We start from the raw sequence: 141142 nt of genomic DNA, 5'->3' as shown, positions 1-141142 counted from the left end.
CGCCTCGGGCTTGGGGAAGGACTACAGCCTCTCCTTTAACTGAATGTGGAAATGTGTTCCATCCAAGCAGCGCTGTTATTATTTGGTGTTGAATTTCAAGTAAAATAAAAATTAAAATTCCCAGCGCTGGCTCTCTGCAGTCGTGAATCTCATCTCTGTTTGCCACACAGCGGGTCGTGTGTCCGTAGAGTAGTAGCGCTAATGGATTCCGAAATGTAATTATATTTACAATTGGAAACATAAATTAGCTGCTTCTTTAGTGGGGCTGGATCTAAATGCTGGGTGGTGTGTTTACCTGTGTGCGTGCGTGTGTGCTGTATGTGCATGTGTGATGTGCGTGTGTGTGTGTGCAGCACATCATCCAGCAGGTGTTTGCTGGGTGAAAGCCTTCTCTCCTCCACCTTGACGCACCCCTGGGCAGACCGGAGTGCACAAGCGGCTGCCCCTGCCACCTGGACAGGGCTCTGGGCCCGGCCTCGCACCTCCGAGGCAGCGTCCAGCGGAGCGGACAGAATTGGTGGAAGGTGGCTGACACCGATGGTTGCCAGGCAACCTTCTCCCTGGCTGCCCGACCTCAATTCTGCTCGGGCCTCAGTGAGCTTGCTCAGGAAGGTGGTGCCCCCCCAGCCCTGGGTGGTTCTCTACCGGACTCAGCCCACCGTGCAATTCAGTCGGCTGTGCCGGGGACTGGGGCGCCCGAACCACAGGCCGCCCGCCAATGGACTCCAGCAGAGGCTGCCAGGAGCTGCTGGGAAGTCACCCGCGCTCTTGAAAAGGGACACGAGAAATGGAGGCTTTTAGATGGTGACAGGGAGACGGGCTGCTGGCCCTGGGAGGCGGCCTTCAATCGCAGGGAGAGACCTCCGCTGAGCCACAGGTGGACCCGGCTCAGCCAGCCTGATTTTGCGGCCCTTGGATAAGAGATAATTAATCCATCTCTATTTTAGCTGCTTTCGGTTGGTTTCTGTTACAGCTGAGAGCGTCCGGATGGTCCGGGGACAGAGAGTATCTCAGGTGTAATTTTCCACCCACTCCAGAGTGAGGGCTTGTTCTCTGAGAAGCTGCGTGGCCGGGCAGTACCTTGTCCACTTCTCTGTTGGGGTGATTTTGGCCTTGGCAAATGAGTGGGCGAGATCTCCATCCTTCTCCGTCTCCGGGAATGCCTTGTGCAGGATGAGAAGGAAGAAGGCACCCTCCAAGGAAGGAGGGACCGGTGGAGTTCAGGCAGTGCAGACGTGTTCCTGGAGCCCCCGGAGACTCACTGTCAATTTCCTTCTTCAGTCAGAACTGCTCCCGGGCGTCAAGGTTTTGATCGGAGCCCAAGCTTGGGCTGGAAGCACCCAGGCCTCCCCCGAGGTGACGACCGGCTCTGCTCAGCCGGCTTCCGTTTGGGCTGGTTTGGAGAGGGCTAGGCTGGCTCTCATCTGATTTGCCCAGAAAACAGAGGCTGGACCAGATCAGAGGTTACAAACTGGCCATCACAGGTCGAATCTGGGCCACTGGATGTGTTTTCATCTTTTCTGTCTCCAAGGTGTGTTAGTAGCAAATATTTAAAAATCAGGATATTTTTCATAAAAACCAGGGTTTTCAGTTTTCTTTATAAAGCAGGGTTTCTGGCAACTTTGAGTGTTTGAGGAGAGCTGGCTGAAGCTAAGTGGCAGCTACGGCTTTCTACGGGGCGTGAGTGCTCCACTTTGCCGCAGTCCCCACCACCCCATATTGTCACTGCCAGCATCTGGGACTCAGCGGACATTCACATGCCTCTGCTGGCTCCCCGACTCTGCCTCCTCTGCTCACTCGCTCATTCACCTGACAACCATTCATTGAGCGCCTGCTGCATGCAGGCGCCACTCTAGAGGCCTGGAAACAACGCTGAGCCAAGACCCCTGTCCCCGGAGCCTCCGTTGCTTGTCTGGCACGTTTGGGTTTACAGCCCAACCTTTTCAAGGCTCCCGAGTCTGAGGGCCTGTGGTCCTGCCCACCCCCACCCCGTGGGCCCTGCACAGGGATCCGAGAGCGCCAGCCTGCAGGGGCTGCCGGACCAGCTTCACTCCCCTGGGCGGCCTTGCCAGTGGCAGGGGGTCTTCAAGGGTGAGGGGCCTCATGGCCGAGGGAGTCATCAGGGGTTGGGGGGACTCAAGCTATGCCCGGCATCACCCCTTCTGGTCACAGCCACTGGGTTTCCCATGAGGAGCCCCCTCTGTCCCTCTCCCAGGCTGGTGTCTCAGGTGACATCACCCCTTAACCCACGGGGAGCATGTGACCAGGTCCTGCCAAGCCGAGCGTCTCTTTCCTCCGGCCGCCTGATTGGTTCAAGGAAGGCCACGTGACCCAAGCCAAGCCACCAGGGCTCCGCCCACAGTGACGGGAAAGAGGCTTCTGTGTCCCAAGCGCTTGGACACTCTGCTGGTGGCATCTGTCACCAGGAGGGAAGAGCCAGCCTAGAAATGGAGCCAATTCAGCAGAATCAGAGCCAGGAGAGTTGGTCTCGATGACGTTGCTGGAGCACCTGGATCGAGACGTGCCTGAAGTTGGTGCTACACCTGAACCTTTTGGCCAGACAGGCCTATACCTGCCTTGTTTTGACTTAAGCCACTCTCAGTTGGGGTGTCTGCCATTGACAGTGACTGAAGGGGCCTGACTGACACCTGTGTCATTTTAATGTGAGAAATTGAACTTTAGAGAAAAGAAGCCGGTTGCCCATGGTCTCATGAGGGGCCAGTGGTGGAACTGGAGGCAGAATCCTGGCTCCCTGCCCCACCGGTCCACGGAGACTGGTGCTTCTGCCCACTTCTGTGCTGCCATGGGGCCATGGACTGCTGCCGTGGGCACCTCTCCTCACAGCCGGGGTGAGGCCAAGCCCTCCTGCGGTGAGGAAGGAGGGTCCTGCTGCCCCGTGTGAGTGATGGCCCCCCTCCCCTCCCTGCCTTTTGTGGGAAGGACACGGAGGTCCTCACCCCACTGCGGGCAGCACCCTCCGAGCCTAGTTCAAAGCTGGTCCCAGTTTCTTGAGGTTGTCTTTGAGGAGCTGGCATCAAAGCCTTGAGGTCAAGGCCCCCAGTGAGCCGCTCTGGAATAAGAGATTTCATCTGGGAGAGAATGCGAGGAGGCTGCGCTGAGAACTCACGGTGTTGAGAGCCTCTGGGCCCAGCAGGGGGGCTGAGATGCACAAATGTGCAGAGAAAATGCAAAAGTTCCTTTTTGCTTAAATTAAGCAAATTAAGAGGAAGTGGGTCTGGACGCCCATCTGCTGGCACCGTTGGTACAGACTTGGTGCCCACAGAAGCGTCTCTGCGCTGCATCGCCGGGGATGAGGAGGTGCCTGCAGTACCCGGGCTGCCGGCATGCGTGCTGCTCTGGGACGCAGACCCCCACGCTGGCTCTGTGCCTCCATTCCCCGCTGCCTCCTTGGACGACCCGGAGGTGGCAGCCTGGCGCCTCGGCTCTGCCCGCCCCAGGCTGAGAGCGGGAACTCCCAGGTCAAGCTGGAATGACTGGTCTCCTTGTTTTCATTCTGGCTGAGCCCCGTCCTGAGGGCCAGCTCCAGCACTCCCTGGCGCCCAGCCCTCCGGAGAACTCCTGCCACGGAGAGCCTGTCTTTCTCTTCGGTGGAGTCCTGATCACTCGGCAGACTTCGTCGGTAGCCTGAGTCATCGGGGCTCCTTGGCACTGACCTGGCTGCTGGCCAGGGGCTGGGAAGTGGAGGCCAAGGCATGGGTGCAGGTTCATCTGCCTGAGTGCTGTGATGAGTAGACCCGAGGGGGCTGGTCCCAAAGGCAGCACACATCATTTGGGATTATGTTTAACTGCATCTAACAGAAACCCAACTACAGCAGCTTAAGAAAATGGGGACAAATAGGCTCAAACAACTCTTTGAGGATGTCAGTGAGGACTCAGGCTCACTTCCCTTTCCATCATCCTTAGTGTGTGTCCTTTTGACCTCATGGCTACAAAATGGCTGCTGTACCTCCAAGAATCACATCTACATTCAAAACAAGAAGAAGGAAGAAGGGACAGCACCTAAGTCAGGAAAAAACGCTTTCCCAAAAATCCCCAGGAGATGTCCTCTTTTGTCCCATTGGCCCAAACTCTGACACATGGCCACTCTTCACTGCTAGGGCATCTGAGAAATGTAGTTTTCTAAAGCTGTCCCACTGCCACCCAAACCAAACTGGGGTTCTGTTAGGAAGGAAGGGGGATCTAGGTAGACAGCTGGCAGCTGCTGCCACACACACATTGGGGAGAAACCATATTAGGGTGGGACAGACCACGGAACCAAGCTACCCATCGAAGGGCGCCAGGCAGGAGGGGGCGTGAGACATACAGTAGGGAGACCAGCATGAGAGGAACGGTAGTGAATAAGTGAAAATTGTCGTTTTTGGTTCACTTAAAAAACTAATATATTTTATATTTTAGAGCAGTTTTAGGTTTACAGAAAATTGAGCAGACAGTACAGAGTTCCCCTATCCTCCCACCCCCACAGTTTCCCCTGCTATTAACATCCTACCTTAGTGTGGGACATTTGTTACTACTGATAAGCCAGTATTGATACGTTGTTACTAACCATCGCCCACAGTTTATACTAGGTTCCAGTCTCCACAATAAGTCCTGTGCGTTTTGACAAATGCGCAGTGTCTGTCTCCACCATCGCAGCACCACACAGAAGCTTCACGGCCCTGAATCTCCCGCAGGAGTGCTAACTATGTGTTTATTTAATCCTCATAAAACCCCTCGAGGAAGGTCGTATTATTGCACCTATCTTACAAAGGAGGCAACCGAGGCACCAAGATGTGAACTACCTCGCCCCAGGGCCACACGGCTGTCTCGGAGCAGAGCCAGAGCTGGAGCTCAGGTCTGGTGGTCCGAGCCTGAACTCGGAGCCGCTGCCCCGTGCTGTCTGGAGAACAGAAGGGAGCGAGAGTCACAGCGGGGGTGACGTGGGGGGTGGTGGGAGAGGTGCCCCGAGCAAGACCTGCCCGAGCAGCGCCCCCTCCTGGCGCCGCCCTGCGGGCTTCCAGTGCTGCAGGGGGCCCATCCCACCGGCAGAGTGAGCCAGGCCCTGGAACAAAGAGATGTCAGCCCATTCTCTCTCCCACGGAGGCGGGAATGAGAATATTTCAGATCCCATGTTGTTCTTTCCTGCGGCTCCAACACGCCTACTACGCTCCCAGGCCGGGCGGAGTTTGCTGAGTAAACGGTTGCATCACCGGTGCATCGTCTGTAATTGTTACGCTGAGGCCAGGTGTGATCACCACGGTTTGAGGAGGGACGTGATCACACGTTTGCCTTGCAGTCTGCGGTACCATCTTAGATGCATGCTCAGCTCTCACGGCAGGAAGCTCTGGACTCCTGGAGTCTGCAGGGTGCGTGGGGAGCCTGCCGGACGCTGCGGGTTGAGGAGGGGGTGGAGCTCCATCCTGGGGGACCCTCCTCGGGGGCCACCGCAGGTCTGGACTTTGTGGCTCTGCTGCACCTGCCCCCAGGCCGTCTGGCCGAGCCTCCTGTTCTCCCCGTCGCAGGCGGCGGCCTTTGTCCGCACACTGGGTGACAGGCCACCTGCCGGAGCGGAACGTCCCCAGTGCAGTGAGAGAAATGTCCAGCTCTTCCCTGTGCTGGTGGACAGAACAGGTCTCCGGCGAGCGGGCCATCGTGCAGGGAGGAGTTTCTTGGGCGGCCTCTGGTTGTGATGAGAATGTGAGGTTGTAGGCTCCGGAGGCCCCGGGGAGGGTGGCACAGGACCACCTTCGGGGAAGTGGGCCAGAGCCTGGGATCTAAGAGGAGGGGGCGTGGGCGGCCTGGGTGACAGGGCTGCAGTCACTGCTGAGCCCAATCTTCAGACATGCAAACTTTTTAGCAAATTGCAAAGTCAATTTGTCTTAAGAAACTTGAATGAAAAGATTTCGAGTCAGCGGGTGAAAGCAAGAGCACCCTGCTCAACGCGCAGGGGAGCTGCTCAGGGCTCAGACCTTCACTGCGGTGTTGGTTTTGCTTCCCCACCAGCACCTGCCCCCCTGCCCCCTGCCCCCTGCCCCCTGCCCCTGGCCCCTCAGGGCCGAGCCTGCCTTTGTGTAGCTGGTTCCTCCTGCTTCTGCCCTTCCTTCTCCTTTGAGAGCCAAGGTTACCAGAGACCCTGTGGCAGGGACGCTGCCACAGCATCTCCGAGTCTCAGTGTCTGCGGCTGAAACCAAGGCCTGCAGACCCAGCGGCGTAAACAACAGAACCGTGTGGTCTCTCAGCTCTGGAGGCTAGAAGCCCAAGACCCAAGAGAGATCTCCGCCTGTCCAGCATTGGAAACCGGGCTCGCTCCTTTGATCTGACCCCTCCACCCACTGTGATTGCAGGCGGCAGGCTGGTTCCCCCCGAGGCCTCTCTCCTTGGTGTGTAGACAGCCGTCTTCTCCGTGTCTTCACACGGTCGTCTCTCTCCGTACGTCTGTGTCCTCATCTCTCCTTCTTATCAGAACACCATCTGATGATCAGGGGCCACCCTAATGATCCATCTTAACTTGATCATCTCACATTTGAGTTACCGGGGGTAGGACTCCAACATATCTATTTAGGGGACACAATTCAGCCCACAACACTCCCATTCTCCATGTTCTTCTAAGACGTGGCTCTGACAGCCCTCCCCTTGGGGGTGGGGTCCGCGTCCCCTCTGTTGGGATCCATTTGGATTTCTGACGACTGTGGAGGTAATGTCACATGACTTCGGGGGCTAGGTCACAATGTGATGCTTGTCTCCGAGATGCTTGGCCTCAGAACCCGACCTCCATGCTGCCCTTCGAGAGGCCGAGTGGGGACAAACCAAGGTCCCTGGGTGAGCCCAGCTGATGGCCGGCACCAACTTGCCAGCCGTGTGTGAGCCTCCTGAAGTGCCCCCCCTGCCCCCAGTCAAGCTGCCCCAGGGGCGCCTGGAGCAGAGATGACCCCTCCCTATAATCGGTGCCCAAATGCAGGTCTGTGGACAAAATGAAGATTGCTGTTGTTTTAGCCATTAAGTGGTTTGTGTCAGCAACAGATAACTGATGTGTGACTTTGTTTCCCTAGCTGATGGGTGGTCACCGCTGTGACTCGTGTCTGGAAACAGAAGGACTTCCTGGCTCTGCTCACCAGACACGGGGGACAGAAGAGCCCACCCCATGTCCCTCCACCTGGTTTCTCCTGCCCGACCCTTTGGCCCTGTGGGGGCAGTGCCAGGCCCCCCTGGGCACCTGCCGGGGGCTCCGCCTGCACTGCCGGTGACAGTGTCCCCCAGGAAGCCCCTGGCAGCTCCCTCCACTTCTGTCTCTCATGCAGCCAGGGAACAGGAGAGGTCGGGGGACAGTGATTCTCCTTCCCGGCCGCGGGGCTCCTGGGCTGAGCCAAGCCTGAGAGCATGTTCAGTGGGACCAGCACGGCCCCCGGCTTGGTTACGGGCGTCACTGGGTGAAGATCAAGAGCCAGGACAAGAAAAGCTCGGAGACAATGGAAACATTTAAACAGCTTTGTCCTAGTGATGCCAAAGCTGTCCTTCCTTGAGGCCGGGTTCCCTGGCTCCTCCATACGTGCAATTCGGGTTGAATTAAAGATGATGTGTATCCAGTGCAGGGTCAAGACCACAGACGGAGCTTCAGGAAGGGTCATGCGCCCGCTCCGACAGCTTCTCTGACGGGGTGTGAGTCCCTTGTTCGGGACCAGTCCCCACGGAGGGAACCGCGGAGGCTAGGCTGTTCCGTCTGTGCCTGTGTGGACTGTGTCTCCCTTTATCCTTCCTTCCTTCCTTCATTCCACAAAGAGCTGCATTCTGGAGAGACAGGGGGATGGGGACGTACATTTTAGTTTTCAGGGGCCTTCCAGTCTAGCAGGAAAGACACACTAATCCGATAATAACATGTCTACGTTTCTATAAACTTCAGTAAGTGCTATGAAAGGAAAAAGGACTACATGACTATGAAGAGAAACCCGGGGATCCTGACATATTCTGGGAGGGAGGGAGGCTAAGACATGAAAGATGAGTGGCGGTTGACGGAAGGGAAACAGACGGGGTGGGGGGTAAGAGGACACCAGGCAGAGGGAGCAGCACGTGCAAAGGCCCTGAGGGGGAGAGGCCTGGCATGTCCAAGGAACCACGAGAGGCCAGGCGGTTAGAACACAGTGAGAAGGGAGACGAGAATGGAGGTGGCGGCCCTGACCACAAGGGGTCTTAGACACAACAGTCAGGACCCGGGTGTTATTCTAAAAGTAGTCGGGGCCTCTGAGGCTGTTGCATCCAGAAGCAAAGGCACTGACGTGAGGTCCCGTGAGGACAGAGGGGAGGGGAGGCTGGAGGGGGTGGGATGTATTCAGATGGTGCCCATTCATGACAGCTGAGCCTCAAGGTAAGTTCTTGAGAACCTGCTGCCGCACCCCTCCCAGAGATGCAGACACCGCAGGACTGGAGAGATTCTGCTGGCGAGGAGGGAGGCTGAGGCGAGCTTGGACATGCTCCTCACCCCAAACAGCCACACCTGGGCTGACCACCTGCCTGGGATACCCGAGGGCCCGTTGCTTCCTCGGCACCTGCTAAAGAAGGTGCTTTCTCACGGAGCAGGTCACCGGGTACCTGAGAGGAGGGGACACAGCTCGGGAGGTTCACACAGACCCAGCCATCGCCCAGCAGGAAGCTGGCCTAGAGAGGGGGCCCAGGAAGGGAAGGTTTGGTCTGGGGAGAAGAGGGCAACCGCAGCGTGGACGTGCTCAGGCCGAGAGAAGGGGCGGGGTGAAGGTTCCCTGCCAGGCCTTCCAGACGGCCCTGAGCTCAGGGCTGTCGTGGACCTGGGGGTCCGATGCTAAGGTAACTGTTCCCTGTGGCTTATCTGCGTCCAGGGGGCCGTTTCTTAGGCCAGCCGTGACTTGTCCAAGGTCTCTGGTGGAAGGGGATGCCGGAAGCATCGTCCCACCTGCTTCGTTAGATATCTCCCTCTCTACCTGTGTTGTTCTAGCGATACCTCTCCACCAGGTGGGCCCACCAGAGAGGAAATGAGGCTGCACATCTGCCTGGGTGAACCAGGTGTCACTCTTGGTCACAGCTGATTGGCCAGAACATGGCACATGACCACACCTTGCTGCAAGGGAGCCTGGGACATGTAGTCTTCATCTGGGCAGCCAAGACCCTGGGTTCTGTTGCTATGGGGGGCCCAGAGGAGCGATTTGGGAGGACAGATGCTGTCCGACTTTGCCACAGAGACCACGCCTTACGCAGGGGGTGTCTGGAGGCTTTGGCAGGGAGGAAGCCATGGGGAGGAGAAAGTCAGTGGAGGGATAGAGAGAGGAGCCACCATGCGAGACGGAAAGGGGTTTGGCAGGATCCACGTCTCTGGTTTCCATCACCCGAGGTTCGCTCCCCCTTTCCCCACGTTAGATTCCACGAGTGAATGCATTCCACGTCGAACTAAGCGAGTTCAAGTTGGGTGTCTGACCACCAAGAGCCTTGACAGGTCAGCTTGGAGCTGAGACCCCACAGGCCCCATGACTTCCCGGGGGCTCACCCAGCAACCTCCCCCCACCCAGCCCACACGTCCCAGAGAAGCCCAAGCGGGTTTGGGCTCCACCCAGGCGTGCTGGGTGAGGGCCGGGGCACCGAGGGGCACCTGCCCCCCCCGCACGAGGCCTTTACCCTCCTCCGCACCAACTGTTCCTCCAGAATCGCCAGGATTTCTCCCTCGAGGGGAGAGCGCTTGGCAGATGCTTCTCTTTCTTTCTTTCTCTTTTTGGTTTGTGTTTTTTAGAGCACTGAAAGCCAGCCGTTATGTGTCACCGGAACATATGAAAGGAAGCGTGTATTTTCCAACTACAGTCGCTCCCAATCTCAGACCCCAGGAATGCAAAGCTTTGGAAAGTAAACACCAATAGATCCGAGTCAGAACATAGCAGATGGTGGGGCTGCCAGGGTGGAACCAGCTCCCTCGGAAGCTGGAGAATTCCCTGCCAAACAGAAGCCACGTGAGTCACTCTCTGCAGTGCCTGGGAAGCTTCCGCTTCTGTCTTCTTCCCCTTCTCCAAATGTTTCCCCAAGAATCCAATGAAAGGAGGGAAGGCCCGCGAGAGTCAGGTCAACCACAGCACTTCTGTGTCCTCGTGGGGTGTGAAATGTGGCTCCAGGGCAGGTGCTAATGTCACATGGTGTCACATCAGGGCCCCTGTCATTCCCCACTTGGGGGGTTCTTCCCACGGAGGAGCTAAGGCTAGGAGTAGGTGGCCAGGGAGGGGTCCTGGCTGGATTCCCTCCAGGGCAGGGTCATACACGGCCATCGGGACAGACCAAGTTTCCAGGAGCCACTCTGTGGGTGGGGACCGTGGACCCACTAACTCCTTCCCGCCCAATCTACATGTCTCGAGACCACAGCTGTGATGGTTCCGGAGTCCTTGGAGTTCTAGGCGGGGGTTGTGGAGACCTAAGGCACAGTGGGCAGTGAGGGCTCCAGGGTGCCCAAAGGGGAGGGCACGGGGCTTCCATCTGCTTTTAAATATGCGGGGAGACCAGCGGGCGTGACGAGATACTGTTTTCACATAGTAATTGTACGTTAGAGACAAATTAAACTAGCCATCTTTTCTAAAGCTACGTTTCACCTTTATGTAAGATTAAGAAAATGTATGTAAGACAGACAAATGTCAATTGTCCACATCAAGGATTGTTATCATCACTATTTTTAATTGGGAGTGACTTTGGGCATCATGGAGATGGTGGGAGGGGTCTGAAGGCCCCTTGGCAGCATCACGAGGACAGATTTTAGGGGATTCTTGAGGATGGGCCTGGCCCCAAACCTTACACTGGCGTCCTTTCCTAAGCATGTCCAGGTCACACGTCAGGTCACAAAATAATTGAGGAACTTAAATCTGAAGTTTTATCAATAGAGAAGGAAGAAGACTCTGTCTGTGGAACAAGTCTGTGATTTTTCAGGTCCATTTTGGTTGCAAGTGATGGACAATCGACTTGAACAAACTTTGGCAAAGGAGGAATGTACCGGAAGGGTCTCGCCATCCAGGGCAGGAACAGATAACCGAGCTGCAGGGGGTCCAACGCTGTGGCCACGTCACCGACTAGGTGCCTTGAGAAACTCAAAGGTGGGTTTGGAAGCAATTAACTGTTTTTCCAGGTTGTTTCTTTTCCTTTTGTGTGCTAAGGAGATGTAACCACCAGCCATCCAGAAGCTGACAGAGGGAGGCACTCCAGGGAGAAGTAACCACCAGCCATCCTAAAATTGACCAACCCTCACCACAAGAGCTCTGCCCATGACCTTTGCCTTATCTTTAACGCAAAGGTCTCTCCAGGAGGAGCTTAGGCCTCATTATGTGGAAGCATGTTCTCCAACTGAGCTGTGCAAGCGAATACCTGCCTCTCCCTTTTGAACATTCATTCCCCAACCAAATAAAAGTTCCTGCTTTCCTTTGTTCGGGATGCCATGACTTTGGAAATGATTCCTCATGGCCTCCTACCTGCAACAAATACACTTTACTTTGTGAGACAGCTTCCACTGGTGTAGTGTCTTATTTAACTCACCAGGAGACGAGCCCACTTGGTTGGGTATCAGGCGGGTGGGGCCTTTCCCTCCTCTCATGTGTGTGTCTCCATCAGGACGTGCGAACGGCCCCAGTCTGAGCGCCCACAGGGTCTGTCGCAGATGGACTCTGCTCTCCCTGTGGAATAAAACTCTCAGGGCAGGACTGGGGCCAGACCAGTCGGCATGGACGATGTGTGCAAGTGGAAGCCACCCCTGCAGCCATTTGGTGGAACAGAAGGAGGTGTTCCCAAAAAAGCTGGCCCCACAGGGAGAGAGTGGGTGGGCTCTGCTTGCACCCCACACCCCATTCTTCCCCAGCGACCCTCCCGTGCCCCTCCTCTGCTCTGAGTGACTGTGACTGAGCTGGAGGGTCACGTGCCTCAGCCTGGACATTAGAGCTCACGTCCCCTTGGACACACCACCCCTCCAGAGGCTCTCCAGGAGAACTCTGGGGTGACAGCCCCGCCGGTCCTGGCCGGGTGCATCCCCTGGTCCCCACGGAGGTGAGCGTGGCTGACTCAGAGCCAGCCTAGAGGGGCTGTGCCCGGAGAGACACACGCTCCTCGTGCTGTTCTTGGATCCCCGATCAAGCCGTGCCTGTACCCCCACCTGCCCCTCGAGTCCCAATTTCAGGAGCTAATACATTCCATTTATTCTGCTCCAGCCCCTTAGAGTTGGGTTTTCTGTCATTGCCCCAGATCAAGTCCTGACCGACCCACCAAATATTGACTCAGCATTACATCAGCAAAGGTAACATGTGCTAGCCGCGGCGACAGACACAACCACGAAAGCTCAGAGGCTTAGTACAAAAACATTTGCTCCTGGCATTAAAAGCTCATGTCATTATCCAAGTAGATCACCAGGGCCTGGTTGGGAGGCGTGGGCGTGACCCTGAGAGGTCATCGAGTGACCAAGGCCCCTCCCGTGGCTTGTCCTCCTCCAACCCTCTGAATCCTCTCCCTTCAGCCAGCGGTGGGGACAGAGCTGGGATCACAGGGCCGGAAGGGAAGTCCGTTATTTCTGCGTGCACGCCATTGGTCAGAACTCAGTCACACGGCTACAGCTGGCAGCAGAGTGGTCTGGGAAATGTAGTCCAGCTGTGGGTCCAGGTAGAAGAGGAGAGGCCGGCTCTGCCCAGCTCTTCTGTTGACCTGCTCATTTGGGTTTGCTTCTTGCCGAATGCTGGACTGACCTCAGAGCTGGACCACACCCCTGCCCCCTCTCCACCCTGATGTGGGCTGGCCGGACCCCAGGTTCCTCACCATACAGCCCTGACTACGCAGCACCCCACACTGGACTCCTATTCGATTGACAGAAGCGAGTGGCGGGTTCTGAGAGACGTTCCAGACACAGCGAGAGGAAGCCGTTCTCAGGATCGGCTAGTAGACGGGGTGTTCCTGTGTGGGGCAGCGGAGGCGGCCCTGGTGCATTATCTGGGGCAGCCGTGGCTGTCGGGGGACGGGGGAAGCTCAGCAACAAGTAATTTCAGAGCCGGGCTGCTATTACCTTCAGGATCGCTGTTCTAATCGCTGCTTGTGGAGTGGGGCCACAGCCCAGGGCAGGACCGGCTCTCTCTGGGCAGGGAAGCCAGATCTAAAAGCCAGTTTGCAGCAATCCTGCCTCTTTCTCCAGACTGGTCTGGACCACGTGAAAGGACAATAACCAGAATAACACAGCCTGAGTGAGGCCTGAGTCCACTCCCAGACCCTCGGGGCTTCCCTGTTGATGTGTTTGTTTTTTCCCTTCCTGCCTCACTTCCCTCCTCCTCCCTGCGGGACCTGAGGCGCTGGAAGGGATACTGGCAGGAAGAGGGGAGCTTTAAATTCATCCACTTGAGAAGCGGTTTCTTTGGGAAGGAACTGTGGGAGATCAAGATGTGGCCACCCTGAAATATATCTCTTTACCATGATTGTTTTCTCTGACGGACGTTTGACCTCCCCCACTAACTGCCTAAAGAATTTGACATAGTAACTCCTTCCTGGAACAGATCTTTATCTGATGGCTGTAATATAATGTAAAATAGATGTTACAATAGAAAAGGCACCAACAAGCCCATCTTATTGGAAGTTCTGTCTCTGGCCACATTCTCTGGATGGCCCTGCCAGGAGATGCCAGACAAACATTTACATTTATAAGGGAAATCTCCATTTGTAAAGGTATCTCCCTCTCTGTATTGGGAAGAAGGGGGATGACCTCATTTCTAGAAACTTATCAATGTGGAAGGTGAGGCCTTAAATCTGCATAATAACCTTACCCTTGTTTACTGTGCTTTAGTGGTAATCTCCTGTAACTGACTCCCCCCACCCCCAACATCCTCCTTTGTCTTTAGCTGAAGATGGTGTGGGAGATCAAGATTTGACCATCCTAAAATATATCTCTTTACCTTGATTGTTTTCTCTGAGGGACATTTGACCTCCACCACTAACTGCCTAAAGAATTTGACATGGTGGCTCCTTCCTGGAACAGATCTATCATGATGGCTGTAAAGATAATGTAGGATAGAGGTTACAATAAGAAAGCCACCAAGCCCCTTTTATCAAAAACTCTGTCTCTCCCTGACCACATTATCTATAGATGATCCTGAAAAGAATTGTCTTCCTGCCCTCTGAAGTCCCAAGCCACTACCCGCCCCCAACATGCTCCTCGCTTTTAGCTGCAATACTTAAGCAAGCAGCTTAGACAGAGGGACGAGTTGCTCATTTCTGAGTTTCTCCCATGTATACATGTTATTAAATTTGGTATTATTTTCTCCTGCTAGCCTGTCTTGTTAATTATTTGGCCAGCCATAAGAACCTTAAGGGAAAGGGCAGAGGGGGATTCTCCCTCTTTCCCCACAGAACACACAGAACTTGTTCAATCAATACCCCTGTCGCCTCCAGCTTCTCTCCCGCCAGGAAACTCAGGGTCTGGTCCAGGCCTCGGGAAGGCGCACGGAGGAGGGGAAAAGAAAGGGGGGGTCGGAAAGGGTGGTGGAGGGGATCCTTGCGGCGTTCCTGGCATGTATGAGGGGATTGGGGGAAAGGATGGCCCGTGGGTTCTTGGCCTGGGGAGGTGGGCGGCAGTCAGGAGGCTGGGGATCTGACTTACGATGAGGCAGGAGGAGCGAGCACCGAGGGTCAGAACCCTGGGCTCTTCTCACTTCTGTTCCTAGCTGTCGGCAGTGTCTGTAGTTTGGTCAGTGTTTTGGAGCCAGCTGTACCTAGGAAATTCCTGTCGTCTTTGCCTTGTTGATCGGTCGGGGCAGTGGAGGGCGTCAAGGAGGCAAGCTCTGCGGTGAAGCCCCTGTAAAGTGCCCTGTCCGTCCGACGTGTAGGTCAGAGCGCTTACTGTGGGGCCAGGGAGTGCTGCCTGTGTGGAAGCAGGTCCCAATGCTCTCTCTCTCTCTCTCTCATCCTTCCACCTTCAGATTTTTATGTCTATTTTACAGATGAGAAAGTCTGACACTTGTCCAAGGTCACACAGCCAGTCCGTGAAGGATCTGATAGGTCTGGTCAGTTTGAGCTTAGAGAAGAGAGTGGTCAGCAGAGCTCCTTGGCCAAGGGGGCAGGAGGTGGGATGGGAGCACCGATGTCCTGCTGTGCCCAGACCCTCGGGAGCCTGGAGGACTCGCTCCCCCAAGACTGTGACACCAGAGCCGCTGGGTCTTCACATGACTCCCTGGGGCGGAAGGGCTGGGGTGGCCTCACCCCTCATGCCTGCCTCCAGGGCTAAGCCAGGATGTCTGGAGAGGTCACCAAGCTCTCTTGGCCTTAACTGTCAAGGAACTGGTGACCACTCCCAGTGTGTCCTGGGAGGGCACAGCCATGCTTCGCTGGGAATCTCCTAGGACAGACCGCCGTGGTGAGATGGGAGCCAGGGTGGGGAGAACATGCTTACACTCTTCCCCAGGAATCCCCACCAGAGGCCCCTGCACCGAGCAGGGTGGGGTGGGGCAGAGCAAGACCCTAGAGTGTCCACCCTTGCTGATTCTGAGGAGGCAGCTCGGGGGACAGCTGGGGTGCTGTCTCAGCCAGGTGGGTATACTTCCTCCATTTCTTGGAGAAGGAAATTGAAGCTGAGAGATCAAGTGACCTTTGAGCCATGCAAAAGCCACGCTGGGCTGGGACATTTCCAGAAACGTCTTCCAGGAAAGGAAATGAATATGCCAAGACTGTTTAGATTATAAATGACAGAAACCCAACTCAAATGGAAAAAGAGCAGATTTATTGTCATGACACTGGATTCAGGCAGAGTTGGGTAGAGGGGTTCAGATCTTCCCAGGGACTCTTGCTCTGCCTTGTCTGCTCTCTCTGAGCTCTTCGTTCTCAGCCAGGCCCCCCAGTTCTGGTGAAGATGACCCCCAGCAGCTCTTCACCCATTCCCACCAGACGTGTGAACCTGATGGGAAAAGAGCACTAGACTGTGCCAGTTTTCCACAACAAAGCCCAAGAGTTGAGTCGCGCTGACCTGTCTTAGGCTATGTGTCCACCTCCAAACCAATCCTCGGGCTGAGGGCATGGAATATGCTAACTTGGCCTGAGGAGTCAAGGACTGTTTCTGGAGCTGGGGGTAGGGCCTACCTCACCTCAACCAATGGATTTAGAATAAGTGGCTCCTCAAAGAAATCTTGAAGAACAGTTGTAAGAGGAGGAAAAATGGATGCTGATCCAGCCAAATAACAGACAGCTGTCATAGAAACCAATGGCATCAGCATCCTTCCACAGCTGGACATCGACCAAAGCTACCTGCACTGCATGGTGAGTTTCACATCTTCAGGGCTGTGCAAGATCGGTGTTCTTTTTTATTTTTTCCCACCCCAGTACACAGTTGTATATTCTAGCTGTAAGTCCTTCTAGTTCTTCTACGTGAGCCATGACCACAGTATGGCTACTGACAGTTGGGTGGTGTGGTTCTGTGCCCGGGAACCAAACTCAGGCCGCCAAAGTGGTGAGCATGACAAACTTTAACCTCTAGGCCATCAGGGCTGGCTCAAGATGGGCATCCTTAACATAGGGTTCCAACCCCATCTCCAGTCACCACCACTCCCACCCCCACCAGCTCTGACTCAGTTACACTAACTTGACCTTGCATGGACCCGCGACACTTGGATACACTGAGAGAGCTCTCACAGGGTTTCGAGGTAAAGAAATGAATCTGATGAGAGAGAGTCTGTGTGTGTGTGCAGGGGTGAAGTGGTGATGATAGTGATGGTGATGATGGTGATGATGATGGAGAAGATGATGGTGATGGTGATGCTGCTGCTGCTGGTGGTGATGGTGTTGGTGATAATGATGGTGGTGATGATGATGTAGGTGATGACAATGGAGAAGATGATGATGGTGATGATGGTGATGGTGATGGTGGTGATGATGATGAAGGTGATGATGATGATGGTGATGATGATGGTGATGGTCGTGGTGATGGTGGTGGCACTTTGTTCCTGGCACAGGAGATTTGAAGAGGGGGTGGAGTTCTATAAAGTCATCCCAAATTTAAAAGTCCACAGGCCAAGGGGGTAAAATAAAGGGCTGAAGTGGGACGGTTGGGAACTGTGGCAAACTGGAGTTTGCACGTCCTTCTAAAAGGAGCAGTACTTGCTGAGGTCCTTCTACTTTTTCATGAGGGACAGGAGCTCTATGTGGACACATCTCTTGATACTTCTAGAGATACCAGCAGTCCTTTTAAATGTGAAATATTCTGATTTGCAATTATTGGCAAATAACTTAAATTTTTGAAGAATTGTTGGTGGGTCAAAGAAAACAGATCTACTGGGAACATTTGAAAGTGCCCTTTGAAATGAAGTTGTGGTGAAGGAGGGACAGAATAAATCCAGAGGGGCCTTGGGAGCAAGACCCTTACCCTCTACCCAGTCCAGGAAGGTGGGTCAAGGTCTCCCCCAGGGCTCCGGCCTTTGGGGGCTCCACGTCCCTCCAAATCCATCTCCCCTCCATTTCCAGGCCCAGGTTCCGAGGGCACCCTGCTCTCCTGGCGAGGTGGGAATCACAGTGGCCTGCTGTGTAAAGTGTTTGATATTCAAATTGAAATGGAGCTTTGGATTGGACTTTGGAAAAACTTAGTTCCAGGGAAGCCTATAATTGGAGTCTGTGGGAGCATTTACGCTTACGGAGAATTAATGGAAAGCTTTGTTGCTGGTTTAGGAGAAATCTTGGGAATTTTACCACCAGGCGCTCTGAGAGCCCCCTCCCAGCCCCTCGAGGGGATGACAAGGAGACAGAGCTATTCCCCTGCGGGGCCTGAGTGGGAGGGACGCCCCTTCCCTGGGCCGTGGCCCCAGTAACCACGATAAGGGACTCGGGCAGGGAGGCGGAGCCGGAGTCTGTCCAGAGGTGACAGAGGAAACAGGCTGGGACTGGGAGGGTGCCTCCTCGTGCTGACTAATAACAATGACGGCCAATATTTACTGAGCTCCTGCAATGGGCCAGGCCCTGTCACTCTCGTTTTACATGAGTTTATTCTTTAAATCCTTGCGACAACCTTCGCTGGAAAGCAAGCCCCATTTCTCAGATGAGAAAGGAGTCAAGAGAGCTGAAGTGATCCACCCAAGGCCACAAGCTCCTAACTGGTTACTGTGGGTTGGACTGTGTCCCCCCAGATTCACATGTTGGCGTCCCAACCCCCTCAATGAGGAAAGAAGGTCCTGGCAGATGTAATTAGTCACGTTAAGATGAGGCCACCCTGGAGTGGGGCGGCCCTCATCCATGTGGCTGTGTCCTTACAAGAAGGGGAGATTTGGACACGGACACACACACGGGAGGAGGCTGCGTGAAGGGAAGGCAGAGATCAGGGGACGCGTCTAAAGCCAAGGACACCAGCGATGCCAGCCCACCGGCAGCCGGAGGAGAGGCCTGGGGCGGAGTCTCTCTCAGAGCCTCAGAGGACCCAGCCCTGAGACACCGGATCTTGGACCTGCAGCCTCCAGAAACGAGAAGGAATAAACGTCTGTCGGGTAAGCCGCCCAGCACGCGGGGCCTGGCAGGGCAGCCCAGCAGACGAACGCCGTGGTGGGTCTAGAATTCAACCCAGGGAGCCCTGCTGCAGCCGGCTCTCCTCCCCCCACCAGCAGGGGGGGTCGGGTCTCCCAGGTGGGCCCTGTCCAGAGAGGAAGGGAGCTCCTGGACGGGGGATGAGGGGGGGTAGGGGAGGTGGGGTGGTGGGGGGCTGTGGCGGACCTCACACGGACTGGGCTCACTGTACGGTCAGCCCCGAGCGTGTGCCCCCGCAAGACCCCTCCACATGCTGCTGACGTCGCATTCGGCAGGTGAGCTAGGTTAAGGCTGAGACAAGGGAAGGCCAGGTGACTTGCCCAAGATCACAGAGCTGAGGCTTGAACTCAGGTGTGTCCCCCAATGCCCTCAAGGCAGGGTCTCCAGGACACAGAGGGTCTAAATGTCCCCCCATCTCAAAGGACATGCCAGAGGCCTCCCCAATACCAGGTCATCACAGGATCCCTCCAATCCCCAATGTTGGAAGGAAGGCAGAGGATCAGCAACACTGCTCAACATGCACACACACACACACATGCACACATACGGATGCACACTCACATGCATACACATGTGCACACACATACATAGGCACTCACACACACGCACACATGCACCACACATTCATGCACACACATGCACATATGCACATACATACACATGCACACATATACGTCTATACATAGCCACACAGGGCACATACCCACACAGTCACATACATGCACACATGTCCGCATACACAGACACACGTGCATACATGCACACACGTGCACACACACACATGCACGGACAGGCACACACACAGCAGGAGCCAGGCCCACCCCCTGAACGTTTGTGGACCCTCATCTGCTCTGGGTCACTCTGACTCTGGGTCTTCAGCCCTTTCCTGGGCTCACCCGTGCCCGTCCTTAGGTACCAGGCGCCCCGGCAGTCCCCTCGGTCCTGGACCACATTGCCGGGCTGCTCAGTGCTCCTTTTCTTGATGACCTCTAGGCTTGCTTTGCCTGCACTAGGCTTCCCCTGGATCAGGCCCCTCCCAGATTCCCGACAGCTGATGACCGAGCAGAGTGCTGCCTGGACGAGCCTGGCAGAGACTGGCCACCCACTCCGCTTGGTCACTCAGCTCTGGTCTGCGGAAGGCAGCGGCAGCCCCACGGAGCACTGAAGGCCAGACACTTCCTTCCAGCCGTGCGGCTCGACGCGTCCCTCTGCCCCTTGGATTCCTCATCTGCGTGTCAGTGTCCTGGGGCCGCCTTAACAAAGCACCACAGACCTCCGGAATCTCAGTTCTGGAGGCCAGAAGGCCAAGATCCAGGTGTCAGCAGGTTGGTTCCCTCTGAGGCTTCTCTCCTTGGCATGTAGACAGCTGTCTCCTCCCCGTGTCCTCACTTGGTCGTCCCTCTGTGTCTGTGTCCTGATCTCCTCTTCTTATAAGGACACCAGTTACATTGGTTTAGGGCCCACCCTACTCCAGTGTGACCTCAACCTGACTTAACTAATTGCATCTGCAATGATCTTATTTCCAAATAAAGTCACCTCCTGAGGTCCTGGGGGTCAGGACTTCCACATATGAATTTGAGGGGACACAACTCGACTCATAACATCTGTAAATGGGAATGAGGAAGACTAGCCCCGACGTCGTGGAGCTAGGGTGAGGCTCCGCAGGGAGCTGGCCCAGCAGCGCTCGGCTGTGACGATGACTCGATAGGACGCGGGGCAGCTGTTAGACCCCTCAGAGCCGGGGCCTCCAGAGCCTGGTGACGGGCTTGAGCCACTGCAGGTGCGTTCCGGGTGCTGCGGGGATGGCCCATGCGGAAAAGTCCGCACGAGAGACAGACCGTGAGGAGGCGTTCTGGGCGGCTGGTGCCACGTGGCTCCATATGGGGCTTCCATTGTTTCTGCAGCCGACCCCATTCCTTCCACTTCCCGTCACTGCACCCCTCTTTTGGGGTCACTGCTTCCCCACCATGTGACGTCTTTGAAGGACCAGTCAGACACCATTTCCTGACCTCCAAAGAGAAGCCCACTCGCTCGTCTTAGAATCTGGCTCATGAACAGGGCCCCTGGAGCCTGAGAAAGGCTGACGCTCATTCTGCCAGAGGGGACATCACGAAGCACCGTCCCTCAGTCACCACAGCCACCGGCTTACTGCAGGGATGCCCTGGCCTTTCTGCAAGCTTGGTTCTCCACTTCCCCCCCATCTTGTTCATGTCTTCCCAATGAACCCCATTCCCGCTTACCTTATTCCGGATCAGTGTTTGTTGCCTGCAAAGAACTTCGGGTAGATTGGTGGCATCTGTGACCCGAGGAAGCTGCCCTCCAGCCCTCTGCCCGGCACGTTATAGGTCCCCCCACTCTGACACATGACTGCCTCTGGCCGGGGCAGCAGCAGCCCAGCTGCAAACAGGCCTGAAACTGCATGTGTGCGTTCTCACTCTCTCTCACTTCTCCATGGGCACCATCGAACGTGCCAGGGCCAGTCTGCAGGGGGAGCAGAGTCCCCTCAGCTGAGGCCCAGATATGCAGGGAGCAGAGCTGCCAACTAGCCACAGCCGACCGCAGATCCGAGGCGAGCCCAGTCACATCCAGAAAAACTGACCGTTCAACCCCCGAGCAAACGTAAATGTTTACTGTGCCCGTGAAGCTTGTCCTGAGTGGCTGCTTGTCACACAGCGTGACTGTGGTGGTAGAGAGCCGACTCATAATCCCACAGAGGAGATGGGAAGAAACTCAATATCCCACGAGGTCGAGCGAGGAACCATCTGAACACACACCAAGATCTGACTCAGAGGGCCACTGCCTCCTGCCGTGGACGTGGTGACCTCCGCCCAGGGCGCCGGGCTCTGATGACACTAGTGGCTCTCAAGGCCGTGGAGACGGCAGTTCCCGAAACGCAGACGGCAAGTCCCAGCGAGCAATTTCCTTTGATAAAGTTAAGAAAATTATACATCGTACTGAAATTATATAACAGTTATTACAGCTTGTTTAAAAATTATTTGGATTTAATTGATCAATTAGATTAAATTATATAGCAGTGAGAGCTGGCAAAGGCCCAGGCCGGAATTTGAAAAGCCCTTGCTCCCAGCCCAGACGCCTTGGAGCCGGCACGGATTTTTTTTTTTAATGAGATCGTTAGAGGTTATTCTAAATGGTTGTTTAAAACGGCACGCAGGGTGTCCTTGTGCCTGAGCGGCCTCACGACGTCCTGGAGGGACACGACTGACAAGGCTCCGTGTGTGCGCACGCGGAGACCACGACCGTTTGAGCTGTCGGCTCTGCATTGCGGTCCTGGGCAGGAGGCATCCCGGGCACCAGCTCACAGCGACCCACCTTCTCCTTCCGTTTCCCCACGTCCTCAGGACACCCCTGCGGCAGACGAGCCCAGGAAGACCCAGAGCCGGCTGAGGGGACACTGGGAGACCGGCCGTCTAATGTCTTTATTTCCCCCTGGGGAAACTTTGTTTCCGATGGCCCCAGAGGGTCCGGCTTCGTCAGAGGCACATTGCAGCCGTGCTCTCCTCAGCAGAGCCTCAGACACAGACCGTGTGGCAGGTTCCAGTGATGGTGCCTGGAGCACCGCGGATGTGCCAAGAGTGGGCCCGAGCATGTGCGGGTGTGTCGGCTCGGTCTGTGGTGCTGCAGTGGGCGGAGAGCAGGTGAGGTCTGGGAGGGCCCGGGAGTCCATCAGCCACACTCCCAGGCGCCACTAGGGCCAAGCCAAATCCCATCGGCTGGGGCATGGGAAGAGCTGCAAAAATGTTTTCTTTGTCAGCACAAAAGAACATTGATTTCCCCTAAAAATTAATTAAAGCAGTTGCACAGTGCAGGAGGCCAGGTGCCCTCCAGCGCCTGGAACAGCCCAGCCACACGCCTCGCCGCTGTCTTCTCCGTGCTCCCTTCTGCTAACTCAGCGCGTAATTGCGGTTTTGACTAAAGCTGACTGCCGGCTCACCTTCCGTTTTAGGGAGCACACCCCGCCCACGCCTTCCCCTCCTTTCTGGATCTGTGTGTGCAGACACCCCGAAACTCCTGCTGGGAATGGGGCGTCGGGCTGAGCAGCTTCCCAGGGGTAAGCCCTACCCTCGGAGCCGAGTCTCTAGGCACCAACAGGGCCTCCTGGGGTCCCTGGTCAACCCTCAGCTCCTTGACGGGAGGGCTGGTCTGGGGTCCTGGTGTGTGGTGTGCGTCCCTGCCCACTGGCCTCTCTGAGGAAGACACGCGGGGCTCCCCTCCCTTCCGGGCCCTGGAAAGGGGAGCAGGTGTCAATGGGGCTTCCTCCAAGTGCCAGGCACCTCCACCCTCAGGAGGATCAGAGTCTCAGCCAGAGACAGAGCCCAGAAACGTAGACAGTGTCGCTGTGATCCCCGCTCTTCGTGATGAGGATTGCGAAGGATGGGGGATAGAGAACCTGGCAGCTCAGACAGAGTGTCATGGCGCCCTTGGGGGGTGACGTCAGGGCTCAGACCTGAGTGTGAGGAGGAGCAGGTCATGTAAGACCTGGGTCGAGTGTCCAGCAGATGGAGGACACCCAGGAGCTGAGACTCTGAGATGGTTAGGAAGAGAAGCTCGTGAAGACGCGAGCATCCACCCACCCATTCTTCCTTCCAACATTCACTCGATAAACGTCTTCTGTGTCAAGCAGAGAGATGAACAGATGTGGTCTTAGCCCTGGAGCAGCTCAGAGGCTGCTTCATTCATTCCTTCGTTCAACACACTCTCATTGGGGCCCACGGGGCTGGTGGTGGGATACACCACAGAGCAGGAATCGACACCCACCTCTGCACTCAGGAAGGGGTCTCCCGCCCACCAGTTCTCGGGGGGCTGACCCTTCCCCTTGGAGATAAGAAAGCCTGGAGCCAGGCAGCAATAGCACCTGCCCAGAGCCGGCCTTCCTGAAGGTGCTCCGAAATGAACCGTCTGATTTATGGAGAATGTGTGAATGTGGCTGGGGAACAGCTTGCTCCTTCACACTAAATAAAATGGAAAGGCGGCAGGGTGTGTGTCTGCGAGCACACTCATGTGTACAAATGACTGTCATAAATCTTTTTGTGTGACGGCTTTCCTTTGTGGCCTGTCTTTGGGGAGTTCAGCCAAAACCCAGAGCTGGAGAGACTACGGGAAGGGAGAGGAGGTCAGGTTGCGGGGGTGGCGGCCTGTGTCCTGACCCCCACTCCCACTGCTCTCAGGTCCCGGTGTTGCGGCCAGCACTGAGCCTTTCTGCTGCCAGCTGGGAAAAAGTCCTTGGAAGTAAAGGTCCTTTGTGACTCCTGGGGGGACCACTTCTGAGAACGAAGAAATCACTTCCATGTGCTACAGCCAGTGGGGTGTGTGTTAGGAAGGAAGATTTTGTCGCAAGCAGCAGAGACCCAGCCCACACAGGCTTAACCCAAACAGGAAATGTATTGATTTATAGAACCAGGGGTTGAGTGATGGATCCAGAGCTTCAGGCATAGCTGGATCCAGGGGCTTACATTGTGTCATCACAATCCACCTCTCTCTATATATATATACACATGTATACACACACAAATATGTATGTGTATGGTCTATTATCATTATTCTTGGGTTATGCTATATAAAGTCACTGCAAACACTGAATTAATGGATACTGAACTGTTGCTCCTGGAGAAAAGCAGGATTAGGCTCCTGTGAGCTTCTGGTCACATTTCATCAACTGATCAGTACATCGCATTGTTTGATGTGTGTTTCTGTTTAAAGACAGAGGATTTAATCTATATTGTTGACTCAGTAACATTGACCTTCAATCAACAACACCATAACTCGTCCTGAAGGAAGCTCATCTCACACATGCATTTTCTCCACCAGCACATGCCAGCCTTCTTGTGCTCAGGACACCAGACAGCGCTTGAGCTCTACACTTGGGGGCCGTTTAAACAGTGAAATCACCAACACAAAGCACAAATATGTGAAAAACATGGCACTAAATAGACAGAAAGGACACGTGGGCAGGGGGAGAGCCGACACAGAGGGCAGTGCGTCGCCTGGTCCTCCTCAGTTGGGAACGTGCATATCGGGCCACTCATGTTTTTTGTCACTCTGCCCGTGTCTGCAAACCATCATGAAAGAACTTGAGTACTGATTTTGGGTTAGAATAGATCCTAGTGGGCAGACACATTCACAAGTACGGGGTCCTCGAACAAGGGGGTGGACTGCACACGTGTGCACGTATGTACCACGTATGTACCACGTATGTACCACACATATACCACGTATGTACCACGCATATACAAACCTCTCTCTTTTCACCCCCCTCCCTCCCCCTCTCGATTCTGCTTTTCTCCACACTGACTTATCTCAGGCGGGCTCCCTCCCGGAGCTGCTGCCCGGAGCTCCAGGCTTATGTCTTACCCCTTAGGAACCCAGCAGGAAGAGAAGGTGCCTCTTTTGCACGGTCCTGGCCACAGCGGGGCCTGGTCACTGGGACGCTGGTTGTCAGGCAGGTGTCACGCCACACGCGGGAGGAGGAGGGAGTGTGGGGTCAGCCCCCCGAGCTGCGGGTTCTGGGTTCCTGGATTAGAGGTGGACGACTGTCAGCAGATTCTGACATGAGTCCTCCTTCCTGTGGTCATTTGCATGGGAAAGGGCAGTGCCTGTGGGGAAGAAGGGGCCACAGTCGGCCCTGGTGGCAGGGCGTCTGGGGCCCGAATTCCTGGTGTGCTGGGAGCGAGTGGTTAATGAGGGGCCGTGGACTGTGGGGTGGGGGTGGAGAGCCAGCGGGACCTGTAGCCCCTGCCCATGTCTGGGGTGTTAATACTCCACCACGACCAGTTTCAAGCCACCAACGTGATGTCCACCAGCTCCCGAGAGTCCTGGAAATTGAGCCATCGGCTCCTCAGCCGCAGGGAGCTGGGCCCGGGGGGGCTGCCTGGTCTGTGTGTGCCATTCACAGCTGGCCGCTCCGTGGGGAAGAGCTGCCGTGAGCCCCTGGGGTCTGGGGAGAGGCTGTCTCGGTGTCTCAGACACGCTGCCAGCCTGCAGCATCTTAATACCTGGCTGCACCCTGCCAAACACTTACACACTGAGAAGCTTCGCACGGAACTCGGAGTGTCTAGTTTTCTTTAAAATTTGGAAGCTCTGGCAACATTTGGGCACACTGGCCAGAGATGGGAGATTTGTGAGGCCCAGCAACAGGAATATAGACCCCCCCGCCGCAGACACCGCTCTCGTCTGACTGTGTGACTGCGGGGACCCCAATATTGTGTATACGGGGCCCTTTTGTCTACTCATGATGTCCGTTGTTATTACCGTTTACATCTGAATCTTGTTTTAAAGTCTTAGTATGAGTGTCCCGAGGCTGCTGTAACAAATTACCACAAACTGGGGGCTTAAAACAACAAATTTGTCCTCTCACAGTCCAGAGGCCAGAAGCCCAGGAGGCAGGCGTCCAGGGCTGGGTCCTCTCGAGGCTCCGAGGAGAATCGGTTTCTGCCCAGCCAGCCCCTGGGTTTGTGGACGCTGCTCCCCGTCTCCGCTCCGTCCTCATGGCCTTCCTCCCACGTGCTCTGACCTCTGCCTCTCTCTCCTCTTTTCAGGACACCAGCCTTTGGATTTAGGGCCCACCCTAATCCAGGACGATCTCACATCAAGATTCCCACCTTAATTACACCTGCAAAGACCCTGTCTCCAAACAAAGCCACAGCACAGGCTGTGCCTGTCCAGGAGCCGGAGCAGGAGGGTCTCTGAGCTCCCGTGTGTCCCGGGGCGGGGCGCCGCACATCCTCAGCGGTGGACGATGCCCTCGAAGATGCACAAGATAGAAACGGTGGGCGGAGGTCCCGCTGGAGGCTGTGAACCCCAAACAACAAATACCACGAGGGACTGCGTGTCCATGTGTTCACGCACACACACACTTGTGTCTATAGGTGGGCATTACTGGGCGTGTGTGTGCATGGAGGACACTGGTGTGATGCTGGGTTAACGACGTCCGTGGCTGGGAGACGCGGTGGCCCGGAGGCGGCTGTTGGACAGCCGTGGGATGCAGAATGGGGACTGCTGGGTGCGAGGGAGGGCCGCAGGCAGCAGCTCCTCGGGGACCTCAGCGTCGGGGGACAAGGGCAGAGGCCTGGAAGGATCTGGAGATGCAGTGACGGGAGAGGAGGGGATTCGTGCAGTGGGGCAGCCGGCCCGTCAGACCCCGCGGCCCTGCTCCCACCGCGAGTCTCCGTCCTGATGCGGGTGGCACCTGCTCAGGCGGCTGGAGCCCTCGGCGTTGTCTCTCCACACGGTGCAGGGGCCAGTCCTTGGTGGGAGGGAGCTTTCCTCAGAAGAACCAGGCTCCCTGCGAGCATCAGTTCTTCCCCCAGAGACGACGCGCGAGGCGTCGCAGAGACGCTCCACTCTCTCCTTCTGCAAAACGACCTCGAGCTCTTTGTGTGGGGAGCTCCGGTCCTCCCTGCGGCCGCCCACGACAGCCCCTACCGCCAGGAGCAGTGCCCATGCCCGTTCAGGCTGGTTCCTGGGGCGACAACAGCCTGTGACTCTGGCGCCGACAGCAGCAGCGCTGGGCCTTGGTGACCTGAAGACGAGGGGCCTCACTCTGCTGGGACAGGACCCCACAAGGCCTGAGCAGTGAGTCCCCTGGGACCATGGGGCCCTAGGAACCCCGGGGGCGTGTTTTCAAGTCATACCAGGTTATTAGAAACCTTGCGAAGGAGCCAAATAAGGGCGAGCAAGCTGGCTTACCATCTATTCCAGGCCCGAGAGTCGATGGAAGTGAAAACCATTTTGATGACTACTTTTTCCTCTGACAGAAGGAAGAGCGGCAGGCAGCGGCCTTTTCCAGCCGAAACCCTCCCTGTGAGCTTCGAGCTCATTCTCCCGGGGGCACAGAGGGAAATCAAAGCTCTCTCTCCGAGGTGGTGGTAATTCCGTGTCCCTGATGCGCTGTTTTTCGTTCAAAGGCGTCTGTTCCCTGTGATGACGCCCAGACCCCAGGTCGCTCCAGCCGCAGGAACCCCGGACAAAGGGCGCTTCATCGTGGTCCCCCTGGGCCTCAGGGAGCGATGGAGCCCACACCTTCCTTATCCCATCCTGATAACCGGACATCCTGGGATCGTGCCTCCAGGAAAGGTGGCGGTGGCAGCCCAGCCCTGCTTAACCGCGGCCCCGCGCTCCGGACTCTTCAGATCCAAGTTTGCTTCCGAAGAGGCAGACCTGCTGGCGGGAGCGTGGACCTGGGTGTTGCTGCTTCATTCAAACCCTGGCTCTGCCGTTACCCACCGCGTGGCTGGGTGATCACTTAACGTCCCCGAGCTTCAGTTTCCTGGTTCATATGTTGGGAGAGATAACAATATGACCAGTGGTGTGGGGAATTCCCGAGGGATGGGACGGTGTGGGCTCAAGTGTGGAACGTGAGGGCAGGATGGGTGTTTGGGGAACAGCACAGGCTCCCCTTCGTGGAGAGGCCATGACAAGGGGTGTGGAGCACAAGGATGACGCTGGGCAGAGTGAGTGTGCAAAGGCCTCTGTCCTGGAGGCGGTGGGGGCCATGGGAGGGCTGAGAGGAAGGGCAGCACCCCCGTTAGAGCCGTGCTCCGGGAGGAACTCTCATGCCGTGTAGACAATGGACGGCAGGAGGGGCTGGTGTCAAGGAGACCTGCGTGAAGAGCTGGTGAAGACCTGGGCCGTGGTGGTGCTGTGGGTGGTGGTGCGGGCAGGAAATAAAGAATCACAGAGAGAGGACAATGGGACGACAGGGTGGGCGGACAGCGGGAGGGGAATTCGCCCAGACAGGACAGGGGGTGCTGCATGCTGACCATCTTTCGTCCCCTGGAGTCTCTGCTATTCCAGTCTCATTGTCTCCGCGAGCCCACACTTGGGAAGAAGCTGTTGACTTGGGACATTCAGACAGAAACTGGAGTGAGGGTGGACACAGGCGTGTGGAGCGTGTTGAAGAAAAGAGCTGAGAACAGGCCCGGGGGTGCGTGGGGAAGACCAGTCGTCAAAGGAGACTGAGAGGGCGCGGCCAGAGGAGCAGGAGGAGCCCAGGGAAGGGTGGCGTCACCAGAGCCAGAGGACAGCGTCCCCAAGAAGGGAGAGGTCCCCGGAGTCAGTGCTGCCGAGGGAGCCAGGCTGCAGCTGCTCACAGCCGAGCCCAGAGCCCGACTGTGCACGTTCCCAACTCCGCGGTCAGTGACTCACATTGTCGGCCTGAGTCCAGCCGAGAGGGGGACACTGACACCACGGAAACCGGCAAACCCTGCAAGCCCGCCTCCTCTGCCCTCACGGGGCAGGACGTTAAACACCAGCACCCATGGGAAGCAGGAGTGGAGAAGAGTCACTGAGTCTGGAAGTCCCTCCTGAGGCCCTTCTGCCGAAGGCCGGGGTGTCCGCGGACAGGCGAGCGCAGGACGGGAATCTCGTCAGGAAGTGACGACAGCTGGACAGGAGCTGAGCTCCAGAGGGCAGGAGAGGGGACGGGAGGCAGGAGGCCCTGGTGACCTGTCTGCTCCACGGATCCACAGTGCAGATCAGCACGGACCTCGGGAGGGGCTGGGTCTCAGCCCTGCTTGGGGAAGAAGCCGGCGTCGGGGGTCAGGTAGGAGGGAAGCAAGTGTGGGCTGAGCCAGGCCGGGCCAGGCAGGCAGGAGATGCTCCCAGACCTCAGGCTGCCCTTCTCCTGAGGGCGGTGCGAGATGGGGCCTCATAGAGCCTGGAGCAACATCCTTATGTGGGCACACGTGCCCCCCATCCACCACGCAGGGCGTTGCAGCTGGAGACGGTGCCTCTGAGGGCAAGGCTGGCCCGGTCCTGGGGAGCCTCCCTCCCTGCCCCTCCCTCCGAGGGGCACACAGCTGCCTGTGGCCCCCAGGTGCCCTGCGTGAAGGGATGCCGCTGGCTGCGCAGAGCCCGGAAGAGAGGCCAGCAAGGGGTCGGGGGGATCTAGGCGGTAAGTGTTGCTTTAAGTGTTGGGTTGGCAACCAGTTTGCCAGCGACAGTCACCAGAAGCCCCTTGCTCAGAACGCAGGAGCAGGAAGGTGCGGCGCCCGTGTTCTCCAGCGGGGGCTGAAAGCTCAGTGGAGCTCCTGCGTCGGGGACCGCGGAAGCCGAGTGCATGGCCCATGACCGAGTGGTTCAGCCCAGCCCCGCCCCGTGGAACCGCTTGTTAGGTGTGTCGGTTAACGCAGGGCGGGAAACCCGGCGAACAGTGGCTCAAGCAGTGGCAGTTCATTTGTCTCACAGAAGATTCTGGAGGCAGGCAGCCCAGGGCTGGGCAGCAGCTCAGCGACGCTGTCAAGGACCCTCCCTTCTCCACTCTTTTGTTCTGCCATCCTTAACATGTTGACTCATCCACATGCTTGTAGCTTCACAGTCACCAAATGGTTGCTGCTCCGCCAGGTGTCACGCCTGAGTTCCAGGGAGGACGAAGGGAAAGATTGGCCAGACCAGTGGAATCAGTGCCTTTTGGTCAAGGAGGAAGAGCTTTCCTACGAGCCGCATCCTGAAGACCTCTGCCTGCACCCCATTAGCCATGACTGGGTAATACGACCTTGTGCCTTAGTCCGTTTGGGCTGCTATAATAAAATACCATAGACTGGGGGGCTTATGAACCACAGACGTTTGTTTTTCACGGTTCTGGAGGCTGGAAGTCAGAGATCAAGGCGCCGCGTGGCCAGGTTCTGGTGAGACCCTCTCCTGGGTTGCAGGCTGTCGACTTCTCGCTGCATCCTCATGTGGTGGAAGGTGGAAGGGACGAGCGAGCTCTCTGGGTCTGTTTTATGACGGCACTAACCCCATTCAGGTGGGCTCCACCCTCGTGACCTAATTACCTCCCAAAGGTGCTTCTAACACCACCACCTTTGGGGGTTAGGATTTCAACGTGAGAATTTTGGGAGACATGAACATTCAGAGCACAGCACCATCTGTGACCTATCGCAGGTTGGTTCAGACTAATCAAGACTTACTTCTTTGTCTGAAAAAGGCGTTAGTGGCCAAGAGGCATCTGCTGCTATCCGAAAAAACTGAGGCTCTACGTCAAGGAGGGATGCCTGGTGAGCAGGAGTCAGCGTGTGCCCCCTGGGACTCTGGTGCTGAGTTCACGATGTTTGACTCACCTGCCCAGGTCGTATAGTTGTTAACACTTAAGTGCAATCAAGGATCCACATCCACAGAAATGAGACCCCTGGCCCCTCCCTGCAGCTAGCCTTGAACTAGGGCACCCACCTCCTCTGACAGCTGGGAGGGGCCAGCTGAAGAGCAGGAGACATTTCGTCAATCGGGTTAGGGAGGAGGCCCAGGTGGAGAGATTCCAAAACATGTCCACACCTTCTCACTCTCCTCCCACGGAGAGACAGCTGTGTCCCTCCCCTGAATCCAGGTGGTGGAGGTGACACTATGTGACTTCTGAGATGAGGTCACAGCAGACACGGCTGGCTCTCTCAGAAGGCTTGGTCTTGGAACCAGTGGCCATGTTGTGAGGAAGCCCAGGCCACACAGAGGGGCAGGTGTGGGTGGAGGGTGGGTGTGGGTGTCCTGCAGCCCAGCCCCATCCTGGCCAACCACCAGCAGCCACCACAGACACTAGAGTGAAGGAACCTTCAGATGACCCCAGCTTCTGGCTTTTGATCCTCTCCGTTTCTGACTGCCAGTTGGCCCCAGACGTCATGGAGCAGAGACGAGCACGCCCCGTGAGTCCTGCCTCAGTTGCAGATGTGCCTGCTAAATGACTGAAAGCTGTGCTGGTAAGCTGCTGTCTGGCAGTGCTTTGAACGCCCTGAAGGACTAAGGATTCACCTGCCCGAGCACCTGTGATGAGGGACAAGTCAGCATCACGGGCCAGCAGGAAGCAGGAGAGATTAACCTTCAATATGGTAAAAGAAAACATACTTTACGATAGTTCACTGGCAGCAGAGGGAGCTTACAGCAGAGTTCAAAGGCTGGACTCGGGAGCAAGACTGCCTGGTTGATCCGGCTCCATCTTCTGTGTCTGTGTGGCTTTAGGCAAGTTATGAAACCTCTCTGTGCCTCTGTCTCCTCATCCACACATGGGTGTGGTGCTGTCCCCCTTGGAGGGTTAAGTGAATGCATTTTGTAAGGTCCTTGGAGCAGTGTCTGGCACAGCAAATGATCTTGAAGTATTTGGTAAATGATTAAAAGTCAGAAACCCGGATGAGATTTTTGTTCTGCATGCAAGACCAGCAAGGAGCAGGCGTGTGAACCGCAGACAGTTACTGCCGGGACTGGTGACACCCCTGCGCCCCGGGGTTAGGAGCCAGTCAGCTTCAGCACCCGGGGGACAAACGCAGCTCAGGCAACGAGGAAACTCAAATCTACCAACCTCGTAGAATGTTGTGGGGAGAAAAGTGCAGAAAATGACACCCAAAGTCTCCTATTTTGATGAATACTCCCTTCCACCCCACTGCCCACCAAATTCTCTCTCTTCCTCTTCCTTCCTCTCTCTCGCTCACACACTCACACACACACTCCCCCCTGCACACTCAGCCTGGCACTACCTCTCGGTGCCCTGACTCACTGGACACGCCTTTCCACTAGGAGGAGGCGGGTGGGGGCTTGGCCTGCAGTTCTGGAACCCGCATGCTCTCAGCACAGGCGCGCCTGCGTCACCCGCCTGCGGACCGCGGTGCCCGTCTGCGGGGTCGACGGGCTGTGGGCCCACCAGCCGTCACGGTGGGCATCCAGGAGCGGACTCCGAGGCTCAGGCACGGACTCCACAAACATCTCTGTTGACTCTTTAAAGCCGCTTAAAGTCGGATCTGGCGGCCTAAGCTGAGTCAGGGGAAGACAGGTTCGGAGCCCGGATTGCGGGGTGTCATTAGCCCCCCGCATTGTCTCTGGGCACGACCCGGAGCTGTCGACGTGTTCCTGCGGCTCAGCAGCTGGAGGTCAATTACTCAGCGAGAACTTGGCCCCCAAGACCTCGCCCTCGCCTCGGCCACCTCCAGCTGAGGCTCCAGGGGGAGGAAGCCCGCCGCCATTTAGAAGCTCGGGGTTCAGTCCTCAGAGGATCTTGGCTCAGGAAAGCGCAGCAGACGCCAGAGAGCCACCCTCATCAACAAATTTAGTCTAAACCAAAATTCACCACCCAGGCGTTTCTTTGCTCTAATCTTCTTTCCATAAAATGTCGCACTAAATTCTAATTTAACCATAATCATGCATTGCTACCCTGGGGAGCCTGGTACTTGGGAGTGTGGGGTCAGTTTGGAATAGGACCCTGACTTTCTGGAAGGCTGCTGTGTGGATCGTGAGCGCCGTTCACCGGAATCTCTGCAGGTCTCCCTAGTGCCAGGTGAAATTTCCCTTCCTGCCCCTGCTTGTGGGGGGGGGGGTCCACATGACATTTTCTGGCCCATAAGTTATGAGTGGAAACAGTAAGGATCTCTTCTTGGGGGGTATTTAACAGCCAGTGGGAGGCCCTCCTAAGCCCCTTCTCCCCTTGGCACGGCTGTCAGCAGCGTTCAAGGTGGCTGCTCTATGACGACCGGGTCCCGAAGTGATCAGTCAGCAGAAACCCCGGGACCCCCAGGGCATAAGCGCGAGAAATAGCCCCATGTTGTTTGGACCATTGAGATTTGGGGGTGTTTGTTAGCACCACATAAGCCAGCCTGTCCTGACAGGTCCATTTAGATAGTAGACGTGGCATGCCGTGTGCCCAGGCTGAACTGTGAACCAGGAGATACGAAAGAACCACTCAGTGACTCTCGAGTTTCACTTTGTGGGCCAAGGAAAGAGCGAGGCTCGGCTCAGAGTGGACTCTGTTCAGATCTGTGTTGCCTCAGGGCTAGACTCCCCACAGAGTTCGAGTTCTCTGACATTAGAGAACCTAACACCCCCTCACTGGGGTCACCCCACGTTTCCACCGCTTCCTCCCTCACGGCCTGCACAGCACGAGTGCCTGCCCTCCTCAAGGACTGCAGGGAATGACCACGTGACTCCCCAGGACTGGTCAACGCCTCCCCAGGGACATCTGCAGTACCCATGAGGACCTTCCCTTCGCCAGCAAATCAGCACTCTGGACGGCAGGCCTGCTCAGGCTTCCAAAGGGCTGGCTATCGAGGGAGCCCTGGGGGCCAAGCTTTGTCAGAGGGAAGTGGGGATGGTGGAAGGGGGGCGTGCGCGGTGTGCATGTGTGCATTCCTAACACTGGTGCCGCGAACAGGGTTTGCCTCTCTTCTGAGGGCACCACTTCACGTCCGTGTTATTGTAGCACATCTCACAGCTTACAGCGGAGCAATCAGCATATTTTAAAAATCAAAATAGTGGTTTCCTGGACTATCAGACGCACCTCCCTCCCTGCAGAACACCCCAAAGTGCCCACAGCAACGTGCTTGTGTTTTGAATGAAATTTAGCCGAATATTGATACATATTTTGGATATATCATTTCCTACTAAATTTTAGAATGCCGTAAAATGCAGTTACATGAACAAAATCATGTTTTCTCCAGCAAAACCACTTTAACATCACTTTCAATAAACATATAATGAAAAGTGCTTGATTTTTTTCTGGAGTAACAGTAGCTAATAAATTTGATTCTGGAGCCGAATTGTCTGGGCTCGGATCCCAGATCCACACTTCGCCATTGATGTGACCTTGGGCAAGGCATCCGTGCTCTTGATGCCTCAGTTTCCCCAGATGTAAAATGAGGGAACAGCAGTTGCTGTTTTGGTATCAATCAGTCAATCTCCAGAAAGGACCCAGACCAGTGCCTGGAAAAATCTCATCACTGCGTGGATGTTAGCTGTCTGTATTACTATTCCAGAAGCTCTCCTTGTAAAACTGTGGAACAGCCTACAACCTGGCATTTTATAAACAGAAAAACACAGTGTCTCCTAAGAAGGGACATGGGAATGTCTGTTTATCAAACACAGACCCGTGTTTATCAAACTCCAGACTCTCCTGAAATGATGATTAAAAACAGAATTCCCAGGTCCTCTCAGGACAAGTGACTTAGGTAGTAAGTGCCCTGTAGACAGTGGGCCTCAAGTCCCAATGACTGGGTCCCTCCTGGTGGTGGTCCTCTGAATTTCCTGAGACAAATGTCCTGAGAAGGAAAAGAAAGATTTGATGAGGAAGAGGAGAAGTGGGTCTTTGAGCTCTCGCCAGCCTCTGCTAAGACGAAGAAAGTCTCCAACCCGGGTGTCAGGAAATGTGTGTCAGAGAAGAGAGCACTGGACTAGGAGCCAGAAGACCCCAAAGTCCCCCCACACAGTCACATTTGGACACACACGCACACAGACACACACACAGACACACAGAAATGCACACACAGACACACACAAATACAGGCACGGACACACAAACACACAAATGCACACATACAAAAACACGCACACACACCACGCATGCACACAGGCATACACATATGCACGCATTTGTACACATACAGCCAAGTGCTCCCTGACGCCCAAGGGACCTTGTCTTATTCATCTCTGTATATTGAGGGCCCAGCACAAAGTTAGCTCTTAATAAATATTCCATTTTTTATTCATTCAACAAATATTTCCTGAGCACCAACAGAGTGTCAGGTATTGTTCCAGGCACTGGGGATACAACTTGAAGCAGACAGACAGAAACCCCTGCCTTCTGGCGCTCAGGCTAGCTGGTCCTGGGAATGGGGTCATTCTCCTCTCGGGATCCGGATGTCTCATCTGTAAGATGTGGGTTTGGGGCTGGATTAGAGATGGGGTGGGGTGGAGTCAGCAGCGTTTGCTCTCCCCTGAGGCCTGAGGACCATGACCTGGAGAATTTGACACCCCTTCTCCTGGTGAGGTTCTTGGTTCAGCCTGGTGGTGCCCCTGGGGCCCAGTGAACCTCAAGCCTGGTCCCCCTGTCCTTGAACTCAGCCGGAGATGAAGGAGAAAGGCAGGTAGATGATTCAGTTTGGCTTAGAGAAGGGGGCACACCACCAAAGAGGCTCTGACCGCGCTGTGCGCCCCTCCGCCGCCGAAGAAGACACTCACGCGGACAACACCGCCCTGACCAGGCACTCCCCCAGATCCCGCTTCCTCGGGTCGAGTTCAGGGTTTATTCCGAGGGAATGGGGGAGGGGGCGTGGGGCGGGAGGGCCGCGCGCTCCGCCCCGCCACGCCTGCCCGGATGCCCTTGGTCGGGGTCCGCGGAGCGCGCGGTCCCGCCCCGCCCCGCCCGCCAGGCCGGCCCGGCTCGGGGCTCCGGGGGCGCGCGGGGACCCTGCGCCCCGCGGTGGGTGGGTGGGGCGGTCCCGGCGGGGCGGGCGGGCGCCGAGGCCCCGCGTGCATGCTGATGGGCTGGGCGGCCGCGTCACTCCGCACCGGCGCGGTGGCTGCGGGGCGGGCAGGAGCCGCACGCCAGCCCGGCCCGCGCCTCCCTCGCCTCTGCCGGCCCCCAGGCCCGCCCCTGCCGCCCCCCGAGGCCGGGCCGCGCCCCTCTGAGGGGGATGCCGACCGCCCCTTGCGCCCGCGGCCCCGGGCAGCCCCTGAGCGCGGGGACCCCGGGCGGCGGCGGGGCGCGCTGAGCGGGCGCGGGTGGTGCTGAAGGGACAGCTCCCGGGCGCGGGCGGCCAGGCGCGCAGACCCCGGTTCCCCGCAGACCCCGGCCGCAGACCCCGGCCGCAGACCCCCACCGGCACCGCCATGGCCCCGCGGTGAGCCGGGCTGGCTCATGGTCCCCGAAGCGGCGAGCCGGACGGAGGCTCCTGCGGCCCCTGGGCGCACGGGGATGCCCCGCGGGTGAGGCGGCCCCCAGCCCCAGCCGCGTTCATGGCGGTGGCCAGGAAGATCAAAACTTTGCTGACGGTCAACATCCTGGTGTTCGTGGGCGTCATCCTCTTCTCCGTGTACTGCCGCCTGCAGGACCGCTCTGAGGGGCTGGTGCAGGTCGCACGCGGCGCCGACCGCCGGGGGCGCAGCCGGCAGCCCAAGGTGGGCGCGCTGGCCGACCGCGAGGCCATCCTGCAGCGCCTGGACCACCTGGAGGAGGTGGTCTACAACCAGCTGAATGGTGAGCGAGCCAGCGTCCCTCTCGGGACAAAGGTGCTGGGCAGAGGGGCAGTGGGAGGAGGGCTGTCTTTGGGCTCCGGACACTGCACGGTGTCCCAGCAGCTGGAGCCTACAGTGACCCCCGGGGCCTGATGGACACCGGGCCTGGGATGGAACTCCTGTTACTTGGAGAGGGAATTGGTAGGAGGCAGACAGGAAAGAGGGCGCCTATCAGCAGAGGGCGTGGGCCTGGATAACCAGTCGGGGTCATTCACTCACCCAATGGACACTGGAGGACCCCCCCCACCCCACACAAAACGATTCCAACTTACTCCCCAAGAGGACTCGAGAGAAGTTCTAACGAGGTCCTAGGACCTGCTTTCGGAGCAAGTGGTGGGTGCCCATGTCCGAGTGAGGGGCGCTGTGCTTTCCTGGGAGCTGGGGGCGCCCGGGCTCGCCTGGGCTCCCTCCCCTCCCTCCTTGCCGGGAGAGCGGAGGGACGGTGGTGCTGCCCTTCAGAGGGTGCTGACACAGTGTTCTTTAATGCTGCTGGGGAAGGTGCCCCCTGTGACCACGGGGTCTATTCAGCTCCCGTCCTGGGGGTGCTCAGGGCTCACTCTGAAAGTGCTGATGTGGGACAGGCGTGAGGCTGGGAGCTATGACTTGTGGATGAACGGAGTCGGGTCTAGCAGGGGCTCAGCAGGTGTCAGTTACCCAGATGGACCCTGGGCTGTGGCGCCTGGGAGCCCCGAGTCTTTGGACACTTCTGCAGAGAGCCCGGGTCCCGGTGGTGGGTTCCTTGTGTCAGGTGTGGGCCATCCCCTAGGGTCAGTGAAGTGTCACAGAGAGACAGGGCCGATGGCTGCAGGCGGGTGAAGGAGTCCTTTCCCACTTTGGGGTGCCGCAGAAGGGAATGAGTGACTGCGGCTCCTCGGCTCACTCTGTGCCGAGGACAAGGAGGAAGGGGGAAAGTTTGTGTGTTTACCTTATTACAGGCTCTTCCCTTCTGCTCTGTGCTATTCTGGTTTCTGCACTGGCAGAAGCAAGCCTCAGGCGGCGTCAGTAACCAGCTCCGGGAGGAGGTGTCGGGGAGCCGGCTGCACAGCCAGGCTCGGTCCGCACGCTGCCTGATGCGAGGTCTGCTTGGGGCTTCCTTCAGGAGGCCCACCTGCCTCTGCGCAGCAGCTCTAAACGGAGGGCTGGTGACACGGGCTGTGGGAACAGTCCGCAGCCTCACCCGCCGGCAGAGAGAGCAGAGCGTCCTCTGACTTCCCAGGCGCTCTCTCACCAGCCCCAGGACGCCTGGTTTTCCTCCCGAGGTGCTCTTGGTGGGCTCTGTGACTTTTCTGATCTTTCCTGTTCAGGTGAAGCCACGAGGGGAGGAAAGTTTAGTTCCATGGCCGCGTGGCCATTCCGCGGGGCGATTCGTCTCCCAGCGGGCAGTGTGCCCGGTAACAGCAGAGCTTCACTGAAGTGTCTTTGTCGGGGTGTTATGGTCTGTTTTATGGGGGAACTGGAGGATTATATAAAAACACTGACAGCACATTGGGTTGTGTAACGTGGTGACGGCCAGCTCAGCACCAAGAGCCGTGTTCCCCGCCCCATCGTCAAGGCGGGGAGGAGCGGGGGTTCTTGATGGCAGAAAAAGCTGGGACCTTCCAGAGACCTTCCCAACACTGGCGGGAGATGATGAAGTGTTTTGGGAAAGTGAGGTGTCACCTCCACAGCCCCCCAGCCTCTCCCCTCTTCTGGCTTCTTCCTCCTTCCCTCTTCCTCTTTCTTCTTTTCTCTTAAATCTTTTCTTGTTCCTTCATTCACCAAATCTCTTCCTTCTCCTCCATTTCCCTCTCTCCTTCCTTTACCCACCCCTTCCTCCAGCTGCCCCCTGGCCTCTCCCTCTCTCCGTCTCTGTCTCTCCCTCTTTGTCTCTGTCCGTCTGTCTCTCCCTCTCTTTGTCTCTCTCTGTCTCTGTCTGTCTCTCCATCTCCCTCCCCCCTCACTCTCTTCTGATGAGGCTCTGTTATACCCTCACTCAGGGCATGGACCTAGCATGATTCTCACCCAGGAGTCATTCACTATTTGTTCCCAGCAATGACAAAGGAGCCCCAATCTAACCCACATCCCTGGTTGGTCACTAAGGAGGGGACAGTACAGGAGCGGGGTTGACATTTGTTCACAAGAAGCCATTTGAAAACAGTGCTTTGCCCTCCAGACTGGCACAGATTGCCTGTGTTAAAGGAAGCTGAAGAATAGCAGAGAGAAGGCTTCCTGGAGGAGGCGAGCCACTGCTCTCATTACTGTCTATTCTGCTTGAAATCCCAGAAATGTGAAACGGATTCCTGGGAGTTGCCACCCTACACTAATCCAGCTGAGTTTAGAGGAGAGGGAGAAACCCCAAACAAAGTGGATCTGTCACTTGTATGTCCTCTACCTTGACCGCTTCCCGGAACTCTCTCCTGGCGGGAAGGAGCTGGCGGGAGGGGAAGGACGTCCCGGAGGAGTGGGGCCCAGAAGCAGGACATTCTCCCCATTTCTCCCCACGCCCTTTCTTCAGCTGGTCCAGTGACCTTTATTTGGGATGTCTTATTGACCTCAGCAAAGACCTATTAAATTCACAGGACTCGGGAGAAAATATTCTTTAAGGAAATGCAGCATAGTCACATTCTACGTGTGCATGAGAGTTTGCTTCTAAACTCAGTGCTCAAAGCAAGAAAAAAGTTATAGACAGAAATCATCCTTCTGAATACCTCAGTTCAGGGTCTGTATGTACAGCGGGCGCAGGGGCTCTCATGAACGCTGAATGCGAACCTCTAAGCTCCATGAGAAGGAAAAGGGACAGAAAGGTCCCCATTCACTTGTTTGCTCCTCAAAGCCTTCTGTCTGTAAGAAAGTGGACAGATCCCTGGGGGTGGGCAGGGCAAATCCCTCCTGTGCTCTGGCAGCTTCCAGGGTTTGCTCCTCCCAGATTCGCAGTTAAGCTCTGCAAGGTTGAAGCCTGTGGCTGTTTCCCAGTCGTGGGTGTTAACCAGGGGCAGGTGATCGCCTACTAACAGGGCCTCGTGCTCGGTGAGGGCGGCTCAAATTCACTCAGAGGAGAATCTGGCACCTACCAGCCGCCCCTCACTTCATGCCTCTAGCAGGTTCTTTTGACCCTTAGGAGCCGCGGCTCTGAGATGGAGCTGGGGGTGGGGATGGTGAGGTTTTGGTTTGGGTTGGTTGGTTGCTTTAGAGAGAGGTAATTTCTAAAATTCAGAGCACATGCGCATCAATTCCCTCTAACTTGACCCACCCCAGCCCGAGTCCGCCAGGTGCCCGTTACAATCGGAGGTCAAAGCCGTGGGCCCAGTGTGCACACGGAAAAGCTGGGAGCCCCTGAGACAGCGCGACTGCCTGAGGAGGTTTAGAAAGTGAGTGGAGGCAGCTGCTGAAAGCAGTACTTGCTTCAGAATGCTCTGCCTTCCTGTGGGCATTAAAAGTTTAAGTTCCAGTATCAGAGAGTCCCATTGTGGTCTATCAGGCGAGGGCCAGAGAGTCCAGGGTGGGCAGCCCCGCCAGCTCTGCCAACGCCGCCGGTCACTCCCCGCGTGCCCCTCCTCCGGGAGAGAGATGCTCACCGACTCCGCTCTCCCTCAAACTTTAGAAATCCCGTACAACTGGCACCGTTTTTGCCATATTTGTGTGTGATCCTTGTCCTGTTTTTCATCTGAAGGTGGGACGTTTGTCTGTCCTGTTGTCGGCTCTACCGCGCAGGGCCTGGGGTGGTCCTTGCGTAGAGTTAGCGCTCTGCAAATATTAGTTGAATGAGCGAGTCAGTGGATCTTTCTCTAAACAATTGATTGTTTTTGCTTAAAATAAATTTATTTTAAAAGGCAATTGCAAATCACACCATACCCATAAGTAGGAGGTGACCATGCAGATGAACACGATGAAAACAGAATCATGCTGTGTAATTCCAGCAGGACCTTGCTGTCCCCACAGGCTCTGAGCCAGAGGCCTGTCCCCCTTCGTTAAAAGGGCACGTGTGGGGGATATACTAGCAGGAAGCAAGACTTTCTCCTTGAAGAAATCAGCGGATTGAGACAGACTTTAAAAGGGCGTATGTCCCGTGGTCTGAGTCAATGTCATTTAACACTGTGTCCATTTTCTGCCAGAAATCCTGTCTGGCAGGCTAGTCCTCCCAGGATTCTGGCCCCAGGCCTTGGGCAGCCCAGGTCTGTAGCAGAGCAGTGGCCTGAGGGGACAGTACCGTGGGGGACTGAGGACGGGGTGCAAGGGGCGGGGAAGTAGATTGTCAGGTTGACAAGGGGTGCGTGTCCCCGGGGCTGCGTCCATGGGAGCGCGGTCCTGGATTTCTGATCAGGAAGCCAAAATCCTACCAGTAGCCCAAGCACAATGAGTTTTAATAATAAAAACCATATTGAGCTGGACAGAGAGGCCACAGGGAGGAGAGAAAGGGGATGGGGGGGATGCCGGGTTATGCACGACACTGGCCCCGCACCCTCTGGCGACAGAAGACAAGAATCTAGATGTGCAGAGTCCCCCCGCAGCGTTTGCTTTATCAATAGGCAGACGTCACGGCTGAGAGGCTGAGTCTGAGGGAGCCCGTCCAGGATTCCCCATCCGCCATGAGCGGTGGGCGGTCTGCTGGCTCGGGTTTTCCAATGTGACGTGAGAAATGAGCCTCGTGAGGACAGCGGTGCTCCCGTGCCCCGGACACAAGGTGGACGCCCGTGCACACTGTGTAAAGGATAAAAGGGCGAGGAAAACAGATGTGAGCGCAGAAGAGTGTCCTGGGGGAGGCGTGGCCGAGTCTGAGGGCATCGAGGGAGACCCTGGCTGTCCCCACAGGAACACTCCCCACTCCAGGGGCCGCCCGTCCCAGCCCACCCAGCCCTGGAGCCCCCGTGTGTGTGGAAGGTGCCGGTTTCTCCAGAGGGGTTTCTGAACTTCTGTGCGTGAGCAGCTCCGTTGTGGACGTGCTTTAGGACAGTCCCCTCGTCAGGGCGTGTGTGTGCCAGCAGAAGGCTTTCCCTGCTCCTCTGTGAGGTTTCACTCCAGAAGTGGCTCCCGCTGGTCCCAGGGGCCATTCCAGCTCGAGCTCATCAATCTTCACCCCCCGAACATGCTGTGAGTCAAGGCGTCCCCATCCCAACAGCCAGAGTCGTCGTGCCTGGAAAAATGGCCGTGGTTGTTGGAGATTTAATCACAGACCCTGGCAGGTCTTGCTTCAAGATGGCAGCGGCACTTAACTGGTTGGCCGTTTCCCCCGGGGTCATTAATTGGCTGGGCTTTCGCCCCGCGACCGATTCACAGCTCTCCCACTGTGGTTGATTTACTAGGAAAAGTGGAGAAACAGTCAGGGCTCCCGCCCCCGCCTGACGCCTCGCAGGGCAGCAGGCTGTGTGGCGGGAACTGCCTTCCCCACGTCCTCCCCGGCCGGCGTACGTGCGCTCGGAGCGGCCTGCAGTTACGTCTCACTCTGAGAAGATTAAGAGCGTTTGGTTCTGGATTTTTCCCTCATCTTTGCCTGTGCTCCTCTGCCTGCCGGGCTGGCTCTGACCCCGTTGGACCACCGAGGAGCCGGAACAGCCAAGGCCTCTTCCCAACACGGAGGTGAGCGTGTGCAGACCTGGACCTTTGCGCTTGGGGGAGACGAGACGCCACAACGCTTCACCCTGCGATCCACACCCCTCCCGGTATTTCTCGGGGTGTGGGGGGGAGTGGACCTCACCGGGCCAGCTCCACTGGAGACTCATGTCTGCAGACTGGCTGCGCTTCTAGGAATAATTCATGCGGCTGTGATCCCGACTTGGGAGTGAGCGGGGCTAAGTGATTGCATTTACAATTCAGCTCAGTGGTCTGCATATCTCAGAGGCTCGGCACCGTTTTCTGAAAGGACAGTTTATCCTTCATTGGCTGGAAACTCAACAAAAATAAGTCTCTATACCTTTCCGTGTCCAATGCCCCACTGGAGACAGCCTGGGATGGCTCCAAGTCTCAGGATCAGCTGGGTCCCTTCTCCGTTCTGCTCTCACAAAGCAGACACCCTGGAAGGGAAAGTAGCCGGGCGCTGAGGGAGGGCGAGGTGAGGTGGCAACTGCGTCTTGGACTTCCCCTTCTGGAAGACCCCCTAGGACGGGAGAGGTTGGGGTGACCTTCCCAGCCACCCAGCATGGTGACTGCTGGTATCAGCATGCATCTGACAGCTGCCCCCCCATTGCCATTCACAGAAAGGAGAAACTCATTTTCCAGGTTGTCCGGAAGGTACTCAAGGGCTGCGTTATCTTGCAGCGTGGAAGCCCCACCAGCCTGTCCTCCAGGAGGCGACACAAGGGCAGGGCGGCTCTCACACCAGCGGGCCACTGCGAGTCCACTTCCCCGGGACGTCCCGTGACGTCTAGGAACAGGCGAGGCCACGTTGTAAAGAGGGGGTGACAGGAACGTGGAGGGAGGTGTCTCCCATAGCAAACACCCACCTCGTGCACCTGTGATGCCGGGGCCTCCCTGTGCGGGAACTCTGGTGCTGAAGGGCTCCGTCTCCTCGAATGCAGGTGAAATCCCACTCATCCTCATGTTCAGTGGGCACCGGCCCTGCTCCTGATGTGGAATCAGGACACAGGGCCAGCGGGACACGGGTCCCTGCCTCTCCGGGCTGAGGTGCCCGGACAAGGAACAAGTAACATGAAGAAGGCAATTTCAGGCAAGATAAACCCACGAAAGACAGAGCGATGGAGTGTGGATGGGGCGAGGGGGCAAGACCCCAGGGCTCTACTGGGTTGAATAGCATCCCCCCAAGTTCCCGTCCTCCCGGAACCTCAGGATGTGACCTGACCTAGAAACAGCATCTTTGCAGACGCAGCCGGTCAAGATGAGGTCATTCTGGAGCAGGGTGGGCCACAATCCAATGACCTATAAGGACAACGGTGTCTTTGTAAGAAGGAGAGACACAGACATGGAGGAGAAGCCACGTGCAGACGGGGCGGAGATGGGGGTGCGTATACAAGCCGAGGACCTCCGGGGAGCCACAAGACCAGGAGCTGGACGAGGCCGGAGGGACCCTCCCCAGAGCCTCTGGAGGGAGCTCGGCCCTGTGACACCGCAGTTCCGACTCTGGCCTGCAGCCCACAAGAGGACACGTGGGTCGTGTCTGTTCCCGGGGCCCCGGGACACTGACTCGAGGTGGTCGGGAGGGAGCTCCCCTCTGATGGCTGAGCTGAGACAGGAGTGACGAGAAGGAGCAGCTGTGGGGGACCCGGGAAGGGGGTCTGGGGGGAACACAGGGGTGCAGAGCCCCACGGTGGGCCCCGAGAGGCCCGCTGTGAGTGGAGAGGGCAGTGGAGGAGAAGTGTGTGCTGTGACGTCGGTGGGGCAGACAGGGCCACATGGTCCCCTTGGCCTCGGGGCCCTGGAAGGACTGGGCTGTGCTCCCCGGGCTGGAGCGGCAGCGTGAGTGCTCTGATCCCAGGATGCTTAGATCTCGTCTGTGACGGGGGATCACCTGCCTTCTGTCCAGCCAGTTGGTTAAAGCATGTCCGTGACTTCATGTGGATCTGGCGGACCCGGCGACATCCCCAGGACTGCTACTGAGTGAGGAGACCACGGTCTCCCCAGCGCCCCGAGGGGCTGTACAGTCATGATTCTGCGTGTCCTCTGGCTGTGACCCCACCTGCGACCCGATCCGTGACCCGACCTGTGACCCGACGTGGGGCCTTTGGTCAGGGCTTCTCAACCAACTGCTGTCGACGTCTGTGCCAGATGATTCCTGCCACGAGCATGGTAGGATGTTGATGAGATGTCAAGCAGCATCCCTGGCCTCCACCCGCTAGATCGCCTGGGGAGACCCCTGCCTCCCATGGAGAGCTTGGTGAGCAACGGGCTTGGGCAAGTCACTCACTGTCTCTGTTTCCTCGTCTGTAAGAGGGGTGGTGTGGGCACCAGCCTCAGAGGAGCCTTGAGGGGTGAAGGGAGCCGGCCTGAGAGGAGGGGTCGTCACTGTGCCGGCACGATGGCCCAAAGTGCAGAGCCCACCAGCCACAGGAGGGGCAGTCCCAGGAACCGTCCCTTGTCCGCCCTCCGCCGGCCTGTCTGATTGTACCGGGGAGACAGGCCCAACTCAAGACCGTTGTGCCTCCCGTGTGCCCTAAACCTGCCCGTCTCCCTGTAAAGCAGGAGGGAGCCGTCCCCAGGCTCAGGGTCTTCAGCTGCAACGCGTCTGGAGACTTCAGTGACCACACGCTGTTTTCATTCTCTGTGGACGGATGTTTTGGACAAATGACACAGGTCTCCTGTTTTGTTGCAATATATCACGTATTTAAGAAACAAATTCAGGGGCCGGCCCGGTGGTGGAGCAGTTAAGGGCACGCACTCTGCTTCGGCGGCCCGGGGTTCACAGGTTCAGATCCTGGGCGCGCACCAACACACAGCTTGTCAAGTCATGCTGTGGTGGGGTCCCATATAAAGTAGAGGAAGATGGGCACGGATGTTAGCCCAGGGCCAGTCTTCCTCACAAAAAAAAAAAAAAAGAAAAGAAAAATTCATTTAATTTAAAACGTGAGTCACTTTGAAGGAAACTGCTGAGTAGTGTGAATGGGGTGGTCTGCGGAGACCAGGGACTGTGGGAGGGATGGAGGAAGGGCCGGATTTGGGGTTGACCTCAGGGCTCCAGCTGTAGCATGTGGTCTAGGAGAGTGGCTGCCCCAGGGTCATCAACCCATGAGGCCAGAACTGAGCAGGAGACTCGGGACCCGGATCCTGCGCTCCCTCCAGGGCTTTCCGTGGCCCTCCATCTGATAAAACATAAATAAAAATAAAACAAGGCACTTGCATGTATGCGGTGGGAGGTGCCTGGGTTTGGCTCAGGCCCTGGCACTCTTCAGACGCATGGACTTGGGAGCACGGCTGTAGGAGCCTCTGTTTCCTCAGGCCTAAAACGAGGCTTACTACTTCTGGTTTCAGTTGAGATCTTTGACTTTCAAGTGACAGAAAACTTAATTCCGATGGATTTCACACTTAACACAATGAGACTCATTGGCTCCTGGGACTGTAGGATCCAGTCGTTGTTCTGGCATCAGGTGAGGCTTGATCCAGCAACTTGGCCCTCTCCATCTCCCCACGCTTAGGAATGCCAGCTTTATTTCATCCCTGGAACTTGGGTAGGGGTCAATCCCGTCTAAACCACAGGACACAGAGAATGGGGAAGAGAAAGCTTTCCATGAAAATCAGGGAAGTAGATGCCAAGCCCCAAAGTTGATAAATGTCTCCTCTCTACAATCCTGCTGGTCAGCTGGGAGGGTTGAGGGGGTGACGTGTTATGAGTGTGTGATGCTGGGCACATGTGAGCACGTGTGCACGTCAGGCCTGCAGGTAGAAGCTTGAAGGAAAAACTAGTAAGTAAAGAACAGGCCAAGAAACTTTAACTCTCCCGGCTCAGCGATAGAAAGCGTCCTGCACGGGAGGTCGCGTTGGTGGATCCGCTGGCTTGGTGGCGTCGTCAGAGACTCAGGTTCCATTTCTGCTCCTCTTCCCCCAGCAGAGGCTGCTGCTGTTCCTGGCGACAGGCGCAGACGTGACCGTGCGGGTGGGTGAACGAGGCCCGCTGCCTGCAGACCTGTTAGGAGGCCTGAAACCCCTCTGAGTTGTGCCCTCAGGCTGGAGCTGGGCACAGTGCGGCTGGGGGGGGGGGTCTACTCTCACAGCTGCATAGAAGAGGGTGGACACCCAGCAGAGTCAAGTCCACCAGCTCGTCAGAAGTGGGCAGGCCACCCGCGGTGACTGCTATAGGCTAGTGGTCAAACGGTGCCCAACCCTGAGACCCGCCCCAGGAGGTCTGGGGGCCAGGGTCCCCCGGAGATCCCAAAGCTAGTGGTCCTTGCAAGAGCTCCAGCACAGCGTGCATGCTGTGTGCGAGCTCCTGCACCGACTGGACATCAAATGTGTGTCCCTGCAGGCCTGAGGTCCTGGTCTGGGGGCTGGACTAGAAAGACGGGGACAAGGGGCCAGTGGCTGCTAGTGGCCCTGCCTCTTAGGCCCTGAGAAGGAGGCTAAAGGTGTCATCCTCCGGGCCACTTCCCTGCATACCACGCCCTGCTCTCTTCCCTGGTCAGGTCCACTGGCCGGCATCCTGCACGCTCGCCTGGCCTGGCCCCTCAGGTCCTGCCCAGAGGGGCCCCACTCAGAAGCCTCTGCTGTTGGCATTTTATTTTTACGTAAATAAGCCAAGTACAATCGTTCCTTAAAATGAAGTCCCAGGCCTGGCAATGTGCCAGAGAAATAATGAGATCCACGAGGTGCCAGGCTGGCGATGCGTCCTCACTCCCATCTCCCAGCCCTGACCCGCCCTGTGCTACCCTCCTCCCTCCTTAGTTTCCCTGCTCTGGTTAGACGTGAGTCTTGGCAGCAGGGCGAGGGGCAGCCTGCCCAGAGCTGGACACGGGGCTGGTGTGTATGTGGGGGGGGGTACTGGCAGCTGGGACGAGGGGCAGTCTTAGTCGTGTGTGGACTGACTTGCCTGGACGGGACCTCTGGGAGGTGGGGAGGGGCTCAGGCCACGGCTGGTTGGTGAGCTTCCAGGTATATTAAAGAACAGAAAAAAATCTCAATGCCAGCTTACCAGAATTGCTGTATATTTTAGATGTTTGTATGTAACCCATTCATACCTTCAGCACTGGAGTGCAACGTAACTGTGCTGTTCACAAGAAGACAGTGGAATTCATAGAGATACTGGTTCTCGCAGGCGGTGTGGTCCGAGAATGCAATGCATGTTTAGAGTTTTGTGATAAATGCCTTTTCCGGGCCTGATGGCGTCTCTTGGACGCTGTGGAGGGTGCCGCCCCTTGAGACAATGAAGCCAGGTCCTCCCACCGCCCCCCCGTGAGGCCCTGGGGGAGGGGCCCCAAGTCGGCTCTGGGGTCTCAGTGCAGAGGCTGGCGGCCTGGCATCCGCCCTGAGAGCGGTGCTCCAGAGGGGTGTCGTCCTGGCTTCTGCTGGCCGTGTGGGGGTCTTGTTGTCACGTACAGTGGGCACCCCGGCATTCGGCGGTCAGCAGGCTGGGATGCCCCAGGGGCCACGTGACTTCTGAACGGATATCTGTGTAGGTGAAAAGCCAGAAATGAAAACCCAACTCTGCTTTTCATATCAACACGATTTTTTTTCATGGTGTTAAACTTGAATCTCCAAGAATATATACATCTTCAGAGTGTTTCTGGGAAGAACACAAAGTGTTTTGTTCAAAACCTCCCCAAAAGTCAGTCACAACTGTGTCCCCTGGTTCCCGGGGACAGCGCAGTGACATCAGTCACCCCACGGGGCTCCACCAGTGTCCGAGCCCTAGTCACTTGCTGGGTCCTTCATTTCGTCTGCGGGTGAGGTCCGGGCTGGCTGCGTCCTCCGGGCTGACGTTCCCGTCAGCTTGTTATTCGCTCTCTCAGCAAACATCGCTGGGCGTCCACGTGCCCCCGGCAGAGCTAAAGGCGCGAGGACACAGCAGCGGGGAAGTGGGGACCTCCCCCCAGTTCTTGTGTCCCCTAAGGAGAGGGGAGACAGAAAGAAAAGCAGGTTTCACTTTGGCGGCTGCTGGAAGGAGTTACCATAAACTGAGTGGCTTAAAACAGCACGAATAAATTCTCCCACGGTTCTGGGGGTCAGAGTCTGACAGGGCTAAAATCTCTGGGCTAAAATCCTGGTGTCCTCAGGGCTGGATCCTTTCAGAGGCTCCCGGGGAGAGTCCGTTTCCTGGCCTTTTCCAGGTTTTCAGGCACTGGCGTCCTTGGCGCGTGGGCCTTCCTCCGTCTTCGAGTCCAGCGGCCCTTCCTTCCTCTGTGCCTTTCCTCCGCGGTCACACCTCCCTCTCCTTCTCCTCTTGGCCTTTGTCTTCCACCTTTAAGGACCCTAGTGATGACACGGGGCCCACCTGGATAACCCAGGGTCCTCTCCCATCTCGACATCAGCTGACTAGTGAGCTTACTCCTACCGCCCAGGGAGATGTTATTCTGCCAGCTACAGTAAGCAAACTACAGACTGTTGAGTGGTGATTGATGTGTCCTCAGGAAGGAAGAGACTTGTAAGTGAAGACTGAAGTCGAGGAGGGGGCTTCGACCTGCAGAGGTCTGGGGAGAGTGCTCCAGGCCCGGTGGGTGCCGGGGTCCTGAGCAGAGTGCCCCGGGCGAGGAAGGACGGCCAGGAAGCCATCGGGGAGAGGGTGCCTGGGACGCACATCTGGGCTGCATTAGTTGGCTCGGGCGGCCGTAACGAAGCGCCACACATCCGGCGGCTTAAACAGCAGAAGTTCATTCTCTCATGGTTCTGGAGGCTGGAGTCCGAGACTAAGGTGCCGGAGGGGCTGGTTTCTGGTGAGAACACTCTTCCTGGCCTGTGGACAGCCTTTCTCTGCGCTCATCCCTGGGGCCTCTCCTTCTGTAAGGCCACAGTCCTATCCGATTAGGGCCCCTCTAGCGACCTCAGTTAACCTTTGTGACCTCCCTAGGCCCCTGTCCAGATACAATCACACTGGGATTAGGGCTTCAACACGTGAATTTTAGGACAGAGTCCAGCCCGTAGCAGGAGCATCTGCACACAGATGCTGTTGAAAACCGTGAGGCTTTATGGTCTCCCCTCGACCAGGCAGCATAGACGGAGAGAGGAGCCCAGGACCCCTGACAGCTGGAACTCGAGGAGGTGAGACGGAGCAGCTGTGTGGGAGACAAGTGTCTCGTCCTAGAAGCCAAGGGGCCAGAGCTGCCACGGGCTCTGTTGGGTCAGCACGATGAGGCCTGAGAACTGACTGCCGGCTCAGCAGGGGGAGGTGACCTGGACGGGGTCAGTTTGGGTAGGGGGCGGGTGACAAGAAGTTAGATTCAGCAGCTCGGGGCTCTGCTTTAAGGTGGGCCTGCTGGCCCCGCACTGGTGAACTGGGGCTGGGTCGTCCTCTGTGGTGGGGCCGTCCCGCAGTGTAGGAAGTCGAGCAGCATCCCTGGCCTCCACTCACCAGACGCCTGTTGTGACAGCCACAGGTGTCTCATGACACAAGTGTTGTCCAAGGTCCCCTGGGGCACCCTCCCCCCCCAGCTGAGATCCAGGGATGTAAAGGAGGGTGAAGTGAGGGTCGGTCCCGGGAGGGACGGGGGGCTGGCAGAGGATGCTACTGCTGAGGTGGGGAAAGGGCAGCGTGGACGTGGATGGGCCTGCTCCAGAGGAGGTGGGAGGGAAGAGGGGTGCTGGAGCCCCGTCCTGGGGCGGGGAGGGGATGAGACCCCCCAGGGCGGTGGGGCCTGGCCAGCACCTCGGACAGCTCCTCTTGGGTGGGTAGGCAAGACGTGGCGGGTGGGAGCTCTGTCTTCTCTTCGGATTCTTCCACTTCTCAGGGAGGCAGGAAACAGGGTCGTCGGCTGAGGCAGAGAAGTACAAACTTCCTTCCTTCCTGTTTTAAGTGCGGCTCTAGCATTAGGCAGATTTTTAGGAAGAAGTGTGTGTCTGGTTACGTGTGATCCATATGTTTCCTTTCAGAATGAGGGCGGCACAGAATGTGTTATGAAACCGGTCGCCGGGTTGGCTGGGTTGAGGACCCCGTCCGTAAGGTGGAGATGGATGGTCAGCGTTGACCAGCTGTGGCTGCCCCTCTGGGAGGCTGCGAGAGGGTGTTGAGAGCCTCACAGAGACGGGCTGTCGCTGCCCCTGCCCCGTCACCTCCCAGCCCGAGAGGAGCTGGTCTCAGGCCCCCGGTCCCTCCCAGGGCGGTTCCACCCACAGGTCTTTCTGGGGGCAGGAGGGGAGGTTGAGGAAAGACCCAGCAGGCTTCAAGGGTGGGCGGGCCGTGGTGGGGGCAGCCTGGCCACCTGGGCCTCCTCCAGACTCTTTGCTGGGACACGGAGTCTTCCCAGGCACCCTCATCATGGTCTTCCCCGCCCCCTGCCGTCCTTTTCCTCTATCGTGGAAACATCGCCGCCTTGGAGAACGTTCTCAGGGTGAAGGCTGCCCTCCTTCCCAGACCCGGACCCCTCCCAGGCTTCACGTTTCTGAGTGAGACCCAGGGCAGGGATCACCCACAGCTCCAGGGAGAGGACACGCTGCTGTTTGGAACCCTTTCCGAGGCCGGTTCGTGCACACCTGACGGTCACAATGAGCAGGTGAACGGCCGTGCCGAGCCCCCGAGCTCCGTGAACGCGTCTGGTCCTCACGGCCTCCTGTAAGGAGATAATCTCTCCACCCCAATTGCAGCGATGAGGAGACCAGGGCCCTCGAGGTCAGGCAAGGGTAGAGGTGGGGTTTGAACCCACATCTGGCTCCAGGGTCCTGCCCTGAACCACCTCCCCGGAGACGGGCTGGGAAGACGTCAGCTCAGCCAGACCAGTGGTCAGGGCGTTTTGTCTTCTGCCTTTTACAGCAAAAGGGACTATTTTTATTTTTAACAGAATAGTTGAGTCAGGTCAGCTCTGCGTGGAGCCCCCATCTGAAACCCAGCAAGCCTCGGTTTTATTTCAGAAAATAACAGAAAGGGCCTGGCCACTCAGGGACTATTTTCACACTATTTGAGCAGATTGTGGGAAAATGCCTGTTGACATTCCACATGCTTGAGTGCTTAGCAGTGGATGCCAGGAGCAAACAAGTTCATCTTAATTGGTAGGAGCAGAACGTTGTGGCTGAAAGTGGGCTGCAGAGCCAGACCGTGCGGGTTTAGAGCCCCTGCCCCTGCAGGCGGTCAGGTTACTTAACGTCTGTGCTCCTCCGCGTCTTCGTCCGTAAGATGGGATAAAATAGCACTTACCTCGTGGGGTTGTTGTGAGGATTAAGTGAGGGAGACAGGTAAAACTCTTGGAGCAATGCCCGTCACGTGGGTTTTGCTCAGCAAGGGTGATGGCTGACTTTGTTGAGTGCTGGTTCTCTGCTTATCCACAGTCCCCCTGACCTTCTCGCCCAACTCCACCAACAAAATAATATGTGTGAAGTGCTTGCCAAAGTGCCCGACACATAGTAGGGGTCAGCAAGCAAGTGGGAGAAGGGCAGTCTCTGCTCCTGTCCAGGGAGTCCAGGGACAGGGCCAGTCTCACTCTCTGGGCCACCAGACTGTCAGCACGCTGGGACCAGCCCTGCATCCCCACTTCTGTCCCCAGAGTGTGGGAGTGTCCTCCTAAGGACTCCTAAGTGTCCTCCTGTCTGCGCCCCCAGGGCTGGGCTGGGCCCCCAGGACACGTATTTCCGGGGAGATTCCGCAGTCGGGACCTGAGCAGAGAACCAAGCCCGATGGAGCCAGAGCACGTCCACCATCAGAGGCCAGGATGGGTGTGGGGAGGCCGGGACCTGACCACTGTGTCCCTCAGAGCCAGGGGGCCGCTGGGGTGACAGGATGCCCAAGTGTCCCCGTCCCTGCTCCCCAGCAATCATTAGGCCCACACCTGGGGCAGGTTGACACTTGTTCTCGCGAGGAGCAGGTGTGTGACAGTCCACAGCCATCGCGTGCTTTACAGAGTGAAGGAGGAACCTGGAAATCTGTTTGCGAGACATTTCCAGTCCTTCGGGATCTCTGTGCTTTGGCCCCGTAAATATCTATCCGAATGGAGCACAGTGTTCTCTACGAGGATTCACCCGGCTCTGCCTGGTCTCGGCGAGGACAGGTTTACAGGTGTCGCCGTGTCCTGCGGGGTCCTCACGACCCCTGCATCAGAAGGACAGTCACCTTCTCACTGTTGACAACCTGTTATGAGTTTGGGTCCTCAGGGACTCTTAAAGACTGTGATGAAATTAGCAGCCGTGTTGGGGAAAGTGGATAACACTGAAGCTGGAGGGAGAGAGATGTCATCTGCAAAGGCAGCCGGGGGCTCTCGTGTTGTCCCCACCACAATCATCAGAATCGTAGCCAGCCAGTGAAATCGCCCACGCCTTTACAGGGAGAAGGAGGAGGAGCCGGGGCTGGTGGGATGCTGCTCGTTGCCCTTTCTACCCCCTCCACCAAATTGACTCCACCACGTGGGCCGCCATGCCACAGGCGCACGAGGGCCCTGCCCGGAGCCCCAGCAGGTGATTCCTCGTCTGGTAACCGTGGAGTCCCGCTTGGCGGACGGCATTAGGCGTGGGGGCTGGTGGCCTCTTGGCCCTGGGCAGCTTGAGGACCTGCTACCCCGTTTGAGGTCTGCCTCCATCCCTCCTCTTGGGCCCTGGAATGTGTGACCATGTGTGGTCACCGTCAGGGAACTCTGATCTGTGGCCCCCTGGAGGCCCGGGGGACAGGGTGTGCGTCTGCCCGTCCAGGCTGCGGGGGGCTTGTCAGTGGAGCCCCCCACCCCGTCCATGGCTGCAGCCCCATATGGGGTCCGTCTGGTCCTCTTTGGAATGTTAAGTCTGCGGTATTCAGAACACCCCTCGGAAAAAAGCAGATCACAGCACACTCATCTCCCAAATGCCCATTTTTCTTCGCGTTTAGCCTCGTAATTTCTTGCTATCTTGTCAGATATTTATTGCTTTTCAGCAATGGGTGTTGTTGCTTTAAATCTAACATCCTCAGCAGGCTTCAGGGCGGCAGGTGGTCCAACTAGCCCGGTCAGCCTTATGGGGACCCCGCGGATGCCGAGTCCCCATCTCTGGGCTGCTAGAGGCCATGTGTCCCCAGGGTGTCCCGACACTGGAGCAAGGACCAGGCCACATCTCGGGGCCCCCGACTCTGCTGGGGAGGACTGGACGCCCTCCCGGAAGGCACCTCGCTCTGCCCTTCCTCTCAGGCTATCTTGTGACTGGCAGCCTCTCCATTTGGGCTGTTTCCTCTAGAAATTTTGGCTTAAGTTGCTGTGACAGATGGAAATCAGTAGCTCAGAGAGAAGCTGGGAGCTTGAAAGCCACGCTTCCTTCCAAACTGAAAAACCACGGCCGCCCACACGCCCCAAGCCTCCTGTGCTGGAAGTGGGGGTGGGCCGAGTGTGAAGTGACTCTTCTGGGAAGAGGAAGTGGGACGGGCTCCTCGGGGGCTGGAGCCACATCTGCCTCCCTTGAGGGGTCTGGGCCCCCAGGATGGCTGGCCAAGTCCCCCTTGCCAGGGAAGGCAGCCTGGCTTTTCTTGCTGCCCCTCGTTCCTAACACTTGCCTCCTTGCTTCTCCAGGTGAGAGAATTCAGAGTCCCTGACAAAACCCTGGGCTGACTGCACTGTGGTTTGTTTTTCTCATGGAACGTGAAATCTAGAGGGCTCTAGACGTCCTCAAGAGCCCAACCCAATTTGAAATCCAACCTCTTCCTTCCAACTGTGAGACATTTGACCTCATGGTCACACAATGGCTGCTGCAGCCCCAGGCATTGAGTCCTAATTCCAGGCAGGAGAAAGGGGGAAAGACTGTGGGTAAAAGGCAAACATATCCCCCCACCACATATACCAGCTGAGTCTACCTTTTAGACACATTTCCCAGAAATTCCACCCAGAGAATTCACTCAAATCTTATTGACCATATCTTGGTCACATGCCACTCCTAGCTGCAAGGTCAGGCCTCAGAGGAGAGCGCGTTAGCTGAACTGGTTCCATCCAGAACAAACTGTGGTTCTGCTAATAAAGAGAATGAAGAGAATAGACGCTGGCCCAGCAGCCGTAGTATCTGCACCGTCCCTTCTCCTGTGACGACTTCTCCTCCTTCTTCTCTGGAGGCCAGAAGTCTGAAATCAAAGTGTTGGAGGTTGATTCCTCCTGGAGGCCGAGGGGTGTCTGTTCCAGGCCTCTCTCCAGCTCCCAGGGCTCCTGGCAATCCCTGGCATTCCTGGGCTGTGGACTCTCACTCATGCTCGGCCTCCGTCTCATGTGGCTCCTCCTCTCTGTGTCCTCTGAGCCCCTCGAATTTACGAGGACATTTTTGTTGGATCTGGGACCCGCTGTCATCCAGGATGATCTCATCTCAAAGTCCTCACCCTAGTTACGTCTGCAAAGACCCTATATCCAAATGAGACCACATCCCCGGGTTCCAGCTGGACATCTTTGTGGCCACCATTCACCTTGCGCCCCTCTCCACCCATCTGGATCAGGGCGCAGCCTCTCAGCCTCCAAGGCGGCCGTTTGAAGCCCACTGGGATGGCCCAGGCCAGTGTAAGGGCCGGACCACTCAGCTTGGACAGTCGCTGCCCGCAGGGAAGCAGACCCGGCTGCCAGATTGCCAGGTCCTCCTGAAGGAGCTGAAGGTCAGACCTTCCCGTGACACCAGCCGGGGTTGGTTCCTAAGAGCAGCCCTCAGAGCAAACGGGGCTGGCAGCCGCGGGTGGGGCCCCTGAGACCTGAGCCCCACGCCCCTCCTGGTTCCTCCAAGTCCCTGCTCTTCTCGTCCAGACCATCCGCGTAAACAGCTGCTGGGGCCACCGCTCTGAGAGTCCACAGGTGTCCCAGACCCGTCCTCCGGCCCCGAACGTGGGCCTTGTGAGCCACCTGTGTGCCCGCCTGGGGTCCCGCCACGGCTGGGAGCAGAGGGGCCTGCTGCCCCCGCCTCCTCTGGCACCTGGGTTTGGGGAAGCTGTTGAGGGGCCGCAGGCTGTCCATGAGGTCACGTGCGGCCGTCGGGAGCCCCAGGTGAGGTGGTGAGGCACAGGCCACCAGGCCTCAGTGTGACTGGGCTGTGTGGCCGGTCAAGCGATGCTGAACCTCAGTTTCCTCCTCTGTGGAATGGGACAATGCAGCCTGACCTCAGAGGGCAGTGTGAAAGTTACAGGATGGACTCACCCGGGGTGGCTGGCATGTCACAGGCACGGCAGAAGTGCAGCTCTCCTCATCCCCCCGCCCCCGGGGCCTGGACGAGCCCCATTCTTGCATCAGAACTGGATCTGGCTCCGGCCCCGCTCCTGGGTGGGGGCTTCAGACGGGAGAGGGGCTCAGCGAGTTCAGGGAACACAAAGAGGCCAGTGGGGTGGGCAGATGAGAGATGAGGGTGGGAGGTGGCAGGACCGGTCACGGGGCCCTGGGAGGCCATCATGAGTGTTTCCCTTCGTTCTGAGTAGGTCGTGGTGCTCGGGAATACAAGCGAGAAGGCAGGAGGTGTGAGCGGAGGAGGTGCCGGCCCTTGGCTCCATACAGCCTCGCGGGCGTGGGGCACCAGGACGGGGGTTTCGTGCACAGTCCGCTCTCCCCAGCCCTTCCCGTGAGTAGTCGTGCCCCAGGGATGGTGGGAGCACAGATCGTCAGACGGGAAATGGGGTGTCCGGGGCGGAATGCATGTGCGGAGAAGCCACATGAGCCGGGTGGAGGCGGGGCCAGGCCTGGAGCCCAGGTGTCCCAGGTGTCCTGGCTTCTGGGGTCCAGCGCTCTGGAGATAAGCCCTGGATGGGAGATTCTCCCGCAGTCAGGCACCTGAGAACCTCCTGGCCAGCCAGATGAAGTGCGGGCCCCTGGGCCGACCTGGGACTGGCTGGTGAGCATGTCTGGGGAGGATCAGGAGCCTGCACCCCGGGGTACCTGCCCGTGTGGATCTGCTCTGCAGCATCCCACATGGAGACACACTCACCCTGTCCTGTGACAGGGTCGGAGCAGAGGGCACCCACCACGGCCGTCAAAAGGTGTGGCCGAGGCAGCCGGCCAGCCCTGCAGCCACTGCTCCCACCATGGTCTGGTGAGGGAGTGACTGCTTCTCATCAAGGGGCTGCAGGCACAGAAGGCGCATGCAGGGGCCTCGGTCCCCTGCCCCGGCCTGGGGTGGCAGAGCCCCGGTGCTCAGGAGGCTGGGCGCCCAGAGGCCGCAGGAGGAAAGGGACACAAGCCCCCGCTGCATGTTACAGCCACTCAGTTTCCCGTGTGGAGACCCTGGGCCGCGTGAGAAATTGTTGCACGCTGGGCAGCTTAAAGCAACACAGATTTATCCTTTCACAGCTCTGGAGGTCAGAACCCAAAACGGGTCCCTGGGTTAAAATCCGGGTGTCGCAGGGCCCCGCTCTCTGGAGGCTCCCGTCGGGGGATCCTTCCTTCTCCAGCCTCTGGGGGCCTCAGCTGCTTGCTCCCCGTCCTTGGCTGGTGGCCGCATCCCCCAGTCTCCGCCTCCTGTCAGCCTCCTCTTCTGCGTCAACCCCCCCACCCCTGCTCTAAGGACACTCGTGATGGCGTTTAGGGCCCTCCCGAAGAACCCAGGACTCGCTCCCCACCTCGCGGTCCTTCACCTAATCCCATCTACAAGATCCCTTTACCATTTGAGGCGACGTGTCCACGTTCCAGGGTTAGACTGACATCTTTGGGGCCCTCGCTTAACTCCCAACACCCGTCCTGGCTAACTGGCGGACATAGACCCTATTTGTTGTTACCATAGTGCTATTTTTCCCAACTATGAATGAGTTGCTGATGTTTAGAGACATGAGTCTGTATTGCTGCCTTCTCCTGAGAGTCAAGATCTGGAGCAGGGCCCCCGTGGGTAGCACGTGGGCACCCACTGGCCCCATCCCCACCGCTCCCCATTGCCCGCCCCCCAGATGCCAAGTGATGGTCTCCATTGATGGTGAACTTCCGCGTCATTTCCTCAGGGCACGTCAGGAGAAAGCGTCTGGGAATCGGGGTGCAGACCATGCATCGCAGGTCTGCCCCTCTGCTGACGTTCGCTCCTAAGCCCTGCGTCAGTGCCCCCATGAGTCGCTCACGCGCTCTGACACAGCGTCTCCTCTGCTGTGGTGTCTTCCACATCATCGCTTATAATTAGAAAAGTGTGTTCCCTCAGGTCGTGGGAAAGGAACTTCAAATGATTATCCCTTAAGAGCAGAATTGCTGCAGGCACCTTCCACGTAAGTGCTGGTCTCTTCCAATTACAACAAGGATGATGGATTTGAGGGGGAGGAAGCCGTGCTCAGCCTGAGGCTCAGAAGGAAGCTGCTTTTCTCTCCAAAGTCAAATGGCCGCTCTGAAGCCAAACACGTCTCACCAGAGGTGTCACCTCAGGCTCTGAGCAAGAGCATCGGAGGGGAGAATGTTCTGGAAGAAGTGGGTGCCCTGATGGGCGCTCTGTCAGCAGGGCATGGTGGGACTCTGGGTTTGGAAAGGACCAGGAGCTGTGCCTGGACCCTCGGAGCCTTTCTTCCCATCCTGACTTGACAGCTTGCCTCTGCTGCCTGGGACCCACCTCCGGCCCCCCACCTGGACCCCAGGCGCCTGGAGGCCTGGACGAGCCCTGCACCCGCCAGGCCTCTGCCGTGCGGTCAGTTTGTCCAGGCCGTGTTCTGCCTTGGCCAGCCCAGCTCCTGCCCACCTGGACTGTGATGGCACACACCTGAGAGGGCCTGCCCACCTGGGCTGGGCTGGAGCACACCTGAGCGGGTGGCCTCCCTTTGTGTAGACGAGGAAGGCCCCCAAACCCCTTGTTCTCGCATCAAGAGGCAGGGGTGCTCTCCTGGTGATTAATCCACTCGGGGCCCAGGCCCACTGGTCAGTGTCCAGTACCTGATTGGAGCCCTGGGGTGGAGGAGGCAGGCCCCATGGGCGATGGCCACACCACGTGTGGGAGAGAGCTGGTCCGGAAGGAACTGGAGGGGGATGGAGGGAGGGAGGGAAAGACAGACAGACAGAGAGGGAGGGGGAGAGACTGAGGGAGTGAGGGAGGTGCCAGGTCGTCAGCGTCCACAGGCCACCTCGCCCCCAGGGAGCCCTCATCCTCCCCGACCCGGTCACCACAGGCAGACTGTCAGACTCAGCACAGGCCCCTCCAAGCCCCTCCACCCGATGGTCCCTGTGCCAGCCCCTCCAGTGGCCCCATTTCCTGCCGGGTGAAAGCCCCCGCAGGTGTGGAGCCAGCTGCCCCGCAGGTGCTCCCCGGGCACACGGCTGACCTCAGCACACTGTCCTGTCTGCCTGTTTACGTGGCTGTCTCCATGGGACGGTGCGCCTCTGAGGGCAGACACTGTGCCTCATCCCCCGGGGACCTGCCCCAGCGTCCATCTGGCTCCTGGCATTCAGGAGACACCGTGGAGGTTTTTGATGAGTGGATAAAGGGATAAACAGTTCAGCCCAGGTGAGAGTTCATGTCCGCAGCCACAAAGTTATGTTTGCGCAGAGTTTTTAGTGACATAGGAGAATGCTCAAGACGTGGTGGTGAGAACAGAACAGAGGTGTGTGCTTCACACATACTTATTGAACTTAGTTGAAACCGTTATATATAATCCTATAAAAATCATGTGAGCACTGAAATATTGATATTGATGTTCCCTGCGGAGTGGGGCCCTGGGTGATGCCGTGCGTGTGCGCACGTGCATGTGTGTGCTTTCAGAATTTTCTACAGTAAGCAGTTATGACCTTTTCAATCGAAGAAATGCTCTCTCTCTCTCTTTTTTTTTTTTTGTGAGGAAGATCAGCCCTGAGCTAACATCCATGCTAATCCTCCTCTTTGTGCTGAGGAAGACCGGCTCTGAGCTAACATCTATTGCCAATCCTCCTCCTTTTTTTCCCCCAAAGCCCCAGTAGATAGTTGTATGTCATAGTTGCACATCCTTCTAGCTGCTGTATGTGGGACGCGGCCTCAGCATGGCTGGAGAAGCGGTGAGTCGGTGTGCGCCCCGGATCCGAACCCAGGCCGCCAGCAGTGGAGCGCGCGCACTTAACCACTAAGCCACGGGGCCGGCCCCGAGAAATGCTCTTTCTAATTAAAGTAGAAGCACATATGGCTGGCAGCGACAGAAAGCTCATCTAAACCTTCTGGAAAGTAATTTGGCACCAAGATCCACAAAAATATGTGTATCTGACCCAGTGGTTCAATCTCTGAAATAAGGAAACAATCCTAAATATGTAAGTAAATACATAAACAAATGTGTAAGCATGCAGGAACTGTTACGCAGATGTTTACATATCCATCTGATAGAATATTTCGTTGTGGCTTAGAAGATAATTATTAACTATAGTTATTATTGAATCTTATATATAATAATGTAGGAGACACTTTGACAATAATTTTAAGTGGGAGCAAAAAGCAGAATGCAGACTTCTCATCTGAGGACTGAGCAGCGCGTGGCGCCCCTCCTGACGCCGTCCCGGGGCAATGCCGCTTCCAGGGTGAGGCAGACGCAGGGAGCCAGCAGCACTCGGGGAGCCCGGTGAGGCCTGGTCGTCACGGGATTCCTGCCGAGCTGAAGAAGGTTCCTGAGCGCCAGCTGGCAGCTCATTTTCTGAGAGAGACGTGAGGCCCCTCTTGGGTGTGAATGGGGGTCCCCCAGATGCCCCCAACCAGGGCTTGTCTTTGATCTGGATGTGACATGGCCGAGCTTGTTCTGTGTGGTCACCTGTCCGTCCTCATGCCGGGCTGGCTGTGGAGGTTTGCACCACCGTCCCTGCCTCCAGCCCCACTGTGGGGGGCAAGGGCTGGCGATGGGGCAGCCCGTGGACAGGGGGCCGCTTTACCCACCTAAAGGGTGGCGTCCAAGTGGCGCACCTGCTGACGGGCGAGTGCCCGGGAGAGCCTTACCTGATACCCACCCAGAGCACCTCGACCCGCCTGGGGCAGAATGAAAGTGTAGCCTGAGTGACAGAGGCAGGATGTTCCATCACGGCACATCCTTCACCAGGAGACTGTCCTGCCTTCCTCTCGTGAGATGGTGGTGACAGTAATAAGTACTCACTTCATTAACGTCCTTGGTGGCAAAACGAGAAGTTGGTGACCTGTGTTGACCACCTCTGAGATTCTGCTTTGAGAGGTTTTGAGGTTTAGAGGCCGGGCTCGCCCCTTCCTGGCACTGTGGCCGGTGAGCCTGCGTGGTCTGCTCTGTGACATGCGGTGACACAGGCGCCCGGCATAGAGGGTGACCCCAGGGAGCAAAAGAGGCAGGCACAGGCCACGGGTCAGTAACAGGTCAGCTGTCAAGCCAGCTGTGACCTCCACACGCCCCGGGACAACAGACAGGATGCTGTTTCTGCTTATTTGTGGAAAGGTGGTGGGACGGACGTCCGGAGGCTGAGCTAAGGCCTGCACGTTTCCCGTTGTTCTCAAAATCACACCCGAGTCAAGGGCGGAACCACATATTGGGGCCTCAATTCCACCTGGAGGAGGAAGTGGAGGATTTCCAACAGGAGAAACAAACTCCTCCCTTTGGGGAGGCCCAGCACCTCTGGAAGCCGCATCCACGTCTGCGCAGGAGGACAACCTCGAGCCCGGCCAGTGCCCGGGGAAGCCCCAAACTGGCCCTCCGATGTGAGGGATGTCCACGTCAGCATGTCCCGCTCAGAACCCGCTGGCTGCAGGTCATGTCCGAGTGGGCTGTGAGCGTGGGTCCGTGCATTTCCCTCGGCCGCCCTGACGACGCAGCGGCCAGGTGGCTGAAGCAGCAGACGCCTGCTTTCTGGAGGTTCTGGAGGCTGTGAGTCTGAGATCAAGGTGGGCAGGGCTGTGCTGCCCCCGGAGGCCCCAGGGGCGGATCCTTCCGGCCTCTCCCAGCCTCTGGTGGCCCCAGGGGTTCCTTGGCTTGTGGCCACATCACTCCAGCCTCTGCCTCCGTTGTCTCATGGTCCGCCTTCTCTTCGTCGCTGCGAGTGGGCCCCTGCGTCTGTGTTCAACGAGACCTCCAGGAGACGCGGATCGAGAACCATGTCCCAGATTGAAAGCCTCGATCTAAGGGAAGCTGTTCCTCCACGGAGCTCCCGCCTCAGGGCCGATGTGACCTCGTCCCAGGGGTGTGGCCGCTGGGGTCGGAGTGCTGGCTCGATGACCACTCTCCCCTCAGGCTCAATCATTCATTCCCCATTCATCATCCAACCCCCTGGACTCCGGGCTCTGCTTGGCCGATGGAAGGCCAGTGATGGAGAACTCGGAGAAGCCTCCTGGGACTGGTCAGGGAGGCCAGAGTCCAGCTGGTCTCACCGGCGCGTCCACAGCGGTTGATAAAATATCAAAGTGCAGCCCGTCCTGGCTATTCGTGGATTCTGCATTTGCAAATCCGCCTGCTCACTAAAATTTATTTATAACCCCGAATCAACATCATGGTGCTTTCATGGTCATTCAGGGACAAGGGCAGAGCCACGAAAGAGTTAAGGCAGCCGAAGCGCACGTTCCCCACGCGGGTGAGGAAGGCGACGTCTGCCTCAGCTCTCGGCTATCAGCACATGTCCTTTCCACGGACTGTTTAGTGCCCGTTTTTCACATTTCTGTGCTTTTTGTTGGTGATTTCACTGTTTAAAATGGCCCCCAAGCATAGAGCTGAAGTGCCGTCCAGTGTTCCTGAGCGCAAGAAGGCTGCCGTGTGCCAGCGGAGAAAATGCGTGTGTGAGATGAGCCCCATCTGGACGAGTTATGGCGCTGTTGGCGTGAGTTCAACGTTAATGAGTCAACAGTCCATGTTCAACGGGGTGACTGAACACACATGAGACAAGGTGACGTATCAATCGGCTGGTGAAGATGCGACCAGAGGCTGCAGGAACCTAACCTGGTCTCCCAGGAGCAGCAGCCCAGCGTCCGCTGGTGCCACGTTCACGGTGGCTTTATAGAGCGTGACTACCACAAATTACGAGAATCGACTGTGTTTCTCTGAGAACTGATAGCAGCTGCTGCCTCGAGCCCCCGGCATCCCACAGCCGCCCTCCGGGACCCCTCATCTCCCACAAACCAGCGCCTGCGAGTGTCTGGGACCCGCTGCAGCAGGCGGGCCAAATCCCCTGGGTCGCAGCCTGCCCTCGTCCTCCAGTTAACACGGTCCCGGCCCCAAACTCCAGGGACCCCCGGGTCCCTCTCAGGATCCCCGAATTCCCAGGGGCCTTGCTTTCCAGCTTCTCACTCCACACGTGTCATCTAGGACGCTCCCTCTTGATGGGAAATCCGTCTTTTCAGCCCTTTCTGTAAAAACACAACAAACGTGGAAACACCCTTGTGCAAAGTGTTTGTATTTTGTGGATTTTATGGAGCAACAGGCGTCATGAGAGTCCCTGTCTCCCCTGCTCCCTTCCTCCCCATCCCTTTAGAGTCGCGTCCTGCCTCCTCAGAGCAAACCACCGTCTTCCTGGGTCCAGGGCCGTGGCGGGCGCTCCACCGCCGGCCAGAGTGGGTGGTGGGGTTGGTGTCAGGTCCGGTGAGGCCGAGAAATTCTTTCAAAAAGAAGGATAGATACTCTTGGTCATTGAGTGGATGAAGGCCTTGGGAGAGGCGGCAGGGGGCCAGGGCCTTGACCAGGACGGCGCTGCCCAAACTCTGCCTGTTGTGTCCTGCGGCCAGACCCCCAAGGCAGGGTCCTGAGTGGGGTCAGGGATGGGCCTCTGGTCCGCCTCCCACCTGGCAGAGCCAGACCCTGGCCTGGCCCTTTCACGGCTCAGGTCTCAGCATCTTCGCTTGCAAACAGGGGCCCCATCTCTCCTGTGGGGTTGGACAGAAAGTGCCCCTGGCGCTTGGTGAGTGTGGGGCAGACCGCTGACTTGGAAGGAGTCCTTCCTCCGTCAGCCATCGACTGGTCGCCTAGGTCGCCTACTATGCGCCACGAACATGCGAGGCCCTGGGGGTAAAATGGTGAAAAAAATAGATAAATCCCTGGCCTTTCGGGGAAAGGGAGACACAGTCCAGAGACCAGATAATTTCAAGTTTTAATAAATTCTGTGGAGAAAATAAAACAGGGATTGTGAGGGAGGCACTGGGAGCTGCTTTGGATTAGAATCCAGCAAGAGTCTCTGAGGAGGTGACACTGCAACTGAGACCTGAGTGGCCAGAAGATTCGGGGAAGGACCTTCTAGGAAGAGGGCACAGCATGTGCCAAGGCCCTGAGGCAGGAACCTGGCTGGAGGGTTGTGAATGAGGGGTGGATCCAGGGTGGGCAGGGGAGGAAGGCGAGGGGCCGTGAGGAGGAGTTGGAATTCCAGCCTAAGAGTGATGGAGAACCAGGGAACGTTTTAAGCAGGGGAATACCGTAATCTGATCTTTCAGAAGACCACCTCAGCTGCTGGGTGGAGAACTGCCTGTAGGGGGATGAGAGAGGGACTCCAAGGAGGAGAAAAGTCCCAGAGGTTCCACGAGAGAAAGAAAGAAGAAGCTCCTCCACGAAAGGGAGAGGGTCCGCCCGTCAGACCGGCCCTGCGGGTGCCGGATGGGGAGACGCTGGGCCGGGCGGTCTACACGTCACAACGGTCAGCCAATCTGAGGGGGTAGGGGGATATTTCCGGGCGTCGTAGGGCTCAGGAAGGTTACTTTCCACAAAGCCCTTCTGAGGTATCCTCTGAGAATGTCCCTCAGTCCAGGAAAGGGAGTCTGAGCCCCGAGAGGACGTGGGTCCCCAGACACGGAACCGACCCGGGTCAGCCAGAAAGGAGTCCAGGGACGGCGAGCGGGAGATGGCGATGCAGGAGCAGGGACGAGAGGGGTTCCGAGAGGGGGACCCGAGAGGGGGTGCCTCCCTGGACTTTGTGCCCCATGCAGCTCGCTGCCACGGCCCCGCTGTGAGGAGCGTCTGCGAGAGGAGCCGGACCTCCCACAGGCCTCGAGACTCAGAGCCGGAGCTCTGGGGCCTCGGGGCACAGCAGGGGCGCGTCCCGTGGGGCCACTTCTCTGCACACAGCTTACACACCGTGTGACCTTGAGCATGTCACTTGACCTCTCTGTGGTTCAGTTTCCTCATCTGCAAAGTGGAGCGAATTCCAGCACCTTCCTCAGGGGCTGTGGGGATGAACATGTTCTTACGTCTAAAGGGCACTGATTGCCTAAACGTTCTCATCGTCATCCTTATAGGGTCCCCCTAACAGCCGTACAGAACGTCAAGGTCCAAACCCGGAGCAGACGAAAATACGCCCCCTTCTGGGCGACTGACAGGGCGTCAGGAGGAGCAGTCAACGTCGCCCTGCCGTTTGAAATCCTCCACCCAGGGGCCCAGGTTAGTTAGTGACTGCATCCCAGCGTGTCCTCGAGGGCCGCTTGATGCTGGCTCCACAGCGCCAGTATTTACATAATCGCAGCATGCGGACGTGGACGCCGTCTCATTCCGGAACCCACCCGAAGACGCGTCTTGTGGAGGGCTCGCCCGAAGTCATGGAGCTAAACACGGGTGCTACGAGTCACCTTTGACGATGTGAAGGATCACACAGCCATGCGGGAGGCACAGAGGGAAGTGCGCTAAGTGCTTTCTCTTTTTTTGCAATTCAGCTTTTTTACATTTTTTTTTTATTGTTGTAAGAACACTTAACATGAGATCTACCTCCGTAAATTTTTAAAAGTGTACATTAATATTGTACAATAATTAGTGCAATAATATTGTTAAGTAGGCACAATACAGCAGACCTATAAGCTGATTCACATAAGTTTAGATGTATATACGTAACTGAAAAAGTATATGTAAATGAGACAACACTCTCTGGACAGCAGCTCTGGGGAGTAGGCTAATTTCTCCTCCGACTTGGTAGGGAGTTGACGGACGCCAGCGAAGGTTGATACTTCCTGAAATAGAGCCTGGGTGTTCCTTTGAAGGTCACAAAGGTAACCACCAGAATAACTAAAAATAATAACAGCTAAGAAAAATCGAGGGAAGGAGGAGCAGGGTAGGGATGTAGGCAGTGGTGGAAATGGACTGAAATCCTCATCTTTCATGTCGAGAAGTCAAGGGAAATTGTCTTGGCTGACAAAGCAAGAGCTAGACCCATAAAATTACTGTGCGGAAGTGCAGGGGACAGAGTGAAAAGGACGAAAGCCAGAAAAAATCGTTTCCTTTGGAGAGTGGGGCTTGCAAAGGGAGAGAGAGCGCAGGAGCGGTTAGCGCTCATTTTACAGCTTCCTGGATCGTTTGCATTTTCAGCATGTGCATAATTTACTTTCACAATCCAACAGGTGACAGGAATGAGCCCAGTCGTGGTTTCAGGGCCCTGCTGCTGCAGGCGGGCCTCCCTCTCCTCCGTCCCACCCTGTCCACAGTCCAGCGGGCAGCTGGCCGGGCCCAGCACTCCCTCTCTGAGGCTAGCTAGCCCACGGGCAGGGAGACGCCCCCTCTCCGGGTTTGGAAGCACATCTGCCTTGGGAGACGTCTATTTACAGATTTTCAAATAAAAATGCAAGTGCAGCACAGACATTTAAAAATAGCGTGATTATATATATATTTTGCAATATTGAAGTAAGAAGTGGAAGAGATTTACGCGTTATGTAATTTTTCAATTCTACATCTGAATGCGTATCCTTCAATCCTACATAAATACCAATGCTACTTTTGCTGTTTAAAGTGGAATATTCCAGAAGATCTGGAGATCTCCGTAGGAGCCTACGGGGCGTGTGGGCGTCAGGGGTCGGCTTCCCTACTGCTGCCTGCAGCTGGGAACTGTTAAAGGGTAAACTGAGGTATATTAAAATTTTTAAGTTTATTTGAGCAAAACTTGGTTTGAATTGGGCAGCGCCAAACCGCAAGTGGTTGGGCAGGAGCCCTGGGTGGACAGGAGACGCTCACAGAGCAAGTGGGGGCAAAGCAGGAATGGCTGACCCGCTGCAGTCTCCAGCCTGGCTGGCTGAGGCACTGGCCGCCCTCAGGGTGGCTCTCGTGACCTTGAGGCATTTGTGGGCTGGGGCTGCTGAGTAGGTGTCAGGCGTCAGGGCCCTCAGGCTAGTGGAGCCTTGTTTAATTCATTCAACAACGCTGAGGAGGGGTGGGCGTCACAAGGGAAGAACCCCGTCCCCCGCTCCCCCGCTCCCCGAGTGGGGCAGCCGTGACGTCAATGGTGGGTGTTTCCCGGGGTTGGCACTTCCCGTGGCCTGAAGGAGGATCTGTCCACAGAGGCGGCTCCGGGACGGGTGCTCCATCCGCCTTTTTCTCGCTTAAACTACTGCTCCTGGGCCCCGCCCCCACAGCCTAGATGCCCCAGAACCTCCTATCCCAGAGGGAGGAAGGGGTGCTGTCCTTACCCAGTGGGCACGGCTCTGGTCCCCGGTTCCCTCTGGGGTGACATCTCCGAGCCTCGTTCCTCTCCTGGCACAAGTGACCAAATAGAGGAACATTCCAGGAGAACACTCCCTAGCCTGCCCTCTCAGGCCCCCACGCGTGCACACACACCCTGTCACCCTGGAAATCCGTCGGGCTCCTTCCAGCCAATGCCACCCCGCCCCAGAGGTCACCCACCCCCGCCCGTGTCACCACAGACCCATCTGGCGTGTGGACATTTTCTTTGTGTCTTTGGAGGCTTCTCGATCCGCATAAGGCGTCTCAGACTCAGCCAGGTTGTTGCCGACACCAGCAGTTCCTTCCCTTTACCCCAAAATAGCCTTCCCTTGTGCGGATGCAAGATTGGTGTAAATGACAAAGACCGACAACATCGAGAGTTGGTGAGCAGGTGCGGCAACTGCTCTGCATTTTTTCAGTTAATTTATTTTTATTTCATATTTTTAAAAATTAATAGACTTTACTTTTCAGAGTAGTTTTAGGTTTACAGAAAAATTGAGCGGAGAGATCAGGGACTGTCCCCTCTGTCCAGTCTCCCTCACCCGATTAGTAACATCTTACCTTTGTTACAATGATGAGCTGATACTGACACGTTATTAACAACTAAAGTGCACAGTTGCCGCCAGGGCTCCCTGTTGGTGCCCGACACTCTGTGGGTTTGGACAAATGCGTGACACACGTGTCCACCACGACAGCGTCCAGAGCAGCTTCATGGCCCTGAAAGGCCTCTGCTCCACCTGCTCCTCCCCCTCCCCCTCCCCCTGGCAACCACGGACCTCTTTACTGTCCCCCCGGTTGTGGCCTTTCCGCCACGTCCTAGAGTGGGATCCTCAGTACGGAGGGAATTTGCTGAGTTTGCACCTGAAAGAAAGGGGCCGTCTGGGGAGGCCGAGGGCGTGGGAGGAGCCATGGGTCCTTGGACCTGCCTGACCGCTCTCTTTTCTCCTCCCGCCAGGCCTCGCCAAGCCCATCGGTCTGGTGGAGGGGCCAGGGGGCCTGGGCCAGGGTGGCATGGCGGCTACCCTGCGTGATGACAGCCAGGAGATGGAAAGCAAGTTTGAGGAGTACGGATACAACGCGCAGCTCAGTGACCGAATCTCCCTGGACAGGACCATCCCCGACTACAGGCCCCAAAAGTGAGTGGCCCCCGCCCACAGGTGCCGCCAGGCAGCCCGGGGTCCAGGTCCGGGGCCTGGCGAGCCGTGGGCTCCCGGCACCCAGACGTCCAGGCTGGTGTGGGGGGCTGCGGGATGGGCCCCCAGGCATGCTCGTCTTGTCTCTGGTGTCTCTGCCGGGCCACGGCGTCCTCCTCAGGGGCAGCTACAGGGTGAGGCCACCAGTCCCTTCTGACACAGACGTGTGCAGGCCTGGGAAAGCCGGGCTGCGTGCGCTGCTGCTGACACTCAAGGTGCCGCCACCAACGCGAATGACACAAATGACACAAGTGAGAGGAATGATGCCAATGACAGCCTGGAGCCTCAGGCTCTGCCAGGCGGGCTTGTCCTGCTTGCTTCCAGTCCAGCAGCTGCAGCAGTGGGTGGAGACTGTTTAAAGCCAGCGTGGCCTGCGTCTAAAAGGCATTTGCCATTTCTGTGGGTGGGCCTGTGTGACCCTGTGCCACCCCCCGAAGCCGCTGGAGTTGGTTCATCCTTCCCCGACTGTGGCTTCGCCTCAGGTCCCTCAGGACCGAGGCCTGGTCTCTGATCACTGCATCCTGTTTTAAAGCTCACAAGGTACCTTGGTGGAGACGAGACTTGAACAAAACGCCATCTTAAAGGGATGCCATTACTTTAGTAACGCTCAGCCGCGCACGGTGTCCAGGCCCCGGAAACAAGCGGCGGTTCTGGCCGGGCTCCTTCCTGCGGCTCTTCTGCAGGAACCCAGCCTGCGGGAGGGAGCCCTGGACGGAAAGGTGCTTCCAGCGCGCCTTCCTGGGCAAGTCCAGGGCTGGGCTGGGCAGCCCTGTGGTCCAAGCCGCCTGCTGAGTCAGGGATACGGTGTCCGTGTCAGCCAGAGCAGACTTCAAGGAAAGGCGGATGGCGTTGGGAAGTGCGTCCATTTAGCGCCTGTCTCAGTTTGCTGCTCGTGGGCTGAGGGGACAGGACCCCAAAAACAGGTCCCCAGAGGGAGCGCTGGTGGTGAGCGCCCTGGGCCGCGTGGAGCGAGTGCTGGGGGCTGGGGCGCAGCGACTCGTGCATCTGCTCTGGTTACTGCCTGGCGGGTGGCGCTCGCCTCACCTGTCCTGTAAATGCGCCACAGGGACTGACGTCAGGTGACCCGCTCCCTGGACAGCAGGAGCCACACAGCGAGAGATGACCGCCGGCTCTCCCGCTTCCCTGTGACTTCTCCCGGAGAAGTTCCCCTTCCGTCCCTGAGACACAGTGGAGGCCGGAGCACGGAGCACGGACGCCCCAGGCCTAACCACACCCCACGTGTGGTAATGCTGTTTTATCTTCATGGTTACCATTTAGCACAAGTAACGCGGCTTTCCATTTGCAGTGATGAAATCAAGATCCCCTTTTGAGTAAAAAATGCATTTAGGTATAAAACAGGCCAATTTGAAGAAACATACTAAGTAAACAATAATGCAGGTGGTGTCCCGATGTGATGACAGTCGCAGACACTGGGCTTGAACTTCGCGGGTCTGGGAAGCACCCAGTCGTACAGTGGCCCAGTCTGTGCTCTGAGAGCGTGGGCGTGTGTGCAAGTGTGTGTATTCATGCATGTGCACATGCGTGTGATTGTACACGTGTGAATGTGCATGAGTGTGAGTGCACGTGTGTGCGTGCACACGTAAGCGTGCTGCGTGTGCACTGTGTGCATGTGTAATTGTACGTGAGTGTACTGCGTGTGTGTGCACCAGTGTGTGGATTTCTGAACGCTCCCACGTGTCCTGACTTGTGGAGGATGAACTGGACACGCTGGCCCGCAGGGTCAGCACCGCGGCTGGACTTGAGCGCCGTGCTTGGCTCCGAGCGTCCGGCCGCCGCGGCGTGTCCGGAGGACCCCCAGACAGCCTCAGCTTCAGTCACCGGCTGAGAGGACCCGCAGACCTGGCAGAGCTGTGGTACTCGTGTGCGCCGTGTTGTCGGGAAAGGACGCGGCCTGGCGTCCGCGGAGGGAGGGGAGCGCAGGGCAGGGCTGGGAGAGCAGTGTGTTTCCCGCTGCCCCTCCCGGGGCTCGTACAGACGGCGCCTAATTCTCCCAGCAACGGCGGGTGACGACGTGTGAGGCATTGCCAACCAGGAGGCCACCCGAGTCTCGGTGTCCAGGGTTTTACCGGCGGACCTTAGTCCCCAGGCCCTCCAGAGGTCAAGCTGATACCTGGCGGCTCCAGGCCCCACCTGCACTGCAGCACAGACTCTGCGGCCGGCCCAGGGTCCCCGGGTAAACGCTAAGGCCCAAGGCCCAGAGGTCACCTCCCGGGCGCTGGGCCGCGGCCAGACCTTTCGTGCGCAGGAGGCGGACAGGCCGCGCCCGCCGCGCCCCCCCCGCCCGTGGCGTGGGCGGGGCCCCGTGCTCCGCCCCCCGCGCCCGGCACGCGTGCGACCCCGGCCCCCCGCCCCTGTAAGCAGGGCCTCCAGCCGCGAGCAGTGGACCGGAAGCGGGAGCGCCGGCTGTTCCTGCCTCGTCTCTGTGCTCCCCCTGCAGCACTTGCGTCCTGACGGGAGAAAGCCGGTCTCGACCCGGTTCCGGATGGTCCCGTCGTCTCGGGGGTTCCCGCTCCTCTCCGCGGCCGCAGCACGACTTGACCCCTTGCCCAGTAGGCAGCGGGCTTGTGTCCAGTCGGACTCTGACTCAGAACTGAGTGACCCCTGAGCTGACCCCCTGTGACCCCGTGATCCTCCGCCTGCTTTCCAAGGGGTCCAAGCCCACAGGGGTCAAGGTGACCGGACCCCTCACTGTCCAGCCACCACCAGCCCTGGGCCGGGGTCTCCCCACAGTCCTGCTGCACCTGCCAGTGTCGGAGCCGTGCATTCACAGAACGGATGTGCGCCCGTGTAATAGACGCCTGCTGTTTGCTTCCCGGGATCCGCTTCTTTCTTTGGCCGGTGCTCCCGGCTGCACGTGGAAACACCCCTCCCGCGCTCCCGGCCGCTTCCCGCCCCAGCTGCAGCGGATCACGTGACCAGGTCTAAGGCACTGAGGGCGTTACAGTGATTGCCTCAGGCCTGTCACGTGTCCTAGGCCAGTCCAGTCAGAGTAAACCTGGAGATTGCCTGAGGCCTTTGGGGAAAATGTCAGGCTTTTTCTCCACGTAAAACTGCAAGGATGGGAGCCTGAGGAGCTATAGCTTCTTATTATCATCAGGGGAAGGTTGGAGCTCCTAGGGCCCACCAGTGAAACTCAAGAAAAAGTCCAGTGCAGGGCCTGGCAGAGCTGGGAGGTGGGGAGGAACCTGGTTCCGGGGCCATAGTATGAGCATCTGGATCCAGCTGTTCCTGAAGCCATTTGGAATAAATAATAAATAAATAAAAAATAAGTCCTCTAGGCTATGCAGTAAATTAACATACACACACATAGTCATACGTATGTATTTTTAAACTTTTTGCTTCAGCAAATTTGGATTGGGTTTCCTGCTTCTTCAAGCTGAAAGGGCTCCGCCTGGGTCATCTGACATGTCACTGTTCTCCCCCACGTCCTCATGAGCACTCTCCTCCTGCTGTCTTGCTGGGCCTGGGATTTGCTCCAGCAGTAAGAGCGACTCTGGCTCCCTTCTGAGGATTCAGACCCACCCTCCCTCACGCTGCAGGCTGCTCCCCTTTAGGAAACCCCGGTCTGCCAAAGTCAACACTGACAGAAGGGACCAGTGCCAGTGTCGTTCTCATGTTACCAAAGAAGATGTCAGGGCAGACCTTGAGAGAGCCGACATTACAACAGCCTCAACAGATAGAAACCTGAGCCACAGAGTCTCCGCCTCCCCAAGCTAGAGAATGGGGGTTTTATGTACTTGCATGTTTGCTTATATTTCAAAAAAGGAATGGGGAGGCTCTCACACCAGTGACCTGCGCAGAACCCCCTCCCCACCACACTCGCCATGTGGATGACAAACCAGAAGTGGAAGGAGGCCTTTTCCGCCAGCCTCGGCCCTGCGCCTCCCCAAGCCGGTGGCCTGGAGACCCAGAGCTTCCGCCCGCGCAGTGGCCGGGACCACCGGGGTTGTTCACGTGCAGTGACAGCCGGTGAGAGCCCTGCTTGGCACACGGCCGGCCGTGCGGGGACAGCTCTCCCCCATGCAGCTCAGCCAGTGTGGCCGAGCCTCCCCGGGGCTTACTGAAGACACACGTGCTGTGGGCCAGGCCTTACCCCACTCAACCCCGCGGCAAGGCTCTGAGGACCAGTATTGTCCCCACTCACAGAGGAGGAAGCCCAGGCAGGCAGGTCAAGTCTCTGAGTTGGGACCCCGGCCCGAGGTGCAGACCGGGGCCCCGGGCAACCTGGAGGTCCACTGGAAAGGAGAGACCACTGACACAGTCGTTCTGAGGGGCTCAGCGGGGGCGGCGGAGCATCCCTCCGGGGTGGGAGGCGGAGGGCTGGGGACGGGGCCGGCTCCTGCCCCACCTGCTCCTCCTGTGGTTGCCGGACTCAGCAGCGCTGCCCTCCCGCCAGCCCCCCGCCTGTTCCCTGCACCCCTTCCTCTCCAGACCCTGAGTGAGGGCACCGTCCACCCTCCACAGGATCCTCCCTCACGAGCCCTGTGACGGGAACACGGAGCCCCCTTTCCCTAACTGCTCGGTTTCCACACGACCCCTTCACAGAACAGGGGCAGTGGTGCAAGTTGCAAATAATGAGAGTCGTGTTTTCATCAGAATCTCAACATGCCTGGGGAACGCCTGTGCTGGGGGGGCCACATCTGCTTCCTGGGGTCTCCCTGTGGGCGTGACCGGTCCCTCAGGCATCAGTCTTCTCTCCTTGGAGATGAAATCTTCCTTAAACCTTAGTCCTCCAACGGGAGTCCCCCTTACTGCTGACCATCCTGGCGGCTGAGTTGGTAAGACATAAAACCCAATTAAAAAGTGGCTCAAGCAGGGGCTAGCCCGGTGGCGTAGTGGTTGAGTTCCGGAGCTCCACTTCAGTGGCCCAGGGTTTGCAGGTTCAGATCCTGGGCGTGGACCTACACACTGATCGTCAAGCCATTCTGCGGTGGTGTCCCATATACAAGATAGAAGAAGATGGGCCCAGATGTTAGCTCAGGGACAATCTTCCTCACCAAAAAATAAAATAAAATAAAATGGCTCAAGAAAAATGGGAATTTGTTGACTCAGGCAACTGAAGGGTAGTTTCAGGCATGGCTTGATCTAGGGGATGATGCTGTCAATCATCAGCTCTACCTGCCTTCAGGTTGGCCCCTGTCTCAGTCAGGATCCTGGCGGGATTTGATGCCATCCTCAAGTGGGATGTGGACAGAATCCAGGAAACCCACAGGGATGTTGAGGCCCCCAGGGAAAGCTGCTCAATAGAACAGAACGTCCTTGTGACTGATGTTCTACAGTGGGGGTCAGAAAACCTTTTCTGAAAAGGGCCAGGTGTGAAAAAGCTCACTGATCTCCTTTACTCTCACACCCCTACCACGCTCACAACACTCTGACACCAGATGTGCGAGGTTTTTCCCACAGGAGCTGATTCTCTGAGACCAGCTGGGTGTCCTACAGTTCAGCTCAGTCCCGACACCATCTGCTGCAGTCAGTGCAGACCCCACGTCCGGCCCACCTCAGACGCCAATCGCAAGTCCAGGTGTCCCTGGTACTTCTGACCAACTGAATGTAAGTCGGGGTCCCATGACCCCTCCTCGGTCCTTTGCTAGAACAGCTCACAGAACTCAGCGAAACACTCACTTACATTTACCAGCTTATCGAATGACGTGATAAAGACGCAGAAGAGCAGACAGAGGCAGAGGCACGGGGGCGAGGTCTGGGAGGGTCCCACGCGCGGGAGCTTCTGCCCCTGTGGAGTGGGGGCATCACCCTCCTGACACATGAGTGTGTTCAGGAGCCAGAAACTCTCCAAACCCCGTGCTTCAGCGGTTTTTACGGAGGCTTCGTCACATCCGCGTGATGGACCATTAACTCCACTCCACGCCCCTCCCCTCCCGGGGGCTGAAACTTCCAGCTTCTGATCGTGACGTGGTCTTTCTGGTGACCAGCCCCACCCGGGAGCCCACCCGGAGTCACCTCGTGAGAACAAAAGGCCCCCCCCAGCCCCAAGACCATCCCGGCCCTCAGGAGCTCTGTGTACACGCTCCTGCTGCACCCGTCACCCGGGGTGACGAGGGCCTGAGGGCCCCTGTGTCAGGAACGGGGGACGGAGACCGACAATATTTCTCATTATTTCTCAGGCAGAATAGTGGAGAGTTTAGCCTTTAGGCCACGTCGAGAGCAGCCACTAGTCAACACGAGCGTGAGTGGGTGTGGCTGTGGCTGGACTGAGCTTCATCCACAGAAGCAGGAGGCAGGATTGGCCTGTGACTGGAGTTTGCGGAGCCCTGCTCTGTAGCACGCATTTTCCCTAGAATCTTAGCTTCCTCACACAATCCAGTGTGGCAGGTGGTGCTTTCCAAAGACAGATGCAAAAACCTCTTCTAGAACCTCCCCCCCCCATCAGGAGGTGGAGTCTCTGTCCCTCCCCTTGAAACGGGCTGGGGTTGTGTGGCTGGTCGTCTGATAGAGGAGGGCAGGGGTGAAGCTGTGGGCCTTCCGCCCTGCCCAGCCCAGCACGGGCACTGACCCCTGAGCCGCCACACGAGCTGTCCACCTGTCCGGAAGCCGCCGTGTTGTGAGGAAGCCTGGATGTGTTCACTCCGTGTCCACGTGCACAGGCCTGAGAGCACATGGAGAGTGCCAGCTGCTCCAGGCCCTGCGGTGCCATTTCAGCCCACGTAACGGCCACCAGGACAGTCCCTGACCCAGAGCCACCAGCGAGGCCAGCCCGGAGCCCTGCTGGGAGACCAGGTGGGGGCGCCGGTTGAGCAGATATGTTGGAGGCTCGTCACCAGCTATCGATGACGGGACTCCGGGGAGGAACGCGAGCAGGCCTCGCAGGATGTTGACCACGGGCTTGTGATGTTAACACGTGTCTGTGGGTTTCCACTCCACACCCAGCAGCAGCAGCTCTGTGTGGTCACACGTTGGTGGCCATGCCTGGTGCTTACCGGGCCCCCAGCAAATGTTTATGGATGATTAAATGAATAAGAACGTAAATGCAGGCTCAGTCTACCTCCACCTGAAACTCACGTCAATCCCCAGGGGCCTGTCTCTCTGGTCAGAAATGGCCTTACCCAAGGCTCTCAGGTGCCCTCGTCAGAAACACACGTGGGAGGCAGGAGCGTGTGTGCATGCATGTGCTTGCATGCACGTGTGTGTGCACGTGTGTCCCACCCCAACCAGCAATTCCACCCAGTCTCACACCAGAGTTCTTGCCACCTTTCTCCGTCAGACCCATCATTCCCTTTGTCTGGAGGTAGATAGCTTTCCTAATTAAGCAGTGGCTTTAGTTATGCCACAAAGCACAGAGCATAGATCTTGATTATTAAGCCTGGCCCATGGGATCACAAAAGGAAGACTGGCAAATCCGAATTAAACAGGACCGTGAAAATGAACTGCCTCACCCGAGACCCCAGCCTACATTCCAGCACAGAGATGTCCCCTGTTACCTATTTGCAGAGTCTGTGTGCATGTTAACTGTCTAAGCCGTGAACAGCTTGGCTGTCAACTCTAATGAGTGCAGATTTGGTGGACGGCGGACTGGAGGAGCTGGGAGCAGGGTCCTCGTGCCCAACCCCGGCTCCCGGCACAGGTTCTCCTCTGACGCCTCCCGTGTGGGTCTGCGAGTAGAGGGAGGTGTCTCAGACGATGGGACGGGAGACTCCGTGTCATTGTGGGAACATGCCGGGGTCGTGGGGCTTGTTCCGCAGTGAAGGGCACCTGGTTCCTTCCTCATCTGGGGGCGGAGCTGCAGCAGCAAAGCCACGTCCTGACCAGGCAGTCAGTTCCTCCTCCAAGACACCCTTCCCTTCCTGCCCGCCCCCGGAGCCCCAGGTCTGTGCCCAGGAGGGACACATCTGTGGGGAGGGCAGAGTGATCCCCCAGGTGAGCCTGCACACCTCCCCCTGGTGTGGGAGGGTCCCCAGGGATGCAGACTCCCTCCCGCTCTCTCTCCTTTGGAGCAGGCTCTTCCTGGAGCCGGGCTGGCCCCTGCTGCAGCCGGGCCAGAGGCTCACAGCCAGGGGGAAAAGCGAGGCCCCTGCCCCGGGGCTCCCACTCGGCTGGGCACTGGCTGGGATGAGAGGCAGAGCCCGCTCGACACGGGCCGCCCTGGACCCCTCCGGGGGCTGGGGGTAGAGACACCCGGGGTCCCGCTTGCCCCGTCTCCTGTCGCTGCCCACCCTGAGGGCTGGCTGAGCACCTCAGAGGCCCTGCAGGGGCTGCCAGCCAACAGAAGACACCCTGCCGAGCAGGGCCCTGGCACGGGACAGGCACCTGCCTCTGGCCCAGTGACCCCAGGGCTATCCAAGAGAGTGCCCTGAGGGACTGGAGGTCACAGGCCCTGGTGGTCCTCACCACCCGCCTGAGCAGTGACTCTCCAGACGGCCCAGGAGGCTGTGGGCTGGCCATCCCCCGCAGCCGGCTCGCATGGAGGCCTCCAGGCAGCCGGACGGTGGCCGTGCCCATCACTGCGTGACCCCACTGCCCGTGGCTGACCCCTGGTGTCTGTGTGAGGAGGGGTGTGGGGGGTCTGTCTGTGCACGGTCCAGCGTCCCGTCTCTGACGTGCAGTCTTTTGCTCTGGGGTCTGAGGGTGGCGTGTGCCCCCGTGTCTCCTCGAATATGTGGTGAGGTGAGTCTGCCCACGAGGGAATCTGGGCCACAGCGTCTCAGCCCGCGGGTCTCTGTGAGGACGTGTGCGGGTCGGCCCGCAGCTGGCTAGTCTGTGCGAGTCTGGGCCTGGGTGTGTGGAGGGGTGTGTCTGCGGTCTGTGCTCGCCCTTAACTCCGCCAACAGGTGCCTCGAATAAATATGAGCCACTGATGTCTCAGTCCCACTCGGGTCTGTCTCCATGGTGTGTGCCCGGGTCTCTGTGGGCTAGATGTAGTGTGTGCACGTGTGTTAGTGTGTGTGCAGGCGTATGTAATATGTGTATGTATGTCTGTGTTGTGTGTGCATGTCGTTGTATGTACATGGGCTTACATTGTGTTTTGCTTGTGTGCACGCGAGCTCCTGTTTGTGTGCTCGTGTGCACCTGTACGTGTGTCCGCCTGTGCTCCTGTATGTGTCTGCGTTTGCTCCTGTACGTGTGTCCGCATGTGCTCCTGTACGTGTGCGTGTGTTCTCCTGTACGTGTGTGCGTGTGCTCCTGTGCGCATACGTGTGCTCCTGTACGTATGCGTGTGTGCTCTTGTACGTGTCTGCGTTTGCTCCTGTACATGTGCGCATGTGCTCCTGTACGTGTCTGCGTTTGCTCCTGTACGTGTGCGCGGGTGCTCCTGTACGTGTGCGCGTGTGCTCCTGTGCGCATATGTGTGCTCCTGTACGTGTGCGCGGGTGCTCCTGTACGTGTGCGCGGGTGCTCCTGTACGTGTGCACGTGTGCTCCTGTGCGCATATGTGTGCTCCTATATGTGTGCACGTGTGCTCCTGTACGTGTGCGCGGGTGCTCCTGTGCGCATATGTGTGCTCCTGTACGTGTGCGCGTGTGCTCCTGTGTGCATACGTGTGCTCCTGTACGTGTGTGTGCTCCTGTGCACATACGTGTGCTCCTGTACGTGTGCGCGTGTGCTCCTGTACGTGTGCACGTGTGCTCTTGTGCGCATATGTGTGCTCCTGTACGTGTGCACGTGTGCTCCTGTACGTGTGTGCGTGTGCTCCTGTGCGCATATGTGTGCTCCTGTACGTGTGCGCGGGTGCTCCTGTACGTGTGCGCGTGTGCTCCTGTGCGCATATGTGTGCTCCTGTACGTGTGCGCGGGTGCTCCTGTACGTGTGCACGTGTGCTCCTGTACGTGTGTGCGTGTGCTCCTGTGCGCATATTGTGCTCCTGTACGTGTGCACGTGTGCTCCTGTGTGCATACGTGTGCTCCTGTACGTGTGTGTGCTCCTGTGCACATACGTGTGCTCCTGTACGTGTGCGCGTGTGCTCCTGTACGTGTGCACGTGTGCTCTTGTGCGCATATGTGTGCTCCTGTACGTGTGTGCGTGTGCTCCTGTGCGCATACGTGTGCATGCGTGTACATATGTGTTTCTGGGAGGTCTTACAGTTAGCTGCCTGGACAGACAGGTGGACTTGGTCTTGGAAAGACAGGGCCCCGAGGCAGGAGGCCTGGCATGTCCTGTCTCGCATGTCACCCCATTCCTCGCTCCCAGCAGCCTCTCCAGCTGGGTTTTCCATGGGCACCACTCTGCCTCCATGCCGGCCGGAATCCCGTCCCGGCCGCTCCGTTGCCAGGCCAGCAGGAGGGCCGGCGTTGGCCGTGGTCCCACTCATTAGGATTCCATGCTTGCACTGATGTTCCCAGGAGGGCAGGTGTGTGTCACACTCAGCAGGCAGACGTGCAGGAAGGCGTCCACAGACGGCGAAGGCAGAAACGCTCCGTGACGTACTTCCAAGAACCCTCCTGGCAGCTGTTCCCAGAAACACGGTCACAGTCCCGACGATGCGGCGTCTGCACGCGGCCCCAGACGGTGTCCTCTGGCGGGAGACAGATGTGTGCCCTGCTGTCACGAGGCGAAGCCCGAGGCTCCCGTGGGAGGGACGCTGCCACTTCATCCCCTCTCCATCCTGCGTTCAGTTCTCCAGTGGCATAGAGAGCGTCCCTATAAATTTCCATTAGTGTCACTGCCGTGGCCCTGTTGCCTATGGGGCCAGCTGGGACGCCGCCTGTCACGTGTGCCAACCAAGACCTCAAAAGCAGCTTTCGAGAGTCTCGTAGCTGCCCCTGCTCCTCTATGTGTTCATAAATCCTCCTGACACGTCTCGTGGTTGGGGATGTCCTGCTGCTCTGGGGACGGATGGGGAGTGTGAGGCCCAGGCCAGAGCCCATCTGTGGCACGAAGCCCAGCCCTTCCTCCAGCCGTGGCCCGACCGTGCGCACCTTGATCCGGCCGGCCTGCAGGAAGCCTCCGCTGTGTGCCCAGCACAGCACGGGACACCGTGTGTCCACGCAAAAGACATGCTCAGCCAGACATCGGGAAATGGACCCGTTGCGATTATGATCACTGCTGATAACCCCACAGTTAGCTGCGTTTAAACCACGTGTTAACGGACCCAGAGGCGGGTGCAGGCTGGGGGAGGGGATTGTCCTCTCCCTGAGCAGGGCCTTCCGGACCTCAGCTGGGGGGCCTGGGGCCATCTGGGGGTCATCACGCACACGCCTGGCCCTGGACGCTGGGAGCTGTTGTAGGAGGTTTGGTGGATTCGATCGGAGACGTAAAAAGGAACTTTCCAACCCAAACGAATGGACTGAGTGCACACTTTATTATATAGGGACGGGTAAAGGCGAAAGTTAGCAAATAGATATGGAGAATACAGAAAGTAGCTATATACAAAGAAACATCAGACTGGGTACTTATAACATTCAAATAAGTCAATAAAAAGAGGAAACAACATCAGATCCATCAAGAGAGAAACATCAGACCGGGTATTTATAGTATCCACCCCCTGCACTGCGGAGAGTCCCTTCAATTGACATGGCTAGGCGGGAGTCTGATCGTCAGAGGTCCTGGGCAAGATGTCCCCCCCCCAGGTGAGACTCTCACCAGGCCTCAGTTTCCAGCAGTTTATATAGCACCAGCAATCTCTAGAGTAAGCAGTTGCAGAGTTTGCAGAGCAAGCATTTAGTGTTTCCATGCACAAATGGTTATCAGTTGCATATGTGCACTGAGCCCCCTGGCTATCATCCCAGCCCGGCAGTTGTGTACGTGCATTGTGCTCCCTGGTTATTGTCCCAGCCTGGCACAGATGGCCAGTCTGTCCTGAGCTACGACGCCTGAAGAGCCTTGTAACGTTATAATTTGCAACTGCCTCTGTGGGAGAAGGGCCAATTCCCACCACACAGAAAGCAGCTTTATGTTTCTTTGTGTGCCGGTGGCTGTAGGTCCGTGGAATGGCCAAACATGGCTGTACTCATGTCAAGGCAGGAGCTCAGCTGGGCTGTCCACCAGAGCACCCACACGTGGCCCCTTCCCCTGGCCCGGGCATCCTCACAGTGTGGCGGCATGGGTAGAGTCGGGCTGCCTCTGGTGCCACAGGCCTCCGAAAACAAGGTCCCAGCGCAGAGCCTCATTGTCTTCATGACTCAGCTCAGAAGTCGCGTGGCATCACGCCCGCTGTGTGCTTGGGGGGCTGCGGCAGCCCCTGAGGTTTGAGGGGAGGGCAGCCCGGTCCCCGTGGAGACTTGGGCTGTTCTTACAACCTTTTTGGGAAGTAAGATCCTATTTCAGACTATTTTGTGGTGTTTGGGGGTAGAAGGGCTCGAGGATGTTCTGAGGGAGGAGTTGGATTCCCCCTAAAGAGAAGCGATGTTCTGTGTCAATGAGAATGCTTTCAGATGGAAAAACCCCAACAACTCAGTTAGAAATGGCTGCGACGATAAAAGGACTCCTGATCTCAGATAACCAGAAGGCCACAGGCAGCAGGGGAGACAGAATTGTTCAACAGGTGGCTCAATGACATTGTCAGGGACCCAGGCTCTTCCCAACTCTGTGCTCTGCCACATTCAGCACATTGGGCTTATCTTCTCATGGTCACAACATGGTTGCTGCTGCTCCCAGCATCACATCCTCACAGGCCATATTTCCAAAGGGCTAGAATAAATATGATCCTGCATCTTCATCTCTTTAAGAAAAGAGAAAACTTTCCCAGAAGTCCCCACAGACTTCCCCTGGTGTGTCTCAGGCCGTCCGTACATCTGGCCTGTGGACCTTGAAAGGCAAGGATGCTTTCCTGCTCCTTCTCGGAGCCCCTGTGCTGTTGGTTTGTTCAGTCTCCTGCCTCTCAGGATGGGGGGACACCCAATCTCAGAGATGGGGGTTCGCCAAAAACTGAGCTGAGGGTCTGGCGGTTGGCTCTCCCCCTCTCCCACGGCAGCGGACGTGCCGAACTGGGATTATCTGTGTCCTGGATGAGGACAGGGTTGGGGTGAAGCAGCTGGCGTCGTGGATGACCTTCATGAGACAGGTGCGCAATGGCCAAGGCAGCGGTCAGGCCCACCGGCTCCACCGTCCTCCCCTCCCTGCTGAGGGAGAAGCTCACTGCTCGGGGAGGGAATCTGGGACATGGCTGACCAGGCAGAATCCTCCTGATGGGCGTCCTCGAGCTCAGATAAACGTGTCCCCGCATACGCAGTTCAGTTCCTGTGCTGGATCAGGGGTCCTTCTATAGCAAGTGACAGGAAATCCGTCTCAAATTGGTTTAAGCTAAAAAAGCAGATGGGGCAGGGCGTGCACAGGAGAATGTGTTACTCCTGCAACTACGAAGTCTGGAGGAAGCGCTGGCTTCAGGTCAGGCCGGATTCAAGGCTCAGACGATGTCCTCTGGAGCTGGCGTCTCACCATCTCTTGACTCTGCTATTGGCCTCCTTGGCTTCAGCCTGACCACTGGCTGCAAGATGGCTGCAGCTGCTCCAGCCTCACGTCCTGTCTCCCTGAGGCCCCAACCAACATCTCCATGGCTCTGACTGGTCACACATCTGTCCCCGAGCCTATCGCGGAGCTAACAGGCTCAGACCTAGTCACCTGCCCCGCTGCATCCCCCCAGCTACTTAGAGTGTGATGGTGGAGGTGGGCTCCATGTGCTGCGAGGGAGGAGGAAGGGGCTGAGCAGGACACAGCAAACGTCCACAGCCCTGGGACAGGACGGACAGGACTCAGGCTGGCATTCACTTTTCAGGGGAAGGGAGGGATATTGAGAGGGTTACACACTTGGCACCCCAGGCCGGGGTGAGAAGAGTGGTGAAGCTGGAAAGACGAGCCAAATCCCGGCCCCCCCCCCCCGCCCCTGCCCCCGCCCCAGGGCCAGACCCTAGATCCCAGACAGGGTCTTCTCTCCGGGCGATTTCTGGAAGGGATGTTTGGTGACCTCTGGAGGCATTCTGGGTAGTCACGACATGGGTGGGGGCCAGGGAGGCGGCTCTGTGCATGTACGTGTGGGGTGTGTGTGTATGTACCTGTGTGGGGTATGGACGCATGCACGTGTGCACGTGTGTGATGTGTGTGTGTGGCGACTGTTTCCTCAAATTTAGTTCAAGCCTCAAGTTTACACTTGAGTATAAACCAATATACTGGTTTATAACATTGTTATAACACTGTGTAATTTCAGGTGTACATTATTATTTATCAGTCTGTGTATAGACTGCATGGTGCTCACCACCAATAGTCTAGTTTTTATCTGTCACCATACATATGTGCCCCTTTACCTCCTTCACCCTCCCCCCACCCTCTTCCCCTCCGGTACCACCAATCTGTTCTCTTTGTCCACACCTTAGTTTATCTTCCACATATGAGTGAAATCATACAGTGTTTGTCTTTCTCTGTCTGGCTTATTTCGCTTAACATAAGGCCCTCAAGGTCCATCCATGTTGTTGCAAATGAGATGATTTTGTCCTTTTTATGGCTGAGTAGTATTCCATGGTATATGCACCACATCTTCTTTATCCAGTCATCAGTGGATGGGCACTTGGGTTGCTTCCATGTCTTGGCTATAGTGAATAGTGCTGCAATGAACATAGGGGTGCATAAGTCTCTTTGAATTGTTAATTTATGTTCTTTGGATAAATACCCAGTAGTGGGATGGCTGGGTCGTATGGTATTTATATTTTTAATTTTTTGAGAAATCTCCATACTGTTTTCCATAGGGGCTGCACCAGTTTGCATTCCAGAAAACCCTAAATAATCCACCAGCAAACTATCAGAAATAATCAACAACTGCAGCAAAGTTGCGGGGTACAAAATCAACTTACAAAAATCGGTTGCATTTCTGTACACTAATAACAAACTAGCAGAAAGAGAAGCCAAGAATACAATCCCATTTACAATCACAACAAAAAGAATAAAATATCTAGGAATAAATTTAACCAAGGAGGCGAAAGATCTATACAGTAAAAACTATAAGACATTATTGAAAGAAACCGAAGAAGACATAAAGAAATGGAAAGATACTCCATACTCATGGATTGGAAGAATAAACATATAAATATCCATATAACAGAAAGCAATCAACAGAATGCAATCCCAGTCAGAATCCCAGTGACATTCTTCATGGAAATAGAACAAAGAATTCTAAAATTTATACAGAACAACAAAAGACCCGAATAGCCAAAGCAATCCTGAGAAAAAAGAACAAAGCTGGAGGCATCACAATCCCAGAGTTCAAAATACACTACAAAGCTATAGTAACCAAAACAGCATGGTACTGGTACAAAAACAGACACACAGATCACTGGAACAGACCTGAAAGCCCGGAAATAAAACCACACATCTATGGACAGCCAATCTTTGACAAAGGAGCCAAGAACATACAGTGGAGAAAGGAAAGTCCCTTCAATAAATGGTGTTGGGAAAACTGGACAGCCACATGCAAAAGAAGGAAAGTAGACCATTGTCTTACACTGTGCACAAAAATTAACTCAAAATGGATTAAAGACTTGAAGGTAAGACCTGAAACCATGAAACTCCTAGAAGAAAACATAGGCAGCACAGTCTTTGACATCGGTCTTAGCAGCATCTTTTCAAATACCGTGTCTACTCAGGCAAAGGAAACAATAGGAAAAATAAACAAATGGGATGACATCAAACTAAAGAGCTTCTGCAAGGCAAAGGAAGCCATCAACAAAACGAAAAGACAACCCACCAACTGGGAGAAAATATTTGCAAACCAAGTTTAAACAGATGGGGCCGCAGAGCCGGAGAAGCAGACTGGCGAGTTCAGGTGAAAAAGGAAACCAGGAGAAGGCGCTCCAGCAGCCTCACTGCAGGGACGAGCCCTGGAGGCACGAGGTGTCCCCGGCCGGGAGGACGGATGGGCACACAGTGCCGTCCTGACGCCGTCACAGCCCAGCGGCAGTCGGGGCTGAGTGCTTGGGGGGAAGCACAGGATGCAGGAGCGTCAGCACAAGACGATGCCACCCAAGCCAAGTCCACACGCGGCTGTGACCTGGGGACAAACGTGCTGGAACCGTGAGGAAGAGCGGAGGTGACACGGGAACTCCTACCACACACGGACACCTGCCACGCCGCACACCCTCTGCTCCCCATCACGCCCGGACGGCCCCCCCACCCCGAGGGTCCTTCGTCCCCCAGGCCTCTCGCGGCTGGCTCCTCCTTACCCTTTGGGTCTTGTGGGCTGAGTCGGGTCCCCCACATTCGCACGGGGAAGCTCTAACCCCTGGAACCTCAGGGTGTGACCACATTTGAGATGGGTCTTTACAGAGGGGAGTAAGTTCATACAGATGGCCCCAGTCCAACATGACTGGTGTCCTCATGAGACGAGGAGATCAGGACACAGACACAGAGGGACGACTGGGTGAGGACATGGGGAGGAGATGGCGTCTACACAGCAAGGAGAGAGGCCTCAGGAGGAACCAGCCCCGCTGACACCTGGATCTGGACGTCCAGCCTCTAGACGGTGAGGAATGAATGTTTGCTGTTTAAGCCCCCGTCTGTGGTGTTTGTTATGCGGCCCCAGCTGACTAATTCGGGTCTGAACTCATGGTCACCCCTCCCGGCTTCTCTACAGACGCCCCCACTGCCCTGGTTCACACCTGCCGCAGCCCCTTCCACTCTCTGACTCACGTTCTTTGTTTCCTTGCGGCTCCTCTGTGCCCCCACGGGAAGCCGTGAGAGCAGACACCTCGTCTGTCCTCCGGCCCTGGAACAATGGCTCACGAGCAGACGTCCTCAGGACATAGCTGCCCAACGCTGGGTGACGTCTCGACGCAGGCGGAGAATTGGTTCTTGCTGGTCGGCAGTTCTTTACAACAGGCACACGTGGCCCAGTGGCCAAGCCCGAGGGGTCCCGTTGCCTCCTAACCCAGTAATGGAGGGAGAGAAAAGGGGGTGGGAGACCCCCATGCCCTCCAAAGTGGACCAGCTTCCTCCACACCCTGGACGAGGCATGGAGGTTGTGCGGAGATGAGGACGGCTGGCCCTGAGACGGTGGGGAGAGGCTCGAGGGCATGGCACGGTCGGGCCGTGGAGGTGGGGCCGTTCACTGTTCATTCGTCCACTCGTTAGTGAAAGTTTGTGAAGCACCTACTGTGTGCAGGCGTAGCTCTGGGTGCCTGCTCCTGGGGGGCTTGTGTTCTGGTGGGGAGATGACCCCAAAGAGCCAATGGGTGAACAGGGCCCTTGTGACAACGCATGAGGACGCTGAGCTAGGGGAGAGAAGGCACAGGGCGACCGCGACTCGATGGCGGTCTGGACGGGCCTGGGGGGTGCATAGCCTCCCCCAGGCCTCCTCGAACACCTCTGGCTCTCGGAAACCTTTCCATTCGGTTGCAGTTTCTACAGCCGTCACTCTGAAGATGGATTTCCTTCCTCAAGGTTTTTTTCTGTTTTACACATTTTGCAAGTTCATGAAAATTATGTATTCCAACTGTTTCTCTACAGAAAAATGGAGTGAAGTCTTCTTGTCAGAAAGTGTTTTTCTGAGAGATGAGATCTCCCGGCTGAGCGTCGTGGCCCATATCAATGCGAGAGTGATGTACGGCTCTCAGCCGCTTCGAGAGTCCCTCGGGCTCTAACTCCAGCTGTGGGCCGTGAGGATGTGACAGGAGGGGGGCGGCGGCCCTGGGAGGCTCTCTCCTCCCTGTGCCCGGGCAGCTCTGTCTACCACCCCCCCACCCAAATCCGACGGCTCGGGTTCAAATCCCAGCCCAGCACTTCCTACGTGAGGGGACATGGCCCCTCTGCACCTCAGGTTCCTCGCCTTTAAAGTGGGCTCCTGGGGGCGCTGCAGGGGGGTAGGTGGATGGATACACACTGAGCACATGCTGGCCCCGGGGGCCTCAGCGCTGCTGTCATGATTGGTGATCATCTGATTGGTGATCATCATGATTGATCAGCATCATGATTGGTTATCCTTCCAGAACAGCTCTGACATGGGCCCACCTCCAGCCCCCGAGGGACCCCTGATGACAGCTCTTCCTCAATGTGGAATCAGCATTTCTGGTGTGTGGGGCTGAGTCGTGTCCCCAGAAGGATCTGCCAGGTCCTAACCCTAGCACCTCGGATGTGACCGGATTTGGAAAGGGGGCAGCTGCCGATGTCATAAGTTACGTGAGGTCTCGCTGGGGCAGTGAGGCCCTGTTATGAGAGGTTCGGGGATTCAATCGGAGACGTAAAAGACATTTTTCACTCCAAACAAATGGACTGAAGGTATATTTTATTATATAGAGGATAGTAAAGGCGACAGTCTGCAAACTGATCCAAATAGGTCAAATATTAAGAGGGAAAAAACATCAGCCCGACTGGAAAGGGAAAACATCCACATCGGCTGAAGAGAAATGACATAAATCAACCGGAAAGAGAAACATCAGGTTGACCGAAAAGAGAACACATCAAATCAATTACTTCATATCAAATCAATTATTTCACATCAAATCAATTATTTATAATATTTACGCCCCACTGCCGGGAGAACCCTGTCAATCGACGCGGCTGGGCAAGGATCACACATCCTGGGCAAGGTGTCCCTTCCACAGGTGGAACTCTCACTAGGGCTCAGTTTCCAGCAGTTTTTATACCATCAGTAATTTTCAGAGTAAGCAACTACAGAGTTTGCAGAGCAAGCATTTAGTGTTCCCATGCACAAAATGGTTATCAGTGGCGTACGTGCACTGAGCCCCCTGGTTAACGTCCCAGCCCAGTAGTTGTGTACGTGCATTGTTCTCTTTGGTTATTGTCCCAGCCCGGCACAGATGGCCAGTCCATCCCGTGCTACGACGCTCCAAGAGGCTTGAAATGTTACAACTTGCAACTCCCTCCGTGAGAGAAGGGCCAGTTCCCACCACGCAGACAGCAGCTTTTATATTTCTTTTTGTGTTGGTGGCTGTAGGTCAATGGAGCGGCCAAACATGGCTGTATTCATGTCAAGACAGGCCCTAACCCGGCGACCCGTGACCCTCTGAGAGGAGGAGGAACAGACACACGGGGTGAAGGCCGTGACCACGGAGGCCCTTCCCGTGGGCCGCGTGACCACCCAGGTCACACCCACAGAGCCCGCCGGCCTGCCGAGTCCCTGCGTGGTGGAAACCTGAGGTTTTCCGTTTTACAAACACGACCCCTTTCTGGGAATGTACTGTGGGGGGTTCTCCTCCCCCACGCTCTCCCTGCAGGCACAGGGCACTCACAAGGCAATTCCTCCTCGGGGCTGCCTTTCCGGCTGCCCGATCGGGAGACGAGGAACACTTGTCTTCACCAAACCCCTCACGTTTCCAGAAGGTTCTCCTTCTACTCTCACCTGCCAGGTCACGTTGTGACGACCGTTCAGGACCATTCCGTCTCCTTCACGAAGACCCTCTTTACAAGTCTGGTGTTTCCAACGTGCAGTCCCGTCCCGGGCGATGTTCGCACTGCGTTCCTGGCTTTCGGGGGGGGTGTTTGCCTGGTACCCCTTTCCCATTTCTGTGTATTTTTTTGACCTTTTTTATCTCTTTACTTTGACTGTGTTTATTGTAAACAATAAACAGCAGGATTGTATGTGTGTGTGTGAGAGAGAGAGAATTTGTGTTAACTGAATAGCCTCTGCCATTTTAAGCAGAGATTTAGTTTATTTACATCTATTACAGCAGTTGACACGCTTGACTGGGTTCCCTCTATCTTACTTTTCTTAGTCATTTACTTGATTTTTTATTTACTCTTTTCTCCATCTCTTTATTTTTGACAGTTTTACTGAGTTTCTATTCACTCGCCTTTGTCCCCTGTGACTTGATTCTGTTACATTATTTCATTAACAGCCACCTTTGCTTTCTCCAGACTCATTAGTAAATACACTTTATTTAACTATCATTTAAAAACAAAACATTGCTCACCATGCCCCCCGACCCCCCGTTCCCTCACTGTCCTCACCCCACATCCCAACCACGGGACATTTTGTTCTCCCCGCTCCCTTCTTTTCCCCTCCCACACCCCTGCCTCCAAGATATGACCTTTGGAAGAAGGACACCTCCTCCCTGTCCTCCACCCCTCCGTTCTCAGGTTTGGCTGAGGCTGTTCGGTCCTTTTGGTTCCTGACACCAGGATCCCCTTGCAGCCACCTCTTCTGTCTCAATAGCCCCCATTGGATATCCGAGTTCCGCCATCCGGGCAGCCCGTCACTGTCTACTCAGATGTCCCTTCAGGGGACACCACCTGCGGGGTGCAGGACTCACCCAGCAGCAGCCAGCTCCATGACCCCGCAGGCGCAGACAGAGCTGGGTGCTGAGGGGCCGACGTGGGCTCTGGCTGGGGCTCTCCCGGTCCCCTGCACTGGACCTCACGTGACGTGATCACCTTCCCCTGTTGCCTGTCTTCCCCGCCTTCCGAAGGCATCGAGGGAAAAGGCTCGGGGTGGGGAGGGTCCCGACGGGACTCGAATGCCTTCCAAGTGCAGTCCCTACTTTTCGGGCGGGGCAGCGGGGTCTGGGCTCCGAGGGACGCCCATGGCTCCTCAGGAGAATGTAACGGTTTCTAGCACTACGTTCGGTCGGTTTCCATTTACGGCTCTGCTATCGCTCTCCTTGGCAACGGGATTTAGAACCGGCCTGAGTTGGCCTCCACTGGGGCCCCTCGTCCAGCACTGACCGCTGCCCCCACACCGTGTCCCCTGCAGGTGCAGACAGATGACCTACTCCGATGACCTGCCCCAGATCTCCGTGGTGTTCATCTTCGTCAACGAAGCCCTCTCGGTCATCCTGCGCTCCGTCCACAGCGTGGTCAACCACACGCCCTCCCAGCTCCTCAAGGAGGTCATCCTGGTGGACGACGACAGCGATAATGGTGAGTGTGGGGTTCCGGGGCCAGAAGTCTGCAGTCAGGGTGTCGCAGGGCCGCGCTCCCTCTGGAGGCCCCAGGAGGGTCCTTCCTGCCTCGTCCAGCATCTGCTGGCTGCCGGCATCCTTAGTGTCCTGGGCTTGTGGCCACATCGCTCCCATCTCTGCCTCCATCTCACAAGGCCTCCTCCGGGTGTGTCTGTGTGTCTCCTCTTCTTGTGAGGACACTTGTGATTGGATTTAGGACCCACCTTAATCCAGGAGGATTTCATCTCAAGATCCTTAACTAGTTACATCTACAAAGGCCCTGTTGCCAAATCAGGTCACGTTCTGAGGTGCTGGGTAGACATGGATTTTGGGAGGCTGCTATTCAACCCTGCAGACGTCACCCGGAAAGGCCCTACAGTGTTGGGCTCTCTTGGTTCCCATTTGCTTCTTGTCGACTGACAGAGACACGAGGTTCAAACGCGAGGCCTGCAGGTGGGGAAGCTGGGGTGGCGCTCACGGCCGGCACCCAGGCCCCGCGGCCTTGGCGTGGCCCCCCATCAGCCTTGAGGTCCATGGAGGGCGTGTCGTCTCACACCCACCGGGCGCAGAGGGCTCAGAGCCCCCACCAAGGGTCCGGAGGTGCCCGGGCCTGTCCTTGCCTGTTCCTCTGCAGAAGCAGAGTGAGAGGAGCCCGAACCCCACTCTGAGGGGCCCCCAAACCGGGTCTCAGTGGGCTGCACTGGGCCTGTGCAGTGACTCCTCCACGGTGCTCTCATCCGAGCAGCCCCCCCTCACCCCAGGAGGGAGGGAGGAGGAGAGCGGCAGGTGCCCCCCACAGCCCCCCAGGAGGAGCCGTGTGGCGGGCCTGAGGGAATGTCCAGCCAGCGTCGGGTCTGGACATCCACACTGGGGAGAGCCCTGGACGACACTGTCAGAGGAGTGAGAACTGGCCGGTTCCCTGAGAGGGAGGGCAGAGTGGGGGAGGCTGTCCCCAGGAACCACTGGCGGGTCCACTTGAGCCCCACCTGGGGCCCGGGCTCCCTCCCCCGGGCATCCACTGGAGCCTCGTGACGGGGGGACGACAGGTCTCCCGGTGATACGTGTCGTCTTCCAGCAGCCGCCTGACCCGAGGTCGGGGAGGATCAACAGACGCCCAGAAGCCAGGTCTCGGGTCCACATGCTCCGCAGGCCCCTCCCGCTCAGCCCCCCACCTGTCTGTCCTCCCACCCTCCTCCCCCCGTCCCTGGAGCAGCCCGAGGACGCTCCCCCGAGGGACACGGGCTCCTTTCCACACCCAGACCCATACCCCCCTCTTCCCCGAGGCTCCTCCCCGTCCAGGCCCAGCCCAGATGTCACCTTGGCAGACGGGCGTCCCCGTCTACCCAGAGAGGCTCCTGCCCACGCGATCGCCCGCTCTCTTTTTCTGGTTTTTCCTATTGGCTAAAATCTGGTATTATTGTTCCTTGTTTTGTTGCTTGCACGGTTGGCCATTGGGAGCTTCCTCAAGTATATATTCCTGTCTTTTATATGTGCCTTCTTCAATTTTTTAAATAATTTATTGAGTTGAAATTCCCATAACATAAAATTAACCATTTTTAAAATAAACATACTGTTCAGGGGCGTTGAGTACATTCACGTTGTTGTGCAGCCTTCCCCAGTGTCCATCTCCAGGACTCTCCATCTTCACAACTGAGACTCTGTCCCCTTAGACACCAACTCCCCCTGCCCCCGCCCCTGGGCCCACCTCCTACTTTCTGTCTCCGTCAGTTGGACCCCTCCAAGGAATCTCACAGGGTTTGTCCTTCTGTGACTGGCCTACTCATGTGGCAGCACGTTGGAGTCCCCTCCTTGTTGAGGCTGCGTCACACTCCGTTGTGTGCACGGACCACACCTTGTTCCCATCTGTCCAGGGACTCCGTTCCTTTCTACAGCTAATAATTCAGTCCATTTTCTCCTGTCTTCATAACCCTTGCCTCTGTCTGACTCGGTCTGGTCTGACTGTTTCCTGGTCCGTTGTCTCTCCTGCTGGAAAGCCGGCTGCAGGGGGTGGGGTCTTGTCCCCCCGTAGTCTGCCCAGCGCCCAGGTCTCACTCCCCCACAGCGGGTCCTCTTAAACGTTTACGACGTACGGCTCCGGGCTCACCACACTCCGTCGACCTGGGGTCTCAGGGGCCTGGTCCCCCCCGGACATCAGATGCTGAGACGTCCCCGTGTCCCCACAGTGGAGCTCAAGTTCAGCCTGGACCAGTACATCAACAGGAGATACCCGGGCCTTGTGAAGGTCGTGCGCAACAGCAGGCGAGAGGGCTTGATCCGCGCGCGGCTGCAGGGCTGGAAGGCGGCCACGGCCCCCGTCGTCGGCTTCTTCGATGCCCACGTGGAGTTCAGCGCCGGCTGGTAAGGGCCGGGGTGCAGGCCATGGTAGCTGAGCGGCCGCGGGGCCGGGGTCTGGGTGGGGTCGACCAGCACCGGCTTCAGGGGACGAGGGCCAAGGGGACGAGCCTGGCAGGGCCGGGGGCATCTGAGTCCAGCCATCGGGGCTCCACGCCCAGCCCCGAGAACCCAGAAACTGTCTGTGAGGGGGAGGACCTCAGGACGTGTACACGTGAGGGCTCCACTTGTTCCCAGAGGAGTCTGAATTGGCCAATAATTCCAGCAGGCGACAGAATGAAACGAGGACGTTCGTGTCACCTCGGATCAGGGAAACACACGCAGGTTGGGGGCACTTGCTGCATAGACGTGTGGTCTCGAGGGTCTTGGTCGGTTACTAGAGGCCTAAGCCACTGGGAACCAGATGGAAGCAATTTCTGATCCTTATGGAACATTCTAGATCAAAGAGTCGACGCGTTTTCTCTCATCCCTTGCACGCAGGAGCAAGTGGGCTTCCGATGGGAAATGTGGAGGGGGCGTGGCGGGGCCGTCCCTCGGGATAATCTGGAGGTGTGCCCCGTCCACCCGGGAGGAAGGCAGGGCTCCTGTCCTGGCTTGTCCCTGCCCCAGGGAGGTGGGGACTCCTCGGGGCCTCCATACTCACTGGGGCCCCCAGACTCGCAGCATCAGCAACCCCTGAGAGCAGGTGGGAATGCAGGTCTGTGTGACCGAGGGTCTCTGGGGTGGGGTCCAGGGGTCTGTGTCCCCCACCTGGGGGTCTCACCCTCGAGGAGGGTAGTGCCCTGGGCCACCTGGAGCTGTACCCATAGGAGGCCAGTGATGCTTTCAGAACAGGGTCACTTGTCCAGCAAGTTATCCACACCCCAGGGGGTTGGGGGGTCCCCTGGGGCGTCGGACCAGGAGTGGGCCTGGTGCCTCTGTCCAGACCCCGTTGTCCCAAGGCAGGTGCCTCAGGACGAGCGGACGGAGCGGCAGGATGACCCTCAGCATTTTCTGGAAAGCTCCGCTGGGCTCTTCTTGGGCGGGGCCTCTGGGAGGCGTCCCCGGAGCCCTCGCGCGCCAGGCCCTGAGCGGCAGCTGGGTGGGCAGAGGGCGGCGCGCCTCAGGAAGGCTCTAGGTGTGAAGAGGCACGGCGTGATGGTCAGACTCACCGACTCGATGTGCGTGCAGCCAGAACGGGCGCCGCAGCCGGTGTCGGGCGGCGACTGTCCCCGGGCGTGCCTGTTTGCCCGTCTGCAGAGTGGGGGTGCGGGAGAGATGCACGTGGGATCGTCGCGAGGGTATGTGAGTGGTGTTTGTGGAGCCCCTCGATGGCGCCGGGCTCCGGGCACACGGGTGTCAGATACCCACCCAGCTGGGGTTGCAGAGAGGGGACAACCCGGGTGTGAGGTCGCCTCGGACGTGAGCGGACACTTTGAACAAATGAGTGTGAGCAGAGGGAGGGTTCCCATGTGCGAGTGTCCTGGGTCGGCCGTAACACACGACCGAAAACAACAGAAATTCATTCTCTCAGTTCTGGAGGCCCGAGTCTGAAATCAGGTGTCGCAGGGCCACACTCCCCAGAGGCCCTAGGGGAGGCTCCTTCCTGCCTCATCCAGCCCCTGGTGGCTCCTGGCATCCCTTGGCTTGTGGCCGCACCATTCTAGTGTCTGCCTCCGCCACACGCGGCTTCTCCTCTGCGGGTCTGTGCTCAAGTCCCCCTCTGCCTTTCTTTTGTGAGGACACCGGTCACAGGATTAGGGCCACCCTGAATCCAGGATGAGCCCATCTTGGGCCCTTGACCTTAATTACAGCTACAGAGACTCTGTTTCCAAATGAAGTCACACGCACAGCTTCCAGATGGACGTGGTGTTTTGGGAGGATCACCGTGCAACCCTCTCCCAGCTCCCGGGAGCTCCAGGCTCCTGGGCTCGTGGCCCCATCCCTCCCATCTCTGCCTCCGTCTTCACACGGGCTTCTCCCCTCTGTGTGCGTGTCTCTCCTCCTCTGTCTCTTATGAGGACCCTTGTCATTGGGTTTGGGCCCCTCCCAGGGAATCCAGGATGCCTTCAGCTCAATTAATCCACAGGGGTGGGTCTCCAGGGGTCCTCAGTGAACAGGGCGCGAGAGCCCCACTCTGGGCAGCGTGCAGCACCCATCAGCTGAGCCGCAGGGAAGAGTCGGCCCAGCGTGGCCAGCTTGTCCCATTTTCAAGAGAAACTAAAACTTGCAATTTTTATATCAAATCTCCCAACTCATATTTTTAAACTCTGTGAAGCGTAAACTTGAGATATTCACTGAGATACTGCCCCCAAGGGGAATGAGGGGTCGTACGTGCTACAAGAGGGGGTTCATGGTGGGTGTGCTGATCAAGTCCCACAGTGCATGGTTCAGAGGTCCCCAGCCGGGTCCAGCGAGGGTCTGGCACTTTGGGGTCTCTCAAAGTTCGTGGTTTTCCTCACTGCTTCAGTGGTCTGGTGTCTCTCAGGCTGTGGGGCCTTTCCTTGCATGCTCCCTCGGCTCTCCTGGGGGCACCTCAGCTACCCCAACTGTAAGTTTGCTCTACGGGTTGGTTCCGTCCCAGCACATGTCTGACTGAGATTCGGCTTTCTTCTGCTCTGACTTCTGCTCGTAGCCCCCATTTCTCTCTCCTCTGCCACCCTCGCGAAGCGACTCTTCTTTGCCTGTGACGTCTATCACCTTCTATCATTAACTACATATTGTTGTCCCCCCCCCCGCCAGGGTCTCTCCATGCTGTTGTGTAGGTTGTGCACTGCACAACTGTACCTGGTGGCCCTTCCATCCCTCTAATACATTAAACTCCCTGAGGCGTTTGGAGGGCGTCTGGGAGAGCCACGAGTCTGTCACATCAAAATGCACTTTTAACCGGTGTAACTTTAATTTTCATAACTGAAAACCCAGTGTCCATCTGTAAATAGCCCTCCCGCCCGGACTGCCTCCACCAAGATCCCGCCTCATTAGCAGACGTGCCATTTGCAGAGCGTCCCGTCTCCAACGCGCTTTTTGCACAGTAATTAATTAATCCCCCTCGTGGAGTGAGAGGCAGAGACACCAGGCTCTCACTGGAAGACGGGAAGGAAGGCCATGAGGCGGCTCTCGCCGGCCAGGGTCGGTACTGTCCCTGCTGGAGCCGGACCCCAAACCGGCCTCGGCCCCGCTGTCCCTCACCGTAGCGTCGGCTCCCTGGTCGGCGGGTGCTCACAGCCGCGGGAAGGGGGCGGGCCTCCAGGCGGCATCTCATCCTTGAGGTAGACAAGGCCATCTCTGGGGGGAGCTGCACCCGCTCCCCAGGCCCCCGCACAGAGGGAGGTCACAGGGAGGGGACCACGTCCTGGTCTCCCGCCCTTCGGGCTTCATCGCCTACACTGCCCCCTTTTCTCCACTCCCGCCTGCCGGCCGGCTCCCAACACAGCAGCACGTGCCAGGTCCCAGCGCTGGCTGTTCCCTCTGCGTGGAATGCCCATCCCCCGACACACGCCCACTCCCTCCTACACTGCCTCCCGGGCATCGCCCCCTGCAGCCTACACTGGACGCCCTATTTAAAACTGTGACTCCAAATCACCCTCACTCTGCTCTCTTTTTCCTCACAATTCCTATCATCTCCTAATATGTTATTTCATTTACTTATACATCATCGTCTGTCCCACGCCCCCGCCCGGTCAGGGCTGCCATACACTGTTGTGTAGGTTGCACACTGCACAGCACTACTCGGCAGACTTTCTTGTCCCTCCAGTACATCATAAGCTCCCCGAGGCATGGATTGTTTTATTCTTTAGTTCACAAAGGTATTCCAATTTGTTAGAATAGGGTGTGACACATAACAGGTCCTCAATCCATGCTGGAAAATGAATGTACCTCCCGCAGGTGTAGGGAAGGAGGGGCAGGAAGTGGGACTCGGTGAAGGGAGAGGCAGAGCTGTGAACCAGGCCCAGGGACAGAGTCAGCCGACCCACAGGGAGCTCTGGAGCCAGGACAGCCCTTCAGAGAGGTCATAGGTTGGGTCAAACAGTCTTTCTATCACCAGTGTCAATCAGTCCTTAGTGGTGGGCTGCCCCAGGAAGGGCGCGACCTTGGGTGCGGGGTCTGCAGCCCGGAAGACCCCTGGGGCTTCCAGAGCTGAAGCCCTTGGGTCCAGCCAGCAGGTGGGCGGTCCAGCCGGCCATCAGACCAGAGTGTGGCCACCTGCTCCGGCTACCGGCTTTGGGTGAACTGGCCCCTCCTCGGGGAACAGGGTGGGGGTCCCGGCGTCCACGCCCCTGCTCACGGCGCGGGCCTCCCGCAGGGCCGAGCCCGCCCTCACGCGCATCCGGGAAGACCGCCGGCGCATCGTCCTGCCCGCCATTGACAACATCAAGTACGACACGTTCGAGGTGCAGCAGTACGCCAGCGCGGCCCACGGCTACAACTGGGGCCTCTGGTGCATGTACATCATCCCGCCCCAGGACTGGCTGGACCGCGGCGACGAGGCGGCACCCATCCGGTGAGCGGGCCCCAGGGCCGCCGAGGCGGGGCCTGCGCGGGAGGAGCCAGGAGCGGCGTGGGGGGGTGGGGAGGGTCTGCTGCAGGTGGGCTTGGGGCTGGGGGGACGGACGATGTCCCCTGCAGAAAGCCACAGCCTGGCGCCGGGCGGGACACGGAGGTGCAGGTCTGCCGCATGTGAGCACGGGACGTGGGGAGGGGGAAGTGGGGAGCTGGGCCAGTTTGTGACCTGCGTGATGACAAGGGCGGGTGGGGAGAGGAGGACAGAGAGGAGGGAGAGGGAGAGGGAGGGAGACAGACAGACAGACAAAGAGCCAGTGACAGAGACTGAGAAAAAGACAGACCCTGAGAGAGAAGAACGGGACAGAAGAGAGAAGGGGAGAGGTACACAGAGGTGGGAGAGGGAGTAGGAACCGACCCAGACAGAAAGAGGGAGAGAGGGACGGACAGATGGAGGCAGCACGGCCAGAGTCCTAAACATGGGCAGGGAGAGCAGAGCAGAGACATGAGACCAACAGATGGCGTGAGCTACAGACAGAGACACACAGTCATTCAGTCAGACCCCCGTAGATCGTCCTGCAAAACAATTATGTTATTTTGAATCAGTTCCCAAACACGAAAATGGAGAGATTATTACATGTTAAAAATACACAAGCCCAGCATCTTTTGAAAAATGGGAAGGCCCACATTCTCACAAGGCAGCAATCGTCTAAACAGGGTGCATGGTCTCCAGTTTGCCGCAGTTCCCCCCACTCCCTATTGCTCCCTGACACTTTGCCATCGTACCTGCACTGTCTGTCTTCTTTGCCTGGCTTGCTCTATTCGTTTCCATCACCAACTGAGCTTCTGTGGTTTCAACCCCTTCCCTCGACTTCCGTGGTCTGCTGACCCCATGGGAAATCTGTGCTTCAAAACCTATCGATGCCGCCACTGTCTCCCGGGGCCCTGCCAGGGTGGAGGGTTTTTCCTAGAATAGATGTGCATCTCCAGGACCTGTTGACCCCCGGAGCCTTTGTCAGGTCTCCCCGAAGAGGTTTAGGGTTTCAGGGGCCAGAGGCCCCCCACCCCCCGCCATCTGTACAAACTGGTGTGTCCCTGCAGAAATCCTGCTGAAAGAGGCCACTTTGCCTGGGAGTGACCAAGACCACCCATCGCTGTGCCTCGGGAAGCTCTCTCTCTCCCTCTGGGAGGGTCTCATGGGGGCTGGCAGGCCCCTACCCTGTGCCGGCAAGGAGCCATTCGGTGATGAGTTTAGTCCAGAGCAGTCTGGACATCTGGTGGTGAGGTCAGTGGGCACCGCGAGATGAAACAGCCTGGCCCCCGCCCCACACGTTCCTGATTTCCAGGGAGGAAGATAGCGCCGCCCTCACAGGGGTGCTCTACACAGTGAGACCAGTGAGGCTCCGGGAGCCGGGGCGGCAGCCTCGCCCGGGGCCTTGAGCTGTCCCCGCAGTCACTGTCTCAGAGACGGGGCTCCAGACACCCCCAGAGCCGGCAGGGCCTGTGCCGTGAGCGAGCGGCAGCGGGTGTCGGGGACCGGGGGGCCCAGCGCTCCCCCAGGACCGGAGGGACCGACAGGGCCTCACTGCGGGCAAGGAGCAGCGGTCTGAGGTCATTTTTCTTCATTCAAAATGCACTTGATAATCCCCAATTAGAGGCAAAACAGACACTTTAGGGGTCAGTGAAATCAGAGAACCCGGGGCGGCGTCTCCCGCAAGTCTGGAGCCTCCGGCCGCCCCGCCCACGCGGGAGCGGGTTCTCGGGCCACACCGTGCTTTGTCTCCCACTTTGCTCCTCATCAGCATCACCTGGAGAGCTTCTGAAAACCCCGATGCCAGAAACCCAAATGAAAAATGGGCGGACGCCTCGAATAGACACTCTCAAGAGGAGAAAGACAAGCACCGACAGGCTGGTGGGAAGACGCCACCACGGTCTGTCCTGGGGAAACGAGGATCAAGGGCGCGATGAGACAGCCCTGCATCACGCTAGAACCACTGACAACAGTTCTAGAACAGCCTGACGGCTCCGAGAGCTGGTGGGGCTGGAGCCGTCGGGACGCGCAGACGCCGCTGGAGGAGAAGGAACCAGCAAAACCGCTTTGGAAAACCGTGTGGTGGTTTCTGGTAAAAACATATCCTGTGCGACCAGCCGTTCTGCCCCTCGGCCTTTGCCCTGAAGCAGTGCAAACACACGTCTATGCAAAGATCAAACGCGACTGTTCACAGCATCGTTCACTGTAGGCCGGAACCCGAAATGCCCAAATGTCCATCAGCAGTGGTCTGCCCACGAGAGCAGCGCTCGGGCCGGCCCCACAGGGGCCACGCCCGCCAAGGCCCCCTGGAAATCAGATGTGACGGGTCCTCGGGGAAGAGAGGAAGCTGCCCATCACCTCCCCAGGCCCCACGGGGTCCCCAGCAGGCTCCTCACCTGCCCTACCTCGTGGCTGCTTCAGGGGGCTCCCCGGACCCCCAGCCTCTCTTTCCGGGGAGAAGGAGGCACTCTTGCTCCCTGCTCTCAGTGGACACAGCACCATGTTCGTCGCGTGACCGTGACCTTTGAGTTCTTCTAGAAAAGGCCGCCTCTGAGCACAGTGTGGTCACTTTGTGCCAAATATATTTAAAATTGGAAACAATGGTCAAATTTAAGGAGGTTTCACATCTCTGAAAATTAGAAGATTCTGGAAAACCTAAGCCCCATTCCTATGTAGTGACAATCTCTGGGGCTGAGTTGCTGCTGATCCCTCAGACAGGGCGGCGCCACAGTCCCCACCACTCCCTGCAGCCCCCACACACGTCCCTCACGCAGAGGGTCAGCAGTAACGGGAGGGCCTGTCAGACGTCGCCTCCCTGCGTGGTGGAGGGTCTGTGCCCTCTGATGAAGGAGAGACCCCATTTCCTTCAGGAAGGACCCTCTGCACTGCCAAAATCCATCCTGTTAGTCTTCCTCCTGGCCTCCATGAGGGGTCCATTTGACCAGTGGCCATTTACCAGGAGTTACTAGAACATCTGTGCATTGGAAAAGGGAGATGACCGGACTTTCCAGGGACCGTTGGACGCTGGCTTTGACCGGCACTAATTCCTGGAGACTGAAGTGTCGCCGCGGCCCTCTAGTCGGAGCAGGGGCCTGTGGAGGGTGGGTGATTGGGGGCTTCGGCTCCGGTCCTTAACGGTGGGTCTCACGGGTCCCTTGGGTTATTTCCCCAGTTCTGGAATAATTGGAACAGCATGTTCGAGTACAGTCCCCAAAGGTAAGACATGGAGACGTGCAAGAGAGGAGAGGAGCAGACCAGGTGGGACCAACGAGGCTGACCTGGGAGGGGGTGATGGCCGAGCGCACTGGGGGACGTGGAAGCTTCCGGACTCCCAGAGGGGCAGAGGGCAGGCGAGGGCTGGCACTCTGGGTCCAAATGACGGAGAAGGGCTGCGCCCTCAGACTGAACCAGGCCCCCAGTGGCCTGAAGCCCTTTGCTCCACAAACTACTACGGTCTTCTCCAGAGGCCGCCCTCTGCTCCACGCGCTCGGGCAGGTCTCCCCACACCCCCTCTGCACGGCAGACCGCGCAGAATAAGCACGCGCAGAATAAGCACTCGGGCCGGCTCCCTGCAGAAAGCCCTCCTGGCCACCCTCGGGTCGAGTCCCTCCCCTGCAGGTTAGGAGAATCCCACCCCGGGCTAGAAAATTGCTTCCGGAGGCCAGCACGGGGGGCCACCCAGTCTCCTCTGGGAAATGGCTCTGGGATTTCTTATCTCCCACGTCCCCGGAGGAAGAGCCGCTGCCCTGCTGAAGGACACAGCTCGCACTTGCCAGGAAATTACTCAGCGCCAGGAGAGGCTGACATCTGAAGATTTACTGGAGGAAATCTTCCTGCCATTCATTATACTTGAAGCTCAAGGAAGGAAAAAGAGTGAAAAGAAACATAAAGCTTCTGCTTCTGCGGGGAAAGTATTTCAGTCGTGGCAGGAAGGAGAGACGGCGTCCCTGCGCCCCCGCGCCCCCGAGGAGGGTGCTGGGCCGGAGGGGAGGTGCGCAGGCCCCACGTGGGCTCCGTGCCGTGGGCTCCCAGAGTCTCCCATGGGGCTGCCGTGCACTGAGGGTGCCCAGCCACGAACACTGTCGTTGACTCGGAGATACTTCGGGATTCTGAATGAGGGCAAACTGGGATCCGCAAGCGGGGGGCACGTCTGTCGCCTCCGTGTTGCTCCAGGCTCCTTAGCAGCAGGAGGGGTGCACAGGCCTCTCCACCGCGCATGAGGCCTGTCCTCCCCGCCCTCCTGCCTCGGCCCAGGTCCTCGGGGGAGCAGCTGCGACGCCATGCCGTCCCCGGCACGCACCTCCCCATGGCCACAGGGCCCGTGGGCAAGGTCCCCTCAGGAGTCCAGATTCGTGCCAGCGCATCTGGTGGACGGCGACGGGCCTGTGGGTGTGAAGCCGGCTTCTGCGTGGGGCAGAGGAGCCCCGGGGAAAAGCAGCCGGGAGGGAGATGCCCCAGGGTCGGCCAAGGGGCCACACACAGCCCCTCCACTCCTCCTGCAAAGCAGGGCGCGTGGGACGAAGGCCCGAGTCACACACATGCACTCGCACAAAGTCACACAGATGCACACACTCACACAGACACACAGGTACACACCGCATGCACACAGACACACTCGCATGCAGATGTGTGCACACGTTCACACTCACACAGACACACACAGGTACACACGCACGCACACAGAAACACACTCACAGGCAGATACATGTGTGCACATGTTCACACTCACACAGACACACACAGGTACACACGCATGCACACAGACACATGCACAGGCAGATACATGTGCACACACATTCACACTCACACAGATACGCACAGGTACACACGCACGCACACAGACACACTCGCACGCAGATACATGTGTGCACACATTCACACTCACACAGACACACACAGGTACACATGCATGCACACAGAAACACACTCACAGGCAGATACATGTGTGCACATTCACACACAGACGCACACACAGGTACACATGCATGCACACAGAAACACTCACAGGCAGATACATGTGTGCACACATTCACACACAGACACACACAGGTAGGTACATGTGCGCACATGTTCACACTCACACAGACACACACAAGTACACACGCATGCACACAGACACACACGCAGATATATGTGCACACACGTTCACACTCAGACACACAGGTACACATGCACGCACACAGACACACACACGCAGATACATGTGCACACACGTTCAGACACACAGGTACGCACGCACGCACACAGACACACACAGGTAGGTACATGTGCGCGCACGTTCACACTCAGACACACAGGTACACACGCACACACACAGACACACACGTTCACACAGGCAGATACAGGCATAGACACGGGCACACACACACTCGCACACATCTATATCATCTTCTCTGTCACAACGGTAGAGCAGCGACCTTTCACTTCATGACTTGTCACCTGACCTCTCCTGAGAAGCTCTTCCGATAGTGCCGGGTGGTCTGAGGACCACAGTGCTCGGTGGCCAGGAAATATTCCTCCAAAGGGTGACTCGACATTCGTTCCACCGTCCGCACTGACGGGCCTACACTGACTTCCCTTTCTGCCACTACAGCTCACTCTGCAACGCCCAGCTTTGTGCGAATAGCATCTGGGTTAGTTTCCCAGGATGAAGGCCTGCGGTGGAATTAGGGAATAAAATAATAGCAGCACCCAGTCCCCGGGCTCCAGACACTCTTCCCAGCAGTCCGGGTGTTAACTCCTTCCACCTGGTCAGCGGCCACTGGAGGGGGCGCTGTCCTCTCGCATCACAGTGGGGAAGCTGAGCTCAGAGAGGTGGCGCGACCTGCCTGAGATCGCACAGCACTGAGCACAGAGCCAGGCTGGGCTCCTGAATCTACGCTGTTCACCATTGCCTAGACCGCCTCTCGGAGCACGCTGGAGTAGTTTCAGACTTTTCCCAGAGGGTTGAACCAACCCACACCAGTTTCTCCACAAATTTGCCGCCATCAAGTCACCCTCCACGCTTAGCATTGAATACGTGCAAGATGGTTCCTCCACGCCCAGTGCACCAGCGCCTGGTCACCAGCGAGGCCTCACATTCCTCCACACACCTCCCGCGTGCTCACCAACCGAACGTGTGCTCGTGCTCACCAACCGAGCGTGTGCTCGTGCTCACCGACCGAGCGTGTGCTCGTGCTCACCGCCTGGCCCACACGTGGTGCGTGTGCTGCAAGACGCCAGGAGCAGCTGGCTCGCCTGGTACCCAGTCGGTCTCCCGAAGGCTGGAGCACGCATTCGTGATCCTCATTCTGTCAGCTCTCGTTTGTGCAGGGCTCCCGAGTTACGTGGACTCGGGAGTGTGTGTATCTGTGTGTATCTGTGCGTGTGTTTGCTGCAGATGTGCGTCTGTGTTCATGTGTGGGGTGCACACGTGTGTTTCTGTGTGGGTTGCATCTGTATACGTGTCTGTGTGTATCTGGGTGTGTCTGCATGTGTAAGTGTGTTTGTGGGTGCATTTGTGGGACCATATATGTGTGTTGTGTGTGTCTGTATTTGTATATCTGTGTCTGTGGTGTGTGTCTCTGTGTGTAGTTGTGGGTGTCTGTGTGTTGCATGTGTGTCTACATGTGTCCACGTATCCGTGTGTGCCTGCATGTCTGGTGCATGTGTGTATTTGTGGTGCATGTGCGTGTGTTTTGTGTCCGTGCATCTGTGTGTGTCTGCGTGTCTATTATCTCTACAAGGCAGGAGCCTGTGTGAGGGCTGTTTGCTGTGAGCCGCCACCTCCCAGTGTCCACAGAGCAGCCCGGATGCAAGGATGCCCCCAATGACAAGCATCCCCCCCGGACCTGAGAGCCCCTCAGCCCTCGCTGTTTTCTGCAATCGCAGCAAGAATTTCTCATGCAAATAAATTCAGCGCCAGCTGATTCTGCTACAGTCGCCTCATGAGCTTATTTTAAGTTTATTTTGGAACTCTGAGCAATAATAAAAAAATCATTACCAGCTATAATCGACTTGGCAGGGAATGCGGCACTTCAGTTCATCAGAGAGCACCCTGAGGTGTTTTTGTTTTTGCTGAAAAACGAGAGAAACACCTGCCGTACGCTGGTGAGCCGCAACTTAACCAGACAACACCTGCTGCTACAGGTCCAAGACGGCATCAAAATTCTGTTACCCTTAGATTTGCGGCCAAAATCTAATGACGAAACAAATTGGATCTCTGCACAAATAAAAGGATAATCGCTCCTTAATGCCCCTGATATTCTGGGACAGCTGATGGGCACTTACATCTGACTTCCAGTCACTGGGAGCAGAAATGCTGCTTTTAAGTTGTGATTGAGACGGATCGGTCGCTGTTGTTTTTACTGAAGATAATTTGATATACAGGAGTGACGGGCAGGCACAGAGGAGAGAGGAGCTTCAGCCTTCGTCTCGGCGCCCGAGCAGCTGCGGGGGCTTCAGGGACACGGCCGCCTTTGCTCAACCTCTCTGAGCTCGGAAGAAACCAAGCCCTCAACCTACGAGGGAGTTGCCTTTGTTTTGAGGCAAAATCTTCCATCAAAAGCTTAGAAGGTCCTGCTTTCTTACCACATGTAGAATGTGCCTCTTCTGGCTGGAGAGACATTTTCCCTTTCTCTTTTCTTTCTGTCTTTTGTCCCCACCACCTAGTAGACACTCGGTGTCTCCCAAATTCAAGGTTGACTGAATGAGTGAGTGAATGAGTGAATGAGCAATACCGTTCACAGTGAGTCCGTCTGCTTTTTCTCCAACACCGTCTCCTTGTGCCCTGCTTTACCGTCGCTGCTCCATGAGATCACTGCTTGGGGACGCACAACACTGATAGATTATTAATCCATATTAGAAAAAATATAACTAGCCCCTCGACACATGATTTCACAGATATAATTGCTTGGGACAAGGCAAGATTTACCGACTTTTTAAAAAGAATTATTACAGAAATGTTAACAGCGTTCCAGGTTGCACAAGTTGTGCACTCTATAGCTCCAAGGTGTGTCATTCAGAGTCAGTCTGATATCAAAGAGGGTCCATAGAATTGAGCAGTGCACAACCCACACAACTGCCCATTGTAGCCCTGACTCGTGTTACACAGATAGGACAAAACAATGAAGGAGATAGGCGAGTGACTCAAGCTTGGGAAATGATGTTCAAGGCAATCAAACAACTCATTGGGTAAACTGACTGTTTCTACTCCCCTACACTAAGTTGCCTGAACTGAATGCTGGTTTTTGTCACCTGCTGATGTTACTCAATGAGCATTTGGACTTGGTCTGTGCTGGGTGCTTGACCAGGCTCTGAGGATGCAAAGACGCGCCCGAGGTGGCCTTGCCTGTGTCCTGGCGGTTGGAGAAACAGCTGACAGGAGCCTGGGCACGTGACCAACTGGTGCCGAGAAGCACAGGGGTGAGGTTCGAGGAGGTGGAAAGAGAGGTGGGGGCCCATGTGGGCTCTCCTGGCTGCCAGCCTGATCTGTGCTCAGCGTCCCCAGCAGGCGGGGGCCCAGGGTCACTCACTGTGACCTGCTCACGCCGCTGTCTGCTTCCCACCAGGACCCCCGCCATGATCGGCTGCTCCTTCGTGGTGGACCGGGAGTATTTCGGGGACATTGGCCTGCTGGACCCGGGCATGGAGGTGTACGGTGGCGAGAACGTGGAGCTGGGCATGAGGGTAAGTGACCTCTCCCGAGAGCGGGTTTACGGAGCAGACCTGGCGGAAGTTGGGCCTGTTCAGAGCGCGGGACCGAGGCTGGTCCGCGACCTGCTTGTTACCGGTCAGTGGGACGTGAGGCCCCAACTAAGAGTCAGTGTGAGAAACCTCGGTGGCGTCGGGGCCGAGAGTGTGACATCTGTGGAATACAACAACAAAAGACTGTATTTCGTGGGCAATCATTTCTCAAGCCGTTCACCTGTATTGTGTCACGCTGCGTCTGGGCTGGGGGGACGGGGGCCCGTGGTTAGAGCTGGTCCTGCCTCTCCCGGCGTTTGAGTGTCCGCAGCAGAGACCCGCCTCGCGCCTCCGCTCTGTGCATTTGTCCTGGTTGGATGGGGAAGGCGGGTTGTGGGCGCCCGAGGCCCCCAGCGCTGCTCCCCGGGGGAGAAGGTCCCGGGCAGGACAGGGTGGACGGGGCCTCGCTGGGGCGGGCAGGTCTCAGCCGAGGGGCAGGAGGTGCTGGCCCACACGGCACGAGGCTGCACGCGCTGCCCGCCGCGGGCCCTGGGTGCCCCCAAGGGAGGTCCCGATCTGGTCCAGGGGGTGACTGAGCCCCAACCCCTCCTTCCCACCCCAGCGACTCCTCCTGGTTTCGAACCTCCTCCCTTGGCTGCTGGGGAAACTGATGGAAAGTTCTGGAAGACTCTTGGTTGCCAATCAGGTGCTCCAGGATGGCGAGCTCGGTCTCCTCCTGGAGGCCCTAAACTGAGGTCAGACCTCAGCCCCCTGTGGGGAGGGCACTTCGTCACCCAAAGCCTTGGGGAATGTCGGCGACCAGGGGGCATAGGTCCCCTCGAGGACAGCCCTTCAGGGACGTGGTGTGGAGAGCTTCCACCCTCAGAACAGGACACGGTGCGTGTTGGCAGGCGGCTTGCGAGATCTCAGAGGCTCAGAGAGCAGGCGCCTGGCCCAGACCCTTCTCCGGAGCCCGTGTCTCCCGCAGGGAGCAGGGCTCACTTAACATGATCCGAACATGGCTGTGTGCCAGGCCCGCGACTACAGAGGGGACAAAACAGATGGAAACCCTGCCTTTCCTCAGCTCGCCTTCCAGCGGAGGAGGCGATGAGACAAGGCAGTGTATCACTCAGCGAGAGATGGGAAAGGGAGGATGAAGCAGGTCCACCAGGGCTGTGGGCGGGGTTTTAAAGAGAGTGGCTGGGGCCACCCCGTGGCTTAGCGGTTAAGTGCGTGTGCTCCCCTGCTGGTGGTCCAGGTTCGGATCCCGGGCGCGCACCGACGCACCGCTTCTCCGACCATGCTGAGGCCGCGTCCCACATGCAGCAACTAGAAGGATGTGCAACTATGACATACAACTACCTACTGGGGCTTTGGGGAACAAAAGGAGGAGGATTGGCAATAGGTGTTAGCTCAGAGCCGGTCTTCCTCAGCAAAAAGAGGAGGATTAGCATGGATGTTAGCTCAGGGCTGATCTTCCTCACACACACACAAAATAATAATAATAAAGAGAGTGGTTGGGGAAGGGGACGTGTGGCATTGACAGGGAGACCTCCAGGTGCCCGAGGGAGCCGTGGATGATCAGGGGAAGGGAGGGGTGCTCCAGGCAGAGGGAACGGAAGGTGCAAAGGCCCTGAGGCAGGATGGTGCCTGGTGTGCCCAGAAGCAAGCAGGCCTGTGTGGCAGGAGGAGGGGGTGGGTCGGCTTCTGCTCCGAGTGAGATGGGAGCCATCGGAGGCTCTGAGAAGAGGGCCCACCTGGTTTCCACCTTTAGGGATCCCCTCCAGCCTCTCTGGTTCCAGGGTGGAGCGGGCAAGGGCAGAAGCAGGGAGGTCAGGGCTTCTGGGAATAATCCAGGGAGGGGGGGTGGCTTGGACCAGGGGAGGAGAAGGTCAGATCCTGCTGAGTCTGGGTGCATTCTAGAGGAAGCCCACAGGGTTTGCTGGTGGAGGGGATGGGGTGTGAGGGGGGCAAGTTGCCTTGGTGGCATTTGGCCTGAGCAGCTGGGTGGGGGGAGAAGCCACCGCTGAGCTGGGGGACCATGGGCAGACAGGTTGCGGGGGTAGGGCCTGGAAATCCCCGTCCCTCAGAACCCAGAGCTCGCAGCGGTCAGGGGCCCCCGGGGAGGCTCCACATGGGCCACCACCAGGCGGGCGCGGAGGGCTGCCCTTCTGCTCTGCTTAAGTGGCTCAGCTGCTCCGTCATCTTCTAAGTATTTGGCAGAGAAAACAATAGTTCAGCGCCTCCTTTTATCCTGCGTTCGTAGCTCTGCGGGGCTCAGCGGATGGTCGCAAAGCCTGATTGATGTGACGGACGCAGCACGCCTGGCGGGGCCAGCAGGGGCGTTCAAGGGCTGTGTGACCCAGATTGGCAAGCCTGGGGAAAACCGCCCCTTCTCCAGGAGCCGAGTGCACGGTCGTGACCAGGTCACCGAGTCCCTGCCTGCGCCCGGCACTCCGGGCTCACGTGCTCCCCACGTGCCACAACCACACGCCCGGGACTAGAACCCCACCGCACACACAGGCCCGGGGCGGGAAGTGACTTAGCCGGGGGCACCCAGGGCTGGGACCCAAACCCAGACTAGTTCTCGGCTCTAATCAGCCAGTTAGCTCTGTCTCTACCTGGTGGGCGACTAGTCAGTGCGGTGTTTACCGGCGCCGAGTGCAGGGGTCTCCTGGGGCCACCGTGACCTTATCCCAGAGGCTTAAAGCCCAGGGACCGGTTCTCTCAGCTCTGGGCCGAGTCAGACATCCAGTCATCACAGGTGCTCCCTGAGGGCTCCAGGAGGACTCGCCTGCCCCTCCCAGCCTCTCGTCTCTGCTGTCGCCTCACCGTTCCTCGGCTCCCAGACACATCCTCCAGTCACACACCGTCTTCTCCCCGGGTCTTCACGTCGTCACCCTCGGTGTGGGTCCAACTTTGTGCCCAAATGTCCCCTTCTCACAAGGACACCAGTCATCCTGGGTCAGGACCCACCTGGTGATGCATCTTATCTCAATCACCTCTGTGAGGACCCTTCTCCAGATAAGTCACATTCCGAGGCCCTGGGGGTTAGGACTGCAGCATACCTTTCGGGGGACACAAATCACTCTGTAACAGGGATACTATTGTGTGGTTATTATCAGGCAAGATGGGGTGGGGAGCATTGAAACCTTCGATGAAGGATTCCGGCGATGGAGGGTGGAGGAAGCCAGACTGTTTCTACCAGGTGCCCCTGAAGATGATTCAAGTTCCCGCAGAAATTGGAACCCTCCAGGGCCCCGCGTCTGCCCGGTGGAGGGGGGCTTGGCTCAAAGGCTCTGGGTACCAAAGAGTGGTGCCCCGGCACAGACAGCCTCCCCGAGGCTGCGCCTGTGGGTCTGGGTTCCATCAGCCCGTGCCCTGGAGGCACCTGAGACACAGAACTTTCCAATTCCCCGTGTCTCCGGAGAAGCCCAGAGGGCAGGGGGTGCCAGGCCAGCATCCACGGCCCCTCCAGGCTGGAGATCTGGGGGCGGGGAGCCGGGGTCTGGTACTGGTCTCTCGCAGCCAGGAGACCCAAGGCCGATGCGAGTCATGGGCAGGTGGCCCTGTTGGGACCTCAGAGCTGGAGACCGAGGATGCCACAGAGCCGTCACAAAATATTTCTGGCTGTGGTCAAGCCTGGAAACCGTGCAGGTAGGTGACTCTGTGGAGAAGAGAACCCTCAAAAGGGATGTAGGCAAATTCAGTCACGAAGGCTTGGGGGAAACCCCAACCAATGTCAACAGGAAGAAAACAAAGACAGAAACAACATGGGACATCATGCGGCAGGTCCACCTGGGCGGCCCAAGCAGGTGCCTCAGACGGATCTGGGATGGCAGAAGGAGCTGGTTCCTCGGGGCGCCTCAGCGCACGCGTGGAGCCTGGAGTTTAGTGACTTGCACACGCACCACGTGGCCTGGATGTGGACCAACCATCTGCTGCACGGTCCAGAGGAACCACACACCCCCGCTTCTGCGTCGTAGCGGACAGCGCTTTCCAACGGCCGCCAGGGGCACCCGGTCCACGTGCTCTCTCACCCAGCACTCGGACCCTCCTCCTGTCAAGGACGACGTGGTCTGTGTCCCCTCTGCCTTGAACCTGGGCTGACCTGGTGACTAGCCAACCAGGACAGAGCAGCAGGAACAATGATGTGACCCCTAAGGCCAGGTCATGAGAAAAGACGCTCTGCCCTGTTCCCGTGGACACCAGCTCTTGGAACCCAGATGCCCCCGTGAGGATGTCGAGCAGCCACATGGAAAGGCAACTAGCTGAGGCCCCAGCCGACAGCCAGACACGGAAGCTTCCGGATGATTCGAGCCCCCGGCCTCCAGGTCTTCCCAGTGGGGGCCCCAGGCATCATGACACAAGAGACTTGTCCCCACTGGGCCTCCCCCACGTTTCTGACCCACAGAATCCCGGCACGTTAGAAAATGGTTGATGTCACCAAGCTCGGGACGGCTTGTTCCAAAGCAACGTCTACCCCGAAATGTGCTGATTTAAAACGCTCCCTTCAATTAGAAGCAGTTCCACTGTCTGTTAACTGTGGGGCCGGAGGACGCGGGTGAAAGGTGTCGGCAGCAATCAGACCTGGGTCCAAATCCCGTCTCCACCACTTTCCAGCCGAGTGAACTCAGGAAAGTCGCTCCCCTCGCTGAGTCTCCTCGTGTGAACCTGGGACCACGGAGGAGGCGGGAAGGTGAGAACAAAGCACATAAACTGCCGACCCCGCAGCCCCCCCGCAGCACAGACGGTTCAGTGACGTCCACGCGGCAGTCCACTGACGCCGCTGGGCCTGTCCCAGCTGCGCTGCGTACATTTGCCGGATTCATCTGCACAGCACCCCGAGGGCAGACGCTGTTATTCCCGTTTTCAAGAAGAGGAAACTGAGTCCTTACGAGGCAGAGCTGGGCGTCTCCTCCAGGCGTTCTTGCCCAGGAGTCCTGTGGTTATGACTAGTTATCGGTATTGCCAGGACCGAGAGCAACTCACCCCGGGGCAGAGCGACTTAACCAGCTCTCTCTCTCCAGGGGCACCTGACAACCTGGTGACGAGTCCACACCGGGAGGCGGGAGGCGGTCAGCTCAAAAGGCTGGGAGGCGTGTGTGAGTCCTCTTTCTGATGGGCGGGCGGCAGCTCCCCCCGACTCCAGCCTCAGGCTCTGGCTGTGTCCGAGGGGGGCTGCCGGGGCCGTGAGCCACAGCCCGATGTCAGGGACCCCCTGACCCAGCGAGGTCACAGGCCTGCCGTGCCCTCCTGCCCCTCTCCAGCGGGGCTGCGGCTCAGGGGTGGCAGGAGGGCCGTGACCTGATGAGGTCCTCGGGAACTCTGCAGCAGCAGCCCGGGGGACCACGAGCCGCCCACCCACCAGCAGCCAAGCCTGAAGTTCAGAGCCATTTCTGGAATTATTTTTTTTTTTTTTTTTTTTTTATTATTTTTTTTTTTTTTTAAAGATTTTATTTATTCAGTTTTTCCCCCCAAAGCCCCAGTAGATAGTTGTACGTCATAGGTTCACATCCTTCTAGTTGCTGTACGTGGGACTCGGCCTTGCGTTGGACGGAGAAGTGGTGCCTCGGGGCGCTCCCGGGATCCGAACCCGGGCCGCCAGCATCAGACTTAACCGCTAAGCCACGGGGCCGGCCCCATTTCTGGAATTAAAGCAAGGGGAAGCCAGCATGTGCATTGACTTCCCAATTATTAAAACATCATTTGAGCCAAAACTCACGGTTAGCCATGACGCTGAGCCTGAGGCCCCGAGACGCTGCTGCAGCAGCTGTGCGTCAGAGCCCTGGGCACCGCAGGCTTTGCAGGCAGAGCGGGAGCACCGGAAACCCACCAAAAGGAGGGGCCGGTTCCCGGGTTCTCAGGCTCGGGCTGCACCAGAACCCCCTAGACAGCTCCTAAAACACACATCCGTGGGCCCCACCCCAGATACCGGGATTCCGGAGGGCGGGGTGAGCCCAAGAGTCTTCATTTCCAACAGATTCCAGGAGCTGCTGAGGCCGCTGGTCCGGGAGCCCACTTTGAGAACCAGCCTCGGCCGGGCCGGCCCCTTGGAGACTGTGAGCTACTGGCTCCCTGCTCTGCACGGGCCTGAGCACTGCCGCACAACCCCGACACATCCTCCGGCCGAGGAGCCGCGTCCTGGAGCCCGCTCTGGGCCTCCGGTGCTGAGCTGTGCTGCTGTGGGCTGAGCCCCCGGTGGTTTGGGGTACTTGGTTTTTCGTTTTTCTTGTTGGTGAGGAAGATCAGCCCTGAGCTAACATTCGATGCAAATCCTCGTCTTTATGCTGACGAAGACTGGCCCTGGGCTAACATCTGTGCCCATCCTCCTCCACTTTATATGAGACGCCGCCACAGCATCGCCTGACAAGTGGTGTATCAGTGCACGCCCGGGATCTGAACCTGCAAACCCTGGGCCACCAAAACAGAGCACGTGAACTTAACCACTATGCCACTGGGCCGGCCCTTGGGGTACTTGGTTTTTTTGTTTTGTTTCTAGGGTTTCATTTCATTTGTTGTTTTGTTTTTGTTTTTCCCTCTGGGGCCTTTATTCACAGAAAAGATTATTTAAGGCTAGTTTATAAAATTTACATACATTTTATTGAAGTTACACTTTTCAAAACCTATTTGCTTTAAGCTTTTAAGTTAAACCTACAGATCATACTAATATGGTTATAATTCTAACAGAATGAGGACACTCACCTTCCCTTTTTGCCTAAAGTTTGATTAACTCAGGTTGAACAGATTAAATGCCATTAAACAACAATCAGTTCCATTTCTGCCTTTAGTTAATTAAATTCCCCTGAACGTTTTAAAATGACACTTATACATGGAACATATTTTCTTTCCTCTTAAGCACTTCGAATGCTGATCTCACAGCAGAAATTCCAAGTGCTTAAAAAATTCTAGTGTATCTAATAAATTAAATTTATACCAAATCTCAAATTCTCTGAAGCATCTCAGGATTATTTGCAAATATATCTAATTCTCTGACACGGTCCAATTTTAAATCACAAATTCAGAATCAAACTTCAATTATGCATATTAAAAATAGAACCAGGAGGTTAATCTGGCAGATTCTTCAATATGCTGACTTTTCTCAGCTGTTTTGATCACTAAATACCAAATCTTTGCAAATGATTCCTGAACCTTCTGCAGGCGGCATGCTCATCTCCTGGGGCGGCTCCCGCAGGGCGGGGGCGGGCGCTCCTCCTCCGCCACCGAGAGGCCCTTGGGGTTTCCGGCTGCTTCAGGTGAAGTTCCCGGGCTCTGTGCACACCATGACCGCCCCCCAGCTGGTCTCTGGTTGCCCCTGGGCCCCTGGCTTCCTCGCCCCTCCACCCGCAGGACCCGGTCCTGCACTGCAGCACCCATTTGCAACACAGTACTGGGCAGGGTCCTCCTGGAAAAGCTGTGCTGTCCCTGGGGACGGGGGCCTGAAGAGGGGTCTCCACCTGCACCCGCCTTGGGAGGGACAAAGAGCAAAGAGAGACGTAGCCTGAAGCTCAGGGAGGAGGCCGGACTGGAGATCCAAACCCGAGGAATGCCAGCCTGGAAAACCGGAGTCAGAAGTCAGGATGAGGGGCTTTCCCCAGGAGAAAGTGGCGGGAGAGAGGAGGGCAGGTCACTCCTTCAGATCCCTCCCTCCCTCTTTCTCTCTCACTGTCTCTCTCTATCTCTGTTTCACTGTCTCTCTGTCTCTGTCTCTCTCCCCCACCTCAAGTCCACAGCTGAAGGAGTTTGTCAAATGCAAACACCTGTGTAACCACCTCCGACATCAAGATACAGTAATTACCTGTCACCTCAAAAAGTTCCCCCACCCTTTCTCTTTTAACCTGTCTGATTATTTCAAGCAAAAACATCTCAGATTGGGTCCTAGATGCCTTGAATGCTTAACAGTGTCCCTTTCGAGTGGACCTCGGACCAAACAGCCTGTGGCAGACTGCAGTGTCCAGCTCACCCTTAATGGCGATGCCTGGTTTTTGTTGTGTTTACCTTTTATTTTTGGTGGGAGACAATGGTTCCACCTAAGGTAGTGATGTGCTTCCTTCTGAAACACGTGCCTTTAATGTTTGGGAGCGAGGGGCTCAAGCCATGTGTGGAGTAGGTAACCCTTGGCGGTGAGGAGGGGCGGCGTCTTCCTGTGTCTTCTGGTTTTTCCTGGATTCTTTCACCAGGTGTGTATCAAGGCGGACTTTTTAGAGAGAACTGAAGTTGAGGTTTGCAATTGGAAATAAACATAGAAGGGAGCAATGAAGGAGAGAGAAACAAAGGAGGGGGGTGAGGAGACCCCGCAGCTCCGAGCTGCACTTCTGGGATGAGGTCGGGGGGCCCCCAAGATAAGCGGTCACCGTGTCGGGCCTCGGGGAGCCAGAAAGGGCTCCACCCAACGTCACATCCCCTCGGGTTCTGAGTGGGTCCCCAGAGCCCGTGGGTCCCCTCCCCGCGACGTTGGCTGCTCAGCCCTGGCCCAGTGCCCACCGTGCTGCCCCCACCTCCAGGGGCCACTCACCACCTGGCCAAGCTGCCCCCCCCCGGGGGGGGGAACTGGGACGTGGGCGGTGGTGCCTGAGTCCTGGCTCACTCGCCCACAAGATCTGGGTACCGACAGTGCATCAGCAGCCAGGGAGGCTGGTGTTTGCTCATGTTCGAGAGGCCTGCCTGACCTTGCACTCCAGCTGAGGGACCCGGCCAGCGCCGTCCTGATATGTCGTACGGAGTAGGAATATGTTGAACCCATATTTAGAGGCTGTGGGTGAAAGGGCTTTGAGCTGCGGCCTCCTGGGGTGTGATGTGTCCCGTCTGGCACTGTGGGAACTCTATGCCAGGCGGAGGGCCTGGGGTGAACAGTCTGGGCAGTTAGACGAGTTAACGGGGCTCCCCAGGATGGCGGTGGCTCATGAAGCCCTTTCTGTGCCCGTCAGTCTGGGAGATGGACGCACGGACACAGACCTCATCTCCAGCTGTAATCAGTTTGTATTCCCGTCACTGTCACTGTGTGACAAGCCACCCGGTAGTTCAGCTCAGAACGACCATTTCACTTTGCTCACAGTTCGGTGGGTCAGGAACCGGGAAAGGCTCAGCCGTGGTTGCTCATGTGGCTGCGTCAGAAGGAGGCTGGGCTGCGCTCCTCCGAGAGCCCCAAGGGGCAGGACGTCCGAGGTGGCACCCAGGTGGCTGCCGTGGATGCTGGCTGTCGCGGGGGAGTCCAGCCTCCACGTGGCCCTCCATGGTCGGGCCCCTCACCCGGGCAGCCTCGGGCCCCAGCACAGGTGTTCCAGCCAACGAGGCAGCCGTGGCGATTCCCTCTCACGTCCCGGCCCCGGGAGAGGCACCGCGTCACGGGCTTACCCGTGGATGGAAGCAATCACGAGTCGGCCCAGAGTCCAGAGGACAGGGCGGAGACCCCAGGATGGCAGGGGAGGCCAAGAATTTTGCATTCTTCTCTTTTTTAACTTCCAATCTTGTCCCCTCTCAATAGAGTGAGGTGGTTACGATCATGGTGGGGAGCCCGTGACCCTCACCTGCCCAGCACATTCTGTAACCGCCCCCTGCCTCAGTTTACTCATCCGGAGAGTGTGGTTTATGAAGATTAAACCAACTAACGCTTGTAAGGCCTTGAAATGGTGCCTGGCACAGAGCAAGTGCTGTAGAGACTCGGGTCACTGTGATCAAGTCTCCAATGGGACTCGGAGGCTCGGGACTCCTACCTGAGAGCCGGACCTCCACGCTGTGGGGTGGCCTGAGGAGGGTGGGCACAGGCCTTAATCCCGCCCCCTCTGTCCCCAGGGCAGACACCCACCGCTGTTCCGTAAAGGTGGGGGCAGCGAGGGGTCTGCAGCGGCTCCTCGGCCGTGTCTCTGGTCCTCGTCCCACCTGGAGTCCAGGGCACTCAGGCCTGCACCCTTCCCCTTTCTTGTCCTCTCGACAAAGACGCCAAGTGATCCCAGGGGGCTTCCTCTCACCCTGAGAATTAAACCCACACCCCTCCCGGGGTCGGCAGGACCCTCGCCACCCCTGCCCGCCTATCCCGCTGCCCACACTCCCTCGCTCACCCACTTGGCCCCAGCCCCTCTGCTCCCGCTGTCAAGCCCAGCTGGGTCCCACTCTGGGGGAGCCCCTCCCCGCCTGGCTGCCTCCTGACCCTGGGTCTCGGCCCTGGACGCCCCAGAGACCATCCCCGCACACCGCAGGGTTTTCCTTGTTCGACAGCTCCATCCCCCATATCTCACTTATTTCCCTACTTTTGACTGCCTGTCTCCCCTCCATGCCCCGCTGGAATACAAATAGGTCCCCGTGAGCAGGGGCCGAGGCTGTCTCCTTCCTGGCTGCAAGTGACCCTACACAGTGGGGGCTCACCGTATTTATTGGAAAAGCGGGGGCCTCTGTGTCGTGTGCTAACTGCTGGAGCACGGGGGTGGGGGGAGCATCACAGAGAAGCAAGTTGCTCATTTGTTGACCAACTTCTTGCTGACGTCCACGGGGCTGAACGTCGTCCTGGGTGCAGGGATTCAGCAGGGAGCAGAGCAGACACCTCGTCGCCCAGTGGAGCTTCCCTGAGATGAATGGATACGCGTGCACTCTGCAGCTTGTAGAGAAACACGGGCAGGGAGTGTCTGGGATGGGGGAGGTTGTCATGTGAAGTGGGATGATCAGGGAAAGGAATGCTGAGATGGTGACGTCTGAGCAGACGTGAAGGAGGAGAGGAAGCAAGCCGTGTGGCTTTGGGGAAACGTGTTCCCGGCTGAGGGAACAGCGCTTGCGAAGGCCCTGAGGCAGGGGCGTGCGTGGCGGGAGTGTGGCCCTTGTCGCAGAGGGGATCCCGTGAGGGGCCTCTGCCTCCTGGGATCCCGGCTCGCATGCAGACGGGCCTCGCAGCCGCCGCCGTTTCTGATCGTCGTTAGCACGGGTGGTCCACACGGCACTTCTGATCGATTCACCCCAATTAGAGAGCAATTCTGTGGTCTGGGGGCTGGTTTACATTCCTGTGATTGTAGACAAGCCAAGGGCTCATCCCCTAATGAGGAGAGCCCTGGAGCCAATTAGGGGAAAATGGATCCGGGCGGCCGTTAGGTTAATACAGGTCAGGACACCGCAGCAGCGGGCGGCGCGGCGGAGAGCCGTCCGGCTGCAGAACACAAGCCGGACATGGGCGCCTGCTCCGCGTTGACTTTGGGACCCGCGGCTCCTCCAGGGCGCCACGGGAAAACCTCGGCACCGGGGGCAGTGACTGTGCCTCCACACCCCGGCCCTCTGAGGGCTGCGTGGGCCGCGGAACGTCTGGGGCCCGGGGCGGGTTTTTCCTAGTCCTCCGGAGTGGCTTATACAAGCTCCTGCCTCACCGGAGCAGACAAGTGGCATTGTCACCCTCGGAGGGCGCAGGGAGGGTGCCCTCACTGCTCCCCGGTCCACACTCGGGAGAGGGGTCCTGCAGTCAAACTTCAGCGGGGCGCCTGGGTGTTCCCCCATGCTGGGCCTAGACCTTTCTCGCTCTGTGAGCGGAGGGCAGAAGGGGAGGGTGGGGAGCGGGCCGTGAAGTCCTGTTCTAGTTCTGCTTTCAGGAAGGGCTTGTTCTAGTCGCAAGTGGGTCAGCCTGCCTCATAAGGTGAGGACGCATCCCCACTCCCCAGGAGCCCACGGGGCAGGGCTGTCACCACAGGGTGAGCCCCTCGCCTGCCCAGCCAGCCTCTGCTCCACCTGAGCAGATGCATCAGGCCTGTGGGGGTGGGGGCAGAAGCAGATGCCGCTGGGGGAGAGAAAGTCTGCCCACTTGAACGTCTTTGTAAACAAGCCCTGCTGCCCACACAGGGTTTTCAGAAGACCCCTTGGGACGCATTTGGAGCCTGCCTCTGCCCGTTAACCAGCTGGGCCACCTTCTCTCTCTGAGCCTCGGTTTCCCCTTCTGTCACGGAGGGTCGCAGGAGACTTAACTCTGGGGGCTGTCTGGGGAGTCAGTGACATCAGCTCTCAGTGCCTGGAACAGAACAAGCGCGCAGTGAGGGCTCCATGTTGCCATGTGCGGGTACTTCTGGATACGTTTTTTTCCTTTACGAAAGCGACTTTTATGAGAAAAACACTGGAGGTTAGCTAACTGGAACCAAATCAGAGTCACCCGTGATTCTGTCTCTGTCAGTGCCGCGATGTGAACCCTTTCAGAGCTTTTCCCGTATATCCGAACATTGCCTACGTGGGTGCGTGTATACACGTACATAACGTGTGCTGCACGTTTTATGTTTAACACGTATACACTTCCTAAAAGCTGTGAACCATGAGCATCCCTTCTGTAACCACTGGCTGAGTCCCCAGGGGGTGACGTCCATCCAGAACCGCAGAGTCTCCCTCACCGAGCGGTGTCCGTGCCAACCCTGAGACCATTCCATCTTTCCCTAGTTTGTGCAGCTCTGAAATCAGTGTTCTTGTGTCTGAATCTTTCCTCACATCTCAGTTATTTCCTCAGGATACATTTCTAGAAATGGAATTGCCGGATCAGATAAAACACATATTTTTATGGCTTTTGATACAACCTGCCAAATCCTCCTCCCAGCTCCGCCTGCCACTCTGGGCGTGTCCGTGTGTGAGTGCGTGTCTGTGTTATTGTGTGAGTGAGTGTGGGTGTGCGTGTGTGGGGGTGTCTCTGTGTGAGTGTGCGAGTGTGTGTATTCTCACCAGTGGTTCACAATGGAGACAGTTTCCCAGGCCTTGTAACACATGGGGTCTGATTGAATACAATTTTTACTCTTCGCAGATGTGACAGAGAGGAAATGTCTTTGTGGGTTTAATTTGAATTTTTTCAATTGCTAACGAGCCTGAACATTTTCGTACATTTGTTGACCGTATGCTTTTCTTCCTTCGCCAGTTTTTTCCCATGGTCTTCCTCGTTTTCCTGCTGATTTCAAGAGCCCTTTCTACAGTTGGGGTATTACCTCCTGATTGGGCGACACCAGTGCCTTCCTTGTTGCTCATTTTCCAATGCTGACTTTTCATGAGCAGAATTGTTTTCAGCATGATCGTATCCATCTTCTTTTTTGACTGGCATGTGCATTTTCTTCGTTCTTAGAAAGGCCTATTTGAAAGACTATTGACCATATTTCCTTTTTCACCTAAAAGCTTTAATCCATTTGGAATATGATTTTATGGAAGATTGTGATCTTTCTTTATATTGTTGTGAAACGGTGGGCTGACTCTTCTCACACCATTCGTGAAACATTCCATCCCTTACCACTGATGAAAGGCCACCTTTACCATATCCTAGTGCTTCTGGAAGTATCTATTTTCAACTTTCTACTGTCAGCCATTGCCTCCTGCTTTATAAGGTATGCTGATGTCTAGCAATTGAAGACTTCCCCATCATTATTTTAGGATTTTCTGAGCTGTTTTCTTGCTTTTCCTCTTTCACAGGAACTTTAGAAACGTTTTATCCAATTCTGTTCCATCTGTACATGGCTGGGTTTATAGAGTGTCGGGGGCAGTGCCATCAGGAATGGACGGGAAGGTGGGCCTGGGCCCTGAGCCCCCGTGTTCTGTGGACTCTGTGCCCTGTGTTATTCTGGGGCCCAGGTATACGTTGTCAGCCTGAGGGCTCATGTCTTTTTACAAATCTGGAAAACGCTCTGTTCCTGGTACGTGGCCTCGCCTGATCTGGAAATCCTGTTGGCGACCTGGTGGGAGTTCCCAGTCGGCCGCCCAGGTCTCCTCACAGCTCGTCCACTTTCCCATGTCCTCCTCACTCCGCCGTGTGTTCTGGGTAATTTCCTCAGCTCTCTGTTGCAACGAACAGATTCTCTCTTCAGCCATGTCCAGACGGCTATGTAAGCCGCTTGTTTAGCTTTGGTTTTTAATTTTAGTGACTACATGTTATATCTATGAGACTTCCGTTGGTGTTTTTCACGTCTGGCTGTTCTTCCTTTTTGGTGAGGAAGGTGGTCCCTGAGCTAACACCTGTGCCACTCTTCCTCTGTTTTGTTTGTGGACGCCGCCGCAGCGTGGCTGGTGGGTGGAGTAGGTCTGCACCCGGAGTCCGAGCCCATGAACCCTGGGCCACTGAAGTGGAGCACGTGGGCCTTTACCCACTCAGCCGCGGGGCTGGGCTGGGCTGTTCTTTCGTGTCACTGCCTGTTTCGATTCATAACCTCCTGTTCGTGATTGGTGAATGCTCTTCCCTCATTCCCTCATCTCTTTGAAAATCTGAACAGTCTGCTTCAGTCCTGTCCAGGCACTTTTCTCTCTCTTTCCTTGTGTTGAAGTTCACCCATCTTGGGTTTGTTGGCAACTCTCCTGGAGTTGGATCTGCTCATGTGCTTTGTAATTTTTTTTTGAGAGCTCATCTTTCATGGGAATTGTGTCTTCACGCTCACTCATCCCTGGAAGAGAGTTTTCAGATGATCTCCTCCCAGTGCCCCCAGATCCGTGGCTCAGAATTTGGTGGATTAGTTTTCACCCTGACATCTCCAGTTTCCTAGAGTCAGCCTGATTCCAGGTGCCATGTGCATCTCTGTTTCCTTTGCCGGCAGATTATTTCTGGCTGTGGCCCCAGGGGTCAACCAGAGCTGGTTTCAGCTTCTGTTCATAATCAGGGAGCCCAGGCCCAGCCCCAGGCCTCATGCAAGGATGCTGCTGCACATCCGGCCCTGTCCCCCGTGAGGGTTAGATGCCTGTGCCTGTAGCTTCTGCCCCACTCACCGCCGCACGTCTGCTCTTCGAGCTAAGGGAATCTCGTCTTGTTTTCCATTGTATATTTTAACTTTTAAAGCCATTTTGTCTCTCCTTTCTGTGTGTTTGGAGCAGAGGGGAGATTTCCACATCCACGATATTGACTACACGTCTCCGCTGCCATTTCGTCCAGCCACCGTGGGCTCAGTTCCATGGGAATCACGACCTAAAACGCACAGCCTCACCTCCATTTCAGGACAGAAAACGCAAGAGGTGATCCCGCCCTCGAGCAGTGTTCCAGGGGCTGAGCTTCTGAGATAGACGACTACGCCGAGAGCTCAAGGGCCCGGGAGGGTGGAGGGGTGAGAAGCCTCCATCATTTAGCACAGCTGTTCTCAAATTTCAGCAAATATCAGAGCCCCCTGCAGGGCTGGTTGAGACACACCTCTGGGCTGCCCCTCGGTTTCTGATCCAGCAGGTGCGGGTGGGGCCCAAGAGTCTGCATTTCTAAGGAGTTCCAGGTAATGCTGTGCTGCTGGTCCAGGGGCCCCACTTTGAGAACCGCTCATTTAGAAGGAAGGAAACTATTTTTTTCTTTCTGTTTGAGATGTTTAAAGTGTTGAGTGAAACAAACGGGGGGAATTTGGCATGAAAGCCCAGCTCGGAAGTTCTGCGGGTCTGGCACTGGGAACGGGGCACCGAAACAGCTGTTCTATAGCGTATGTGTGTACGTATGTATATATAGTCTCAGACGGTCCAAGAGGAGACGTTTCCTTGTCAAAAACTTGTGAAGTGAGCCCCACGGAGCCCTGGGAGAGGAGGCTCACCTTTCCTAAGCGGAATCCAGTCAAACTCGGCCCCTGGAGGTGGACGGTTCCTGCAGGGCGAGGGGCCTGCAGGGCAAGAGGGGGGATCAGCCTGAGGCTGCACCGGAGGAGTTGTTTCCTGAAACGGGGCCTGGGCTGCAGGGGGCACGGGGCAGATTGTAAAGCGTTTTTTAAAATTAGGTTCAGATGTGAACTCTCTAAAACAGGAGCACGCAGTCTTCCCCAGAGTGAATGTTTGTTAACGGGGGAAATTCTATACCGCGGAAAGGACGACGACGCTGGGTACCTCTGCGTTTGGCCAGGCGAGGCGGCCTATGGGCAGGAGGCCTGGGGTCCTGGCAGCCTCGGCCTGGACCTCTGGTGCGTCCAACGTCTTGTTTGGAGGCCTGGGCCAGGAGCGCTGAGCTTGCTTCTCCTCTGATCTGATTTCCTCATCTTAGTAACACAGCTTTGCACACTGCCTGGGTAGAGTCGTGTTGGGTGTACGGACTAATGCAGATGGGTGGATGGGGGGGTGGGTGAATGGATGGTGGAGGGTGGATGGTGGAGGGTGGATGGTGGATGGTGGATGGTGGATGGATGGGTAGGTAGATGGATGGATGAGTTGCTGGGTGAATGGGTGGGTAATTCAATGAGTGGATGAAGGGAATATTAGGTTGAACCACATAAAACTGCTGATATTCGACTGTTTTTGATGAACACACAAGGCAATTTTGTATGGTTTGACTTACTAGAGAGACGCTGCGCTGCTGTGGTTCCAGTGCCCGAATAACTTAAGAGTTGTTTTCTTGTAACCACATTGACACACGAGGTGAATTTGTTAACCTCCGCATCTTCAAGTTCATCGTGGTCATGGGGAGGCTGCAGTGGGATTAAAGAGTCGGGAGTATTGGAGTGGTGGTGAAGCCAAGAGGGGGAGCAGTCTTCACTTTATTTGGGTTATAAAAGCAACACGTTCTCCGTGTTAAAACTCAGCTATTACAGAAATATGGTATAGGAAGTAAAAGCCTTCTCTCACGTGATAAGCACTGTTCACAGTTTCCATATCGTCCTCCAGATTTATGTGTGTGTGTGAATTTTTCAATTCTTGTTTGTAAAGAAACAGCATATTTCTCTAAAAACAAAAATACACTGTTGTAAAGTAACCATATCAAATGCATGTTTCTGGTTTTGAGAGGGGGAGACTGAGGGAAAGAGGCAGGTGACATTCCCCTGTGTGTGGCGTGTGGCTCTCGGCGGGGGGTTCTGATGAATTGAGGAGGATTAAAGAGAGGCCAACATGACCCCGTGACACCAGAGGAGGGCCCAAGAGGCAGCGGGCAGGCGAGGAGGGGTGGGCTGGCCTGGAGGAGAGTCCAGAGAGAAGGTGGTGCTCCAGGCGGGCGGCCGGAGGAGGCAGCTTCTCTGGGAAGAGCCGAGGGCAGGCATGAGGTGGTCAGACAGCTCCAGGGTCGCTCCCTCCCGGCTCCCCAGTGGGGCCCCTGGGGCGGTGTGTTCTCACCCTTGAGTGCAGAGTCCCGGGGCAGCTGTGGAAGCTCTCGCACCCGGCCCACCACCAGTGTCTGATGTGGTGGGGGGCGGGACGGCAAGGCCTGGACCGCGGGATTTTAAATCCCTCTCGGAGATTCTGAGGGCATTTCTCATCGGGGACAGCTCGGTGCCAGCAAAGACGGAGAGGGCTCGTTGAGAAGCCCTGGGGCCGGCAAGGGGCCGCGTGCCACGCTCCTGGCCACAGGGAGGCTGTGAATTAAATCAACTCTGAGACCAGAAAAGTGTCTCCACGGCAGTGATGTGGAGTAGGACACACTCGCTTCCCCTGGCCGTGTGGACGGAGGCAGAGCCGCAGGGAGCGCTGGCTCCTCGCTGACAGGGCGCTCCAGAAAACGTCACTCTGATCATCGAGCGGCATGACGCATGTGGGGAGAGAAAGGAGAAAGGTCCGCTTGATACCGAACCAAGTGGGCTCGTCTCCTGGTAAGTTAAATAAGACGCTACACCAGTGGAAGCTGTCTCACAAAGTAAAGTGTATTTGTTGCAGGTAGGAGGCCATGAGGAATCATTTCCAAAGTCATGGCATCCCGAACAAAGGAAAGCAGGAACTTTTATTTGGTTGGGGAATGAATGTTCAAAAGGGAGAGGCAGGTATTCGCTTGCACAGCTCAGTTGGAGAACATGCTTCCACATAATGAGGCCTAAGCTCCTCCTGGAGAGACCTTTGCGTTAAAGATAAGGCAAAGGTCATGGGCAGAGCTCTTGTGGTGAGGGTTGGTCAATTTTAGGATGGCTGGTGGTTACTTCCCCCTGGAGTGCCTCCCTCTGTCAGCTTCTGGATGGCTGGTGGTTACATCTCCTTAGCACACAAAAGGAAAAGAAACAACCTGGAAAAACAGTTAATTGCTTCCAAACCCACCTTTGCGTTTCTCCAGGCACCTAGTTGGTGACAAGCTCCCTTCAGAATGGATGTTCTAAGGGCGTGGGAGGGAGGGGAGACACTCCGGGCCTGTCGCCAGGCTGTGCCCTCCATGTCCCCGTCTCGGTCCCCACCGGCAGACTCCTTCCAGCTCCCCCTGGGGCACGTGTCGGCTCACATCTCCCACCTGACATCCGCACAGTGAGCGAGCCGCTCGCTGGGGCCGTGCCGACGGGTCATTATTTCTGGGTCTGAAGGAGCGGGTCGTAGCTGTCAAGCGAGAGGACTGCGGCCACTCTGGAGTCCCACCTCTCGGGAACCCGCCGCAGGCTCTGAGGCGGGTGGGGGTGGGGGTGGGGGACACTGAGGGGTGGGGCGGGGTCTCCCCTGCGCCCAGAGCTCCTTCCGTCTGAGCAGCTGCCTGCCGCCCTGACACCTGGTCCTCCCTGTCATGTTTGCTGTTTCGGTTTGGGTGGCAATTAGCCAAGTTGATTGAAATAATTAGTGGTTGAGACACAGGGTGGGTGTGACGGTAACATTCAGACCGTGTGACATCTCTGTGTCACCTCCACAGCTCCAGGTGAAGAAGCAACTTCAGGGGCTTCCAGCAATAGTTCCAGGTCCCTGCTCCACCACCAACCAGCTGTGTGACCTTGGAGACATTTCTTAACCTCTCTGTGCCTCAGTTCTTATTTTCATCTGTAATGAGAACAAAGTTAATCCCCCACCTGCCCCGACACAGGATTGTTGGGGTTTCTCTTCATCCCACTGTCACCTCCTGGTCAAGCTTTATCAGTTAGGAATGTACCAACATTACACTAACTGAGGCTTGAACTGAGGTTGAGATAGAGATTTAGGTGTCTCATGAAGCACAGAGCAGATATGGCAACTCCACAACAACCACAGGAACTCACTCTTTCTAACTTTCCATCAGCCAGGCTTATTGTGTAGACCTTGAGCCTCATGTTTGTTGCCTCATGGTCATAAGGTGGCTGCCACTCCTCCAGACCTCACATCCACATTCCTAGCAGAAAGAGGGAAAAGGGGCAAAGGGTCTTGCCACCTGAGTCTGTTCCTTTTTCTTCTTTTAACCAGGATAAGCCACAGCTTTTCCAAAAGCCTCATCCTGTGACTTCTGCTTACATCTCATTGGCCAGAACTGTGTCACATGGCCACCTTGCGAGCAAGACTTTAGCTTAGAATACTCGTGCCTGCCAAGTTACAGCGAAAGTTTATCCAAAACACATTTTACATGTGTTTTGTAGCATTGTTTTGAATAGTAAAGAAACTATATGAGGATAATTTGAAAGTCTAATAACTGGGCAATAGTGAAGTGAATTAAGGCCCATCCTCTCCACAATCAGAATGACAACTTTCAAGTGTTTGTCAGTGTAGACAAATGTTTGTGAACTGTTATTACATTTCAACTATAAAAGATGGAAATTTCGAGAAGACAGTGCCTGGGTGGGGGGTGCGGGCAGCACAGGTCAGTCAGGCCTGGTCAGATCCCGGCTCTGCTCTGTGAGATCTGGCTTAGCCTCTCTGACCCTCAGTATCCTCTTCTGTACAGTGAGAATATTGCCTGTGGTGCCTATCCTTCCCTGGGTTGTGGTGGGGGTGCGTGAGATGAGGCGAGTGAAGTGCCTCGCACGTGCCTGGCACCCCAAATTGACTGAAGAAAGAGCATGGGTCGGCTTGATTAGACCATTTGTTCATGGTGAGATCAACCTGGTGGATCACATCAGTGTTTTTTCAGTGGGATGGGGTGGGGTGGGATAGGGTAGGATGGGGTAGGTTGGGGTGGTGCATTAGTCTGGGTTCTCCAGAGATTATAAGGAATGGGCCCACACAGTCGTGGAGGCTGAGAAGCCCCAGGTCTGTGGTCGGCCAGCTGGAGACCCGGGAGAGCCGGTGGTGTGAGTGTCAGTCCAGGTCTGAAGGCAGGAGACTGAAGTCCCTGCTGGAAGACTCTCAGGCAGAGAAAGCGAATTCTCCCTGCTGGTCCTTTCTGTTCTGTTCAGGCCTTCAACTGATTGGATGGGGCCCACCCATGTGGAGGAGGGCCCTCTGCCTGACTCAGCCGCCAAGTCGAATGCTAATCTCCCCTGGAAACACCCTCCCAGACACACCCCGAATGATGTGTGACCAAACATCCCGGCACCCGTGGCCCTGTCAACTGACACACAAAACGAACCATCGCAGGAAGGATAGCGTGGGGGGGACAGGAGGACAGAACGTGCCTCGTGGGCCGGGTGCTGCGCAGTGAGACGACGACACATAAACACTCACACGGGAGGTCAGGACACAAACGTGTCTGCTCCGCGTGGGGGCTCCCCAGGCTGGGGCCGTGGGGCGCCTTGTCTGGGAGGGAGCAGCCGTTGGGACTTCTCTTCCTCAGCCCGGGGCCGTGCGTCTGTGCGGGATGTGAGGCAGTGTGCGCCTTGGGCTGTGAGGTGTGCAGTGGGCTGGGTGTGTTTGCACACACGCTGCTCGTCCTGAACCAGATAGTGGGTCTGCTGGTCCGGCCGGGGCAGCCGCTGGGGATCCCCCTCCTGCGGGGTCCCCGCAGAGCGAGCGGAAGGCAGCGGGGTGGGGGCCCGGGAACGGGACAGTGAGGGGTCAGGTGGGTGGAATCTCCTTGGGAAAGATCCCTCCATCAATCGTCTCCTGTAACGTGCGAGAGAAATGAAACTGGGAGGAATCACAGGGGGGCAGCCTCGCGCCCTGGCTTTGTGGGGACTTCTCTTTGGCGGCTCCCCCAGAACAAGCCCACGGCCACCAGGCCTCCGGCGCCCTCTGGCGGGTGTGCCCTGGGTCTGCGAGCAGGGGTGTGGTTTCCCCTGGCCCCAGGCCCTCCTCCCTCCCCGTGCTGGCGGGGCAGGCGGGCCGGCACCCAGGGGCTCCTGCTCCCCCCAGGTGTGGCAGTGCGGCGGCAGCATGGAGGTGCTGCCCTGCTCCCGCGTGGCCCACATCGAGCGCACGAGGAAGCCCTACAACAACGACATCGACTACTACGCCAAGCGCAACGCCCTGCGGGCGGCCGAGGTGTGGATGGACGGCTTCAAGTCCCACGTCTACATGGCCTGGAACATCCCCATGACCGTAAGCCAGGCTGGGCGGGCGGGGCGGGGGATCGAAGCCAGAGCCAGTGGGGGCCCAGGGCCCGGGCCAGGCCAGCGTGGATGCCACACCCTGGGGACAGCCGGGCCACCCTCGGGGGCAGCCTCACCCGCAATGGGGCCCATCTGGGAAAGGGCTGTGAGTGCCGGCCCGGCCGACGTGGTCATGCCCGACAGCTGGAAGTGAGGGTGGCTGCCCCCCAGCCTCACTGCACGTCGTGGGGACCGCAGCCTGAGGAGCAGTCGGCCGACGTAGAGAGACACGTCCACAGACATCTGTTAGCAGGGCGGCGAAAACCAGAGGTTCCCAACCAGCAACATGTGGCCAGGGGGGAACGGGGTGGGTTAGCCTGGAGAAGTGGGCTTAAGCGTGCATGTGTGTGTGCACACGCGTGTGCGTGCATATATGTGTGCGTGCACGTATGTATCTGTGTGTGTGCGCGTGCGCACGTGTGTATGCCTGTGCTGAGGAGATGCTGCCCTTTTCGTGGGGTGACGTCCAGGCTGCCTGCCCCTCACACCCCACGGATTCCGGCACCAGCCTCCACTCACGTGCCGCTCCCGGGCTGCAGGTGGATTTGCGTCTCCCTGCGGCACTCTTGTCCTCGAAACAACTTTTTTCACGTAGCCCACGGTAAGAGCTAGGTCTCGCTTCCTGACCCAGCACACGCTTGTACATACGTGTGTGTGTTGACACCTGTCAGCATCTAGAGCTCGCACACGTGACAAGAAAGTTGCAGAAACAGGGGCCAGCCCCGTGGCTTGATGGTTGAGTGTGCGCACTCCGCTGCTGGCGGCCCGGGTTCAGATCCCGGGGGCACACCAACACACTGCTTCTCCGGCCATGCTGAGGCCGCGTCCCACATACAGCACCTGGAAGGATGTGCAGCTATGGCATACAACTATCTACTGGGGCTTTGGGGGAAAAAAGGAGGAGGATTGGCAATAGATGTTAGCTCAGAGCCGGTCTTCCTCAGCAAAAAGAGGAGGATTAGCATGGATGTTAGCTCAGGGCTGATCTTCCTCACAAAAAAAAAAGAAAGTTGCAGAAACAGCACTTACCTGTATTACGTGCAACACGTCCTGACATTTGAAAACTCGCACGGCCCCTCCTAAACCGGCTCACCACCCACCAGCGGAGCACACCCAGTGTTGGGATGCCGCTGCCTGGGGGGCACGGGCTGGATGTCAGCCCGAGCGACCCCCTGGGGATCCTCCCCTCGGGCTCCTCACGCGAGGTTTCCAGCCACAAGGAGGAGGAGGCCACGGAGACGTGCACTCGTGCGTTAGAGACGAGAGGAGAGCACGCTGCCTCTCGTGAAGCCCTGTTTTCCATAACGTGAACTGACTAGGAAAATGTGCGACGTGACGGTGCCCCGTTAGCACCCGGAAGGGAACCTAGGGTGTCGAAGCTGCAGGCCTCGGGCAGCGTGTGAGGACTTACCGACTCTGAGCCGGGAAATGCCCCACATCTTACCATCACCCCCGGGAGGCTCCACACCTCCTGACCCCGACTCCCCACATGGAGGCCGCAGGGGCTTCTCCTGGGATCGTCCCCCCATGCAGATGGGGAAACCGAGGCACAGAGGGACTTTCCCAAGGCCACACATGCACAAGTCCTGCCCTGTGTCTGCCCTTCACACCAGGCTCAGCTGTCGGTCCTCAGCTGATTCGGGGCCTCGAGGGCCTGGGCGTGGGGAGGAGCTTCCTCAAACCCCCTCATGTCCCCAAGGAGCTTGGTGCCCCCAGACTATCGGGGCCCCACAACCAGCCTCAGGTCAGTGACTGGCTAGAAGGACTCAGAACTCAGAAAGGCTGTTGTATTCAGGGTTGTGGTTCATTACAGTGAAAAAACAGATTCCCCGGGAGTCACAGCAGTGCCGGGTGACAATGTGTGGTGTATCGTCAAGCAGACCTCCATGCCCGTTCTGTCCCGGGGTTCCTCCACGTGCACATGGCTGACCTCCCGCATGGCCGACCATGTCTCCAGCCCCTGCAGAAGTGAAGCTGGTAGCCCCCAGCCCAAAGCCCCCCATAGACCACCCTATAGCTTAGACAGTCTGGTCTGGCTCAGATCCCAAGTGAACAAGACTCGAATCAGGCGGGACACTCCAAGGGCCGGGAGGCCACCTCCCAGGAGCTGGGCCAGGGCCACTCTTGTCTTTGGAGTGTACAGGGTGTGGACAAGCTAGGACACAGCCAGTGGCCGTCTGTCCAGGCCGGGGCCGGTGTCCAGTAGGACCCACTGCGAATCAGGCAGGTGGAGAAGCCAGGCCTTTCCCATCGGGAACAGCTGCCCTGGACCTTCAGGGTCCTGGGAGGGCAGGAGGCCACACCTGGATGGGGCTCAGTGCCTCAGAGCCCTGGGGGGGTGCTGCTCCTGTGAGGAGGGCCTCCAGGTCCGGGAGCTCCCCCATCGTGGGCAGAGCCAGCTGTGGGGACTCAAGCGCCTTCCTGCCTCGCTTCCCACCCGCAGAACCCAGGGGTGGACTTCGGGGACGTGTCCGAGCGGCTAGCCCTGCGCGAGAGGCTGAAATGCCGCAGCTTCAAGTGGTACCTGGAGAACGTGTACCCAGAAATGAGGACCTACAATGACACCCTCACGTACGGAGAGGTACCGCCTCTACCCGAGGGCCCCGAGCACACCCCCGCCCCCAGCGTTCCCACGTCCTGAAGTCCCAACACCCCAGTCTCCACACCCTCACCTGTACGCACACTCTGTTCACGGACAGCAGACAGCAGTGTGCAGACACATTCACACGTACACGGCACATGCCACTGTAGGAGCCCACACACATACACGTGCATACAAAAGTACACACAAGTAGATTCAGGGACACGTGTGTGTATAGACACACATAAATTCACATGCATGTGTATACATGCATGCACAGTGTTTATACACACGTACATGCACGTTAATCCATGCAAACACACACGTATGTATAAGTGCACACAGACGTAAACGTAGACATTTGCACACCGTTTTGCTCATCTGCACATGGAGTGACCCATCCGTCTTGACCCATGTGCACAAACCCCAGCCCAAGGCGCTGCCCGTGCACGGCACAAGTACCTGTTGTCGAGACAAATGTCACGAGGACATGTGGGTACCTGCACACAGAGTGCACGCATTGACACATTCACATTATACAACCATGTTCACGTGCCATGGTGCCTGCACATAAGTGCACAACAGGAAGACACACACACACACACGGACAGGCACACGTCTGCACCGGCTCCCACGTGCACGGCCACACACACTGCTCTCTTTAGAGTCCGCCCTGTCACCCTGGCCTGTGCTGGTGAAGAGGGCGGCCTCCCCCTCACTCAGACTGTCAGCTGCTCCAGGAAACCCCAGGCCCCGTGTGGAAGGAATGTGTGCTCTCTGGCCCTGGGCTCGCGCTCGGGCAGTGGGGGTGGGGAGGTGCTGGGGTGGACAGTCCTAGCGGGCCTATCCATTCCTGGAGCTCCCAGTCCACGCCTAGGCCAGACTCCAACCCCTCTGGGCACAGAGGTTTCTGGGTGGCCTGGAGCCTCTTTAATGCATTGGTGGTGTGAACGGGAAACCACTGTCCTCCCAGACCCTCCGGGGCTTCTGCCCTGCCCACCTCTGACCACGAGGTGTCAGATTCACACACGCCCACCCACAGAATGTGCTGGATGTCCACGTCCAAACCTGTCACAGCTCTCGGGGTGGCAGTGCTGTCAGTGAGCTGGTGCTGAGAACCAGCAGCCCTGAAACACGGCTGGGAGGAGCGTCCGTGCTTGCTCACGAGTCCAGGGCTTGCCCAGCACAGCTGACCTCGGCTGGTCCTGTTCACGCGTCTGTGGTCTGCCAGCAGGCCGCTGGGACGGGCTCACTCGCGCTCCTGGCCATCGGCTGGGCACTGGGGTGGGAGGGGCCGCGCGTCTCTCACCTCCAGCAGGCTGGCGGCGTGTTCTCAGGGTGGCGTCGGGTTCCAAGACAGAGGAGGCTGCAGGCATCCTGAGGCTCGGAGCCGCACAGACACTTCTGCTGTGTCCTGTCGGCCAAGCCCAGACTCGGGGGCCTGGGAGCAGCCTCGGCCTCTTGAGGGGGGAGCTGCAGTCACACGTTACACATGGGGCGTCAACGCAGGGAGGCCATTCACGGGGCAGCCAGGCCGTCCTCCTGTTTCCCAAGGCTGGCACCTCCGTGGGCGAGTTTCATCTGTGGAGGGGTTGCCAGCTCTCCAGACACCCCCGGGGGGCACATCTGTCTGTGCCTCCTCCAGTGACATGCACGGTCATCCCTTTTGAGGAGCCCAGCCAGTCCCTCCCCGGCCAGCCCGCCGGCCAGAGCACCTCCCCACCCCCCACCCCCCCGCCTCCCCGCCCAGGGCCCCATGGGTCTCATCCCGGGAGGGCCATCCCGGGCGTCAGGCTCACGCTGTCCTGAGACAGCTGGCCGCAGAGCAGCCCCCCTGCCCTGAGAGGGGGCGGGGTGGGTAAAGCTCCCTGTAGCCTTGCCTCCAGCCTTCCAGGCCCTCCTCGTCGGGGCTTCTCCTTTGGTTTCTGGTCGCAGGTGAGGAACAGCAAAGCCAGCGGCTACTGCTTGGACCAGGGCGCGGAGGACGACGACCGAGCCATCCTCTACCCCTGCCACGGGATGTCCTCGCAGGTAGGAGCAGCAGCTGCCCCCGCCCCTGTGTGATGCTCCTGAGGGCCGGCAGCGCCCCCGCCCCCGACCCCAGGCGGGAGGTGGGTTCCGGGGCACCAGGCCTGTTGGGCGTCCTGGCATCACTGCGCTGAGTCCGGGCACTCAGAGCCGCGTGGGCCCCTCCAGGAGGCGCCCCGCCCAGGCTGATTAGGATCAAGTCCTTTGGCGCCAAACAGGACTTGGGCGAATCACTTATCCTCCCGTGCCTCGGTCTTCCCCTCCACCTAATGGGATGATGGTACTTACTTCTCAGGGCTGCTGTGTGGGCCAAAGCGGAAAATGTGTGTAAATGTGTGTAAAGCGTTTGACACAGTGTAGACGTGACCTCAGAGGCACCACTGTTACTGCTAGTTTTTATCAGCTGAGCATCCAGCAAGTGATCTTCGGGCCGGGCTCCAGCTCTCAATACACACATTCCGATGCCTGGGCCCCGGGGCCAGGTGGCGCAGGGACCGGTGTGTTTTCAAAGCTCCGGGCGACGCTGACACACGGGACCCCCCTGATGCTCTGATCCCAAGCGAATCCTCCCGCTTGTGAGGACAGTGCTTCTTTTTAACGGGTGTTGGGTGTTATTTAAATTAAACCTCAGGCGCGTGCTTCCCCCGCTCCCCACCTCCGCTCACCGCCGAAATGACCCTTGGCCTCCTCGAAGTGCTGTCTCAGTCTCTGAATCTGAGCTGTGCTCAGGGGCATCCGTCGGGCAGGAATCCACGGCGACCTCTGCAAGCCCCGGGGCATCAAGACCCTGACCATCCACATAGCCCACCCGGGGGCTAATGGCCTGTGACACGAAGCGTAGGGTGCACTTGCTCCCCTGCTGCCCACCTCCTGCAGCCCCCCGCAGGACCCTCGCAGGAGGCCTCTCCCAGCAGCCTCCGGCCTGACAGCCCTGGATTAAGAGCAAAATGGGAACGCCCAACAAGATGCAGACGCAGCTCCCGGAGAAATCCGATTCCCGGGGCCTGTCAGTCGCAGTGATGATTCTCTGGCTGGCACTGTCTCCTCACAGACCCGAGGTGAGAAGCTGCATCCTGTTGGGGGTCTCTGAACACCCCCTACTCCTCTCCACCGGGCGGTGAGGAGAGACGATGTGGTTATTTCCCAACCACAAGTTGGCTGCATGAGAAGATGCCAGGTCATCTTCGTCTCTGCGGCTGGAGGGGCAGCACGAGGGGCCAGCCTCGGAGGTGTTTAGGGGCAGGGAGCCGTGTGGTGGGTGAGGTATGGGTGCTCAATGACCCCACTGCAATGCCCACAGGGAGCCCCCTACAAGGAGAGACCCTGGGGCGGCGGCAGAAGTGGCCTTTGCTGCTGCTGGAAATGGGGCATGGCGGATGGAGGCGAGATGGGAGGGAGAGGGCCAGGCCCAGGTGACTGAGCCCCACGGAGATGTCAGATGGACTCATGTCCCCATCCGGGTGGGACACGCCTGCCAGTGGTTTCCTCCTTGCAAACGGACCTCAGTCTGTTGGGTCCCTCACACTCCTGGGCCTCTGTGAAGGCTGCCAAGACGTTAAGGTGGGACAAGCTATGTCCCCAAACCCCGATACCCCTCTGTGTCCATGTGCTGTAAACAGAAGATATTTATTCGCTCAGTTCTGGAGCCAGAAATCCGAAATCCAGGCCTCACAGGGCCGTGCTCCCTCCTGAGACTCCACGGGAGGGTCCTTCCTGCCCTGTCCAGCTCCTGATGGCTCCAGGTGTCCTCGGCTCATGCGCATGGCTCCTGTCTCTGTCTGTGGTCATGTGGCTCCCTCCTGCGTGGGTCTGTCTCTGAGTCTTCACCCGGCCTCCTCCCTGTGTCTCCACTGTCTCTCCTGAGCCCCAGTCACACTGGATTAGGGCCACCCTCACCCAGAACGACCTCGTCTCACCTTGGTCACACCTTCAACGACCCTACTTCCAAACAAGGTCACATTCGCAGGTGCCGCGGTGGGGACTCCACAGGACCCTTTGGGGTACCCAATTCAACCCATAACAACGGCCATAATGCAAGTCATTCTCGGACCCAAATCTGCCACACGTATGCATGGTAAACACACGTTCACTAGCGAGCAGGACCGTCCAGTGCACACGACCGCTCTGCACGCATGATGAGGCCCCAGTGCTCTGTCCACTGAGGTGGCCTGACCAGTCTTTATGTGAAAGGGGCAGAGGCAGCGTGTCCACCTCCCCCTCTGCCGCCAGAGCCCCTCCCGGGCTCCACCCAGGACGGCCTCAGGGTCGCTGCGGATGCACTGCCTCTACTGTCAGCTTTCCTTGTGAGAATTCTCAAACGTCTAGAGAAGTAGAAAAGTCAGAAGGTGACCAACCACACTCGTCATCCTTTCAGGGGTCAGCAAACTACAGCCTGTGGGCCAAATTAAGGTTTTTACACTTTTAAAAGTTTGTAGGGCGAAAAAGAAGAAAAAGTGTGTGCAACAGTGTCCACGAAGCACAGGGCCCTCGGCCCCTGACCCAGATGCAGCGTTGCCCAGATTGGGCCATTTTCGCATCATCTGTTTTTCTTCTGAATCATTTTAAGGCAAGTGGCAGACATCATCTCCTTCACCTTCACATATTTCAGAATGCATCTCCGGTGAAGAAGGAGGCTTCCTGAACCAGGTCCTCTGGTGCCCAGCCCCACGAGCACACCTCTCTCGGTGGCCGGCTCGCCTCTCCCTCTGCGTGTCTGAGGCAGGGCCGCGGGGGAGTGGGAGAGCCAGAGTCACGGGGGCAGAGGCTCCTCGTTAGCTCGAGCAGCCTCCTGACCGGGCCCCCTTGGCTGGCCGGGGCCCAGCGGGCAGAGGGACGAGCCGTTGGACTCACTGACTGCCAGCTCTCCCTGAGCATGGCCGTGACCGACTCTCCCACACGGACTCTGGCCGAGATTCCTGCCCCCCGGGCAGCTCCACACACAGGCAATGCCAACTCGTGGCTTGTGCAGTTGAGTCTGCCTGTGGGCCGGCCACGGGCCCTGGGGCTTTGGTGTGGAGTTCGTGCTGGACATTCGACGGGCTGGGGACCTCAGGTTGAAAATGTCCTCAGCCTCCGAAAGTTAACGGAGAAGAACATGAGTACATCGGGGACCATCTGCCCCCAAACCAAACAGCCGAGAGAACCAGTCTTTATTTTGCTCACAAATCTGTGGCTTGGGCGCGTTCAGCAGGACCAGTGCTCTTGGCTCCACGCAGCAGCGGCCCGGGCCCGCTGACGGCTGGAGGACACACCTCTGAGCTGGCACGCTCACCTGGCTGGCCGCCCAGGGGCCTCGGACTCTCCCCACGTGGCCTCTCCCCAGGCCACTCGGGCCTTCTCACAGCCTGGCGGCCGATCCGAGGGCCAGCGTCCCCTCAGAGCCAGGAGGTGTCACAACCCTTCATGCCCAGCCTCAGAAGTCAGAGCTCGCCACCTCCGCAATGTTCACACGCTCCCCAGAGAGACTTCGGGAGAGATATAGACCCCCACCCTTAACGGGGAGTCAGTCATAGCGTGACACGAACGCGCAGGGCGGGGTGTGCTGCTGCTTCTGGTCCTGTAAGATTGTGACGGAAGATACAGCCTTCTGTAGCGAGGGAACAACGTGTACAAGTGGTGTGTGTGTGTGTGTGTGCATGCCCAAGCACGAGCTCCTACATGAGACAAAAAGAGAGAGCGGGGGAGGTAGGGCGGAGAAAGGAGAGAGACATGCCTTCCAGACAGCGACCGCTGTGTGTGTCGAGCGCTCGCTGCTGCGTTGAGCCCTTTGCATGTGGTGAGTGCCTGTGGGGTCCTCACAGCAGCCCTGTGGCAGGTGCTGCCACATCTGCTCACACACAGGAGACCGAGGCACAGAGGTGATGTGACTTGCCTGCGGTCACACAGCTGGGGAGGGGCAGGAATCTAGAGTGTTGGTTTCCATTGTGAGTGTCTAGTTGTCACTCACTTGGTGTTTTGCAAACAACATGACAAGGACCACAGTGAACTGAACTTGGGGCTGCCCTTCCTGTGGAATTGAAAGTTCGCCTCATGGTCTGAGGGCAGATGAGGTGACACCTGTGACATTGTCCCCCTTCTGCCTCCGTGCCCGAGGCCGAGGCACTGGGCCCCATGGGGCAGGGGTCCAGCGCAGTTCTGGGGAGGAGTCCGAGGCGCCTGGCAAGGAGGAGCTGTGTGGAGGAGCGGGCCAGGAGCAGGGCTGTCGGGAAGGCCGTCCCCGGTGGGCTCTCCGTGGGCACCCGCCTCCCCTGCGCCCGGGCCTGGCCCCTCCCCAGGAAAGCCGGCTCAGGGGACGGGGCAGGCATGGGTGGGCAGTGCCCCACCCTGCTCCGTCCAGCCCGGCCCTGCCACGGCCCGGCCCAGGGTCTCCTCGGCCCCGGGCGCCCGGCTCACACGGCCCCCTCCCCAGCTGGTGCGGTACAGCGCCGAGGGCCTGCTGCAGCTGGGCCCCCTGGGCTCCACCGCCTTCCTGCCCGACTCCAAGTGCCTGGTGGACGATGGCAGGGGCCGCACGCCCGCCCTGAAGAAGTGCGAGGACGTGGCCCGGCCAGCACAGCGGCTGTGGGACTTCACCCAGGTCAGCGGGGCTGCTGAGACCCTGGGGCCTCGGGCAGCCCGTGGAGGGAGGTGAGGGCCATGGGGGCAGGGCTTCAGGGAGCAGGGGCCTGGATCAGCTGCTCCCACGTGAACCTCATCTCAGAGGGATCAGGTGACTTGCCCAGGGTCACATAGCTGGGGAGGGCCCCAGCCATCTGGTCACAGCACTGCGGCTGCCTCCTCACCCTGGAGCCCCCACACTTCTGCCCCCTCCTCCTCCTGGAGCCCCCACATTTCCGCCCCCTCCTCCCGGAGCCCCCACACTTCCGCCCCCTCCTCCCGGAGCCCCCAGCTGCTGGCCTGGTGAGGCCAGACTGGAATTGCTGGGACTCTGCTGAAATCAGCCCCTCCTGGGCCCTTGTGGGGTTGCTGGGATGCCGGGTTCGAACCATGAGCCCCAAGAGCAAACATTTGGGCTGCAGGTTCAGGTGTGGCCCCCGGCCTGGTGGGAGCAGCCCCTGGACCCCCTGTGGCCCCCTCCTGCCCGGACTCCCAGTGGCCCCCTCCTGCCCACACCCCCTTCCTGGAGCTCCGGCCACTCCCCACCCAGGCCTCCTGCCCTCATAAGGTCACTGCTGGAACGTGGCCTGGACTTGAGCAGCACACGCGTCCTAAGTGCAGGAAAGGAGCAGAGAGTGTGGCCGGCCCTCCCGGGGCCTCTGCATGTCCCGCCCCGCCCCGCCTAGCCGCTGCTCTTGGCCTTCTGTGAGCAGAACCCTGTGGCTGCACTTCCCTCTGCTGGCTTCCTCCGCGTTCGGTTGGGGTCATTTGACCTCATTCCCTTAGCAGCCCCTTCTGCCTCCACTGTCCTCGGGTGCCCCTGGGCTCCCCCTGGGGTAGCGCCCGGCTTGCTCCTCTCCTGACACCCTCCCGTCTCTGTATGCAGCCCCAACCGGCTCTGAGCTTCACACCCATCCATCCAGACACCACACACGCTTCTCTGGGCGGCCCCAGGGCGCCTCCATCTCAGCACGTCCCCCATGGAATAGGCCTCCGGTGTTTCCACCCAAGTCAGGCCGTCACCTTTCGGGGCCTGAGCCTCACAGGTCCCCACACCCTCCCTTCCTGCCGAGTCTCTCTCATCTGCAGCAGCACCCCGACCTTCTCCCTAAAACCCGCTTGTGTCCTAAATCGCCCATAACAAACGACCACGAGCTGGGCAGCCTAAAGCTACAGACATTTGTTCTCTCACAGTCTGGAGCCAGGCGTCCGAAATCAAGGTGTCTCAGGCCAGCGCTCCCTCCCAGGCTCCAGGGGCGAGTCCTCCCTGCCTCTCTCAGCTCCTGGTGTTGCCAGCCTCCTTGGCTTGTGGCCCCATCCCTCCGACCTTTGCCCCCCCTTCTTCCCTCTGTGTCCCAGGATCCCTCCCTCCTTAGGGGACACCTCCTCCAGCCTGACCTCCTCTTAGCGAATTGCATCTGCACAGACCCTGTTTCCCACAAGATCAGGTTGCCAGGTGCTGGGCGTCAGGACCTGGGTGTGTCTGACCAGTCTTCCCAGCAGCTCTCTGCCCGTGGTGCCCCCTGCTTTAACGCTCTTGAGCAGCCTGCCACCACACACGAGATCAAACCCCACTCCTGACCGTGGTAACTGAGCCCCGGGGATCTGCCCCAGCGTCCTGGACATCCCCCCTTGCCCCGAGCTCTGGCCAGGGCCCCGTGGCTCTCCCGGCTCCTCTTCCAGGAGACCGTCCTCATCTCCCCCCAAATCTCACATCCCACACAGACCTCTGTCATCGCTCCCATTGAGCAGACCCCTTGATAGATAAACGCACAACCCTGTCTGGGGATTTCCGGTCACGGGAGAGGCTGAGAGGCTGCAGGAATGAGTGTCGCTGTGCGGAGCAAAGCCAACAAGGGCCCGAGGTCCCCGAGAGGCTGGGTTTGGGGCCGGGGCAGTGAGGGCCAAACGGTAGGAGAAGGACTGTTTGGAGAAGGACGGAGAATACACAGGATACAATCCTGGGGTCCTTGGGCTCGGGCCAGGGCCTTGATGTTTGGGGGAGCAGAGGCCTTCAGAGGTGACCGACGGGCACATGGCACATGCCAGGAGTCAGGGAGGCACCTTGGGGGAAATGCCCTCTCAGGGGCCCTGGACTCCGCTGCCCTGGTCACTCCTCTGACCCCAGGAGCAGGGCAGGTGGGTAGGTTGGCTGATGGGGTGGGGGCTGGGAGGATGTAGGAGGACAGAGGGACGCTCTCAGGACAGGACTTTGGGCGCCTGTGCTGACACGGTTTCCCTCCCCGCAGAGCGGCCCCATCGTGAGCCGGGACACTGGCCGGTGCCTGGAGGTGGAGATGTCCAAGGACGCCAATTTCGGGCTGCGGCTGGTGGTGCAGAGGTGCTCGGGGCAGAAGTGGACGATCAGAAACTGGGTCAAGCACGGGCGGCACTGACCCCCCAGCCTCACCCTGCGCCCCTCCCCATACAGACCCTGAGGACCTGGGGATGGCATCGCGCCCCTTCCCACCCACCCGCCACCAAACCCCGAGGGCCCTGGCTGTGCCCGCACCATCTCAGGCCAGGACCTCTCCCGGGGGACCCTTTCGCCCGGGACAGTGGGGCCTCCTTGCGTGCCCTGGAGGCAGATGCTGGGGATCGGCCACCCCACCAGGAGCGCGGACCGTCCTGGGCCAGGCGGCTCTGCCTGAGCACGGCAGCTGACCACCAGCTCCAGCCCCAAATTACGTGCCTTTTCTACGGTATTTCTGTCCAGCCGCCCGGACGGCCACCTTTTCTGCATGTGCTGAAGCCCCTGTACATACCCCCCGCAGACATCGCCCCCTGTGAACGCAGAGGAAGGCCGAGCTCCCGTCCTCCTGCGGCAGATGCACCACCTCCCGTGGCCTCCTGTGGCTGCGCTGTCCCTTGCTGCCGTGCTCCGCCTTCCTGTGATCACCTGAGTCTTGACTCAGGAGCAGAGCAGAGCCCTCTCCACGCCAGCGAGAGAGGAGGACGGGGGACGTCAGCTGCAGTGTCCCAAAGACACCGCACGGCCGTGTGCAGGTGAGGACACGACTGCTTCGGTCCAATAAAGAGCGGATCAAACGACACAGACCTTACGGCTCGTCCACAGGAGTCGGAGCTGGTCGGCTGCCGGGGGTGGGCATCCCCGTGCTAGCCTCCCGCCAGGAGCCAGGCGCCTCCTCATGTTGCTCTAAGGCAGGGGTCAGCAAACGTGGACCCAGGCCCCTAGCCTGTTTTTATAAATAAAGTTTTATTGGCACACGGCCATGCCCGTCTGTTTACGTATCATCCCTGGCATCGGCTCCAGGGGACACCTGGAGTAGAGAACGAGCACGGCCCCCCCAGGGCTGTCCTAGGGCCTCCAAGACACCGTCTCTGGGCAGAAAGGTTCTGCCCGTCCCTTTGCCCCATCAAGCCCAGTGCCAAGCAGCACTGGGTACAAGCTGCCCACAGTGGGGGCCTCAGATCCGTGGGCTTGGGGCCCCAGGGTGGGCTTGGCTCACCCGGCAGTGGGAACGGACAGCATACGGATGCCAAGTGCCCACAAACCAGACCACCCAGCTCCTCCTGTGCACGGGGTCTCCACACCCTTGGGTGGTCTCTCAGGGGGAGAAATTGTGGGCACCGTTGGTAACTTCCAGGCTTCTCTGCATTCTTGCAGAGTAACCTGGAAAGCAGGCTGGCAGGGCCTAGATAGCAGGGCCTCGAGCGGGGGGCCCACAAATATTCCCTGTTCCCAGCTTGCTGTGGGCAGGCAGCCCACCCTTCCGGAGAGGACAGGGCACGGGGCTGCCTTTCCCTGTCACTCATGCCAGCGGGGCTCTTTCTGAGAGAGGAGGGGTCGTTCCTGGCAATGCTGGGAGTCTCTGACCCCTGGGGAATTTTCCCAAAGATCAGCCCCTGGGGCGGTGAAGGAAGCAGCACACGCAGTGCGACTTGGTCTCTGGGCTGAGGGGGGCTCTGACCTGCCCTGGGGGTCGGGGGGGCATGCTGGCAAGGCGTCCATGGGTCTCTTGCCCTGGGGAGCCCTGGGGGTCAGGGGGGCATGCTGGCGAGGTGTCCGTGGGTCTCTTGCCCTGGGGAGCCCCGGGGGACGGGGGGGCATGCTGGCAAGGCGTCCATGGGTCTCTTGCCCTGGGGAGCCCCGGGGGATGGGGGGGCATGCTGGCGAGGCGTCCGTGGGTCTCTTGCCCTGGGGAGCCCCGGGGGACGGGGGGGCATGCTGGCGAGGCGTCCGTGGGTCTCTTGCCCTGGGGAGCCCCAGGGGACGGGGGGGCATGCTGGCGAGGCGTCCGTGGGTCTCTTGCCCTGGGGAAAAGCAATGAGTCTGCACTTCACTGTCCTCCACCCCAGGCCCGGCACCCTGCACACTGGACACCCAGCCACCAGGAGCCCCCTCCTCCTCTTCTCCTTCTTTGGGGACCCTGACCCCCCGTTCCTCCAGGTCCTTGCTTCCTGCTGCTGGGAGACCCTCTGAAGGATCCCAGTGTTCCCGTTCTCAGCAGAGAATTCCACAAGCTCCAACCCAAGTTCCACAAAAGACCTCCACCTACCCCAGATCTTCCCCACATTTAAGATGGTGATGGAAGCAAAGAGTGGTGGTGGGCAAAAAGTCAGTCGCTTGTGGGTCCACAAGAATCCAGAATTTTCTCCAGTGATCCGCAGCCATGAGCACGCGGTGTATGCCTGTGGATTACAGCAGACGGGATCGCAGGCCCGAACCTACAAAGCTCGCTGCATCACAGTTCATTAGCAGATTGACAGTCATCTCACCGTTGGCCCATTTGTAGCCCACACAGGATCTCACGGAAAAGCTGACAGCTGGAAAATTACTTCTTGACTCTCACCAAACCTCCCGCCCTCCTGGGACGTCAGGATCAGCTGGCCCCAGCTCCCGCCCCGGCACCAGGAGCGGGAGGACGGGGGAGCTGACAGGGGTGCCGAGCTGGGTCCACAGGCAGCGGGATAAGGCGGGGCAGCCGCGGCAGAGGTGCTGTTGACACTCTGCTGGTGTGAGGCTCTTCGTCTATCAAAACTGAGATGGAACAAAACGCTTCTTCATAAAACATGGTCGTGGAGCTTGCTTACTTTTATTCACTTCAGTCCTGACTGCTTCCTGAGCAGGTGTGCCCCTCTTGGAGCCTGCCCTTCTCCAGAAGAGCTGCCCGAGAGTCCTGGGGGTGACTCAGTGCAGAGCCCCCCCAAACACCGGCTGAGGGAGAATTGCCCATGGACCTAGGTACCCATCACTGCTGATGCAGCTCACGGCCACATGGCGGCGCTGTTGAGAATGCTCCCTGTGCAGATTTGTGGTCCACAACTGGCCACAGCTGGTGGGATGTCCCTGCTGGTCTGGACCCCGGTGTGCACCCCGGGCATGTCCCACACTGGGCCCAAGTTCATAGATCTTTCTAATTCATAGATCTTTCTAATTCCATTGATCCCCCACCATGATCCTGGGTTCAAACACACCCATGGACGATGCTGAAGCCAACCCACCCCCTGAAAGCCCCTGACCCTGTGTTCACACTTCTTCCTCCTTAAGGCACAATCATTTTTCTTCTTTGCCTGTTTTTTAACAGCTGGTCTTTGGCTGAGGCCACCCCGATAGTACCAAGTGGGACCCCATCCATCAAACAAGAGAATCGAATCTGGGGGACGGATTACACACATCGTGGAATTATCAGGCTTCTGGCACTTCCAGGGGTGTCCACAATTGGTGCAAGAGCCAATTTTTTAAATTTCAGGAATTTTTGTGAACCAGTTGTGAAACAGCTATTACCAAAAATAAACTAATGAACTTACTAAATAAATTATATTAAAAACAATGGTAATAAATACTCAAAGCTCACCGGTTCCCAATGGTCGACTCTATGTTGTTATGGTCTGTGCTTTGAGATTGCTCGCGGCTGTCGGATCTGTGTGATGGAAATGGTGGCCCCCATCTCTTCCCGGCTCCTTGTTCTGAGACAGCAGGTCGGCAGCTTGAACTGTCCACGGTGGAAATATTTATGAACGGGAATGGACACCACCACACACCAGGCTGTGCTCTACAGAGGGCTGGTCCTTGGACGCTGACCAGCACATCATGTTCTCCCAGAGACCCCCGAACGATGAGCGTCTCCGTCTCACAAACGTGACCGAAATGGAACACACATGGTCTTGTCAGAACCAAGAATGCCCACTGCCCCGCGATTTCCTGTCCCCACCTGCTTGAGACAAGTGCAGGCAACCGTTCTTGTAAGAAGGAGGAGGGAAGGGAGGGAGAAACACATTTAAAGTGTGAAATTTTAATCCCACTTAATTCTTGATATAACCCTAAGTAGTACTGAGAACTTCTATACCCACTTTATAGACGGGAAACAGAAGCCCGGAGGAGTGGAGTCCCTTGGCACGAGGCAGGTCTGGGGGTCCAGACCCAGTCTGCTTGACCCCAAACCTACCCCTTCCACTCCGCCTGCTGCCTAATGTTTTTTATCTTTTGCAACAACAGTCATGTTTTAGACGGCAAAGACGCAAGCAAATAGAATTTAATAAAACTTAACAGCAGGCCTGCTTCTTTCATTAATTCAATTATAAATTGGCTCTGCAGCAAAATCGGAAAAATCCACATCGTTTGTTTAAAACGGTTCATTGATAACCAAACCTAATGACCGGGGCTCTGGGAGAGGCTGTGAATAGCAGATGCTTCTGACGAGAAGCAGTGAATGCACCGGGCTTTTTCCCTTTCCTCTGCTCTTGGTAGAGGTAATTGTGTATCAGAATTCCATTTTGTCAAATAAAAATGTTCATCACTCCGATAAGTCTTCATTTACAGCTCAGACTGTCTGAGGGAGGGGACTTCGTGGGAAGTATCAAGTGGTGGGATTTGGCCCCGGGAGTGGGATCCCCAGGAGAGGGCAGAGGAGCGGGGCAGCCCCCAACTCCTGGTACAGGTGGGAGAGGCAGCCCCCAGGGCCCCAGGCCGGATGCAGGCCGGATGGGGTGGCCAGGGGCCCAGCGGACAAGGGGACGGAGAGTCTCTGAGAACCTAGGACAAGGCCTCCTACAGCAAAGGCCCTGAGACCTGAGGAGGGGCTGGCCTGGGAGAGGAAAGGGACGAGGGGCACTGGAGTCTGAAGTCCCCTCCCCGGCCCCCTGCACCCACTCTGTCCTGGGGTCCTGGCCTAACTGAAAGCCCAGAGCGGGGAGGGTGTCATGGTTT

General features: G+C 57.6%; 1 protein-coding gene across 1 annotated transcript; it reads left to right on the top strand.

The window, feature by feature from the left end:
* Positions 1-36216: 36216 nt before the first annotated feature.
* GALNT9 (polypeptide N-acetylgalactosaminyltransferase 9) lies at positions 36217-137191 on the top strand. The gene is made up of 11 exons (XM_004430085.3): positions 36217-36457; positions 67173-67353; positions 88013-88179; positions 90383-90557; positions 94834-95031; positions 103611-103728; positions 124531-124716; positions 127210-127347; positions 129283-129378; positions 133784-133951; positions 136221-137191. Exons 1-11 carry the CDS (start codon positions 36217-36219, stop codon positions 136365-136367), a joined length of 1815 nt encoding a protein of 604 aa, XP_004430142.1. The 3' UTR covers positions 136368-137191.
* The last annotated feature ends 3951 nt before the right edge of the window (positions 137192-141142 follow it).

The sequence above is a fragment of the Ceratotherium simum genome, chromosome 35 (assembly GCF_057802395.1).
Source record: "Ceratotherium simum simum isolate JZ-2026a chromosome 35, ASM5780239v1, whole genome shotgun sequence".
Classification (NCBI taxonomy): domain Eukaryota; kingdom Metazoa; phylum Chordata; class Mammalia; order Perissodactyla; family Rhinocerotidae; genus Ceratotherium; species Ceratotherium simum.
Note: the sequence above shows the minus strand (reverse complement) of the source record. Positions and strands in the feature narration are given on the sequence as shown.

Coding starts and splice junctions, on each gene's coding strand:
- GALNT9 (XM_004430085.3), top strand. CDS start 36,217: ATGGCGGTGGCCAGGAAGATCAAAACTTTGCTGACGGTCAACATCCTG. Junction 90,558..94,833: donor GTGGAGTTCAGCGCCGGCTG/GTAAGGGCCGGG, acceptor GGCCTCCCGCAG/GGCCGAGCCCGCCCTCACGC. Junction 133,952..136,220: donor GGCTGTGGGACTTCACCCAG/GTCAGCGGGGCT, acceptor CCCTCCCCGCAG/AGCGGCCCCATCGTGAGCCG.